This window comes from Saccostrea echinata, unplaced genomic scaffold (genome assembly GCF_033153115.1).
Source record: "Saccostrea echinata isolate AGI-Se365-2 ecotype Australia unplaced genomic scaffold, CSIRO_AGI_Sech_v1 ptg000056l, whole genome shotgun sequence".
Lineage (NCBI taxonomy): Eukaryota > Metazoa > Mollusca > Bivalvia > Ostreida > Ostreidae > Saccostrea > Saccostrea echinata.
The window spans coordinates 18,870,944-19,015,122 of record NW_026889805.1 but is presented as its reverse complement, the minus strand read 5'-3'; the positions used below and the strand labels follow the sequence as shown (position 1 = coordinate 19,015,122).

Below are 144,179 nucleotides of genomic sequence, written 5' to 3'. Positions count from 1 at the left end.
TGGAAATGTTTTAGGACTGTTTATCGGATAAAAGAAATAATAAACAAAAATGTAAGCAAAAAATCTATGCGTGGGTTGTTCCAGAATTGATAGAGAGAATTAACGGTAAAGTTAACACTATATAGAGAGAATAAACTTGTTTGTTACAATCAGGAATTGGGTCTAGTTCACGTTCATCCTGGTGAAGTCATTTAGTTTGTTGATACCATCAGGGCAGAATGACTTCAGTCTGTGCATCCAGAACTTTTCTTAGCTTTTTCTCTGAGCATCGGAGTTTACATCTTACAGTATCAGAAACTCTTATTTATTTATTATGCCCCCTTCGAAGAAGGGAGGGCATATTGCTTTACTGCTGTCTGTCAGTTGGTCTGTCGGTCCACCAACAGTTTCCATTCATTTTCTTCGCAGAGGATGCACATACTGAAATGAAATTTGATATACAGATTTATGATACGAATATTTAGGTCAAGTTCTGTTTGGGGTACGATTGAGCAATTTATGACAGAGTTATGCCCCTTGGACTTGGAAAAAAATTCCAATTATTTGGGGGTGGGGCATAAGTGTAATATATGGAGATAACGAACAGTATTCAAGCTCAAAAGTCCATTAAACATTACAAAATAAGTGCAAAGCAAACACGGACCTCCAAAACATCAGAGGTGGGATCAGGTGCCATGGAGGAGTGAGCATCCACTACCGACCGGTCACACCCCCCGTGTGCTCCTTGTCATGATCGGGAAATAACGGAAAAATCCGTCGACAATTCAGTGTGTAAATAATGGCCTTACAATTAGTATGAAAAAGGTCAGTCAGCATTTGACTCAATGATAAATTGTATTTGCTGACAAGGTCATTGTATCGACCATAGAACTTACTAAATGATGACTTTAAACGAGACTGCTGATATTCTTGTTTCATCAACTTGTTTGTCAGTAATTTACCTCGTTTTAGAAATTGTACATACGTAGAGCATGCTCTTGCGTATCGAATCAACTGAGAGATGTAAACCCCGTATGCAGGTGATGAAGGTATATTGCTACATAAGTAAGGGAAGTTGACGATTGAAAAGTTAAAGTCATCACGTTTATCATAAAGCTTGGTTGTTAGATTACCATTAACGTCTTTTTCAAGTAAAATATCCAAATATGAAACAGATGTGTCAGACTGTAGTATCTTTTATCTCAAGCTCACCGGGATATATCGTGTCGACAAAAGAATGGAAATAACCATTGTTAATTGACAATACGTCGTCGATATATCTAAATGTCGAGTTGAAGGCCACAGCAAGTGTTTTCTTCTTTTCACGTATAAGATTTTGGATAAAGTCTGCTTTATATGAATACAAAAAAAGGTCTACTTATAATGGGGCCTAATTGGTACCCATGGGAATTCCAATGGATTGTTGGAAGACCTGGTCTCCAAAAACCACATAGATAATGTCAATCAGAAACTCAAGCATCTTTTTAATGTCAGCTTCAGAGTACTTGTGTGTACAATCAGAATGTTTTTTAACAAAATAATTTTGCAAATGACCAATGACAAGGTAAGTAAATTTACGAGTTCCATTTTTACTGAAAAAGCTGCTGTTTGATATAAAAAGCCTGGATTTTAATTTATCATGGGGAATGGTTGTGTATAAAGTTGAAAAGTCGTAAGTTAAGCTGTTGATGTTCGGGGAGGGGGGGGGGGGCTCTATTGATCATATAATGAAAATGCAAATGCATTCTTTCTTTGAAAATCTTCTCTTGAATTTCTACTCCTGATTTTTAAGCAAACAAACTGAATGCAATACTATAAAGGTAAATGTATAAATAAATGTGCCTTTGCTCTACTTTTACTAACTCTGCAAATTTCAGGGGGTCCGAACCTCCGACCCCCCTCTAGATCCGCACATGGTAATATCGTGAGTCAAAATGTTCTTGAAACACTGATGTCCTTGAATGGGAGAGTATCGTTTCTATGTCAGAGGGCCCTGAGTCCATGCACTCGTGTTTGGGGAGCCTGCCCCCTTTCTAAACTTTTTTCTTCATCCGAATTATACCAAGTCTATCATAAACATTTCATTGTTAAATTTTTGACCTTAAAGCGATGGGGAGGGGGAGGGGATCGTTAACTTGTTGGGAGTAAAAGTTTTAGAACTTTTGAGTTCTTGTAGTGTAAGTATTTTTTTTTATACTTCATTGATATGTACCAGTGCCAATCGCTGTTTCTTCTTGGGCTGTTTTAGCCAGAGAGCATATTTCTTTTTTTGTCATATCTGCCTACTAAATATGTATGTAGGAATTAAATGACAGATGACACCCTTACATCCACTAGATACTGATACTGTCTTAACAACAGAAAGTTTCTATTACTTTAATGTTGTCAAAGAACATATAAACATCCCATGAGAGAATACAGGATTTTATTTTGCGACTCCTTAGTTCGTTTTATTTTCCCAGAATCGCTCTCCCCCTACGTTACCATAAATTATTAATTCTCCCAAACATTCAACTGTTTGAACCCCGACGCAAGACGTAGACTGTGCAAACTACAAAAACCGAGAAAAGACATAACCCACATTCCTTCTGTCTCTGAAGCGGTGAAAACATTAAAACATTCTCCCCAGTACGTTAAAAACGTCCCCCCAAACTTTTAAGCGAATCCCCCCGTTACCTATTATATACGGTGTTATTTGAAAAAGTTACTCTACGATGAAGGGGTAACAGATGTATGTTATACCAAAATTGCACGAGCAAAATAGTGTAGGGTTTCCGACAGCAACATAATTTTGGGAAGTTGAGGTCAGGTAAACGATTAAAACAATTATAGCAACATAATGCCTTTCGGCTGGAAAATATCTGATAAATACGAAAGATGTTTTAGAAACTAATTACAGAATATTGAATTTACAGTTTATTACGTTTTTGTGTCCCCGTAATCGAAGGTTTGGGGGGCACATAGTTTTTGCCGTTTGTTCGTCCGCAAAAACATTAACCTTGCACATGACTTTTGATTGGTTCCTCGCCACTCGCTTTCTTTGGATGTCGTCTGCTCACAAAAACACAAAATTCCAATAGGATTTAAACTAACACGTGGTCTAAACACGTGTGGTGTTTTCACAAAAACATGACTGATTGATTGAATCTATGTTGTTTTACGTCCCGTTCGAGAATTTTTTACTCATACAGAGACGTCACCATATATCGATGAAAAGCTTCAAATTTAGACCTTTACTTGGCACACAGTGAGGCTTCTTAATCGTGCCTACCGTGAAACGGGGCCTCGATCGGTTTTTAAGGTCTCATCCGAAGGACGAGCAATTTCCACTTCAAAGTGCCGAGCACTTGGCGAAGGAACAGTTGCTTCCTAGCTATTTTTATCGACTTAGTTAAGTCGCGGCCGTGATGAGAACTAACAACCTTCCGATCACAGAGCCAGCGCTCTACCGACTGAGCTCAAAACAACATGAAAGAGCTGTGAAAACGCACAGAGCTGTGAAAACGCACAGAAAATTACAGAATGGTGTTTCATTAATCTTATTGATAAGGAAAGCAACTGTCGAAAATGGCCTCTTTGCCAATATCAGAAAAAAATGGCAGCAATTTGTTTATGTGATAGTTTGTTTACTTATGTGCTGACGTCATGCGTAAAAAAATAGAATGGCGAGGAGGCAACCTAATTCAAGGGATGCTTCATTTGTCGGTAATAGAGCCGTTTCAATGGCGATAGGATCGTATTAGGGTTGATTATGTTGTAGAAGAATCATCCCTTTACCGAGTTCTCGCGTCTCGGAAGTTAGATCCGTGAAAGAAAGTTGTTAAAGGTAGGCAGCGTTGCGACGCCAGCTGGTGTCGCTGAATTCCCACTTTTCAATGTGGCTTCCGCTCTGACTCTCCCTTGCACATGTTACGATTTAAAATCATGGGTGAGAGTTGGAGGAATCTTGGATTAAAAATATGCTGCAGCTTGGTAATTATTATAAGTGTCTCTATCATCAAAACCCTTGGCTTTATCTAGTTCTTTCAACCACTTAAAATCTGATAGTGGACGATGATTTTTCACCAATGCATGAATATTCTTAAATATGTTCTGGATTCGCTTTCTCTGTGCCTCATTCATTAATATGAGTGTCTTATGTGCCACACTTGCTTTCATTTCTGCTGCTTTTCGAGCCTCTTTGACCTTTACTGCAGCTACATGACTTGCTGATTTTTCATGGTATGATCGATAATGTTTTTTGAGCCCGTAATGAACTAGTATTTATTATTACCTTATTAACACCAGCCTCAATGCACCAGAAAAACGTCATTCCCTTTCCTGGCTATAATATTCAACCACTCTAGGTCAACTTTTCAGTTCTCTTCAAACTCAGAAAGACATCTGGTATCTGCATTAATTTACTTCTTTTCAATCTTCCTTTTTTCGGTCAGTTAAAACGCTTTTCACCAACTTTATCGGCCTCGCGGACATTTTTGTTTTTTGTGTTACCTTCACCTGCGCATTCAATCTCGATCTTAAAAATTCGAACTAAGCCTGATTTTTCAAACGGTCATCTGGACCGACGTTTTCTAGATAGTTATCGGTCCAGAAAACCTTTTACCGACCATGCTGACAGGACCATAAAATTTCGACAAGTCTGAACTCCTTATGGCCTAAAGAAGAGCATTATTGATTTGAAAGTCAACGGCCTAGGTCACAAATTCTCACATTCTGTCTGTATGAAACACGTTCGTTTCCGGACGGTATCACCTTTGAGCTTTTGCAATGTAATTTTAAACCACAACTCCTTATGGCTTAATAAAGACCCTAATTGATTCTAAGGTCAAGGTCGGTAATTCATACATTCTGTTTGTAACACTGATATCTCAAGAAACCTTAAATATTTTCAATGAAATTGTATACCACAACTCTCTATAACCTCTAATAATTTTGAGGTCAAAAGATCAAAGGTCAGGGTCATCAATTCAAAAGAATTTCACAGAAAATTCTTTTTTTAGTAACCATACATACACAGGTTCGATCAGAATTACTTGTTTCACCAGCTAACTTCAAGGTCACAACACCGCGTGGTTGTGCTGTCCGTATAGAGATTTGGTTTTTTAAAACTTTTTAATGTTATTATTTATTTTCTATCTATTTGACGTATATTTTGCCTAATAGGTAGATTAATATGTATAATTTCTTTCAATACACAAATGCAATTTTTTTGTTTTGAATTTGCAAAATTCCAGTCATTCCAATAACAGCGTATGACCTCGCTTGATCATGAAAGAACTGCAAACGATAGTATTGTTCTGCCGCATACCTTCAAGTCAAAATTCAAAAGTTAACATATTTGAATGATATTTATGTGAATTTTCATAAAATCTAAATTTATATTTGGGAAAACTAAGAGAGATAACTCTAATTTTGGTAAAATTTGAAAAATTGGCGTTTTTCACTATAGAAATCAATGGAAAACGAAAAATATTTTTTAAACCCCCCCCCCCCACCCAAATTTTTAAAGTCTGATTTCATTGTATAAAGTGGTCAACCCCCCCCCCCTTTTGAAAAAAAGTCGTAAATAGAAACAATCAAGTTTTTGACACTGGTTTTAAAATTATTAATCAATTAATTATGAACTCTTCTTTGAATTCAATCAAGTTTTAATGACCAAACTGCCATTTATATTGAATTAAAAGGGTGTAAAATGTAGGCGGACATCGAGAGTTAGCGTGCGTGGTTCTTTCATAAATTGATTCCCGTTTTACTCTTTATTGGATTATGATTTCAATGGAATGAATACTACTTTGTATATGAAACAGAGAACCCAACAGTGCCATGATAATATCGACCAATCGCATCGAGTACGGCATTTGATTTAAGCAGCAGCAAAAGTCTGTTTTGCTTCCTACAATCAAGACTGTGCCATATCCAGTTGTGAACTGACAGAATGGACTTAATATGTATAAGGTCACGGTAGCCTATGGGTAGGGCGTTCGCTTCGTGACCGGGAGGCCGGGGTTCGAATTTCGCTCCGTGCGCTGCTTCAACCCTAAGATGTAAACATAGGTAGTGACTGTTCCTTTGCCAAGCGCCCGGCACTAGGAATCGCTGGTCTTTTGGATAAGACCTTAAAAACCGAGGTCCCGTGTCCCGGCAGGCGTTGGCACGATAAAGAACCCCCACTGCTCTAACAATACAAATCAGGACCAGAGCAAACACGGACCTCCAAAACATCAGAAGTGGGATTAGGTGCCATTGAGGAGTGAGCATCCCCTGCCAACTGGTCACACCCGCCGTGTGCTCTTTGTCATGATCAGGAAAAAACGGGATAATCCGTAGACAATTCAGTGTGTAAATAATGGCCTAACAATTAGTATGAAAACGTCAGTCAGTATTTGAGTTAATGATAGAATGTATTTGCTGACAAGGTTATTGTATCGACCAAAGAACTTGACTTTAAAGTAAAAGAGACTGTAGATATTCACGTTACATTAACTTGTTTGTTAATGACTTGCCTCAATTTAGAAATTGTTCGCACGTAGAGCATGCTCTTACGTATAGAATTAACTGAGAGACATAAACCCCATATGCAGGAGATAAGGATATATTGCTACATAAGTAAGGGATGGGGTAGACTTTACTTTACCGGTCCCCAGATCCGCAAGATCCACGCGCTCATTGCACTATGACGTAAGATTTACGTCACTCAACTGATAAGGGTTAGTCTTGCACATTTTTTGACTGGTTAGGGTTAGTCTTGCACCCACCTGAGACATTAGGGTTAGTCCTTGCACAAGTTTTCAACTGATTTGGGTTAGTCTCGCATCCATCCGAGAGATTAGGGTTAGTTCTCGCACATGGGTTAGTCTATAGCATCCGCCCGGGAGATTTGGGTTAGTCCTCGCACACCATCCGAGGGATTAGGGTTAGTGTCTTGCTCTTTTTTTTTTTTTAGATAAATTAAGAAATTCAGTTGCATCTGTATTTTTTGCAATATCTTAATTCAGCTTTTTAAAACGACATCTCTTTGGTTTGTTTACATGAAAAAAAAAATGGCTAAACTTGTACGAAAGAAACGGCACTAAGCATGCGCTGCACGCGCTTTGTTGACAATTATTTTTCGTCTCTTTTTCATTGAATAAACAATATTAATCACTTTTTATCTGAAAACGAGGTTAAAAACTTCGTTTAAAAACGAAGTTTTAAACTAAACTTTTAACCGTAGAATTCAATTTTGGGGTCAAAAAGGCTAAAAACCTCATACTTTTATTTTTTTTCTATCGCTCACGCGATCTCATATATACTGAAGTTGCCTACGGCGACACTATATTTTAGCGCGTTTTTCTGGGGACCGGTAAAGTAAAGTCGTTCCAAAGGATGTTGACGATTGAAAAGTTGTAGTCATCACGTTTATCATAGAGCTATGTTTTTAGGTTACCATTTACGTCTTCTTCTAGTAAATACCCAAATAAGAAACAAATGTGGTAAAATGTACTTTAGATTGAGACACATTTTTGAGGATAACTGCCAAAGTTTCTCCAGGTGACTTTTTAGCTTGACATAATTGTAAACATGATACAAATAAATATCATACATAATACATATAGATTTTATATGACACAAAGACGTGTTTTAAGTGAGAAATCTGAGATCACTTAAGTTTTTTTTTTGGAAGTTCTTTCGACATCATATTGATCATGAGACACTCTTCGTTCTACATACTGAACACCGACAAAAAGGCATCTTACAACATGTACAAATTGTCAGTATGCTTCACGGAGCTGTATCTTTTACAGGTTCCCATACCATATAAAAAGACCAGTATACGATGTTGAACAAAATGTAGCAAATTGGGAAAGCGAAGCGTGCGTAGCGGTCCACTCTTCTTCCTCTCTTGTTGTCCACATCCATGTTGTTAAGAATATATTTTTTCCCAGAACCCTACAATAGAACAATATGGATTCTATTATTTTGATTCGTTTCTCTTCTTGCTTTATAAATTGTCACAGCAAAATTCAAAATAGTTAGCTACGATATCTACCTATTTTACATCTAATCTGGAAGAGAAGAAATTTATTTGCAAGTGATAAAATTCTTACCTGAATACTTTTTGCTTCTACATTCGGAATGGTTATAATGTTGTTATTAATTTTGTGATTTGTGGTGTTCATAGAAATTGTACTGGTTGCATTTGTCATTGTCTTTCTGATATGTTTTCGAGTGTGAACATTTATATAAGCATATTCAACAACAGCAAGAAAAACGAAAGCAAGACTCGCAGCTGTCCACACATTCATAGCTGTTACATATGACACATGTTGGATATCCGTAAAATTATTCTGTGTCGTCATTGCTAGTACTGTGAGAATTCCCAAGGAAACCCTTGCTGCTGTAGCCTCGATATCGAGCCAGAAAGAAATCCAGGAAAGCATGACGATAAGGATGGAGGGCACATACATATGAATAAAATAAAATCCATTCATCCTTGTCATGTGCAGGTCAAGTTTAATGCAGGAATAGTTATCTGTAAATTAAATTATTTTAAGATTCAAGATTTACAGATTTGTTTCAAATTGATCCCACAATAGAGAGTAATGGATGCAAAGAATATATTTACAAAATAGTTAAACAAATTAATCTTTTTGAATATTTCGGAACATTGATCATGGCTTTAACACCAAGAGAAAGACTTTACTCAATTGGTCCCGAGAAAACGAGCTAAAAAAAGTGTCCATAACTCGAATTCTAAGGATAAAAGTCAAGTTAGAAACCTTGTTTTTAAACGAAAATTAATGAATACGAAAATGTTGCTTATTCAGTAAAAATCGAAAACTATAATTGCCAGCGAAGTGCGTGCGATGCATGCTTAGTGACGTTTCTGTCGTACTAAGCCATTTTTCAATATAATCAAACCTATGAGATGCCTTTTAAACTCATTTAAGATCTTGCGAAAATAGATTCAACTGAATTAATTAATGTATAAGAACAAGACGATAACCCTAATCTCTTGGATGGTATGCGAGGACTAGCCCAAATCTCCCAGACGGATGCTAGCTAGACTAACCCTAATCAGTCAAATAATGAGCGATCGCGAGGACTAACCCTAAGCTCTCGGATGGATGGAAACTAAACCATTCAATCGAGCACTTGTGCAAGAACTAACCCTATTCTCTCAGGTGGGTTCAAGACTTTCCTAACCAGTCGAGTAGTGTGCAAAACTATCACTTATCAGACATAAATCTTTCACATCATAGTGCAATGAGCGCGCGGATCTGGGGACCGGTAAAGTCAAGTCTTCTCAAACGATTTTTTTTTCATACTAGTAAACTATATTTAAAACAAATTGATATTGAGAGAATCAACTTACGCTCCATATATTGTTGATCACACGTGTAAGGTACTGTTTTCACAATAGTGAACTGAGTCATCTTAATGTTTCTGCTGAGAACGACTGGTGGTATTTTCCAGCGAACCAACAATGACCTTGTACTATGTCCATCTGTCCAATGTAAAAAAGCCTCTGCATACTTCAACCATTTTCAAGAGATGGACAGTTGTTAAGTTTAAAAACGTTGAATGCAGAAGTAGAATTTTATTTCTTGAACAATCTTTGTGATTTTGCAAAGGGTAGTTCAATAAATGTATTAGTACAACTTTCCGAAGAGCTGGAATCTCAAACAGTCCAAGGCAAAGGTTAGAGTAAAAACATTTATTAGCTATATATATTCGCATTACTCATGATATTAATATTATTATTAAATAAATATTAATGAATATAGTATGCACAATGAAGAAATTATGCATCCCTGCCTTTGTGTGTGATATCAGCTTAAAGTATTTGGATAAATGCAGCTGTATATTAACGAAAACACCGTTTTTTGAATATATTTAAAGATGTCCGGGATTTTTTTTTCAGCTTTCAGTATTCACTTGAAACATAAAATGCAAATACTTACAGCTTTCTATTGACACAGAGCATATTTGTTTGTCTAAGGGGTACTTTCGCAAATCCATGTGGCATGCATATGTCCCTGTAACTCTGAAAACAGGAATTGATTTTGATTTCAGAATTAAAAACATTCTGAAAAGATCGCGATTACCTCACAATTATTTAACTTAATGCCACTCTTTTTCGGCGACGTCGAGGAAGCTTTCAATCTCGCGAGATTCCCGGGGCATAACATTGTTCACGCTAGTAATAATCGAATGATTCGAACAATCAGTTTGCCGAAAGTACAATGTTTTGTTAAAGGTTGAATTTTAAACAGTAAATTATTTTATTAAGAATATTTAGAGTATTTTATCAGATTTCAAATGTTACGATTATCAGAAAGAAATAGCTGAATTTAATTAGGAAAATCGGCAAATCAATGAAATTAAAATGTAACACCTGAGAATTAGCTCCTCTCAAGTTTTATAAGCATGGTTCAGTGAATGTTCCGCAAAATATTTCATCTGGACTTATTTTTCATCTATTTCTTCTAAATCCACAATGGTCGACCTCGCGTTGAATTTAACAGCAAATTGCTCCCAGCTAACAGAGACGTTTCCTACCACCACCAAGAAAGAGTTTCATTAAGTTAAGTAATCGAGTTATCAATAATGAACATATAAACGGAGATTCCTGAAGTATTAATAATATACTACCGTACGCTGTAGGACACTTCACCATCGGGATATATGTTTAACATTTTATTTGGAACAGAAACACTATGAAAATGGGCCGTCTCTTCATTGACAAAGTAAATGTCGGGAACCCAGACAGCTTCGATGGCCGAATGATGAAGTTCAAGCACGGAGATGCCACTAAAATTGTGGCTTAATCGAACATCCTTCCACCTCTGTCGCAAAAAGAAGCTCATCTTGAAATCCTGAAAATGAAACAACCTGAAATTTTAATGTCTGAGAGAAATTTAAACTTAGTTATAGAACCAGTATTGATCTTACCCACTATATACGAGTGCAAAATCTCGAACTTTTAAAACTTAATTGTGTTCTACATTGTTGACAAGATGTATAGAAATTAATCTCTTGATTCATTTTCTTTGTTCTAGGCTCTCCATAAATCCTAGAAACCAGACAAGTTGTTTTAAATTTCGGTTTAACTTTTTTAGAAACCGAATACAATGTAAAGAAAGCATTACTTTTCAGAGGAAAAAATAGGTCAACTCAACATGAAACTATTTCATTTTTTAAAATTGAATTTCATAATTGTTTAAAAGTAGGGATGGTAATCAAATACAGAATTGTCAATCGATTAATTGCAACACGAACCAATCAGTGTTACGACTAATCGTATCAAAATGCAAATTATGTTGACATATTAATTTTAGTTCACCTGAGTCACTCAGGACCTATCTGTTTTAATTCCTCTTCCGTATTAAGGTTTTGAACATTTTCAGCTTCTCTGGAACTTTTATTCCAAGGAATTTAGCAAATTAATTATTGCATAGTTATAATAAGCAAGGGCGACTCTTCCAAAACTATGAAATTCATGGGTAATTCATGCGTAAGGGGTCCTGGTGTCTGGGCAGGGCTCTTGTTATTATATAGTGAAATTAAAGGTACTGTGAGCGAGAGAGCTCACAAAGTAATATTCCCCGCTACAATTTTTAACGTCCCCATTAACAATTTTATAAACTGACTTGAATTTGCCAAAATGACCTTGGTTAAATAAAGACATATCCTCTTTTCATAAATAATTTTTGAGTGAAATAAAGGACATCCAATATTACTTTGATTGCAAAATTAGACTTGACATGAATTGAACACTTTTTGCCAGTTACCTTGAACTTGTCATAACGACCTTGGGTCAAAATTATGACATATTTTTAGCTCAATGTTTGTTGAAAGTTGCAACTTCCGAAATTTTTTTAACTCTTTCTGCCAGTGTCCTTGAACTTGCCGGAATACCTTGAGTCAAGGTCGTGAATCTCGAGACATAAGTAACATCTGTGAAAGGTACGAGTTTCTAATGTTTATTCATTTGAAAATTATAAACTGGTGACGAATTAACTTTTTTCAGCCACTGACTTTGCCTAAATAACCTTGGGTTAAATAATGACACATTCTTCAGTCATAAGCAATGTTTGCGTCAATTACAACTATCAATTCGCCTCCGTTTGAGAGTTACAGACAGGACACGAAAAAAAAAACCATTTTGCCAATGACCCTGAACTCATTGAAATGACCTTGGGTCATGATTAATACATACCTGCAGATCACATGTAAGGCAGGGATTGAACATATTTCTTATAGTGACCTTGAACTCATTTGAATGTCCTTGGCTGAAGGTCCTTACACTCTAAGGTTATAAGCAATATTTTTATGAAGTACGAAATTACAATATTTCTCCACCAAGAAGGTATAGATACTAAGGATAGAAATCTTTTTTCAGCTATTGACGTTGATCATGCCTGAATGACCTTGGGTCAAAGCCATGACACACTAACTTTATAAACAATTTTAGTACCAAGCATGAGCATTCATTCATATTCTCCATTACAAAATTATAGCCTAGACAAAAAATTTATGTTTTTTTTCAGTTATTATGATGATGCCGAAGTTACATAGTTCAAGATTATGACACAATCTCAGGTTATAAACAATCTATTAACTAAGTATGAGCTTCCAATGATTCTCCATTACAAAGATATATTCCGAAAAAAAAATGCACAGACAGATGGACATGGTGTTTCCTATTTACTTTCCCCAATTTCGTTTGCGGGGGGCATATATTTATTCTCTAACAAACTTCTATCACCCAGGTTATTTTGGGAAAAAATAAGTACATAGTTACGATGAAAAGGGTTCATCTTTCCACAACTAGATATCACTGAGATTGTGGCCATCTCAAAGGGCCCCGCTTTCAGCAATGAACATGGAAATGTAAGGTAGCTGAAAAGGGTTTATTTTGAAGAGGAACATTTGTGTACTATTAAGGGATGTGTTGTTTAAGTCTAAAGGGCTTCTATGTTATCCTTGTTATAATAAAAAAAAAATGGCACGAAAATCACGAGTGCTCAACACCTTCCATAAAAAAAAAAAAACGGCACAAAAATCACGAATGCTGCATATCCTCTATGAAAATTGTTGCATATCCTCTATCAGAAATATGAAAGGAAAATCACAAATGATCCGTACCCTAAGTCAATTGGTAAGGTTTGAGGCCAACTGGACTTAAGGGAAAGAAATTATGCACCAAACAAAGAATTTAAACAGAGAGGCTATTTTTGAAATTGACTCTTGACCTAGAAACTTTGTTCAAGGTCACTGCACATCCACTGACAAGTGGCACTCTGTGAGTGAAGTATGAGCCACATTGGAACCAAGGGGAGAGAAATAATGCTCTGGACAAGGACTTTTCATATAATTCTGCTATGACCTAAACCTTAGACCCTAGAAACATGGTTCAAGGTCACTGCACACCCTTTACCCAAAGGCACTCTGTGGGTGAAGTATGAGCCAGATTGGGCCAAGGAGAGAGAAAATATGCTCTGGACAAAAATTTAAACAGAGAGGCTTTTTTTTTTAACCTGGACCCTTGACCTAAAAACTTTGTTCAAGGTCACTGCACATCCATTGACCAGTGACACTCTGTGAGTGAAGTATGAGCCACATTGGATCAAGAGGAGAGAAGATATGCTCCGGACAAGGATTTTTCATATAATTCTGCTATGACCTTGACCTTAGACCTAAAAACATGGTTCAAGGTCACTACACACCCTTTACCCAAAGGCACTCTGTGGGTGAAGTATGAGCCAGATTGCGCCAAGGAGAGAGAAAATATGCTCTGGACAAAAATTTAAACAGAGAGGCTATTTTTGACCTTGACCCAAAAATTTCGTTCAAGGTCACTGCACATCCATTGACCAGTGGCACTCTGTGAGTGAATATGAGCCACATTGGACCAAGAGGAGAGAAGATATGCTCCGGACAAGGATTTTTCATATAATTCTGCTATGACATTGACCTTAGACCTAGAAACATGGTTCAAGGTCACTACACACCCTTTACCCAAAGACACTCTGTGGGTGAAGTATGAGCCAGATTGGGTCAAGGAGAGAGAAGATACGCTCCTGACAAGAGATCTCAGACGGACGGACGGACGGACAGACTGATCACTATAGGGCACCCGAAGAGCGGGGCCCTAATTATGAAATTCATGGCCCTTGGATCAGGGGTTCTGATGTTACATGTAGGTCAAGACTTTGTTGCTTACATAATTAACATATATTAATCCTTTGAAAATCTCTGCTCCTGAGCATTGAGCAGATAAACTTAGTGCAAAGTTATGATGAGCAAGAATGCCCCTTTCTAAATATGGAATTCATAGCCCCTGGATCTGGGGTTCCGGTGTTGTATTAGAGCGGGGCTCTATTGGTTACATTATGAAACTGCATTAATTCTTTGAAATACTCTGCGTATCGTTTCAACCCATTAGTCAGGGCTGTACTGGGCTCATATGGAAATATGTACTCTTGTTTGAAATAAGTTATTCCCTTATGTTCTTCACCAGTTATATATATTAATCACTGTAAATTATGTAATTGATAGGTAAAATCTTTTTGAAAGACTAGGCCAATGTGAGAGGGTCTATGTTTGGTTTAATATGTGTATACTGTCTATTTGCTCAAAGAACATTTGTTTTGTAGTATCATGAAAATGATGATTCACATTGGGAGAAAATAAATATACTTTAAATTATTTTGTTCAATGTTGATCCCTGATCCTATTTTTCTTGGGGGCATATCTTTTCTATCTGTTTACCTTGCTTTTATACTTCTATGGATTGTTGTATTATACTCATAAGACTGTTCTCATACAAGCTCTATTCATAATCGCAAAACGAAATAAAAGACAGAAGTATTCATTTGATTAGGTCACCCAAGTCATTTGGGTAACCTATTGCTATCTGTTTTCGTCCGTCGTCGTGCGTTAACATTTGAACACTTTAAGCTTCTCTGATACCGCTGAACCAATTTCAAACCAATTTGGGCATAGAATATGTATGAGTGAAGGGGAACAAAAATTGTGCATTTTATGGTCCCTGTCCCCCCCCCCCCCCCCGGCCTCAGGGGGTGGGACTAAAATCACCAAAGTTAGTGCTATCTTTAAAAATCTTCTCCTTTACTCCTGGCATCAAGCAGTCAAACTGTTCGCATGGTTGTAATAAGCATTGGACCCTACTTAAATGCTAAAATCTTTTTCTAGGTATTTAGGTAAAAACTAAGTCCATGGCTTTGATGAGCAAGGGTATCTCTTCCAAAATTGTCAATTTCATGGCCCCTGGGTCAGGGGTTCTGAGGGTTGTCTGTTGAATATAAAATGAAAATGCATTATTTCTTTTACAAATTTTCTCTGCTCCTAGGATTTTAGCAGATAAACTAGTACAAATTTATGATGACAAGGGTTCCTCTTCCAAAATTCTGAATTTAATGGCCCCGGGTCAGAGCGGGGCTTTTTTGATTATAGAATGAAATTGCATTAATTCTTTGCTCGGAGGTATCTAGCAGATACAGTAGGTGTATGGGATGTCTTTTCCAAAATTGTGAAATTTGTGCCCCAGGATGGGGTGGGTGGTCCTACTGAATATAAAGTGAAATTTTTTTTTTTAATCTTCTATGCCCCTGAATATTATGGAAAGAAACTAAACACATGGTTATGATGAGCAAGGATGTCTTTTTAAGATTTTTGAAATTCATAACTCCCGGTCCACGTTTTTTAATGATAGGATGAGGTTCTTTTGAGTATATAGTAAAATTGCATGGAGTCTTTGAAAAATCTTCTCTGTCAATTGTTATTAAGCATACATACTAAGTGCATGATTATTATGAGCAAGGGTGCCTCTTCCAAAGTTGTAAATTTCTTGGCTCCTGGGTCGGGGGCTCTGGTATTAGGGTGGGGCTATGTTACCTTGTATAAGTTAAAATGGATTATTTCTTTGGGCATCTAGGAGGCAAACAGAGTATAAAAGTTGCAATAAGCAAGGGTGTTTTTGAAATTCTGTACAACTTGGTCAATTTATTTATTTGTATTCTACTGATAGAATCTATTCCCCTTTGCTATTCAGCTATGATAATTAATTACTGCAGTAAATAAAATAACAGAGAGGTCACTTGAATAACAGAATTATACAAGAATATTTATATTGAATACAGAGTACTTTCATAGTCTTTAATGGTCAGGAAGATTTTTAAATAATAGATACATGTAAATGAAGTGACAAAAATACCTTATCTTTGCTCATTTAATAATCTTCATAGACCTAGAGAGGCCAGTGTGAGAGGATATGAAGTAGGCTTAGTAATAGTGCTAAAGAACTATTGTTTTGTTTAGTCTGCATGGGGATAGTGACAAATGGGGCAGTGTGAAAGGAAATGAAATGGGTTTACTAATAGTGCTCAAGAACTATTGTTTTGTTTAGTCTGTATGGGGATAGTGACAAATGTGAAGTAAAGGCAAATAAATAGACCAACTTTAAGATTTATTACTGAGCACTTTATATGTTAATTACTTTGCTGATCCCTGATCATCTTATTTTCTCTTGCTTTTAGGCCACATAGCTTCATTTATAAGCTTATTTTGTTTTATTTTATATTCAATGTATGGATTCTGTACAGTGTTACATTATACTCAGATGCCTTTTAAGGTCCTTGAACCTCTTGTATTTAATCAGAATATCATATAAATTTTTTTTATTTTAATGCAAAAAAAAGAACCAATAACAAAAACTAAATCAGAGTTTAAAAAACTCCTCATATCTGATGTCACAATTTCATTCTGCATTATCACCATAATCAGAATTAACAACCAATTTATAATTATTTGTTTTAATTTGAACGATTAATGCTGATGTCGAGGGTAGAAGAGCAGTAAAGTGGTGTCTGTCAACTTATTAACACCTCACACACTGACCAATTACCCAAACAATGTCAGTCCGGAGAACCTTTATTACATTTATCTTCAAATTAACTTGGTTACATTTATGAAAACACTAACGTATCTACTTTAATCTTGCCCATGACTTTTGATTGGTTGGAGCTATGGCTCTCATATTTCACATGTGTATTCTGTTGATGTATTGTGATCGGGCGCGGAATGCTCATAATTTTGTTATGTTTAAAAGACGCCATGCTTGAATAAACGTTGTGTCAACCTCAGAGATGTTTCATCAATTATAAGCCCTGTTAGGCATATCAACATGGTGGCAGCGGTGCAAACTTGTTGTTAGCGTTACCGGTCGTCCCTGAAAGTGATGTTCCGTGAACTCTTGTAAGTTTTTAGTTTCAAACTTTGAATTTTGTCGTCGTGTATCACGTGCTCTGTACACAACCGCCATATTGGATTCACACTTGATACTCAGTAGCCTTAGATTTTGGAATGGGTGATCAGGAACAAGCTGTAGGACCTGTACAGGTGTACAATTGTCCGTTTAGATTACCTCCCCAACTTGAGTTATCCTCTGGAAATGTTTCCGAGAACTACAAAAAGTGGAAAAGACAAGTTGAAGTTCACATGTCAGCTTCAGGAGGAATCGACAAGAGTAAAGAGGTACAAGTAGCAATTATTTTGAGTTGTGGTGGACCTCATGTAGTCGAGATATATGACCAATTTCAGTGGGAAGACAAATCTCATAAAAATGACCCTGCTAAGTTATATGCATATGAGAAGCTACAAGCTTATTGTAACCCTCATTCCAACGAAGTGTTGGAGTCTCACAGATTCTGGAAGTTATCTTATCAGGAACCTTTTGACAAATTCCTTACAGAATTAAGGACACGTGCAGCATCGTGTAATTTCATGGAACAGGAGAGGATGATGCGTGACAAGATTGTATTTACAGCTACGGGTAAGCTACAAGCACTACTTTTAAGAGAAGACAAACTGACGTTGAACAGAGCAATTCAGATATGTAGGGCATTTGAACAGTCAAACATACATGTGAAAGGGCTTCGAGAAAACATTACTTCATCGAGCAAGGTGAATAAACTATCTACAAACAAAAGACAGAAAAACTTCACCAAGCACAAAGTGACACATAAACAGAAAAGTGATTCACGGCCTTCGAGCAAGGAAAAGAAAGAGTGTGATTTCTGTGGTTATACACATGAACATGGTAAATCAAATTGTCCGGCATGGGGCAAGAGATGTGACAAGTGCAACGGACGAAATCATTTTAAGTCCAGATGTAAGAAAATACATGCTGTAGGTGAAGACAATGAAGACTGTCCAGAGTTAGAAAATAGTTGGCTCCTTGCGTTGAAAAACAAAGACACACATAGCAAAGACATCACTGCGATAATGAATGTAAATGATTGCGACATTCGTTTCCAGCTCGACAGTGCAGCTGATGTAAATACTATTTGTCAGAAGTATGTGAAAAAAGAACAGTGTCGTTCATCTAATGTTCGTCTAAACATGTGGAACAATACTCGTATGAAACCCCTGGGTGAAGCTGATCTTGATGTGATCAATGTGCGCTCCAACATAATTCAGAAACTTAGATTTGTGGTAGTGCAAAACAATCTTACCTGTCTGCTTGGCAAGGATGCAATTCAGGACATGGGACTTGTGACAGTGAACAGTGAAAAGTTCATATCAAAAGTTGGATTAGAACAGCCTCTTGGTGACTTGGGCATTGCAACTCTGAAAGTTGACCATAATATTCAACCCAAAGTACTTCCGTGCAGGAAAATACCGATTGCTATCCAGGACTCAGTGAAGCAGGAAATTGATAGACTTGTTGATCGAGGTGTTTTAATACCAATTACAGAACCAACTATGTGGGTTAGTCAGATGGCAGTTGCTCACAAGTCAGACGGAAAATTGCGAGTTTGTATAGATCCACAACCTCTGAACACAGCTCTGATACGAGAGTATTACAGATTACCTGTATTAGATGACGTACTTCCAAAGCTTACAAATGCTAAGGTATTCAGCAAACTTGATGTTAAAGAAGCTTTTTGGCACGTTCGCCTTGATGACGAATCGAGCAAACTCACAACTATGATAACGCCATTCGGGAGATACAGGTGGGCTCGTTACCTTTCGGATTGAAAGTGTCTAGTGAAATCTTCCAGCGACGGTTAGACGAAGCATTATCGGGACTGGAAGGTGTTTTCAGCATTGTCGATGACATTATTATTGCAGGATGTGGTGACAGTGAAGAAGCAGCAAAACGTGACAATGAACTCAAGATGCAGAAAGTTCTTCAGAGATGTGAAGAGAGACACATCACACTAAATAAGGATAAGGAAGAATTGGGACTTCGTGAAATTTCATTTCATGGACACAAAATTTCTAAGGATGGTATCAAGGTTGATGAAAGTAAAGTGAAAGCTATCCTTGAAATGCCAGCAGCGACTGATGTCTCTGGAATCAAACGCTTATGTGGAATGGTTAAATACATGTCGAAATTTCTACCAGATTTGTCAAAGATATTGGAACCGTTACGACTACTTACTCGTAAAGACCAAAAGTGGAACTGGGACAGCAAATGCGAGTCAGCATTTCAGACACTGAAACGTAAATTGACGGAAACACCGGTTCTAGCTTATTTTGATCCATCAAAGGATGTCACAGTGCAAGTCGACAGCAGCAGAAAAGGAATTGGTGCCGTGCTACTCCAAGATGGAAAGACGGTCGAGTACGCATCAAGAGCTCTTACACAGGCAGAGAGAAAATGGGCTCAGATAGAGAAGGAAGCTTTATCTGTTCTCTATGGACTTGAACGTTTTGTTCAGTACACTTACGGAAGGAAAGTTTTCATCCATAACGATCATAAACCATTATCTGCTATATTGCGCAAACCATTAGGATTGGCACCTAAAAGATTGCAAGACATTATGATGCGTTACTTCAGATATGACGTAGAATTCATATTTGAGAAAGGAGTTAACCTTGTGATAGCGGATACGCTAAGCAGAGCTTTTCTCATGACTACAGAAGGAAGTGTGGATGAGCGTCACAGGATTCAACATTAACGGATAATGACATACCAGATATCAGGATCCAAGAAATTCGCGATATAACAGCTAAAGATGCAGATATGCAAACATTGGTCAACACCATAGCTAATGGATGGCCTGAAAACAAACAAGATCTACCAACAAGTGTGCATCATTATTTTGATTTTCGTGACACTCTAAGTTTTGAAGATGGACTCATTTTGAAAGGTGAAGCAGTCGTCATTCCGAAGACACTTAGATCAGATATGAAGATTCGATTACACAAAGCACACCTAGGATATGACAGTATGATTAGGAGAGCTCGTGGTGTGATATTCTGGCCTAGGATGAAATCCGATATAAAACAGATTGCAGATTATTGTGGGATTTGTCAGGAAAGAAAACCTAGAAATTGTAAGGAACTTTTAATTCAGCATTCAACATGTGAATTTCCCTGGCAGAAAATTGGACTAGATTTATTTGAGATACAAGGAAAACACTACATGGTTTCAGTAGACTATTTTTCCAATTTTATTGAGGTAGATTACCTACCAACAACAACAAGCACAAGAGTGATTTCGTTGCTTAAGAAACAGTTCTCTAGATTTGGCATACCAAACGTTATAATTTCGGATGGTGGACCACAATTTAGATGTCAAGAGTTTCAGGATTTTGTGAAGACCTGGAAGATCGACCACAAATTCTCATCTCCGATGCATCAGCAAGCAAACGGAAAGGCTGAATCGGCAGTGAAGATCATCAAAACACTGATGATAAAAACACGGGAGGATGGGACAGACCCATATGAAGCGTTACTTGAACAACGTTGTACCCCAAGACAGGATACTGGTCTAAGCCCAGCACAGATGATGTTCAACAGAGAGATACGTGCTACACTCCCAATGAGATCTCGAGTGAGCAATGATTTTGGAATAGCAAAGTCCAAACACAGATCCAGACAGATTTCCGTGAAGAAATCGCATGACAAAAATGCACGAAACTTACCTGAAGTCGATATTGGACAGTCCGTTTATTTCCAACACCGGGAAGGACAAAACTGGAAGCTTGGGAAGGTGATCCAAATACTTGGACAGAGAACATACGTTATTGCAGACCAACAAGGAGTCGAATATCGAAGGAATAGAATTCATTTTAGACCAACTAAAATACAGACCCATATTCGTGAACAATCTCCAGTTCGTGAAGAACCAATCAACAAACATGAACTCTGTGAATCTCCAAAACCAGTTAGTGAACCATCAAGCGAGTGTATGTCCAGCAAACGGATACCGGTAGTTGCAGGCTCAAATGAACAACATAGCGTTCCAAACTCGATTTCAGAAACTGTTGTTAGCAAGCCTTCTTACAAGGATATTATACCAGATACTCGTGTAATGCCAATATCGCGTGAACCGACAAGGATTCGTAGGAAACCAGCATACTTGAAAGACTATGTCCAAAATTGATTGAGATACTGTTTAATTCTATTTGATTATTTTGTAAAGAAGTTTGTTAACAGTTATTGATCATTCATTTGGGAAATGTTTAGTTTTAGTGTTTACATTGTGTACATCTTTCTCAGAAGGGGGGATGTTGATGTATTGTGATCGGACGCGGAATGCTCATAATTTTGTTATGTTTAAAAGACGCCATGCTTAAATAAACGTTGTGCCAACCTCAGAGATGTTTCATCAATTATAAGCCCTGTTAGGCATATCAACATATTCCTTGTGAAAAGTCCTTTCTATGGATACCAAAATATTTGACCTTTGAACTTTACCAAGCTTTAACCTTGGACATACCCTTTAATCGATTAGTGCTAGGGCTTTCAAACATCACATGTATATTCCTTGTGACAAGAACTTCCCTTGGGTACCAACAATTTTGAACCTTTGACCTTGACCTTTATGTTTGACCGAATTTTGAAAAAAAAAAAATTGACCTTGGCCATAAATTTGGAACAACTAGGGCTAGGGCTATCATATTTCACAGGTTTATTGCTTTTAGCAAGGCTTCTCTTTGTCACGTGGTCAAGCTGGCTATCTCCAAAAATCACACAAATTCAACTAAGTTTTAATAAATTTATTTACAAAAAAAGAGATAATAATAATAATAATAAAGAAGATTTCAAACAGACAACCACACTCTGATCCACACACTCTTCCACACTATTAAACCAAAAAAAAAATAATAGCAATTGGTAACCAATAATCAGACAATTAACCAATTAACCCCGGGTATAGATTTCACTCAAAGTATCAATGCCAAACATATCCCATTGGAGTCGTCATCTCCATATCAATGATTATCATTGTCATCATCACCATCATCGGCATCATCGTATGAACGAAACCATGTCAGATTTGCCAATACGTCAGTGTTCCTATATCGAGCTACACAATGTTACGTGGATTGACTTATCTGTATCTGTCCACCATCACTGAATCTTGACCCACACACAGCATCCTTCCGGGCCTTAGTCCTGGAACCTTTCGCTGTGTCTCGACGATCCCCTCAGCTTAGTGCATGTATCTAGCACATATACCAGTGTTCTTGACGCTACAATGACGAATATTTTTAAGTCACATGTTTCACTAAATAATGTTTGGCAACACTACTATGTTTGGCAATTCATTCTCATAAATACATAAATCAATCAATAGGTATAAATTATAATGGTTACCAGTTAACATAAGTCAAAACAAATTATTGCCAACATGGCGCACCTTACTTTCGACTTCCGGTCATTCACTTCCGCCCAGACATTTAAACCAAAATTTAAATGGACAAAATATTTCACATAATGTAACAAATCTGAATACAAGAAAACTACGTACAATAACACCTTTAAACTCTATCGATATAATACAAAAGCCATTCGAACACTCTCGCTAACCGTCACACCTGACTGAACAACAGGTAAAATTGTGAGAGCTGGCCAAGTTCAGAAATAAGAACGAATACGTATTCAGTAATAAATTTACCTAAAAAAAAACTATATACATAACGAATATTAATAATATTATAAGTAAATACTTACCACGGACCTGTCTCCATGCCAAAGCCAAGATACTGATTGTATGGCAGCTATTTGCATGTACACTTAGAAACGTGTCTGCAGCTACGCTTCTCTGCCGGGAATGACCAGGCCTCAATTGTTCTGGTCGGCCAAGCTATTTTGCAAGGGCTTATGGGTAGATGGGGCATAGGGACAAAACGCGGGAAATACAAATAATATGTACAAGTATAATAGTGATTGTTACACACCTCCCCCCTTAATTAAAAAAATGGTAACATTTTTTTTTTTTAAACAACAATCACTACCAACTTGTCCTAACAATTTTAAAATAACTAAACGTATTTACAAAATTCTTAATACAAACCTGACTAATTTGTCCTTAGCTGATTATTGGCGACTAAGGTAATTGGCACCTACGTTTTGGCTTCCCTTTATAGCTTCTATCCGGAACCGATAAGGTTGTAATTGTAGAGCCCAGCGCATTAACCTCGAATTCTCTGTTTTGGACTTGTTAAGGTATGTTAATGGCTGATGGTCGGTTTCCAATACAAACTCACGTCCATATAGATATTGATGGAACTTCTGAATTCCCCATACTACTGCTAAGCATTCCTTCTCTACAACAGCGTATGACTTCTCTCTGGGCTGCAATTTTCTGCTTGCGTAAGCCACTGGAAGCTTTTCTCCATGTTCCTCCTGCAAAAGAACTGCTCCTAACCCGTCATCAGCAGCATCTGTTCGTAAAATGAATACTTCACTGAAGTCTGGAAGCTTCAGAATTGGTTCTGAGCATAACATCTGTTTCAGCGTATCGAATGCACGTTGTTGATTATCTGTCCAAACTACTTTGTTAGGCTGACCTTTCTTTGTTAAATCTGATAATGGAGCGGCAATGGCTGAAAAGTTCGGTATGAATTTTCTGTAGAATCCTGCCAATCCCAAGAACGATCTAACCTGCTTCTTTGTCATGGGTACTGGTGCACTTCGAATAGCCTCTATCTTGTTTGACTCTGGTTTCAGTCTCTGGTCACCTACTACGTGTCCTAAGCAGTCGATCTGATCATATCCTATGAAACACTTAGACGGTCGTGCTGTAAGTCCTGCTTTCCTAAGTCTGGTAAATAACTCTCTCAATGCCATTAGATGTTCTTCCCACGTATCTGTGTATACGATTATATCGTCTATGAAGTTATCAACACCTACCATGCCCTGTAAAAGTTTCCTCATGAGTCGGCTAAACGTCGCCGGGGCATTAACTAACCCGAATGGCATAGTACGAAATTGATACAAACCAGACGGTGTTGAGAAGGCTGTGAGAGCTTTACTTTCATCTTCCATAGGAACTTGCCAGTATCCTTTACTCAAATCCAATTTTGAAACGTACTTCTTCCCTGCCATCTTTGAAAATATACTTTCTGTGTTCGGCATAGGCTCAGCGTCGAAAACAGTAACAGAGTTTAGTCTTCGAAAGTCTATGCAGAATCTGTTTGTTCCGTCCTTTTTCCTGGCTATGACTACCGGTGATGAATATGGTGAAACAGATGGTTCTATTACATTCAACTGTAACATCTTCTCCACTTCTTCCTTTATGACACTCTCGGTATTGAAAGGAATAGGATACTGCTTCACCCGTATAGGATCTGATGATGTCAGTTCAATCTTATGTTTCACTAGTGTAGTCATTCCTGGAACGTCAGTGAGAACATCAGCATACGACTCACACAAACATTTCACCGATTCTAGCTTATTCGCATCCAGTCCTTCATTGAAACGTACATCTGACACTGTTTCTGTCTGAGTATCTGTTGGTAGCATCATTAAATTCTGCTCATCCGGTGTTCCCTCTTCGCTGAAGTCAATTAGTGATATGGCGCAAGTTGTTAGAACCCCACAGCGTATTTCCTCACGAGGAATGTACTTTTTCAACAAATTGGCGTGAAGTGTCTTTAGTTTACCATGCATCTCAACTTTGTAATCCATATCGCCAACTTTCTGTACAACTTTGTAAGGTCCTCGCCATTGCATCAGAAGTTTATTTGACTTTGAAGGAAGAAGAACAAGTACTAAGTCACCAACTTTCATCCTTCGATCAATTGTTCTCTTGTTATAATGTTTTCTCTGGTACTTCCTTGCTTTTTCCAATTGTTGATGAGCAATCTTGCAAGTCTCTTCAAGTTTTTCCTTTAAATCTAGAATATATTGGTATGTAGTCTTCACCTCTTTGTCTGGTATGTCCTTGGTCCATAGTTCCTTCAGTATCATCATTGGGCCACGCACTGATCGACCATATAGAAGATCAAAGGGTGAAAATCCAAGGCTCTCTTGAGGTATCTCACGATAAGCAAAGAGTAGTGCGTTGAGGTACTTGTCCCAGTCTTTAGGGCGTTCAGCACACATGCGCTTGAGCATCTGCTTCAACGTGCCGTTGAATTTTTCAACAAGGCCGTTGCACATCGGATGATACGGCGTTGTAGTTAGGCGTTTGAGTGACAGCAATCGGCTAACTTCTTTCATAACTTCAGATGTAAACTGTGAACCCTGGTCTGTAAGCATTTCAGATGGAATACCAACTCTACTGAAAACGTCTACAAGCGCTTCTGCAACTCGTTCAGTTTCAATTCCTTGCAGTGCCACAGCTTCTGGATACCTGGTCGCATAGTCTATAATAGTGAGGATATATCTATTTCCTCTGTCTGTGATTGGCTGGAGTGGACCAACAATATCCACAGCAATGCGTTGAAATGGTTCTGATATCATGGGCATTTGTCCAAGAGGAACTGCAGGTACTTTTCCCTTAGGTATTGTTCGTTGGCACACGTCACATGAACGACAAAATCGCCTGACGTCTGCTTGTACTCCTGGCCAAAAGAATTCTGCTAGTATTCTGTCTGTGGTCTTCTTAACACCCAAGTGGCCTGCCATAAGACATTCATGAGCCATCTTCATGACCAGTGATCTGTACTTTTTCGGAACCATAAGCTGTCGATAAGTCTTTCCATTTGACACTTTTGGACTACTGAATTCTCTGTAGAGTAATTGCTTCCGTATATACATCCGAGTTGAACCTCCATCACCAAGCTCCTTTACTGTCCCTTGTTTAGCAAAGTCCCAACTCTTGCTTAATGAATTATCCCTCATCTGTTCACTTAACATCTCATCCCGTGATACATCTTGTAGAGTTTCAGGAACCCTCAATGGTTTATAAGGTAACTGCTTTTTCTTTAGTTGGCTGCGTGTCTCAACAGCAAATGAAGGTTTAGTTGATTTCATCCAGTGAATATCCGGGTTGTCTGGTTTCCGAACGCCGTCAAAATTTCCAAGAATCAGATCAAACATTGGTGTTTCAAAGCACGATACTTCAATTGTTCCAGTAAAATATGGTGTGTCAACTTCAACTATCGCAACATCTGCATCTATTATACTTCCGTCAGCCAGCATGCATTTGTGAGTTTTTCCAGTCATTTGGTTTGAAGTAACCAAGCTTTTCCGAATCACCACACCACGACATCCGGTATCTCTTAACACTGTCACAAGTCTGTCTCCAACACATCCTTTCACAACTGGCATCACACCATTAGAAACGGAATCAATGTCACTAATGTCACTTTGTAGCCATGGTTTATGGGCACCAACAAAAGAAGAATCATGTTCTTTCCCCTGTGAAAAGCGACGTCCAGATCTGTTGAAGCTCTGTTGTTGCTCACTATAGCGGGGTGGTTTTTGTGGTCTGTCAGATTTTTCCAGAGTGTTTGCTGTCTTGGTTGCGAAAGATTTCCTTAAGGGGCAATCAAACTGCTTGTGTCCGTATTTGTCACAATTAAAACACTTGACTCCACCACTGGGTTTGCTACTGTCACTAGTGCTTGGAAAGGAGAATTGCTTTCCTATGGAAACTTTCTTTTCGAAGATAGGTCTCTGGGTAACAGCTGATGAACTAGTTGCTCTTGCCTCAACAAACTGATCAGCATATCTGGCCATATCCTGAATAGAAGGAGGAATTCGTTCTTTCAAGAATAAGGAAAGTTCTTTGTTACAACACAAAATAAATTGTTCCCGCAACATCAAGTCTTTGAGTCCTTCATACGTCTTATTTATTTTCGCTAATTCCATCCACCTCTCCAGATAACTTTCGATTCTTGTTGAAAACTGAAGAAAGGTTTCACTCCCATCGGGTTTTGAAGATCTGAATTTCTTTCTGAATCCATCCTCAGTCATGTCGAAACGTTTCATCAGTGCTTTTTTAAGTTCATCAAAGTCCAATGCACTATCTGGTGGTAATCTAGCGAACACGTCCAACGCTTTTCCTTTTAGAAGTGCACTCAAGTGAGCTCCCCAGTTTGTTCTTTGCCATTTCTGTGAGATAGCGTATCTTTCAAAGCGGTGTATATATGCGTCGATGTTGTCTTTTGCCTCATCAAATGCTGGTAGTTTTGGTCCTCTAACAGGTTGTTGGGTTTCAGGGTGATGCAGGGCTGTAGACTCAAGAACTTTCTGTGATCTTTCTGCTGCCAACACTTGAAATTTGTGATCTATTTCCATCTCTTCTATTTTTCTTTTATGTTCAGCCTCAGCGTTTTGCTCTCTCTTGATCTCCAATTCTAGTTGAAAGTCACGTTCTTGTTTAGCCATGCGTTCTGCACGATCTTTTTCACGTTCATCTCGGAGTCTTGCTTGTTCATTATTCACAAACTGTTGAAGTTCTGCATCCTTGAGTCCCATCTGCGTCCCAATTTCCAAGAGCTCCTTCATCTCCTTGATGGTAGACATCGTGCCTATAAGTACTGAGCCACCTTACCAAAACTTTAATAATCCAAGGATAATATACTTTCCAATTAATAAATATGTCTAACACCACCTTACCTTTGACCTACTTAAGAGAGAGCCATTCTTTCACTTACCTCTATCTTACTATGTACAGGAATCTCAAGACTAACTACTACTAGAGCAACCTAACCTATTTACATCTACTTGGCAAACCTTCACCTAAATAGTGAAAATGTGTAATTTGGAGAGGGTCAGCAATCCCACCGCTGCCACCAAATGTCACGTGGTCAAGCTGGCTATCTCCAAAAATCACACAAATTCAACTAAGTTTTAATAAATTTATTTACAAAAAAAGAGATAATAATAATAATAATAAAGAAGATTTCAAACAGACAACCACACTCTGATCCACACACTCTTCCACACTATTAAACCAAAAAAAAAATAATAGCAATTGGTAACCAATAATCAGACAATTAACCAATTAACCCCGGGTATAGATTTCACTCAAAGTATCAATGCCAAACATATCCCATTGGAGTCGTCATCTCCATATCAATGATTATCATTGTCATCATCACCATCATCGGCATCATCGTATGAACGAAACCATGTCAGATTTGCCAATACGTCAGTGTTCCTATATCGAGCTACACAATGTTACGTGGATTGACTTATCTGTATCTGTCCACCATCACTGAATCTTGACCCACACACAGCATCCTTCCGGGCCTTAGTCCTGGAACCTTTCGCTGTGTCTCGACGATCCCCTCAGCTTAGTGCATGTATCTAGCACATATACCAGTGTTCTTGACGCTACAATGACGAATATTTTTAAGTCACATGTTTCACTAAATAATGTTTGGCAACACTACTATGTTTGGCAATTCATTCTCATAAATACATAAATCAATCAATAGGTATAAATTATAATGGTTACCAGTTAACATAAGTCAAAACAAATTATTGCCAACATGGCGCACCTTACTTTCGACTTCCGGTCATTCACTTCCGCCCAGACATTTAAACCAAAATTTAAATGGACAAAATATTTCACATAATGTAACAAATCTGAATACAAGAAAACTACGTACAATAACACCTTTAAACTCTATCGATATAATACAAAAGCCATTCGAACACTCTCGCTAACCGTCACACCTGACTGAACAACAGGTAAAATTGTGAGAGCTGGCCAAGTTCAGAAATAAGAACGAATACGTATTCAGTAATAAATTTACCTAAAAAAAAACTATATACATAACGAATATTAATAATATTATAAGTAAATACTTACCACGGACCTGTCTCCATGCCAAAGCCAAGATACTGATTGTATGGCAGCTATTTGCATGTACACTTAGAAACGTGTCTGCAGCTACGCTTCTCTGCCGGGAATGACCAGGCCTCAATTGTTCTGGTCGGCCAAGCTATTTTGCAAGGGCTTATGGGTAGATGGGGCATAGGGACAAAACGCGGGAAATACAAATAATATGTACAAGTATAATAGTGATTGTTACACTCTTTGATACCTTTTTTTTTTAAATCCTTTGTCTTTTTCCTTGGAGTTTGATCTATTTTTTGGAAGAAAAAAAATAACCTTACCATGACGTTGGAACGGCTAGGTCTATCATATTTCACAGGTGTATTCCTTGTGACAAGACCTTCCCTTAATTGGACACGATTAATTGTGACCCTTTGTCCTTTGAATTATACCTCATTTTGATAATCTTTAATATTGGCCATAACTTTTAAACGGTTGGTGCTAGGGATTTCTTATTTCACGGAGAACATTGCTTTTAATTCTTTATTTGATTTACACATTCTAATTTTACCACTAATTATAGCTGTGCAGTGTACTTACTGTCAGTATTGATTGTATACCCTATACCCTACCTTAGTGTTTGGTTACGTTATGTAACGTATTTTAACTTTAAATCATTAACCAAAGTGCAGCATTGTCTTCATTTGTATAACACAGAATAACACTATAGCTTAAAGTAGTACCCTGCAGATATGTTGATTTTACCTGCTTGAACAGATGATATTGATTTAAGACTTGAAATGATTAAGTGGTTTTCATTTACAAAAGAGACGTTAAGAACGAAATAAAGTATTAAGGCTGCCCCTTCATTTCTTGGTTAATTTTGTGTTTTCTTTCTTTCTATCATTAAAATTACATAATGGTTAATGAATAAATCCGAAAAATCATGCCTTAGCGGTTACTTTTTTGACCAAAATTTCCGGAAGACGTATAATCCCTTCTTTCATCACAAACATTAATAGTCGGGCTCGCTCCGTGATCGGGAGGTCGTGAGTTCGAATCTCGGCCGCGACAGACCTAAGTCGATAAAAAATAGGTAGCAACTGTTCCTTCGCCATGCGCTCGGCACTTTGAAGTGAAAGTTGCGGGTCCTTCGGATGAGACCTTAAAAACCGAGGCCCCGTGTCACGGCAGGCGTTGGCACGATAAAGATCCCTCACTGCTCAATGGCCCTGAGTGCCGAGTAAAGGTCAAAATTTGAAGCCCTTCACCGGTATATGGTGACGTCTCTATATGAGTGAAAAATTCTCAAATGGGACGTAAAACAATATGCAATCAATCAATAGTCGGTGGTTCTCATTACAACATCAAAGCAAAACAATTCACAAAACTACTTATTTAGCAAGTATTATGTAAGGAATTCATAATTTGTGGCACTTTCATTTAATAATTGATCAAAATGAAAATTTAAGTGGAGAATTCATAATTATTACACTTAGTCATTTCTGGGAATATTTTACTAATGAATTCGTTAAACGCCTTATTTTTCCCTTTAGAATATAAGTTCTTTAATAATCAATCAAATGGAATATCCGAATGTTTGATTAACAATATGCAAACAGCTATATCATGTAATGGATAAACATCTGGTAGGCAGGCATTTGAAAAAAAAAAAAATAAATATTTGCATATTTATTTTGTAATGCCTAGTGCTTTATTTGTTTTCATTAATTTTCATTTATTTTGCTTCTGTCTATTTTATCAGGGAAGGGAAGAATGAAAAATCACTAAATTGATAAAATTTAAAACTGCAATTTAAAGGCTAATAGAAGAAGATATCTTATAATTGTTACAATGAATAACCCAAACTCAGGCTGCTGATAATTTCGATATTTATGTACACCAAACGAAGTTTGGAAACATATTGTATTTACTGTTAATCATCAATATCAGTCTTCAGTAAAGGCCTTCTTGTAATTCTTAGGTTTCTCCCCCCCCCCCTCTCTCTCTCTCTCTATATATACATATTGATGACATCACTTCCAGTCCAGAGATTTCACCAATTGATTGGTTTTTGAAGGGTAAGTTTGTCCGCGCGTTTTTTAGTAAAGCATTTAACACAGGAACGTGAAATTTTCAGCGATAATAGAACAACTTATGAAGATATGTACTATATAGTTCACTTCCAGCGGAAGTGCCTAACGTTGATGTTCGCAATGGCCCGAAAAAAGACACGTCGAGAATTTTTAAGTTTTAACCCCCTTGTCGTTGTAAACTTTTCACATTTTCATCTTCTCAAGAACCCAATTTCAACCAAACTTGCCGCAAAGCATCCTTTGGTAAAGGGGATTAAAGTTTATTCAAATGAAGTCCCCGCCTTATTCCAAAGGGAGATAATAACGAAAAAATCTTCTCAAGAGCCGAGTGGTAGAAAATATGAAACTCATGTGGAAGCATCCTCAGGTAGTGTTAATTCAAGCTTGTTCAAATCATGACCCTCAGGGGTAGGGTTGGGCCACAATGGGCGATCAAAGTTTTACACAGGAAAACATAGGAAAAATCTTTAAAAATCTTCTCAAGAACAGCAGAGCCATGATTGGTCATGTTTATATAGAAGCATACTCAGATAGTGTGGATTAAAGTTTGTTCAAATCATGACCCCTGGGGGTAGGGTGGGGCCAAAATGGGCGATCAAAGTTTTGCATAGGAATACAAAGGAAAAAATCTTTTAAAATCTTCTTCTTCAGATTGATTGGTTGATTGTATGTTGTTTTACATCCCGTTCGAGATTGTTTCACTCATATAGAGACGTTTCTTCTCAAGAACAGCGAAGTCATGAATAATTATATGGAAGCATTCTCAGTAGTGTAGAATCAAGTTTTTTTTTTAAATCATGACCCTGGGGGTAGGGTGGGGCCACAATGGGCGATCAAAGATTTACATAGGAATACATGGGAAAAATCTTTGAATATCTTCTCAAGAACAGCAAAGCCATTATTAGTAATATATATATATGGAAGCATCCTCAGTAGTGTGGAATTAATTTTGTTCAAATCATAACCCCCAGGGGTAGGGTGGGGCCACAATGGGTGATCGAGGTTTTACAATAGGAATATATAGGGAAAATATCTTTAAAATTCTTCTCAAGAACAGTAAAGCAATGATTAGTCATAATAATATAAAAAGCATCATCAGGTAATGTAGATTCAAATATGTTCAAATCATCTCACCCCCACCCCCAGAGTATAGAGGGGCCATAACAGGGGATCATAGTTAACCAAAGGAATATAAAGGATATATCACTAAAAAATCTCCTTAAGAACAGCAAAGCCATTATGTGTCATATTAATGCAAACGCATCCTTAGGAAGTGTAGATTCAAGTTTGTTCAAATCATACCCCCCCCCCAAAAAAAACCCCACTTTTCTAATTAAACTTTTCAATACTGAACTGATTTCTGCTTTTTCCCAGCCAAAGTGCTCAGGTGAGCGATGTGGCCCCTGGGCCTCTTGTTTATAATACCTCTTTACCTGTTAATTGTTTGTTAAAACATACAGCTGTATATAACAAAGGTAATCCTGAATAACATGACCATTCATGTGATGTGAACAAAAAGGGACTGACTCTTAAAATTAGGGATCTAGAGGGGCCAGAAGATTTTTCTTAATATCCCAAAAACTACTGAAAATTTTTGAAACATCAAGAGTAGGGTTGTTCAAAATAACAGGTAGCAGCTAGTGAGTCCCACTCTCTTCCATCGGCTAATACATTCACCTCTGTCGTTGGCTCGCGTATTTCACAGTGATAAACACGAGAAATGGTGCGTTTATTTTAATTCATTATAATTAAATACCTGAAGTTTGACCTTTAAGGTTGATATATAATATATACATCAAAAACTATTAGTTGAATTTGAATTTGTCCTAGAGAGTAACGAACAACAACTCTGCATGGGAGATTGAGTGAGTTCATCAAAAGTCGTTAACTGATGTCATTTCCGGCCAAACCGCAAGTAATCAGAAATGGTTTATTTTTGCTGAAATTGGTATGGAATTGAATGATAAATCTCACTAAGGACTCTTAACCTCATTTTTCATCGAGTATTGTCACTTTTGGTCCTACCAAACCGGAGGTGGTAAAAATGGCTTATTTTTGCAGATATCGTGTAAAATTGGATGATTAACATTACCAAAGATATCTGATCTCATTTTATGACTTTCCGGTCAAAATCGGGAGTAGTTATATATTGTTCAATTGCACAGATATCAGCATGTATTTCAATTATCAAAATTTACTAAAGACTCTGACATTATTTTTCACCGCATGGCATTCTTCATAATGAACAGTTTAGCTTCATCAATCTTGCCTACATGCATGCAGGGATAATGAAAATTAGACGAGAGACCTACTCGTGGCTTTGCAACGAGCTTTGCTCTAGTTATTATGGGAACTTTAATGTCCGCGAGTGATTCCAGAAACTATTCATCCGATTGAGTAAAACCTTTTAGGATTAATAAGCATTTTTGTATAGATTTGCAGAACGAAGGTCATTTTGCGCGCATTTGCATGCACGTACCTGCGTTCAAGACGAGTAAAATGACTGATATACTTCATATATAGGTACATTTTTTATTTTTTGATGATATACTTTAAAACTCAACGAAATAGATAAATTAGAAGTGAAGACAAGATGGCATGGGCAGATTAACATGAACTGCTGCGCATGCACCTGCGCTTCATTATGATTGGCAGAAACAAACATTCTCAATTTCTTTCTTGTTTTTTTGGACAAAATACTTTGAAATTTAGAATATAAGTTGAGGTTGTACAATATGTTGTACATGTATATGGATCTTCTTAAAATACACGCGTGCACGTGTGCTGCAATTTGATTGGCTGAAACTTTAAATGGCTATAACAACCTTAGTTTTTCCTAAGTTTTAACAAAACATGATGACATTTGAGTACAGATACGTATAATGGTTCTTATATTAAGATACTATCAAAACTGAATGCAAGGCCATGCTTGCGAGTGTGCTAAATTCCGATTGGCTAATTCTTTATCTCTCTTACTATTCTTTCAAATTCTTTAAAACTAAAGACATTGGTATATATTATAAGGCACTATAGTAATATATATTTGAATAAGATATAATTGTTATTATATATAACTTTCTTGGTTTTTAACGAAAGAGTACGAAATTCGTAGTATATGTAAATAATACAAGAATTATCAGAAATGAATACTAAGACATGTAATATATTAACCAATCAGAATTCAGCACAGGTGCATACAGTGTATGCACCTGTGCTGAATTCTGAATGGTTAATATTCATATTGCTGTAACTTTCTCCGTTTTCAGAGAAATTGTTTGAAATCTAAAATATACCTCTTTATTATGGCATACTATAAAATGATGTATATAATTTTCGAAATCATGCACAAGCACTTGTAATTGAATCTGGTTGGCTCATGCTTATTTTGCTATATGTGCATTATTATCCCCACAAAATCAGTTATCCATTGAAACATCAGTTATAAAAGTCTATAATACAAAGATTTTGCTTAATTTAATGAAGTTTATAGAGAATGAGGCCCAAAAAGGGAGATGGGGAGCGTTATGGGAACATCTGTTACGACTCTCTGTTACAATTAGAACATTTTTTTCGTCTCCCGCTTTCGCTGAAAGCTGAGGAGATTTATTTGGCTCTTTCATGCCTTTTGCCTTATCTTTTTCAGAGCTAGTTCGGGTTGTCCCTTGGATCGCCTTCCTGCGTATTTCAGTTCTGCATATTTTTTCATGTCATAAATTTATTGTTTAATCTCAGACCAGAAACATGATGAAATTATTCATTTTCGTGCTCTTTTTGGTAACATAATTATTTGACACAAGCACCGACTTAAAAGAGAAATCCGGAAATTGAGATGAGGTTATACAGACACAAATGGAAGTCAGTTCCTATAGGCCCCTGTCCCGTTGCTCCAACAATTTTCCTCTGAATAAATTTTATTTCTTTGACAAAGTGATTCATTTTATGGATGCTTTTTTAGGGACTAATTTCTTCCTCTTTATTTCCCCGAAACAAACCGATTCAAAGAGGAAATGAAATTATGAACAAAGTACTCGAGATATGAAGGTGTCGAAGTTTGTATCGGATAAATATTCCCGGATTTCAAGTACAGATTTATCCGTTATTTCGTTTTGTTGGATGTACTGAATGGAACAGATATATATATATTTAAAGTCAAAAGTTCTTGGTTCGTATGAAACTAATTGGGAAATTGATCCCTTTTCAAACATGTCTATTGACTGTTCTTCTGTTAAATAAAACGTAGTTTATTATGTTTCACTGAAACATCGATGTGGATTGAGTCGCACATCTGTCGATCAGTACAAAATTAATATACTCGCAATCAATATTCTAAGACAATGCTTTTAAATTTTGGTTATACATTATACACAAGGTTAAAACAGACCACATCAATAGTAAAGATCAGGAGATATGAAAAACAAAACATTCATTTTATACTTGAAAGTCAGAACCGGATCACAGATGCTATACATTTCTAGGGGGTTTAATGTTCGCGGCAATCAAGTTTTTATTTTATGGGTAGCTCATATATTGGAAGATTCATTAAAGTGATACGATGGGCTGTGAATTCGTAGGTAATTATATAACAATAATAAACGAATATTGGTCCCCCACGAACAATGATAAACTTAATATCTGTAGTGAATTATGTTTTTTTTTTATTTTTATTTTTTTTTTAAAGTCGCTACTACTCCTTCAGTTTTCGTCCGATTTCAATATAACTTGGTACAGAAGTACATTACACTATGATACGTAATTCTTTGAATCGGTTTTTGATTTTGACGAACAAATCTCTGAAAATCTTTCAAAACACAACTCTTCTACAGTTTAAGTATGATTTCAATACAACTTGGTTCACAAGTAATCTACACTTAGATACATTATTCTTTTCTTTTTATTTTGATAAACAGTGTTGCCATGGTTACAAAAACAAACATCTATGTGAATTCCCTTTAAAACGCTTCTCCCCATACTGTTTTTATCCAATTAAATTTGACTAAAACTGAGACTTAACAAAGAATCATTATTTTATTTATTATTGTTGCCATAGTTTTGAGTCCTTTGCTACCTTTCTTTGATAGAGTGCACAATGATTATTACAATCATACCAACATTTTGACTGCCTGATGGTTGCACAACAGTATTAAATTTTGCTATATATTCTTACCAAAAATGCTCAACTTTGAATAGGTGGTATTAATTGAAAACAAACTTTTGAGAAGTTTCCTTTTCAGATCTTGTAAAACAATTCTTTATAAAGATTTTAGTACCAAAAAATACATAGCCATCCAGCAAGGTACGCAAGTTTGTTTCGGTCGAAGTCGAGCAGGTGCTTGAAAATCAAGTCCAGGACCTAATCACTCCCCACTCAAATACAGTATATAGAAAAATCAGCACGCCCTAAATTGTAATGAATCTAGTCAATACAGGAAGTTTACATATTGTTTTCCATCTCATAAAAAAATTCAGCTCCAGTCTCATGTTAAAATGCCTGAATCGGAAGGGAAGATTCAGGAATTATTTTGCGTCAGCCATGATTTGACGTGAACCTCAAGTGAAGTACTGTTATAACACCTCATGGCCAGGCATAAAGAAGAACATTTTAAACATTGCATTAATTTTGATTGTGTTGCCACTCAGCCCCCCTCCTCACCCGGTGAAGTGAGTGGGGCAGGGACAATTAAATTCAGAAGGTGAGTGGGGGAGGGACAATTAAATTCAGAACTATTGTTCCCCTTAAACCATATATGCTATGTGCCAATTGGAATCTGTGCAGCAGTTCTAGTTAGAAGCTGAAAATGTTCAAATGTTAAAGCACGACACCGGACAAAAACATAGCAATAGGTCACCTTAATGACTCAGGTGACCTTAAAGTCGAGGTAAAGATGTCCAGGGTGGCCATAATCGCAACTTCTCGGGTCTTTCCGGCAAGTGGAAAAACAACCTCGAATGTGTTACGTAGACGTCCATAACAACCCTCTTAAACATTGAAATAATTGTAAGAGGACCTCTTATCTGCAGAGTATGATGCTGACTTTTGTTGAATGTAAAGATGTTACCTAAAATACATGTATACTACAAATGGGACAATTAATACTGTGTATCCAACTCTTCAATAAATAAGAAGCGATTCCATTTAGTATAAAATTTTAACGTCCGGTGATGTTAATACATTCGAGGTGTTTTCCGAGCTTGCCGGAAAGGCACAAGAAGATGCGAATGAATGTGGGGACTGTCCTTCTGCTTTATAATATGACCATCAATCGATTTTATTTTCCTCTTTAAGTTATACATAATTGTTTTTCAAAGTTACTATTTAAACAATTCACGAATGTGGTTTTTTGCCTTCTCTCTTGAAACCATCAATAATAATATCATCACAAGATTCAGAACAAGAATTCAGTATTTGAAGTTCAAAAAGAGAGCAATAAATAATTTTTTAAACAAATATTAAAGAACTTTCAATTTTAGAACCATGCAGTTTGTTTGTTTTTTTTTCATGGTGACCCGATCAGACATATTTATTAACTCTAGAAAGACATACAAGAAAGACTTTAATAGACGATCAGAGTTACTTTTCCAAATGAAAGATATGGATAAGAAACCATAATCAAGCTCAGAAGTCCATTCAAACAATACAAATCAGGAGCAGAGGAAACACGGACCTCTCAAACATCAGAGATGGGATCAGGTGCCATGGAGGAGTGAGCATCCCCAGCAGACGTGTGCCCCTTATCATGATCGGGGAAATAACAGAAAATCCGTCGACAATTCAGTGTGTAAATAATGGTCCAACAACTAGTATGAAAAAGGTCAGTCAGCATTTGACCCAATGATAGATTGTACTTGCTGACAAGGTCATTGTATTGACCATAGAACTTACAAAATAATGACTTTAAACGAGACTGTTGATATTCTTGTTCCATCAACTTGTTCGTCAATAAAGTATCTCGATTAAGAAATTGTTCATATAGAGCATGTTCTTGCGTATCGAATCAATTGAGAGATATGAACTCCATACGCAGGTGATAAGTGTATATTGCTGCATAAGTAAGGGAAGTTGACGATTGAAAAATTAGTCATTACGTTTATCGTAAAGCTTGGTTGTTAGATTAATTTAACTTTTTCTAGCAAAATATCCAAATATGAAACAGATGTGTCAGACTCTGTGGTATCTTTTATTTCAAGCTCACTGGGATATATCGTGTCGACATATGAATGGAAATAGCTAATGTTAATTGATAACACGTCGTCGATATATCTTAATGTGGAACTATGGGCAAATTGTTTTTGCGAAACTAGTGCTATTTTTTTACCATTAGATTTAATCACAATGTTTCATACATACCATTGATGAATCACCCGAGGAGTCCAAGCTTAATATGTACAACTGTACAGTATCTAGAACTGGACCTTCGCCTGAAAATTTGGGAGGAATTGAACTCAAGAATCCAGCCTTAACATATGAAGAATTTTAATGTATAGTCCAAATTTTGCACAGAAAAAATCCTCACCTACAGCATCTGTGGGAGAAACTCTTTTATCATAGTGGCTCAATAAATCATCTATGATTTTCTGTCTGAAAAGCACAAAAATATGGTGCATTATTTAAAAAAAACATAACAGTGAAATACCCATTAACGTAGAAAAGTTACTCAAGTTAAAAAATAAACATGAAATAAATAATAGTAACTTACTCTTTTCCGCCTAACGTCGTGCTACAAAATTTATCACGTATTAAAACTGTAATCGTACAGTTGAACCAATATCTCACAATTTCATAATAAAATGTTTCGAATTCATTATAAATATATTTGAATTAAATATACCTTTTTGTATTATTCAAAGGTTGTAAATCGCCATTCTGAAAAAATAATAGTAACACAATGCAGCACAAGTCTAGCATCTTCTCTCTAGCTGCTCTGAAATACAAAAGCAATGTTTTCTCGTAGTACAGATCATTATGTGTCAATTCCCCAATACAGTCAAAGTTCCTTCATCAATAATAATTAAAAACATTATTGTTGTACATTGTGTCAGTTACAAGGTATCAGTAGTTACAATGATGTCATCAATTCATTATTATAACGATTTATATCGCTTAGCACAATATAGATTTTGATTGGAAGACAAGAATCACATAATTTACTTGCGCATATAAGAATCGAACAAAACAACGCCATAAGATGTGGTATTGAAGTTCCAGTATCCTCAAATGAATGACACTTTCCGTCCATTAAGCACATCGATAGTTTATAATAAAACATTAAATACGGTAAATGTATTTGCAATTTTTTTATTTCCTGCAATAAATATTAATATAGGTTTGGAAGTACGGTTCGACAAATTTAAAAGAATGCGATGCATTTACAAACCGTGATGATCTCGTTACTCAAGTCTTAAATCAAGGGTTTACTTAAAGAAAAATTGAGTTCAGTGAACATAAGCATATTCATTTACTCTTTAAAATATAAATAATATAAATGCGTTAGTTAACATGCTATATTTTAAAAACCTCAGAATTAGATTTACATTCTTCCATACCGATAGTCTTATTTGATAGTGGAAATATTTCAGATCACACCAGCATCAGTTTTATTTGGCGATTCACTGGTAAATTATATACTGCGATTTTTGAATCAGCTCAGAAATAGATCGTACCAACTTAAACATAATAGACACAGTTCTGTCTTAGTCTTTATTTAATGCTGGGGGGGGGGGGGGATAAAGCATTTTCCTTTTGTATATTATTTTACAGCATCACTTTTCTGTTGGCTAACATTCTATAGTGTTATTTTCTGTCAATTCGACCATTATCTGTTGGATTGTTTTAAATCTAGCATTTGATTTCTGCATATTCATATAGTGTTATTTTTAAATTTGGTTATTATTTCTGTTGATTTTTTTCTTTGTGAACTCTAATTGTACATGCAAATGCACTCTGTTTTCCTGCATTTCCTTTCTGAATTCTAACTGTACATTTACATGTACTCTGTTTTCCTGCATTTAGTTAAAAACTTGTCAACAACTTATTTACATAATAAAGGTTCCATCACTTACATTATAAAAAAAATTAAGGAGACGAATTAGTACATGGATTCGATGTTATGTGACATACCTTTAATGTATTTGATACGAATAATTATATGTAACAAAACAACTTTTTAAGATGCATTCGTTATAAATCAAAGCATTACACAACTTTCACCATAGAATTGATGGAAACTTTGACTAATAATTTAGACCATACAAAGGTATTTTAATAACGATTCAACAAAATACGTCTTTTTGAAAGATTTGCTTTTTTACAACTTTATCAGCGTGCTTTTGATTTTTTCAAATTCAACACTTTTGGAAAATCGAATTCTTACTCACCAAAACATGACAATCATCCAACGGAAATGGTGTAGTTTGTAAAATTTTCGCATTAAATATTCACATTTAACTTCGTGGTAATCAAGCTGCAGCGAACATCGATATCAATGATGATTTGGCAAAAATGTTCATAGTTATTCATGCATAAAGGTAAATCACGATATTTGAGGACCTGCATTACATGACAGCAACATTTTACTGAAGGGATGAAATCACTAATACATGTCAAACATGATCTTAATACTTAATTTAACAAGGACAACTAATGTCAATATAATCAATATAATTAAACTAAACAATACCCAAAGCACGTTGAAAAAATTACCATCTGATGACACTCTACTTTCACTGGTTTTAACTTATGTTAAAGAAAGAGTCAGATGTCCCTGGACTTGAAACGCTTTTTCTAGATTTACATTTAATTTTTATAGTATTACGCGTACGGGACCTAATGTTCTGTAAATGAAATGGTGAAGAGAACGAACAGTGATCAGAAAATAAACAAACTACAAATAATACAGATCTGTAAGTAGGGTACAAAACACGGACCCCTGGAAATTTCAGAGGAGGGTTCAGGTGCCTAGGAAGAGTAAGCATCCCCTACCGGCTGGTCACACCCACAGTGAGTGCTCTGTATGGTCCTTGATACAATTTATGTTGCAATCATATCAAAACTGGGGGGGGGGGGGTAGGATTTTGAAAGATTTTCACATAGGTGTATTATTTTCTAATGAATCTATGGCAACAACAATATCCAGAATTATGTACCTTAGTTTAGAAAACTTAGCTTGTGTATCAGGTTTGATTGAAATCAGACCAAACCTATAGGAGACCTGTGTATTGTTTTTGGAGAGAAAAAAAATAAAAACATTATTCTATTGGTAACAACCACTGCAGCATAGTTTATTAATTTTTTTATGTGTATCATTTAAAATATACCTGGGTCTTTTGCTGAATAAAATAAAAAGTTTAACGGCATTTAATATTTTAAATCATTTAAGGCTTTGATTTACATATGTATCGATAAAAAACTGAATTTCAATTTCAAATCTCGAAAAAAAAAAATCGGCTAAGATTTTTTTTCAAATGGCGTTTCTCGATAAGAACTCTTTCAATTCTCAGTTAAGTTCACTTTCTTTCTCATCACTTGACACATAAGCGGTCTTACTTCTCACTTCCGTTTATAGTATCAAATGTAAACAAGAAAACATTGATGTAACCATCAATTGTCGCCCGGGAAATAAATAAAGTAAACAATGGAAATGAGTCTTGATCATCAAACCGCTTCGATATGTGTGAAAAAGGCATGCGTCTAAATGATGGAGACGATAATCGAGAATATTTTGAAAACCTATAGTCGGATGAAAATCGAACAAAAACGATACCCTTTTAAACTTTATCAATTCCTCAAGTAAATGTTGGCTGCATAAAATATAAATTGAAACCAGACACATGCATCACCTATTTTCAAAAATGTCTATCACTTTAAGAATATAAAACACGAACTGTGTAAAGTACGTTTTTACGTTTTTACGCGATAAGTAAAATTCGATGTTCTAAAAAAAGGGACCTGTCGTTTTTTCGATAGTAAATGATAAGCAACTTTATATATTAAATATGAAAAACATATATATTTTTACAGATTCACTTTATGGAAGTAAATATATTGTGTATCTCGTAATTTATAAAGGGAAAGAACATTCTGATTAACAATCTTTTTAATGTTTAGAAAACCGTTAATTCTGAATAACTTCTCCCACCTCAATCCCCATATACCAACACTTAAACTTATATGTATAGAGCAGCCCGGTCCTCCGGGCTGCAATAATCGTCTGCAACGCTATTTCATACCAAATCATGGAAGGAAAAGTCATCAAGACACCCCGCCGGCCTAATTCGACCGAGAATAGATTTGGTTTGGGCGTTCCGATGACAGCCCCTTAGGGAAGATGTCGGGGGGGGGGGGGGACAAGACCTCAAAAATATAAAAATTAAAGATGAAGCTTGGGAGGAGTAGGAAGATGCGGTGCTTAGTATTATATTACAGTCATGTATATCCATAATTTATAAATATTACTAGATTGTCTGTTGACCGGTCACACCCTATGTATTGATCAGGTAGACGGAACTTCAGTTTAAAAACAGAGGCCTATTTAAGAATTATAATTAACATTTTAGGAGGCAATTTCTTGGATTTCAATTGCATTGGGGGTGCAATTTCTATTGCATAAATTAAAAACAAAGTTCAATAAGTAAAAAAAAAACAACTTTCATTTAAATTTACAATATGTAAAGTATATTCTTCTCCACATACACACTTGCATTTAAGAATGATACTTGACAAATACCGTATTATGTATACATATCTTATGGTTCATCATAACTCAGGAAATGAAAGAAAAAGTGAGCAAGCTCACATACTCCACGCCCCCCCCCCCCCCAAAAAAAAAAAAAACTTGACAATGCAACACATAATGAATGGCACGGTGCACTACTACACTTTAAATACACAGTATAATTCAAAAAGGGGTATTACTTGCAAAAAATCATCACATCAAAACTTCTTGCATATAAGGACTTTCAAATCTTTGAATGTTACAAATTTAATTGGGCTGAAGTTTCTAGAAAAAGAATGGAATCCAAATTTCTTGGTAATAATATACAAATCTACACATTATGTCTGAAATACCTACAAAGTTTTAGGAAATTTAGTGCAGGAGTTATGCTGACAAACTGTTATTTAAATTCCTCAGTGAATTCGATTTGTTAATGAGTGTAAGTCCATGTCCAACGTATGACAATTTACACATGTAAATAATTGATGGAAACAAAATTATGATGTAGTCATATAAATGTTTATATACTGTACTTATGAAATTATTTAAGGCAAAGCACTAATTTGAGGGAGGTCGGGTTTGAGAACTTTTCGTGTACTTCTATCCAAGATTTGTGTGTGTGTGTGTGTGTGTGTGTGTGTGTGTGTGTGTGTGTTGAATCATTAATATTTTGATCTCAAAATCAATAAGGGTCTTTTAAGGTCATTATTTCAAGTCCAAGTACTACCTTTCATCTTCCTTTGTTACAAGTACAAACCAGTAGAGCTACAGTTTTGTCGGAGACTTCTGGTTCATTAATTTTAAGTAAGTAAGTAAAATTTTATTTATAGTCGGACTACATACATTTAACAAAAAACATGAGCTTTAAAGCTATTTTACCGACTAGTAACATAGAAACACATTTAGCACAAAATAAAATGTACATATACATATAAGAGAAAACATACTTAAATTTCACGTAGCCAGAAACACATAAAAACACAAGAATGGAACAAAAGACACTGGTAAACAGTAAACATACATAAAAGAAGATATAAAAGACACAATATAAGAAAACACACATATTTCTATATACACACAACAGAGATCATGCACACATAAAATAAAAGAAAAGGGGTTAAGACAGCACTAATTAAAATCATAATTTAAAACCAGCAAACAATAAGCAACAAAGGGGGAGACATTAGGTATCCGGACATTAGGTATGAGGCATAAAAGTCTGGAGTCTACATTTACAGTTAAGTTCTCAACACAAGTTGAAATGTAGTTTGAAAATTGATTGTAAGAGGAGAATTTCCTGACTTCATTTGGCAGAGAGTTCCAGAGCTTTGCTGCCTCATACCTGAACGATTTTATTCCATACCTTGTTGTTCTTGAGACCTCTGCAGTATCTGTATATCTAAAATTGTATAAAATAGTTTTAAAAACAACTAGGTTTTGCAAAAAGACAGGACTTAACCTTGGAAAATTGTAAAAGTTTCTAGAGCAATGGCACGCATTCTTCTAGCTTTCAGAGATAGTAGTTTAGATTTATGTAATAGACTTTCATATGAGCTTTTATAATCGTCATTGATAAATCTTAAAGCTTTTTCCTGATTTTTTTTTTCTTTAAGTGTGTTCTGCTCTGTACAGAAGTGCCATTTTAAAGGGCAATAACTGAAGTTTGACATTATTAAAGAATGATATATTATAAGTTTTCCTAACTTAGTTAAATGCTTTTCTATTCGTTTAAGAACATTTAATTGCCTCGCTGCCTTTTTACACATACTTGTAACATGTGTATGAAAAGATAACTTGAAGTCAATAGTGATGTTTAGAAGCTTAACCTCATCATCACAGGGAATTTTGATGGTTTTAGCCCAATCAGCCAGATCCTAAGGGGGAAAAGGACATTGAAATTCATATTTTTTGTGTCCCTTCACCCATATATGCCAAGCTGAAATGTTCAACTGTTAACGCACGAAAGACAAAACAGATGGAAATCACGGTGTAGGAACGGACGTGTACAGTTTGGGGTAGTGCTGTTCGTCGAAGCGAGCATACAATGAAAAAATAAAAGAAGCAAACAAATTCAAAGAATTGTGGTACCCCGCTTTCGATGTCTTAGTGGATGGGATGCCATTATTTATGGCATATTGTAACTGTCTTGTTTGTGTGTCCTGTCTTGTCTGTGCATTATGCAAAAAGATACAAATTATTGAATTAATAATAGTTATGGCAAAGATTTTTGCTTCTCAAAACTGCATCAAACTTCAAGATCAAGGTCATGAGGTCAAATATCATTATAAAATCCGAAAGGTCTTGTCACAAGTTATGCACATGTGAAAAAATATCATAAACCAGAGTATACAATCGGAAACGTCTTGAAACAGGTAATGCACAAATGTCAAATGTAAATGCCATATTTTTTCTCAAACAAAAGTTATGAGCAATGTTAAAATTTTTGAAAGGTAGGTCAAACTTCAAGGTTGAGGTCATGGGATTAAAAATCACAGTACATTTGGAAATGCTTGACACAGGTAATGCACATGTCAAATATTATAACCCTATCTTTGCTCCTTCAAAAGTTAGCAACAGTGATTAAATGTTTGAAAAATACGTCAAACTTGAAGGTCAAGGTCACGGGAACAAATATAGCATATTTGGAAACATTTTGACACAGGTAATGCACTTGTCAAATATACCCTATCATATGTCATTTAAAAGTAATCACCAAAGTTACTTTTTTTTAAATTGGGTCTAACATGAAGGTCAATGTCAATGGGTAAAAAATTATAGCATGCTCAGAAACACCTTCTCATTGGTAATGCATATGTCAAATATGAAAGCCCTATCTAGTCTCAATCAAAAGTTTTAAGAAAAGATAAAAATTCAGAAAAGTAGGTCAAACTTCTTGGTCAAGGTCAAGGGGTCAAAAATCATAGTATGTTTGGAAAGTTCTTGTCACAGGTAATGCACATGCCAAATAAAAAAGCCTTATCTCTTGTCAATCAAAAGTTATAAGCAAAGATAAAAGTTTTGAAAAGTAGGTCAAATTTCAAGGTCAATGTCCCGGGGTAAAAAATATAGTATATTTGGAAAGGTCTTGTCACAGGTAAAATGCATATATAATATGAAAGGCCTTTCTTTTCTCGTTCAAAAGTTCAGACAAATTTAAAGTAATGTTTAAATTTTTTAAAAGCAAGTCAAACTACAAGGTCAATGTCATAGGATCAAAAATCATAGTATATATGGAAAGCTTTTGCCACAGGTAATGTACATGTGAAATATAAAAGCCCTACCTCCTCTCATTCAAAAGTTATAACCAAGGTTAAAGTTTTTGTGACAGACAGACGGACAGACAGACAAATGAGATTTACTGTCCCCTCGCTTTCGCGAAAGCGGGGAACAAAAAAATTATGATTATTGAGTGAAGACGTTTAAGTAAGTATTCTAGAAGGGTTTTGGGGTAATTTCCATTGATATGTGAAGTGAAAAAAAACATAAACGTAACATAATTTTTCCTTTAATCTTGTGTATCTACATGCTGGTCACTTTAGTATTTTATTTAGCTGATCCATTGACAGTCTCACTACATGAATACTATCACCTGATTTTGTGGAAACTCCTCGGATACTAAATATGCTGAACACCGAAAAACGGGATGCCTGATACAGTCATAGGGATTTTTAAAATTCCAAAATAATACAATGTACATGTGGAAATCCTACAGAAGAAAATTGTACCAATAGACCAATAGAGTAAATAAGATTATTAAAAAACTAGGGATACATATTTACACTTTTTAGGACCCTTCACAAAATAAAATCTGGGTTTTTTTTTTTAGTTCAAAGTGCTTTTGCATAATTTATACCTGAAATATATACATGTATACATTTCTAAGCGAAGACGAAATGTGGGTATGCGGGTCCTTTGAGTCGTAACGCGACTATTTCCTGTCACAACCTACTGGGCATGTATAATGATATACTAAAATGCATGTTTTATGTTCAGATGTGAATTCAAAGGGTATAGACACAGAGTAAAGTTTATGTCATTCAAATTCCGGTAGATTTTAATGACTTAGGCCAACACTTTGCAGAATGTTTCAGACCGATATATTATCAAAAGCGTATTTAGAAACTTCAGCTGAACAAAAGCAAAACTTTAAATGCTAGATTCCTACATCCTTGCGCCTTCACGAACTAAAATTAATCCTTAAAGTCTGGCGACACATCTCTCGAATATTCTTTCTTGTAACTCTTCACAATATATCAAAAATTTTAATAAATATTATCTTTTGTCACAATATATGCCAGATTTTGCATTACCGGTATTGTTTTCTTCAAAAAGATAATATTCCAGTTGGAAATAGAATAATATTTTGGTTCAAATTCTCTCTCTCTCTCTGTACCTTGTCTGGGCCTCGTGAGGCGTGTTCTTTTAAAAATGTTACTTTCAACAACTTTAATACATGTACATGTACATGTGTATTTTGTTTTGAATTCAAAAGTACTGAAGGAAAATATTCTTTACACTTTAACCACTTCTTTAACATGATATAGCACGAAGATATCATTCATAAAATCTTTATACAATTTACTTTTCTTTATATCCAAAAATTATTTTTTATAAGTGTTGAAAAGGAAACAAGCAAATTCTGAGAGTATTGCATTAGCAAATAATACTAGTCCCCTACCGGCAAGTGTAACGGTTCCCGTTAAAATTTGAAAATGCCATAATTCCGTCAAAATCAATAAAGCGGAATAAAATGCAAACTTGATCTATAACTCATCAAGGTAAAGTCACATACCAAAAATCAGCTCAATATCTGCAAGCGTTTAGAAAAAAAAATTGCGGAAAACCCTGAAAAATTAAAAAGGCCGTAATTCCGTCAAAAATCATTGAAGCGGAACGAAATGCAAATTTGATATGTAACTCATCAAGATGCACTTGCATACCAAAAATCAGCTCAATATCTGCAAGCGTTAAGAAGAAAGGTGCTGAAAACCAAGTGGGACAGACAGACAGAAGGACAGCTAGACGGACAGACTCCGAGGAAACCTATAGTCCTCTCCGGTTTCACCGGTAGGGGACTAATAGATGAACTAGGAAAATAATCTTTATAGGATTTAATAAAAAAAAAAAATTGGGGTTAGTGTATATTTTAGGCAGAAATTTTCATCTTGTATTATGATGATTATCAGTCCTTGACGGAATTATGACATTTCAATTTTTAACGGGAACCAGATTACGCTTGCTGGTAGGACTTGTATTGCTAATGCAATACTCTCAGATGTTTGTCATTTTTACATAACTATTATGTAATGAATTTTATATTGGGAAAAAGAAAAAGTACAAAAAAGAAAATTGGATTGAAACTTATAACTTTAATTTACACCAAGAGGCAAGTTCGTATCCAATACCCTAAACCATCAAACAGAGCTATATATTTTCAAGCTTGGCAGCTACACGCAGGCGTGGGGCGAATTACATTGTAAAGTAATGCAATTACATTACCATTACTTCAAGAATTTGGGCATTAAATTACCATTATTCTAATTTCTTAAAGTAATGCATCACATTACCATTATTTTAGTAAAGTAATGCCTTACCAATACCATTACTTTTTGGTTTTTCAAAAACAGAAATGCAAAACTTGTGCAATTATTTTCATGAACATGCACACAACCCCTTCAAAACTAAATTTGATGAAATAAATTATGTTAATTCAAGTACTTGTACTTATTACACTGTAAATAACTTTAAAATATTTTTATTATTCATGAGAAGTTCAAACTTTTCAATTGCCAATATGATGAAAACAAGTAAAATGTGCAATTGAAGTCATAAAACAGTTTAACTTTTTGGGCACTTTAACCCTTCCCCAAACTATCTAAATTAATAAGACATAGCTTGTTTTGATTCCATGTAGGTTGAACGTTCTTATAAAAAAATTAAATGTATTGACAAATTTGTAAAAAGAGTTGGACATATGTACAATTTGTTCTGCTAAAAGTAGAATTCCTGTCTTCTATTCCTTTTGCCTTTTCGCATACAATGGATTTGTCATGGTCAGCTCAAGCTAGACCAGCCCAAGTAATGTTTCTTAAACACAGTCAGGAGAAAGGGACAGATCACTTCTAAAAACAACCCATTGTTTTAATTGTTACATTACCCTAAAGCCATCGTGTGTTTTGATGACGCTCTATTCAAAAGTGACAATTATCACTTTACTGTATACATTAGTGTACCTCATACTAGAAATATTTTTAAAGGATTTTTTTTTTCAAAACTTTTTAAAAAATATTCTTTTTAATTAAACCTTATATAAAATAGGTACATGTATGAAAATTCAAATCAGTGGTAACTGTACTTCCAACAGAATATAAAGTGTATTTAAATAGATGCAGAGAATTTATTTAAATAGGTTGACTTTTTTCATTCATTTCTATAATTTACAAAATTTTTAGCTCTACTGGTCAGAGACCAGAAGAGCTTATGCGATAGTAAGTTGTCCGTCGTCCGTCCGTCTGTCTGTAAACAATTTTTCAAAATGCTACTCCTCCTACAGTTTTGGTCTGATTTCAGTATAACTTGGCACACAAGTACACTTCACAAAGATACATAATTCTGTTTATCGGTTTTTGATTTCGATTAATGGTGTTGCCATTGTAACTAAAAATAGAAATTTCTGTGAAATACTTTCAAAATGCTACTTCTACAGGTTTGGTCTGATTTCAATATAAATTGGCACATAAGTAGATTACACAAAGATACATTATTCTGTGTATCGGTTTTTGATTTCGATGAATAGTGTTGCCATGGTTTCTAAAATTAGAAATTTCTGTGAAATACATTTAAAATGCTACTCCTCCCACAGTTTTGATTTAATTTCAATATAACTTGGCACACAAGTAGATTACACTAAGATACCGGTTTTTGATTTCGATGAACGGTGTTGCCATGTTTACTAAAAATAGAAATTTCTGTGAAATACTTCAAAACTCTGCTCCTCTTACAGTTTTGGTCTGATTTCAATATAACTTGGCGAAGTGTTGCCATGGTTACAAAAAAGCTGAAATTTCTTTGACATACTTTCAAAACATAACTTGTCACCCGCGTGGCACAATGGTAGAACGTTTGCTCTAGAGTCGCAGAGTGAGGAATTGATCCTTACGTCTCGGGTTAGAATCCCACTGTGGAACATGGAGACCGGTCCTTCGGATGAGAGAGACCGTATAAACCAAGGTCCCATGTCGCAGTAGGTGCTGGCACGAAAAAGATTTCTTACTGCTCTATGGCCCTGAGTGCCTACTATAGGTCAAAATTTGCAGCTCTCCACCGGCAAGTGGTGCGGTCTCCATACGAGTGAAAAATTCTTGAGAAGGACGTTAAACAACAAACAAACAAAATATTACTTCGAGTACAGTTTGGTCTGATTTTAATATAACATGGCATGCAAGTAGACTACAATGAGATACATAACAGTCTTTAATTTTTTTTGATGAATGATGTTGCCATGGTAACTAGAATCAAAATTTCTTTAAAATTCTTTTAAAAGGCTACTCTCTCTACAGTTTTAGTCTGATTGCAATTCATCTTGCAACAAAAAGAGAGTAACACAATGATCATTATTTATTTATTGCTGTTGCAAAGTTTCAAGTCGAAGTGCTACTTTTCTTTTCCGTTGTTATAAGTACAAACCAGTAGAGCTACAGTCTCGACAGAGACTTCTGGTTTAATCTAAACAATAATTTTCATGTCCTTTTTTATTTCTTTACAAAGCTATGTACAAAGTAATGCTTTATAATGTTATGTAATGTCAGCATTACTCTGGATTTGAGAAAGATGGATTACATTACCATTTCATGTAATGCAATTTTTTTGGTATTTCACATTACTTCAAGTTCAAGTAATGCTTTGCAATGCATTACAATTACATTTAGCATTACCCCAACACAGGGTACATGTATTCGTACAGTATAAAATCGATCTTAGTAACTTGAGATGATAATAGCTCTCTTTTTACAAGCAATGGTACATAACACCAGGATAATATAATATCTATAATTCATTTCTACATATTAACTTTCTAAAATGGTTCGAAAGTATTGTATTTTATATGCAGTTAAGATTTTAATTTCCTAGATTGATCCATTACATTTAGCATTACCCCAACACAGGGTACATGTATTCGTACAGTATAAAATCGATCTTAGTAACTTGAGATGATAATAGCTCTCTTTTTACAAGCAATGGTACATAACACCAGGATAATATAATATCTATAATTCATTTCTACATATTAACTTTCTAAAATGGTTCGAAAGTATTGTATTTTATATGCAGTTAAGATTTTAATTTCCTAGATTGATCCTTAAGGTCCATAAATTGTTCAGATGAAGTTTAAGTCGCAAACTAAATATCAATTTGAATATTTACGCTTTGGAGGTTTTGTTAACTTTGTACATTGTATTGGGTTGAATGTATTTTATAATTATACTTAAGTTACTGAGTATTACTTAACTGAAATTGTCGATCACACTTTACATTGGGTACCTATTCAGTATGTTTACTCGCTTCGAGGAATACTGTACAGGTCGTTGCTTCGTTGTGGCTATAGGTCACCTGAGTGACTGCGTTGACCTAAAAATGCATATATTCTTTGAAATTTTTCTTCCTCCTAGTAGTAGTAGGCAACTAGTAGGCAAACCCAATACATAGTTGTAATGAGCAACGCCGCTGTGAAATTCATTGTCCCTTGATCAAGAAGAAGCTGAAAATGTTCAAATATCAACGCACGACAGAACAACACAAAAACAGATATCAATAAATTACCTGAGTGACTCAGGTGACCTAAAATGATATTTTTTTGAAATTTTTCTTTGCTTCCCAGCATCTAGCTGGCAAACCATATTCATAGTTGTAATTAGCAAGGGTGCTGTGTCCCTTGCTCAGCGTTCTGGTGTTTAGTGGGGATCCTTTGATCATAAAGTGACAATGCACTACTAGTATATTAAGTCATTGAAAATTTTCTTTGGTTCTGGGTCCTAATCAGACAAAATAATTGCATGGTTATATGGACAAGGTTGCCTTAACCTAAATTGTAAATCTCATGGCCCCTTTGCAAGAAAGATTTCTGGTGTTTGTGTGGGTTTAATTGTTAAAAAAAAGTGTTTTTTCGAAAATCTTCATCTTTGCCCCTGAGCATTTAGCAGGGAAACAAAATACATAGTTCATGGCCCCTCGAGTCTGGCGTTAGGCAGGATTTTATTATTCAAAATATGTAAAAAGCATCAATTCTTCTTTGCTCTGGGTCATTTATAGCAATGAAATATATGGAGATAACGAACAGTATTCAAGCTCAAAAGTCCATTATACAATACGAAATAGGAGCAGAGCAAACACGGACCTCCAAACATCAGAGGTGGGATCAGGTGCCATGGAGGAGTGAGCATCCCCTGCCGACCGGTCACACCCGCCGTGTGCTCCTTGTCATGATCGGGAAATAACGGAAAAATCCGTCGACAATTCAGTGTGTAAATAATGGCCTAACAATGAGTATGAAAAACGTCAGTCAGCATTTGACTCAATGATAAATTGTATTTACTGACAAGGTCATTGTATCGACCATAGAACTTACGAAATGATGACTTTAAACGAGACAGCTGATATTCTTGTTTCATCAACTTATTTGTCAATAATTTACCTCGTTTTAGAAATTGTACATACATAGAGCATGCTCTTGCGTATCGAATCAACTGAGAGGTATTTACCCCGTATGCAGGTGATGAAGGTATATTGCTGCATAAGTAAGGGAAGTTGACGATTGAAAAGTTAAAGTCATCACGTTTATCATAAAGCTTGGTTGTTAGATTACCATTAACGTCTTTTTCAAGTAAAATATCCAAATATGAAACAGATGTGTCAGACTCTGTGGTATCTTTTATCTCAAGTTCATCAGGATATATCGTATCGACATAAGAATGAAAATAGCCATTGTTAATTGACAATACGTCGTCGATATATCTAAATGTCGAGTTGAACGCCACAGCAAGTGTTTTCTTCTTTTCACGTACAAGATTTTGGACAAATTCTGCTTCATATGAATACAAAAAAGGTCTGCTAATAACGGGGCGCAATTGGTACCCATAGTAATTCCAATAGATTGTTGGAAGACCTGGTCTCCAAAAACCACATAGATATTGTCAATCAGAAACTCGAGCATCTTTTTAATGTCAACTTCAGAGTACTTGTGTGTACAATCAGAATGTTTTTTAACAAAATAATTTTGCAAATGACCAATGACGAGGTAAGTATATTTACGAGTTCCATTTTTATTGAAAAAGCAGCTGTCAATGATATCAAAAAGCCTGGACTTTAATTTATCGTGGGGAATGGTTGTGTATAAAGTTGAAAAGTCGTAAGTTTTTAAGCTGTTGATTTTGGTAAAATCTTGTGATTTCAAATTTTCCAAAAGTTCCTTGGAATTTTTAAGTATCCACATCTGATTTACACCACTTCTCGAATATATTGTTGCACAGTACTCTTGAAGTTTCTCCTTCACCACTGTTAATATCTTAGTGAGGAGTAAAGATAGAGGCTTGGTTGAACATTTACTGGAACCCGCTATGTATCTTTGTTTGTAAGGATTTTTATGAAGTTTCAGAATCCAATATAAATATGGTAATTCGAATTCATTTTGGTTGTTTGGAATATTAAAAATATTCAAAACTGACATATGATTTTGAAGAATTTCTTCCTTAGAAAGGTAACTATGAGTATAAGTTGGATTACCACTTGTAGAATTAAATCCATGTTCCTCTAAAATACATTTAATATAATGAGCCTTACAAACAAAGACAATGTTGTTATCTGCTTTGTCAGCAGGGACCAGTACGTACTGATCATGTAATCTATCTAATTCTTTTTTCACTTCTGGATTATTGAATACAGAAGGATAGATGGTTTTCATATTGCCTCTCAATCTTTTAATGCGCGATTTTAACATACATCTGATACATTTAATCCATTCTGACAAAGTGTCAAGGTCTTCTTTTTCATGTCTGGCCCATCGCCTGGCGTAGTCCTCTACAGAATCCATAATATTTATGAAATTCTTACGCCAGTTGAAGGATCTGGGTTCCCTAAATTTAGGACCTTTTAAAATTGGTGATCTAAGATCCTCATTATTAACTATATTTACGTCACCAGTAATAACGTGTCCAGCAGGACTATAGTTATAGGGCGAAGAAGAACATGAACACGATGGAGGATTATGTTTCAGATATTCGATATCCAGGCCCTGTAAAGTTTTCTTGTAATTAAAAAGTTTGGAAGCAATAGTCGATGTATATTTGTAGGAAATACAAGGTGTAGTCTTTAACTTGAAATATGGTGGAATACAAGACTGGACCCTTTTGTGATTAAGGATATTACTTATATTAACCGCGTCAATTCCTTTGTTGGCATATTGAAGTTTAAGGAAAAAACGGATTGTTTTAGCTGCATTTTCTTCAGTAAAACGCGGGGGTTTAAAAAGCCTATGATTGGCAATATCCATAACTACAGATCTGAGCCTATATTCTGGTATCGAGGAATCAAAAAATGGACTTTCCTTGACCTTTTCAAGAAGACTATTTAAAAGTTTCAAAGGGACAGAGTAAAGTTTGGTGCGAATATGATGTAACCCTAACTGTTGATTTACGTAAGGTAGTAATGAATCAAAAGAGACATCGTGTATTAAAGGTTTATTGTAAGACCGATGCCCATGACTACGCTTACGTCTCTGTGTATGGTTAAAGAGTCCCATCACATTTACATTGTTACACTGTGGACTGGAAAGATTTCCAACACTATCGACATTGTCATTACATCCATAGGGAAAGGCTGTCCCTAGCTTTCTTATCCAAAATTCTTCTCGTTGTCTACGGAAAGGTGCACTCAGTGATGGACTGTTTGTGTGGTGGTAAATCTTTTAGCAAGCAATTCGAGTACTTAGTTATAACGAGCAAGGATGTTTTTACCAGTTTGGTAAAATTCATGACCACTAGGCAGGGGAGCTGGTGCTAGGGCAGGGGTTCAACTGATCATGTAGTGAAATTTTAACTCTACTTTGAGACACCTTATTTACCATTGATTATTCAACTATGATCATTAATCACTGTTAATAAGGTAATTGCTAGGTCAAATGACTAAAAGAATTTTGAATGTGTAATGCAAAAGATAGTTTTATAGTTTTTAATGGTCAGAAAGACTTTTGAGTAATATATAAACATTAGACAAAAATGCTTCATTCATAGATTTGTATCTTGAATAATTTGTTAGGAGCAGGAGAAGTTGATCTAAGGTATTTGTAAAGTGTTAACGCTGGCTAAACTAGTTTCCTGCTGAAGCACTGTGTTGTTCTTAAGTTTGGTTAAGATAACAAAATGGGAGTGTAGCTACTATGGCATATACAGGCAAGTAAATAAATTTTAAATTCAGTTGTCGCAGGTTACAAGACAATTTGTTGATCTTTGTTCGCCCTACCTGTTTAGTTTGTATCTCTTTATCGATTTCTGTTTTACCATATAATTATGAAATTGCCATTCTATGGAGGTTATATGATACTCAGGTGACCATTAAGACCTCTTGTTCATCTGCAGAGATCAAACCATTAGAAAAAGCCCCCTCTCTCTGATAAATGTTTTTGATTATAGCAGTCTATTGACTTGAAGAAGGCATTGATTGTTTAACCACTTTTATAATCGACTTTTTAAAATAGTCAATAAAACCATTCTAAAACTAAATTTCATGATCATTTGAATATATATATAAATATATATATATATAAAATCCAAATTTAAATGAAAAACTCAATATAAGTAATTAAAATTTGAGTTTTTTCATTTAAATTTGGATTTTGTTTTATCCCTATACCAAGGAAAAATATTTTATTGAATATATATATATATATATATATATATATATATATATATATATATATATATATATATATATATATATATGCATGTACCTAGAAAGTGCAAGTTCTTTACAGTTGACAGCACTGCAAGCAATTAATGTTGTGACAGAGATACGCACGTAAAATTAAAACTATTTGTATGTAGTTACCTTTTATGTGTATGTCGATGCGAAGGCTCCCTGCTTTAAAAAATATCATCAATAAAAAATTCTATTTCATGAATATGTTGTTTGGGTTCTTTTGTTTCGCTCTTGTGTTTTGAATGCATCACCATATTGACTGAAAGATTAAATCATTTCAAAAAGTCAATAACGACAATTTGTTACTACTTTGCAACTCGTGACCTACTGAATTAAAGTAAATATACTTTACCGACCTTTTGGCGAGGTACTACCTTTTATAATTTCCGATCGATTTTTTTTCCTCGAATAAGGCTGTTCAGATATTATCGAGACATTCTGTTTATTCTCTTTTCTGATATATGTCTTTTGGTGAAAATTGGCATATAACATTGAATGAAGCAAGAAATATTTCAAAACATATCTATTTTTTTTTCCTTTTCAATGGTATTTTAATGTCTCTGTGACACTGGTATCCGGTGGTCACAAGTACTCAGTGGACCCATAGTAAGTGGGAAAAGTATTTAAATTTATGTCTCCTGCTTTCGCCAAAGCGAGGGTAACTCGATCTCATTCGTTTGTCAGTCTATATAAAAACTCTCCTGGAACATAACTTTTGAATGAGAGAAGATAGGGCTTTCATATTGCACTTGTATATACCTGTGACGAGACCTTTCCAAATGTACTATGGTTTTGACCCCTTGTTTCACCTACATTTCAACAATTTTAATTTTAACATTTTTAAATGAAAGAAGATTGGGCATTCATATTTGACATATACATTACTTGTGACAACAGATTTCCGAATGAACTATGGTTTTTGACCCCATGACCTTGCAGAACTTTTCAAAATATTTAACATTGGTTATAACTTTGATAGAGCTTTTGTATTTCACACTTATTTTCCTACATATTCTTATGTAAAACTTTGAATACTTTTTATGGCCTCACCCTACCCCAGGGGGTCATGATTTGAACAAACTTAAATCTACACTACCCGAGGATGCTTCCATATAAATATGACTAAACATGAATTTGCTGTTGTTGAGAAGAAGACTCAACTGCCGCTAGGGTTCGATGAAAAGAACGATAACCCATTACCGGAACTTGTTTAGAGCGGGTCCGAGGAAGCTAATTGTTTTTAAGGATGTCAAGTTTTAGCATTTCCCAAGTGCTCCTTCACTGACAGGGAAATCCAGTTGTTTTAAAATTTAGTTCAAATGTTCAACTCAATTATCATGTAGTTATAGACACTGTACAATAATATATAAGTGAAATTTTTAATAAAAATATAAAGTGAAATCCATCCCCCTTCTTAATTTTGATCTGATTAAATTTTTATATTTGATCGTTCTTCTTCGTGCTTAGTGGAAAGCATAAGATAATTTATTGTTGCATTTAATTGTAGAAATATTTATCTTTATAGATGAAGCACAACAATGCACAAACAAAAAACATAGCATTATATTTTCTTCTCCATAACAACTGTTAGGGAGATTTAAAAATCTTGAATATAGTCCGTTCCCCATTCATTGATCCCGTTATTCCAGGTATAGAGTGAAGGCATTCTCCTTGTTTTGGTCAACCCTTTTGTGTACCAAAGAATATAAGGAACCCCTTTGTGTACATAACAATACCAATTGAAGCAGCCTATATGTCATTCCTATAAACGATAACTCAAAATTCGGTACTTTGTTGGTCATGTTTTACATTTGAGTTACCTGTCCTTAAAACACCAAATCGTACAAATCAAATATTAATAATTAATTTTTTTTATGATTTAATCAAAGGTATGTATAGGTTATAATCTTTTTTAAGAATTTCATGTACCTACAAATATATCTATCAATTGTTTTTTACCATATGTATAACTTGAAAAATTAGTTGAAAGGCCTACTTAAAGATTTCTTTGTATGTATTCCTATATAAAACTTTTATTGCTTATTCTTGCCCCATTCTACTCCCGGGGTCATGATTTAAACAAACTTGAATCTACACTACCTGCAGATGCTTCCTTCTAAATTTAACTAATCATGGTTTACTGTTCCTGGGAAAAGATTTTTAAACACTTCTCCTATATTCCTATGTTAAACTTTCATTTCCCATTTCTGATACACCCTACACCCAGGGGGTATTGATTTTGACAAATTTCAATCTACACTACTTCCATTTCAACATGACTGACCATGGCTTTGCTGTTTTGAAAAGATTTTAAAGATATTTCCTACATATTCCTATGTAAATCTTTTACCCCTGTTAAGGCTCCGTCCCACCCATGCTTCTACATAAAAATGATATGTTCATATCACGACCCCTGGGGGTAGGGCGGGGCCACAACAGGGCTCAAACTTTTATATAAGAAATATCTTTTTTATATTTTATTGTTTTCTGACTATAGATAATAAAGGCCTATTAACAACCAAATTGTACGACAAACGAGATGACTTCAGCTTTTCCATTGTCAGCTTTCTTTCTTTATGTAGTAATATTCCGCTATCACCTGCATGGTGTTTACTAGTATGTCTCCCAACAGATTCGCTATACAAAAGCATGCTCTCTATCCGATTAATTTTTAAACTGAGGCAAGCTACAAACAAATAAGTTGATATAACAAGGATCTCATCCCCGTTCAAAGTAACTATTTCGGAAATTTTACAGTCTTTATAATGATCTTGCTTGTTAATACTACCCTATCGGTTTTGTCTGACGTTTCATACCATTTGTTAGGTCACGCTTGTATACTTACATTGACTACAGAGTACTTCGTCTATCTTATCAATACCTAGGGCTCATGCCGGTGTGATCGGTCGACAGGGGATGGTTACTCCTCCTAGGCACCTAATCCCACCTCTAGTGTTTCCGGGGATCATTGTTTTTGCCCTGATCATTATTCGATTTGTTACATGTAGATCGCCTGGGTCATATAGCTGACCTATTGCTCTTGGTTCTCTGTTCCGTCGTGCGTTAACATTCGAACATTTCTGCTTCTTTGGAACCGATGAACCAATTTTGCCATATGTGTTCTATGGGTAAAAGGGGACAAAACTTTTGAATTTCACGATCCACACCACATTTGTAATGTACATTGTAATGTGCATTGAACCCTTTACGAAAATTGAGGAATAAATGGACCAAGGGTCAGGGACTCAGCAAACAAACTTAGATGGTTATGATACTAGTAAGCAAGGATTCGTCTTCCAAAATTGTATAAAGAATTAAACAAGAATTTAATATATCCTTCTATCCATCCATCTATCCTTCAGTATTCAGTGAAAAAAGAATTAGATGGATTACACGATCAGTACGTACTGGTCCCTGATGACAAAGCAGGTAACAACATTGTCTTTGTTTGTAAGGCTCATTATATAAATTTTATTTTAGAAGAACTTGGATTTAATTCTACAAGTGGTAATCCAACTTACACCCACAGCTCCCTTTCTAAGGAGGAAATTCTTCAAAATCATATGTCAGTTTTGAATATTTTTAATATTTCCAACTACCAAAATGAATTTAAATTACCATATCTATATTGGATTCCGAAACTTCATAAAAATCCTTACAAAGATACATAGCGGGTTCCAGTAAATGTTCTACCCAGCCTCTTTCTTTACTCCTCACTAAGATATTAACAGAAGTGAAGGAGAAACTTTAAGAGTACTGTGCAACAATATATTCGAGAAGTGGTGTAAATCAGATGTGGATCCTAAAAAATTCCAAGGAACTTTCGGAACATTTGAAATCACAAAATTTTACCAAAATCAACAACATAAAAACTTACGACTTTTCAACTTTATATACAACTATTCCCCACGATAAATTAAAGTCCAGACTTTCTGACATCGTTGCCAGCTGCTTTTTCAATGAAAATGGAACTCGTATATTTACTTACCTTGTCATTGGTCATTTGCAAAATTACTTTGTTAAAAAACAATCTGATTGTACACACAAGTACTCTGAAGTTGACATTAAAAAGATGCTCGAGTTTCTGATTTACAATATCTTTGTGGTTTTTGGAGACCAGGTCTTCCAACAATCTATTGGAATTCCCATGGGTACCAATTGCGCCCCGTTATTAGCAGATCTATTTTTGTATTCATATGAAGCAGAATTTGTTCAAAATCTTTTACGTGAAAAGAAGAAAACACTTGCTGTGGCCTTCAACTCGACATTTAGATATATCGACGACGTATTGTCAATTAACAATGGTTATTTCCATTCTTATGTCTACACGATATATCCGGTGAGCTTGAGATAAAAGATACCGCAGAGTCTGACGTATCTGTTTCATATTTGGATATTTTATTAGAAAAAGACGTTAATGGTAATCTAACAACAAAGCTTTATGATAAACATGATGACTTTAACTTTTCAATCGTCAACTTCCCTTACTTATGCAGCAATATACCCTTATCACCTGCATACGGGGTTTATATCTCTCAGTTGATTTGATACGCCAGAGTATGCTCTACGTATGAAAAATTTCTAAAACGAGGTAAGTTGTTGACTAACAAGTTGATGAAACAAGAATATCAGCTGTCTCGTTTAAAGTCATCATTTCGTAAGTTCTATGGTCGATACAATGACCTTGTCAGCAAATACAATGTATCATTAAGTCAAATGCTGACTGACTTGTTTCATACTAATTGTTAGGCCATTATTTACACACTGAATTGTCGACGGACTTTTCCGTTATTCCCCGATCATGACAAGGAGCACACGGCGGGTGTGACCGGTTGGCAGGGGATGCTCACTCATCCATGGCACCTGGTGCCGCCTCTGATGTCTTAGAGGTCCGTGTTTGTTCTGCTCCTATTTTGAAATGTTTAATGGACTTTTGAGCTCGAATACTGTTCGTTATCTCCACATATTTCACTTAATATATAATAGAAAAGTGTTTTGATAGTTTTTAATGGTAGGCTTGTAAATAAGAGAAAAATAAAAATGAGACAAAAATACCTCTGACATCTTTGTACATTATATATTCTTCAAAGACGAAGAAAGACCAATGTGTCAGATTTACTCCATATTCTCAAGCACTACTTAATTGTTTAGTCTGCATATTGATAGTGACAAATGGGAATGTATTTTTTCTTGGTAGTAAGAAGAATTACTTTCTGATCTATAATGGAGTACTAGATTTCATGTAACTATTCTGTTGATCCATGATTGTCATATTTCTCTTATTTTGGGCAACACATCTTCATCTCTCAGTTTATTTTGTTTTATTTCGTACTTTAAAGGATCCTTTACAGTGTTGTATTATACTCAGGTGACCAGTAAGGCCCTTGGGCCTCTTGTTTCATTCGTTAGTGTCACCTTTAACATTATCAGCAAACCTGGAAAATGTATTTGCAAATAATGACAAACTATCATCAAGTAGTGGTAAAGTTTTATCATAAAATAATAATGTGTGAAAAAAATGAGAATGTATAAGAGTATTATAAGCTTTCACCATGTAGTATTGTACATATAGAGATAAAAAAATCATCACAATAAAAATTGTCCATTTAATAGACGAAAGGTATTCCATAGAAATTGGTAATCTTGACGACTTTTGTCCGCTGTGCCTGGATTATGTAGTGATACAATAGCGACTTTCAGCAACAAGTATAAAATATATTCATATAATGATGATTATGATTGACAGAATGACACATGGAATGACGGGTCCATTTCAAGGTTGTGGAGTATCAAAACAGGATTGAAACTTTTACAATAATATTGATGTATCAGTCCTTCTTTTGCATTTCTGGAACCCAAACAGAATAGACAGACCAATAAACGATGTTAAAACAAAGGAAAACTAGAGGAAATATAATTCTAGACAATTTATCGACACGTCTCGCTTCGTCTCGACATTTGCTGTCTAACTGCGTCTTCTCTTTGCTATCATCTTCCTGCAAACAAGAAATCATTTATCAGGATTGATAGAATTCAGTACAATGTAATGGTGGCTTGGTTCGATATTTACTGCTACGGCACTGTACATTATCAGAGAAGAATCCGAATATTCAAGATGGGGAAAGGCATGTTTAAATGAGAGTAGACACCAAAAATTTAAGAAACAAATTCTACATAATTATCTATCGGTAAAACGAAAAATGATTTAGTATAAAGTAAATTATTTATCCTCGAACTATCTAGTTTAATACAACACTGAATATTGTACATGTGCAAAAAAGCAAGCCTTGTGAAAGATATATTTCACTTACACATAATTAAAAAAGAAAGAAATGAATTCAATTTGTCATAATGAGGCAATTCATGCTGTCATTTCAAGAAGCGCATGAGCGCGTCATCATATAAGGCGTAAAGGATTGTAGATCATATACTTAATAAATTTTCAAAAAAAAAAGAAAAGATTTTGATAAAAGTATGTCTTCTTATTCTTTCACAAGGCCTTCATAACGGGTAGGATTACATCCCCCTTTTAAAACCCCTTGAAAAAATAACGTTTGAAACAAAAATTAATTATTTATTTGCTTAAAGTAATGCTGCTTTCTTGAGTTTATTTAAAGAATGCCCACAAAAATTATACTCATTCATAAAATAACTGATTCTGAGGAGGGGATTACGGCTTCTAGATGCTCCTCCATCCCCATCTTTTACAAAAACTAGCGACGGCTTTGAGTTTCATTATTTGTATGACAGCTGACCTAAAATTGTGTCATTCAACATCAAGTTTTTTGTACGGTTACTAGTATACACGTCACAGAGGAGATATTAATCGTCATCCATGCGAGCTCAGGAAAAATTGAGTCGCATTTCTATTTGTAAAGAATAAAATGGTAAAACAATTGAATATGAAATATAAACATTTTTCCAAACATAATATATGGACTTCTTTCCCATCAGGAGTATAAGAAAATAAAATCCTGCACAAATACATGTATGTATAACTTGATAAATTATGTCATAAATACATGTACATATGTATATCACAATTCGAAAATTTAGTAAATTTTCTCTTAAGAGCAGTACACCATAAATTTTCTGCAAAATGACAGAAAACTGCATACATGTACACTGTAGTAGGTAAGTTTAGTTGAAAAAGCTGATTGGTTGTGGAAAAAAATTGTTAAAAGTGTTGAACAGAGGACAAAAACAACAAATGACCTTAATCACTTCATTGACCTGAAAAATTACAACTTCTATAAAATGTTAAATGGAGAAATTGTGTCCATTCTGTTCATTTGCACATTGGCCATATTGGAGCTACATTGTACAATGGTGACATATTTTAGAGAAAATACAACAATTTGCAAATCTTTATATTCTTACCATTTCAGATCAATTTCTTCCGTTGATGGTTTGATATTTTATATATCTTATACCGAAAATGACAAGATTGTTCACATACCAAAGTGAAAGTTGCGACCGCCTTTTTTGATTTGAAAAGCGAGAGTACATTGTTTTACTGAAGGAAAGCGCACAGAAATATCGTTTGTATGATTTCTTAGGAATATTAAATATAGGTTTCACTGAATCTTTTATAACAAATTTTACACATCCACTCCACAGACTTCGCCAAGAAGTGAAGAGATATTGAAGAAGTCAAGATAAAATTTACACGTATATTGCCTTTTGCTTGGAAATTGTATATTGTGACCAATATCTCAACCTTTAAATCACTGGCCCAAACTTTTTCTTTCTTTATTTTAACCATATCGATATTTATTACTGATCGGCACTTAAGTCAAAAGTCATAAAAATCGTGATACAAGAAAATATTTCATTGCCTGTTTAGATTTTAAATGCCCCAAACATGGTATTTTTTTAGTGCGAAAAGGTCATACTATAATTTTGGCTCAATAATTTGTAAGATTCCTTCTTTTAATGATATTATTCAAACCATTTTACATAAAATAAGATTATATTTATTACCATGATTAAACCTGGCTAAATTTGATAAAGGTTAAAGTAATGAACTTAAAAGTTGCAATTTAAGTGCAAATAGGTCAAATTAATTGTACCATTGCTCAGTAGGATGCACACTGACCCCCTATTTTCTTTGCAATTTTTTGCAAAAATAAAAATCCTTGACATAACTTATGTCTTGGCTGACATGCCTTAAAAATACGGTATCGATCATGAGTTGTCAACTGTTAATCACCCAAGACTCTACCCATATAACTAAGTCGTAGGCTGGAAAAAACAAGATGTGTTTGTGAAACTCAGATTCCCCCGCATGTCAGTTGATGGCGAATGTGTAAATTTCTCAAATACAAGTCAAACTCCCAAGGTCAAGAAAACAATTAAAAACTGTTGGGACACAAGGACAGGTTGTCAAAAAAAAACATGCGAAATATAAAAGCCCTAGCACCAACTGTTCAAAAGTTATGACCAAGGTTAAATTTTTTCAATAGATGGTCAAACTCCAAGGCCAAAATTGTTGGTACCCAGGAGAAAGTCTTTTCACAAAAAATACACGTGAAATATGAAAGTCCTGGTACCAACTGTTCATAAGGTACGGCCAAGGTAAACGTTTTTTTTTTTCAAAAGTAGGTCAAAATACAAGGTCTAAGGGTCAAAATTGTTGGTACGCAAAGGAAGGACTTGTCACAAGGAATACACCTGTGAAATATGAAACCGTAGCACCAACTGTTCAAAAGAATGCTTTCAAAATTAGGTCAGACTCAAAGGTCAAGGTCAAAATTGTTAGTGCCCAAAGAAAGGTCTTGTTACAAAGAATATACATGTGAATTATGAAATTCTTAGTACCGACCGTTCAAAAGTTATGACCAAGGTTAAAGTTTTTCAAAAGTACGTCAAATTCAAAGCCCAAGGGAAGGCCTTATCACAAGAAATATACAGATGAAATATGAAAGCCCTAGTACGAACCGTTCAAACGTTATGGCCAAGGTTAAAGTTTCTGAAAAGTGGGTAAAATTCCAAGGTCAAAGACAAGAGGTCAAAATTGTTGGTACCAAAGGGAAGGTCTTATCACAAGAAATACACCTGTGAAATATAAAAGCCCTAACAACAACTATTGAAAAGTTATGGCCAAGTTTAAAGTGTGGTAAAATTTTGCAAAAGTGGATCAAACTCCAAGGTCAAGAGGTCAAATATTTTGGTCCCCAAAGAAAGGTCTTCTTACAAGAAATACACATGTGAAATATGAAAAGCATAGGTCTAACTAATCAAATGTAATGGCCAATGTTAAAGGTTTTGCAGACAAACAGACAGACGGGTGGACAGAGAAAAAACTATATGCCCCCGAATTTTCGATTACGGGGCATAAAAACAAAATGAACCGGGCGTACAGGTTTTGAAATTGAAAGAAATGGAATTTCGAGATTATCCAGGATCTTTTGAATATTAATAAGTAAAACATGTGGAAGAAATCTCATGAACAAGCTGCACACCTTTTCTCCATATGATTGATTGATTGTATGTTGTTTAACGTCACATTCGAGAATTTTTCACTCACATAGAGACGCCACCATATACCGATGAAGGGCTTTAAATTTTGACCTTTACTCGGCACTCAGGGCCATTGAGCAGTGAGGGATCTTTATCGTGCCAACGGCTACCGTGACACGGGGCCTCAGTTTTAAAGGTCTCATCCGAAGGACCCGCAACTTTCACTTCAAAGTGCCGAGCGCATTGCAAAGGAACAGTTGCAACCCATTATTTATCGACTTAGGTCAGTCGCGGCCGAGATTCGAACTCACGACCTCCCGGTAACGGAGCGAGCGCTCTACCGACCGAGCTACCGTGAACGTGTTTTTTTTTCTCTCCATATGAGACAATAATTTAATGTTTATTCCGCAAACATATTTGGTCGCCCGCGTGGCGCAGTGGTTAGAGCGTCTGCTCTAGAGTCGCGGAGTAAGGAGTTGATCCTTACGTCGCGGGTTCGAATCCCACTGTGGGACGTGGAGACCGGTCCTTCGGATGAGACCGTATAAACCGAGGTCCCGTGTCGCAGTAGGTGCAGGCACGAAAAAGATCCCTCACTGCTCAATGGCCGTAAGTGCTGAGTATAGGACAAAATTTGCAGCTCTCCACCGGCAAGTGGTGGCGTCTCCATATGAGTGAAAAATTCTCGAGAGGGACGTTAAACAACATACAAACAAACAAAGCAAACATATTTGTTTTGCTTAATATCCCTTGAAAAAAAAATTATGCCACTGTTGTTGGTAGTGCATAACTGTAAATCGCCATTAAGCTTCTTGATTTTCTGCAACATGGGGCCTCGGTTTATTTGGTTTCACCCGAAGGACCAGTTTCCAGTAGAATTCTAACTCGAAACGTAGGGACCAAGTCCTTACCTCACGCATCTAGAATAAAATTCTCTAACCAAAGGGCCACGAGGGCGACAATTTAAACTAAAAAAAATAATCTATTTAGAAAATTCCTAAACATACAGTACCTTTCTATGCAGAAGAAGGGGTAACTCCTTCACAGAAGACTTCCTTCGTTGTTGAACCCTTGCCTTTACATTAACGTAAGAAAATTCAATCAGAGCAGCAAAAACGAACACTAAGCATGTTGCCATCCAGACGTCTATAGCTTTTATGTAAGATACGCGTGGAAGGGTGGCACGTGCTCCAGAGCTCTGAGTCGTCATTGTAAGAATAGTCAACAAACCCAAGGAAATTCGGGCTGGAATTGCGTCAATATTCAGCCAAAATGACACCCAAGACAAGCAGACGATAAGAAAACTTGGGATGTACACTTGTGTAATATAGTATCCATACGCACGGCTCATCTCGATGTCAATACCCAAACATGTAAAAGTAACTGAAAATAAGTATAAATCGTATCTCAAACACTTCACACAAAAAGATCATAAGCCACACCGCTCACATGAATAACCTTGTCCCTGTTGTTATTCGAAACATTTTTTTCCCCTCTACATTCCATGAAAATATTTTGACCGGATATTGTGACCACTTCCTTGCTCCAAGGCTTTATGGCTTAACTAACATGAAAGTACAACATAAGATGCTTCAATATTGATATGGCTAACATGGCCTTGCTGTTCTTGAAAAGAGGATTGTTTTGTTTGTATTTATGCAATAAAAAATCACGATATTACTGTACACCAATAAAATCGCACATCCCTAAACTGTCCCTGGGTCCAGTGAGGGATCTTTTACGTGCCAGCACCTACTGCGACACGGGACCTCGGTTTATACGGTCTCAACCGACCTCTCTCCACGTCCCACAGTGGGATCCGAACCCCATGAACGGATAAACGAGCCGAAAATCGGTCATTTTCTACTGATAAAGATGTTGCCAGGATTACCAAAAAACGACTTTTTGTGTGAAATTCTTTCACAGCAGTACTTAATCTAACTTTGGGTTTTACTTCATTCAAATTTGGTATACTTATGGATTACATTAGATACAGAATTCTGTACAACAATTTTGAATTTTCCCCCCAACATTATTGCCCTGGTTACTGCAATAGTAATCTTTTAAAAAAAAGCAATTGATGAAGTAAAACCTGAAAGTCGAACACGCTTTTCACATTTCAAATAGCTTTCTCCAAAGCTTAAATAGATATGAGATGTGGAGAACCCTAAATCTTCAGACAAAAAAGGTAGGTAAACACGCCTCTATAACATATCGGTCTGAAACGCACTTGCAACATGCATGTAGAAGTCCTGAAATTCTGTCAAAAATTTTGAAGGATATATACTTCAAACCTCTACGTGTCCCTTTAAAATTTCTAATCATGGTCCTACTAGCTTTTAATATTTTCTGAGAAGCTTTCTAAAGATTTTTTTCTACTAGTAATGTATATATACCAATGTTTGCCGTAAATCCGTTTTTTAACACCATCCCTCCTTCTCCAGGGGGATGATTTTAACAAAGTTAAATCAGAACTACCAGAAGATATGTCTAATCATGGACCTGTTGTTCTAGATTTTCCCTATATTTTAGGCCTACCCTTCCCTTTTTCATGATTTGAGCAAGTTTTAGTCTGCACTATCTGAGGCTTGCATATCATCCGAACAAATCATTTCCTAGCCGTTCTGAAGAATAGCTCAAAAGACACAGAAGGATAGCACTCCCCAGGATAAATCCAGAATAGTAGCATCTTCCTCTGATGGTTTTCCCGAGGTTTTGGGAAAAAATATGTTCCAAATATCACCGAAGGTATTTGAAAATTGATATAACGAATCATGGCCCTTCTGTGCCTTAGAAGAAGGTTATTTCTCTGTATTCACATGCATAAAACTTCGATCCTATGTTGAAGCCTTACCCCATATCTGAGATCATAATTTGAACAATTTAAACTATACTTATTAAAGAAGTTGTGACTTCTTTTCTGGCCAAGTGGTTTTCGGGGGAAAATTACTGGTTTGTTTGAACATATTTAATTGTTAAGACGTTAAAACAAAAGGATCGGACATCCTTTAAAACTTTCTAAAAGATACAACCAATTGATCAATATTTATCTCCTCTATAAAAAAAAAGTTGTAAACCTTCATTTTAACTAATCTGATTCCCCTTAAGGAGGGATTCTTCTCATAAGAACCCTTATTTCTTATATTTGAAAATCAATAAAATTTTCACAGAATCAAGAGACAATATCACTAAGTGATGGTATCAGTTATATTAAATTTGACTGTTTTATATTAGAGGCAAGGTCAGGTCAAGGTCAGTACCTTTTCCTTAATAAAAAAATACTGTTGCCAATCATGCGATGCCTACTTCTATTTCAATAAATTAAATGTTTTTTTTCTTTTTGCATAAAGAGACATTACCATATAGGGTCTATAAGATGATGTTACCAAATTGACATAAATAATTTAACTAAAATGGATATTGGCTAATCCGAATTTTGTCTATTTTTCTTAAAATTTTAAGATATTTTAGCTATTTTCATATGCTTCCTATATTTAAATTTTTCTTATTTTCACATATGGTAAAATTTTCAGATAAAGATACAAAATGATATAAAAACAAAAAGTTTTGATCGTTTACCAAGAGAGAAAAAACACTTTTTACGGATTTTTGGCTCAAATCTGAACTTAGATTGGAAGCTTTTAAAAGCTAACATAATTGTAGTTTGTTTGGAAAATCATATTTATTTGATATATTTTAAAACTTTAGTCCCTTTTTATTAATTTAACTTACATTTAAAAAAATTCTCCAAGTCTTTGATTGTGTAAAATTTATAACTAAATTCATTGTTCTTTAATTATTTTTCGAGGCAGAAAAGAAGATATTTTCATACGCCGCCATTCCGCCAAAAAATTAGTCCCTGCTAGATTTCAAACTCAGTTTACCATTTCTATTTAAAGTTGTTCAATTGTGATGAGGAAAGAAAATTAAATATGATCTTTTAAATCTCTTAATCTAAATATATAAGACATATAAGCAATTATACTTTGAATATTTCATCTAGTCAGAAACCAGACAAGAATCCCTCCTTAAGCCAAAGATGTTTTTATGATAAATTTGGTTGAAAATGGCGGGTGGTTCTAGAAAAGAAGTCGAAAGCGTGTTAAGTAAACAGACGGACGAAGGAACAAAACAACAGGTGATCAGAAAAGATTATAGCTCAGATGAGCTAAAAATAACACAATGATAAATATTTACCGGAAGAATTACCGTTAGCGTAAGTGATGTCACATGTATGATTAGATATGTGTCCAATTTCGAACTGTGGCAATGTTAAGTTTGGTCGTTGAACCAGTGGAATGTCATTCCATTGAAACTTGAGAGTGTCTGTGCTGTAACCATCTGTTAAAAAAAACCAAAGAAAATAATTTAGATTTTGGCATTTATTTCCGTATTTAGATTACTGCTGTGGTCATTTTCATAACAAAAAAGTCTATTATTCAGGAAAAACAAGGATAAATGTGATATGTTAATAATTTTCGTTTTGCTTGTTGTGTATAAAGGAAGTAATAAATATTTTTCTTTTAAAAACTGGCAGAAAAAAGACGTCTAAAAACTATAGAAGTGCAGGCTCCTGTAGAGTTATGCCTGAATTCTACCCAGAAACCTAACGACGTGTATTTTGCAAATATATGTCTGGTAAAAACGTTGGAATTACAAAAGTGTTGAATACATTCTAGGAAGTTTTCATAGTACTAAAGAAAATATCAACCAAAACCAAGAGCTATCCTGGTTCACCAAGTAAAAGAGAAGAGGGTCAGATTAAAACAGACTTAAAATGAAGTTTGCATATCTAAAGTGGAAGTATAATTGCTCTTTACAGACTTTTACATAAAATGCTTAGATTCGAGCAACCCATTCAATATTGCCTACGAGACAATACTTTATCTTCGTGAACGAATTTCTACTGCCTATAAGCAATTCCTAGAAATACAATTGTAAGAATGCAAGGGAAACCCTGGGAATATTCTTTGGTTCATTTTTTAAAGTCAAATTACTCTTCACACTGGTATAAAATTCATTTTAAATTCGACAGGCATTAATTCTTTGCCGGGTTATACTTTTTGGATTGTGGTCCATCTGGCCTATGGGCAAACCTAAACCTAGTTCTTAACAAGATATCTCAGGGAAATGATTGACCTACCACTTAATATAACAAGTTTCTTTCTTTTGTAGAATTGAAAAGTGTGGAATTTAAGTAGCAACTTTGAACCTCTTTGACAAAGAAACAGCGTCCACCAGTTTAAAGTATCTTGTTCTGTGTGATTTGAACATTAAGAATATAATTATCTTTTTTTCTCGGAATTTCTGTGATTTTGTATGCAAGTATCAAGTGGCAAAAAATTCCTAGAATTATAGAATGAGAAAAATTCATTACATTCATTGTATGTACAAGAGGTACAAGATCAAGCCATACGATTTGGTGAAAATTCATATGGTTTAGAATATAGGTATAAGTTGAACATGTGAGGAAGGATAAATTGATCAAATTGACTTCTACAATACACTGGATGTTTGTATTTCAGTATGATAGTTGATACACTACATGTATACAACCTAGCCCCTGGGGGCCATGATTTGAACAAACATGAATATATTTTTGATGAAAGGTGTCATAGATATTTTATCGGAATCAAAATTCATTAACCTCAAAGACTAAATAGATAAAAATATATCGAAGTCTGGGAAATGATAAAATTATCTCCATAAAAACACAGTTCCTAGATCTGAAGGGAGATAACTGGATATTTAAACATTCATTCACTTAAATTGTAGGACTTGTATGCGTTCAATACAATAATTTATTTATTGGCGTCCTTGTCCTTCGGACTAATTGTCCCTCGATAGTAGCTAAAGAGTTCATATTTAGCAACTATGGTTATCTTGTTCTCTATGTTACAAGTGCATATCACGTCAAATTCAGAATTTATAGTTCTTTTAAATTTCAATTTAATTTTTCATTTTAGTTTTGTGGGTTGAAGAATCATTGTTACAAATTGTCTACAGATTTTTTCAATTTACCCGATAATAACAAGGAACGCACGGCGGGTGTGACAGGTCGACAGGGAAGTTTACTCCTCAATGGCACTTGATCCCACCTTTGTTTTCAGCGGTCCGTGTATGCTCTGCTATTAATGTGTATTGTTTAAATGGACTCTTCATATTTCATGCGTTTTTTTTTTTTGCATGACTTGCAATGCTATTGTACTTAAGTAAAACATTGACCACAATTTAGGTTTATTTATGTCTGTAATGAAACTATAAAAGGCGGTGCTTATTTTTGGAACAATTCAGATTGTAATCTTGAAGTGTTTGGAACATACTGTAATTTGACCAAAGCCAATTGATGTAATGGTAGATTGTAGGCGCTCCATAATTGTATAATTTGTTTAGTTGATGAAGAATAAATAGTTTTTTATATAATAAAAATTTCAATATTAGTTTTTAAGAATTTTTAAATATGGTAAAACTTTAAACAATGTATGTGATAACGATTTTTAAATGATAACGATAAATGTTATAATTATCTACATGTATATATAATATTTGATATATTATGGCGTGAAAGTATAAACTCTTTATCAGTTTTTAATAATTTTATTAATATTTTCTTTATTTTGACCAAAATTATTAGAAATGATAAATTTCTAATAGATCTATTTGCTCTTCATGATGAGAAAAAAGATCGAATGCATTAAATAATTTTATGAGGGCAGTTTTCTTTTTCAGTGCTGTTGAATATTTGTTAATAGAAGAAAATCATATTAAAATCAACAATTCTATTATTTATATCAAATATAACGACTTTGAACATGACATTTCAGGCACGTAGTAATGGGGGGGGGGGCACCCCCTTTTTTCCAAACTTTTACTGTTGAAAATGTTAATTGAAAAGCCCCCCCCCCCCCTCTACACTTTTTATTGCAGTATGGACAAATCGGGTAATGTATGAGTAAAATGAAGTTATGAAAAAAGTTGAACACACCTTCCACAAAATAGGATTTTATTATTTGAACAATCCCCCCCCCCTTTTTTTTTTGGCTTGTCAGTTTTGTTTTTTTTTTTTCAGGGTAAATTGCAATTTTGTTCTCTGGCTGTCCCCTGCCAACTTTCAAAAGCGATACTGCGTGCCTACATTTAGCAGATGTGAGGTCTACACGGCTTTGGTTTTATAGTTTACAAGCAGTGTTAGCTGCTTATCTTAGAATAACAGAATTTAACGAGTTTTCTTTGAGACTGGGGACAATTAATTCCAAATACAACTAACTTATTTTCCAACAGTTTCATGATTTATTTCAAATATTGAAATCCTTTACAGGATTTTCGTTGTCTCTATCTCTGGTTGTCAAGAAATAAAATCTATGAATTAGTAATTTTTGAAAGTTACTGTAAAAGCCCCCATGGAATTCCCCTGTCAATTCTATTAGCAAGTGTATTTTCCGCTAGCTTTGTATCGAGATGGTAATAAACACTGTTTTTACTAGTCGTAAAGACTATTGTCAAAACAGTTCTGGATGTCAGAAACAACAGAAACAAAGAAACATGCGGTCAGGAGGTCAAGTCGGTCATAATTACGTTTAAGCGCTGCGAGTTAAAGTATAAAGTCTTAAGGCACCTTTACACCTCTCAATGCCCCTCTCAATAATGTTTTTAGAATAATTCCTTTGGAAATACTAACTCAACACCTAGCCTTGAAATGCCAATAAATTGTATGAGGGCATCTGTAATAATTACAATAATTGCTGTTTTTTTTCTAATGAAGTTTACAATTGCCGTTCTTATAAACCTGTCCAATACTTACAACTTTCCATCTGTATTGAGCATGTCTGTTGATCTAGTGGGTATTTGTGTAAGTACATTTGGCAAGAAAATGTCCCTGTTACCCTACAAATAGCATTTTTAAAATATACCTTCATAGGTATTATTTGATTACATGTAAATTTGCCTAAGGTAGAGACATTTGTCCACATTTTCTATATATATACCTCATGCTGTATACAACCAGACCGTCCGGGTATATGTGCATTAATTTATTTGGAACAGTGACTGTATGAGTATTCGCTTTTTTTTCGTTCTTTATATAAAGATCAGGAACCCATACATTGGACATAACACGCGTATCCAACTCGACCTTTGGGATGTCAAGGAGACCTCTGTATGCCAATCTGTTGTCATACCATCTCTGACGAATGAAGAAGCTCATCTTGAAGTCCTGTAATTGAGTTTATAAAAGTTAGGTCGGCTAAAGACATTGTAATGGAGAGGCCCTTGGGCCTTTACGGTCACCAGAATACTATTAGATTTCTTTTAAAAATGAGTCACCTTTATGTAACATGCATATGAAAAGCTTTTATCTATGAAAACTTACGGCCTAAACACTTCTTTCGACGAGTTTTGTTTGTCATGTCTTCCTTAAATCAGCTGTATAAAAAATTGGTAAAATTAATAACCCCCAGATGATCATTTAGTCATAGCTCTCAGGCCCGTAAAACGCGCGGAATGGGGGGGGGGGCAGGGGGCTCGCCCCTCCCCCTTTTTTCTGAGTAAAATAATATTTTGTATTTTGCTTAAGAAATTTTCATTTAGCTGCTTGGTTACCCCTCTCCAGACCCACCCACCCACTTTTTGTTGCTGTAAGGTCGAGCACTAGCAAATTCTCGGATTTGAAAGAAAAATGTTCCAAAAAGAAAGAGAAAGCCCCCCCCCCCTTTACGAAATAGGATTTTCGAGTCTGAACAGTTTATTTTTTATTAAAATTATTGATTGGTGGGGGGGGGGGTGTCAGATTTTATTTTGGAGGCCCCCCCCTTTTATTGGACATTTAAAATCGTTGCTACATGCTTGTTCTGACACATTATATTTCTCCATTTACAAGTTATCACACACTCAAAGTTGAAAACAAATTCTTTTCAACATAAAAGCCAAGTTTTATCAACCTCAACATTCAATTGACATATGTTCTGAATTATATATGTTATAGTCAACGACTTATTGCTCTGCATAATCCTTACAAAAGTGTTCATGTCAGGGCATTTTTTGTTCAATTTACAATTTATTTTTTTTTTAATAGAAAAATATCTGAGACATGAACTAGATTCTCAGGTCACGTGAATTTTATAGTGTTAGGATAAGGGTTATTTGCTCAGTATCTGTAATATAAACATTTTGTCTGCTAGATGCCTATAGCGTAAAAATTGTTTTTCTTCAGTAAATAATGCAACCTGTAGTCAATTATAATCAATATTGACTGTTCGGCCAGAAAGCTAGACCCTAGGATATTAATTTCACAATTTTAAAGATATTTTACTTCTATTCTTCTCAAGAACTACTGGGCCAATTTCAACCAACTTTCCACAAAGTATCCTTGGGTAAGGGGGATTCAAATTTGTTCAAATGAAGGGCCACGCCTTCTTCCTAGGGGAGATAATTATGAATTCGTGAAAAATTATAGGCATCATTTAAAAATCTTCTCAAGAACCACTATCCTTGAAAATATGAAACTTATATGGAAGTATCTTCAGGCAGTGTAGATTCAAATATGTTCAAATCATGACCCCCGGGGGTAGGGTTGGGCCACAATGAGCGATCAAAGTTTTACATAAGAATATATAGGAAAAATCTTTTAAAATCCTCTTCTCAAGAACAGCAAAACCATGATTGGTCATATTCATATGAAAGCATCCTCAGGTAGTGTACATTCAAGTTTTTCAAATCATGACCCCCGCGGGTATTGTGGGGCCACAATGGGCGATCTAAGTCTTACATGGGAATACATAGGAAAAATCTTTAAAAATCTTCTTCTCAATAAAAGCAAAGCCATGATTGGTCACAATTATATTGAAGCATTCTCAGGTAGTGTAGATTCAAATTTGTTCAAATCATGTCCCCAAGGGGTAGGGTTAGGGCCACAAGGGGCTATAAAAGTTTTATATAGGAATACATAGGAAAAATCTTCTTCTTAAGAACATCAAAGGCATGATTGGTCATATTTATATGGAAGCATCCTCAGGTAGTGTAGATTCAAGTTTGTACAAATCATGACCCCCAAGGGTAGGTTAGGGCCACAATGGGCTATAAAAGTTTTATATAGGAATACATAGGAAAAAATCTTTAAAAATATTCTCAAGAAAGCAAAACCATGATAAGTCATATTTAAATGGAAGCATCCTCAGGTAATGTAGATTCAGATTTGTTTAAATCATGACCCCCAGGAGAACAGAGGGGCCATAACAGGGGATCATAGTTATACAAAGGATATATCAATAAAAATTTTCTTCTTAAGAACAGCAAAGTCATTATTTGTCATATTAATTCAAAAGCATCCCTATGAAGTACAGATTTAAGTTAGTTCAAATCACCCCCCTCCCGAACCACTTCATAATGATGCAAAACAGAAAATTCTAAAACCAGACATATACAGAATAATAAATTTACTTCACATTTTTTAAAAACGAAGTTTCAAGGATTTTTTTTCTGAAGTACATGTAAATTAAAACCATATTTAGTCATTCATCTATATATATATATATATATATATATATATATATATATATATATATATATATATAATGTGTTATGTGTTTATGATAAATTACCATTGTACTTGCACTGATGGAGTCTATCCCCAGAATGTACAGTTGGATGGTGTTAAGAACAGGGTCATCTACAAAGAGAAAAGATTCATGAGTATGTTCAAACGTATAGATACAATAATTCAAAAATTTTAAAAAATGTTTTCTTTGTGATTTTGGCTGCCAGTACTTCTTAACTGCTATTTTTTTTAAATTTCTTTCCCAAATTGTTAATGTTGTCGTTAAAGTATACTAGTATAGGCCAACTTGACAATTGAAAATAGTCTCATTAACTAAAGTGCATTTGAAACACCACAGACTGTTCTAGTGTGATGTTAATTTATTCATTTTAAAAGTAAACCAAATAAATTATTACATGCCTTTTATCCTTTGATTTTTGAAGAGCGACTTTTAATTACTGTCATTCATCCAAGAGGAGAACAATGCGCACTCGACTTTTAAAAGAAATTCTTGTTTCTGCAGGAAAAACTTAAAGCATCAGAAAATTGCACGAAACCCTCAAATTTAGGAGAATGATCGTGTTTACGTCCATTAGCTAATTAAATTTAAAAAAGACCGGATCCCTATACACGTGTTACTTTTTACTGTGAAAATGGATTGGAGCGTGATTTGTTAAGAGCCAGGGGCGTCGGCAAGTATTTGACATTGGGGAGGCGAACTGCATCGAAAAGGGGGGTCCTGACCAACTTTTTGTGACATAAACTAAATAAAAGCTCTGAGCTGATGGAACAAATGTAAAACTTGATTTTACTTTGTTGTTTTACGACTCAATGAAATAAAATTTTACTTCTGTCGACTAGTGCTTCGCTTTAAGTGTATCCATGTCTCTAATGTATATTGGTTTAGTATTAAGTGCAGATACCACTTTGTGATAGCGTAATTTGAAAGAATGTAATTTCCTGTTGCGCAACAGAAGGATTGGGGGGCAATTAATTTTAATTAATATCTGAGCAATATAACAGAAAACTCATTTAGATGAAAATTACTAATTAACTTCACATTCCATAAAAAGTATTTTTCGAAAGTCTGTAACATTCCATTGATTCATGCAGCTTCAAATAAAATTGCGGTTCTGTGATTCTTCGGTTGTAATCGTACACTGGGGCTGTAAAATTACTATGCTTTTCTAGAATTAACCTTATAATACTAACATTGATCTACTTTTGGCATTCCTCAGAGAATACTAGTAATATCATATTTTTTATCATCATATATTATGCCAAACCTCTAAGTAATGGGGGCACCCGGGGATCGTAGTCTTCGTTAAGAATGACATCAAAAAACTCGTGTCTGAAAGATAGAAATCGGATGCCAATTATTACAATGTGATTTACACTAATTACTTTAGCCGTAATAAAACCAAAGGTCTATGATGAGACTGTACTCTACTGGCTTGCTCGTACGATAAAGGAAGAAAAAAAGAACTTGAGACTAATCAGCTTTGGGAACACTGATGAATAAAATTATAATGATCCTTAGTTTAATCTACTTGAAACTTTACTGAAATCAAAACCGAGTTTTCAGATTTGGGCAGATTTTCTTTTTCTTCTTGTCCTTGGTCATCTTGGAAATAAATATTCTGTCCTACCAGAGCATGAAAATAAATAATCTGACTTAACAAAATTTGCCATCCCACCATCTTTAAGAAGCAAAATGCAGGCAAAAAGGAGCCCAGTTTGTTTTGAGCACCCGAAACGGCAAGCGGTAAAACTAGTTCTATTGATATTCTTCATTCTGTTGTACAGAATCACTTCATTTATTTACACACTGAATTGTCGACGGATTTTTCCGTTATTTTCCGATCATGCCAAGGAGCACACGGCGGGTGTGACCGGTCGGCAGGGGATGCTCACTCCTCCATGGCACCTGTTCCCATCTCTGATGTCTTAGAGGTCCGTGTTTGCTCTGCTCCTATTTGTAATGTTTAATGGACATTTGAGCTCGAATACTTTCGTTATCTCTACATATTTCATTCATACTTCTGCCTTGAAATACACTGACGCATACATAAAAAAATGTCAACAATGTTATGTATAATATACTAAGTCAAGGTCTTTTGATTTCCGACTCCCTATTGTTCCGGATTGCGATTATTTATTAATATTCTTCATTTCACCAAAACGAATTGCTTCTAATTTCTTGAACATAATTTCTACGTTAAAGTTGGTTTTCACATACATAAATAGATCAACAATATATGATGACATCTGTCCAAAAACGGTAAAATCTAGTACTAAGATATAAATGTAGAAACCTAAATCGAATTTACCGAAGTGCTCAATTTGATTCGTAAATGCCACCATTCGTAATAATTTTATCTTTATATGAATTAAGTTTAACATAGTTAATGTGCCTAAAAAGTTTGAACCGAATCTGTATAGCGATGTGGTGAATATCGACCAAAAAGAGTCGGGCGTCGGCAGTACTAGATTTACTGCTTGACACCCGAAACATCTTTCTCGTTTTCAACACGATACAGACTAAGACCTGACCAATAAAATCCTTCGTACTGAAACAAATAAACAATCCCTCGGATACAATACAAATGACACATTATGGCATGCAATGCAAATGGAAAATACAGGATACAAATAAAAAATAAACAATACGAATGAATTTTTTTTACAAAACAAATGGAAAATTATACAATACAAATGAAAAAATATACAATACTCGATCACTGTTCGTTATCTTCACATTTTGTATTCATGCACAATTCTATGAATCGTTTTTATTTTGTTGTATTTCTATGGTTACGAATTTGAAATTTATAAGGAATCCTTTCAAATTAAAATGCTTCACCTCTGACAGTTTTTATTCGATATCAACCCAAATTGATATGTTAGTAGACTACTGTTAATTTAAAAAAAGTCTACCTATTTTTTTTTTTCATTTCCAGGGTGTTGCCATGGCTACTAAAAAAAAATTCTGTAAAATACGTTCAACATGCTCCTCTTCCTACAGTCTTTGTCCGATTTAAATAAAATCTGGTAGACAGGTAGACTTTACTTCGATACGATTTGTGCTGATATGGTTATTAAATGAAATTTCTGTTGATTGAATGCATATTTTTAAACATCCCATTCGAGAATTTTTATCACACAGAGAGACGTCACCGTATGCCGGTGGGGGGACTTTAAATTAAGACCTATATTCAGCACTCAGGGCCATTGAGCAATACAGTACTTTATCATACCAACGCCTACCGTGACACGAGACCTTGGGTTTTGATTTCTTATCCGAAAGTCCCGTGAGTTTCACTTCTAATGCCGGGCTCTTGGCGAAGGATCAGTCACTTCCTATGTGTACGTCTCAGATTCGACGCTGCGAACGACAATCGAACCCGGGCCTCCCGATCAGAAAGCAAATGCCCTACCATAGGCTACCCTGACCTTCTGTAAAATTATTTCTTAAAAAACGATATTCATCCTGCAGATTTGTTCCACGTTTTCAAAATTTTTGGAACTTAATCTTTACACATTAAAATTCGATGGATCGAGAGTGTTACAGTGCTTAAAAAAATAAAACAGTTTAAAAACTCTTGCAAAACACAACAGTTCTGGTCTGATTTCAATAAACCTGGTACACAAGTGTTGTTGCCATGGCTACTAAAACAAAGAGTTTTTGTTTTTTTTCCAGATTGCTTCTATTCCTACAGTTTTGATTTGATTGACTCCCCCCAGACACCTGATCCTTTCACTGGAATTTCCGGGGGATCCGTGTTTTATGCACTGTTCAGATTTCTATTGTTTGTAGATTTATTTTAGATCGATCACTTTTCGCTATCCTTTATTTTTTTTAATTGCAACAAAACTTGATACCAAGGTTATTGTAAAAATCAGGAATTATAATGCTGTAAATGTCAAATTATTAAAAAGGTTATGATGATACCTGTCTCTTCCTTTTATAGAAGCACATACCAATTAATTACAATCCCAAATGCTCCGTCTTTAATTTCTCTCTGAGTTTTTACATTATGAAAACTTACAGATCTCAGAAGTACAATTCTGACTGAATGAAAAATAAAACTAATTTTTAACAAGAGGCCCATTGGCCATAATGCTCACTTGAGTTACTTTAGCCCTGCTGTTCTTAGATTTAAAACGTTTTTACATTCCCATGAAAAAATTGTGACTCCTGAGTCAATAGATATGGCCCCACGCTAACTCTTAGGGTCTCTGAATCCACATACCTTGGGAATGCATCAATATCAATTTAAATAGCATGACTTTGCAGGTATGGGGAAGGAAATTATTTTTCTGCATGCATACATTATTTAAGCGTAGATTTTAAATTTAGCAAACACTAATCAGGGGTCAATAATTTGAAAACAATCCACAAAGTTTGGAATGTTTGCAAATTAATGGTTCTATGGTGCTTCTCTAGAAGATTTTTTGGAAAAAAAAATCTTATATAGTTTCATTGTTTCATGCAAAACTTTGACCCCTTATTGTGGCCCCACGCTACAACCATGGGGCAATAGTAGTACAGTTCAGAATCTACACTATCTCAAGAAGCTTTCACGTAAGTTTCATCTTTTCTGGTCCAGTGGCCCTTGATAAGATTTTCCCTATATATTTCAATGTAAACCGTTGATCTCTTATCGTGGCTCAACCATACCCCTGGGGTCCATAATTTGAACGATCAAGAATATACATTATTTCTAGAAGCTCTTGCTTTAATTTCATCTTTTCTAGTCTACTTTATCCTTTTATCTTGTGGCCCCATTCCTACCCCAAGGAGTCACGATTTGAACTATTTAGAATCTACAATTCCTCAAAAAGCTTCTTCATAAGTTGCACCTTTTCTTAATCAGTTGTTGAGAAGATTTTTAACAGATTTTTTTTCGTATATATATTTCATCCTCAATTGTGGCACCACCTAACCCCCGGGAGTCATGATTTGAACAATTCAGAATCTACACTACATCAGGAAACTTCCCCCACAAGTTTCACCTTTTTCTGGCCCTGTGGTTCTTGAGAAGATTTTTTGATGGCCCGACTCTAATTCTGTCTTTTATTGATTATCTCCCTTTGGAAGGGGACTTAACCCTTTATTTGGATAATTTAGAATCCTCTTCATCCGAGGATGTTTTCTGCCAACTCTGGCTAAATTTGCCCTGTGATTTGTGAAAAGAAATCTAAAATGTGAAAAGTTTACAGACGGAAGTCGGACAATAGGTGATCAGAAAAGCTCACTTGAGATTTCTGCTCGGGTGAGCTAAACACTTGCAAGTATTAATTTTTGTTTTCGATGCATTACCTTTAATATTCTCAAGACTACCGTATATACTCGCCTATAAGTCGGTCCGCCTATAAGTCGGTTGTAATTTTTGAGGGTATTTTGGAGGGATTTTCTATTGACCCGCCTATAAGTCGGTAAAACTTTTCGCCAGAATCGGTGGACAATTTCAAATCAATGCTCTGTTTTAACATGTGTTTCAAATTAAATTTTGAGAAATTACGCCGATATATTATCTCTCTTTTTTCTTCTCTTATAAATTTCATATCAATACTCTAATGTATTTACCTGTGTTCAAATAATATGTTAGGATATGACATCGGTAATTAATATTTTTATTTTTTAACAAACCAAACCACTACCATTTTAGTTTTCTTTTTGTACTGTTTTGCTTAAGGACATACGCAACGTACCTTACCTACTGATAATTTTTCAAGATATTCTTAAGTTAGGATTATAGTGTCATCAGATGTTTGTAGACACAAAATCAGCATGCATTACCAGGGGTTTTGAAAAGATATCAATTGATGAAAATTCTTGTATAATTCAAAGAAAAATATACAAAAATTACTAAACATATATTCTAGATGTTTTGTTTATCCAAACTTATTTTAAAAGAAATGTACAACAGCATATATAGACTTTAAAATGTAGCACACAGTTCCTTTAATTATCGGAACTCTTCAACTCCAGGGAAAAAGACAATATAGTTCAAACTACGTTGCGTATGTCCTTAAGCGTCAAATCCCTTGTCTTGTATATTTTATACACCGATCTCGATCATAGGCGGATCTCGGTCTCTTTGGCATGGTGATGAACTATGTAACGAGTCTAGCAACATTTCGATGATATTTAATTAGGAGGTGCTCAATGTCCAAGCCATATCTATAGTTTTTAATGACGCTATTTTTTTTTATCTATTATTGGCAATTATTTTCTCTTAATTACCTGTATCCCTTACATGTACCTGACACCGTGTTTATTTAGTGGCACGCGCCCCGAGAAAATTGTGTACCACACATGGGAAGCGTTTTCATAAACAATCGAGTTTTAATAGACTCCAGAATAAATATTCTGAATTATTTTTAAGAATATTATATCTGTTGTCAAAAACATTGCAGACGGTACATATAATTATACATTAATGCTGAACGTATTATATCGGGTTCGCAATTCAGTTTTACCGATAAACGATAGATTTCACAGGTTAAAGAATATTTTTGTTAATAACTAATCAAAAAAAAAAAATAAAAAAATAAAATAAAATAAAATACACTTAAGATCAAAATAAAATCATTAAAACGTGTAAATACTTGCACTTTATATATAATCTTAGAATACATAAAAAATATATTATGTCCAGACATTTCTCAACGATAATCTTCGAATTTATGTAAAAAATACTACATTTCGTCGTCCAGAAAAATACCAAGCTTTTGATGACTCGCCTATAAGTCGGACATAGAGTTTTTGACCAAAAGTTAACTCCCAAAAAAACCGACTTATAGGCGAGTATATACGGTATGTAAAATATTGGCCAAATGAAATGGATGATTGTTAGTTTTAACAATATTGAACTGATATTAATAAGCTGAGAAGAGAATTAGTCTTATAATGCAAACTTTTTAAAGATACTCGTAGTCTTATAATACAAACTTCGAATTCGAGACATTAATTTTTATTCTTTTCTTTACAGGTTACTTATTAAAGTAACGCTTTTAGTGACTATCCTCATATAATTATCTGGCAATTTCAAGACCATTTGCAAAGAAACGGTATATAGTCACTTATGACCGTCTTATGGTGCATGCAAGAGACGGTAGTTGACCTTTAGCATGAACTGTCGTCAAGGTACAAAGGAGAAAGATTATCACACAGGTTCTGAGGCCATTTTCAAGATGAAAGTTAATGATGTTAAGAGAATTATAAATAAATTCATCATTATTATTGATTGGTCGTATGCGACGCGACTAAGGTACACCAAACATGAAAAAGAGGGGGATGTCATTCTCTAAAGAGTCTGTACGTATATAAAGACCTAAATTTTTGATGAGTTTGGAATCAATAAATCTTTTGATCATATATTCAAAAAAGGTGGATTTGCAATATCTGTACTTATACTCAAGTCAGAGATACTTATGTATTCAACTAGTGTTAATTGTAACGGGGACCGTTACAGATGTTCCCCAAACGCTCCCCAACTTCCTTATGGTGTCTTATTCCCTGTAAGCTTCATTAAATAAGGTAATCAAGTATATTGGGTTTTTTTATGCATTCCACACGCGCGCACAGGCATGCATGTACAAAATGACCATGTCAACTTGTCTACACTTTTAATACATCTTTATATTCAAATTTCATTAAAAGATAAAATAAAATTCGGCTATATTAAGTATATCTGTCATTTTACGCATTCACGCGCGCGCACGTGCATGCATGTCAATGATGACCGTGTCATCTTGTCAACACTATAAATATATCTACATATTTCGGGTTTCAAATCATTTCATCAAAAAGTATAAAAGTTGCAGCTATATCAAGAATATTGGTCATTTTAGCATTGCATGCGCGCGCACGTGCATGCATATGCATGTTGACAATGTCGTCTTTCTACATTTATAATATGTCTACATATTCTGAGTATCAAAGCATAACATCAAAAAATGTAAAAGTTATGGCTATATCAAGTATATTGGTGATTTTACTCATTGCACGCGCACGCACATGCATGCAAATGCATGCATGTGCGCGCTGATCATGTCATCTTGTCTACACTTCTAATATATATTTATATTCTGAGTTTCAAAGCAATTCATCTAAAAATATACAAGTAAAGTCTATATCATTCGTATAGGTTATTTCAATCATTGCGCATGCGCACACGTGCATGAATGTGCATTTTGACCATGTCATCTTGTCTACACTATTAATATATCCTGATATCCTGAGTATCAAAGCATTTCATCAAAAGAGTTGAAAGTTATGGCTATATCAAGTATATTTGTCATTTTACTCATTGCACGCGCATGCACGTGCATGCATGTGTGCGCTGATCAAGTCTTCTTGTCTACACTTCTAATATATATTTATATTCTGAGTTTCAAAGCAATTCATCAAAAAATGTACAAGTTAAGTCTATATCAATTGTATTGGTTATTTTAATCAATGCGCATGCGCGCACGTGCATGCATGTGCATTCTGACCATGTCATCTTGTCTACACTATTAATATATCCTGATATCCTGAGTATCAAAGCATTTCATCAAAAGAGTTGAAAGTTATGGCTATATCAAGTATATTTGTCATTTTACTCATTGCACGCGCATGCACGTGCATGCATGTGTGCGCTGATCAAGTCTTCTTGTCTACACTTCTAATATATATTTATATTCTGAGTTTCAAAGCAATTCATCAAAAAATGTACAAGTTAAGTCTATATCAATTGTATTGGTTATTTTAATCAATGCGCATGCGCGCACGTGCATGCATGTGCATTCTGACCATGTCATCTTGTCTACACTATTAATATATCCTGATATCCTGAGTATCAAAGCATTTCATCAAAAGAGTTGAAAGTTATGGCTATATCAAGTATATTTGTCATTTTACTCATTGCACGCGCATGCATGTGTGCGCTGATCAAGTCTTCTTGTCTACACTTCTAATATATATTTATATTCTGAGTGTCAAAGCAATTCATCAAAAAATGTACAAGTTAAGTCTATATCAATTGTATTGGTTATTTTAATCAATGCGCATGCGCGGAAGTGCATGCATGTGCATTCTGACCATGTCATCTTGTCTACACTATTAATATATCCTTATATTCTGAGTATCAAAGTATTTCATCAAAAGATATAAAAGTTATGGCTATATCAAGTATATTGGTCATTTTACTCATTGCACGCGCACGCACGTGCATGCACGTGCGCGCAAAATGACCTTCGTTCCGCAAATCTACATAACATTCCTATTAACCCTAAAAAGGTTCCAACTCAATCGGATGTATAGTTTCGGAGATCACTCACGGACAAAAAAGTACCCAGGAAGAAAAATAATAATAACTAGATGAGATCTCGTTGCGAGCAACGAGTAGGTCTTCCGTCCGATTTTTCGATAAGATGAGATATTATTTTGACTATGATCTTTGTCAAAAGATAATAATATATAGATTTCTCTAATTAGATTTCATTCTTTTGATTTATATAAGATTATCAAAAAGCTATAGATGACATGATTTGGCCCCTCTGAGCCCCTAGTTTGAGGGGTCAGCCCCTTTTTCTTGATATCAATTGAAAGTTCTTGTGATTTTGAAGACTTTTTGATCAACAATTATTCAGAGATTTCTTTTCGTTGTGGAGATATGCTGAATGGAAATCTTTAGGGGCCACCTCTCGAAGTCCTTAATGGGGCCGGTTGACAAAAATTGAAAGGGTGCATATTGTTTAGATATTATTCTGACCATCTTTTGTTCAGTATTGCCTATCAAAATATTCTCCCTTTTCGAGATATAAAGCGTCAAAGATTTAGCATTCTGGCCCCTTGTGACCCCTTATTACGTAACGTATAACCAATATCTTATCATATATTGTTGTAAATCGTTAAGATAAGCATCTTTGCTTCAGTAATGTATTACAAATTATTGATCGTTAAAGAGTTATACATGAAAGACTTTTGGTCCCTCTGAGCCCCTAATTTGAGGGGTCAGCCCCTTTTTCTTGATATCAATTGAAAGGTCTTGTGATTTTAAAGATTTTTTGTTCAACAACTATTCAGAAATCTATTTTCGTTTTCGAGATATGCTGAATTGAAATATTTAGGGGCCAGCCCTTCAAGTCCTTAATGGAGCCGTTTTGCAAAAATTGAAAGGTTGCATATTGTTTAGAACATTATTCTGAACATCTTTTGTTCAATATTGCTTTTCAAAATATTCCCCCTTTTTGAGATCTAACGCGTCAAAGATTTAGCATTCTGGCCCCTTTTGGCCCCTTATTACGTAACATATGATCAAAATTTTAAACCATATAGTTCCAAATCGATAAGATAAACATTTTTGCTTCAGTAATTTATAACAAAATATTGATCGTTCAAGAGTTATATATAAAAGACTTTTGGCCCCTCTGAGTCCCTAATTTAAGGGATCAGCCCTTTTTTCTTGATATCAATTGAAAGGTCTTGTGATTTTAAAGATTTTTTGTTCAACAACTATTCAGAAATCTATTTTCGTTTTCGAGATATGCTGAATTGAAATATTTAGGGGCCAGCCCTTCAAGTCCTTAATGGGGCCGTTTTGCAAAAATTGAAAGGTTGCATATTGTTTAAAACATTATTCTGAACATCTTTTGTTCAATATTGCTTTTCAAAATATTCCCCCTTTTTACGATATAAAGCGTCAAAGATTTAGCATTCTGGCCCCTTTTGGCCCCTTATTACGTAACATATGATCAAAATTTTAAACCATATAGTTGCAGAATGTTAAGATTGACATTTTTGCTTCAGTAATTTATAACAAAATATTGATCGTTCAAGAGTTATACATAAAAGACTTTAGGCCCTTCTGAGCCCCTAATTTGAGGGATCAGCCATTTTTACTTGATATCAAATGAAAGGTCTTATCATTTTACACATCTTTTGTAATACATGTTTTAACAAAATATTTACAGGTAAAAAGATATAAAAGAAAACGTTTCAAATTTTGCGAGGTGTTTGTGAGCCTATTTTTCGAGCCCAGGCGAGCTTCAACGCCATTTGAGCTGGAAAGATATAGATGCCTAATTGCACATCTACAATCTTTCCTCTATCTTCACTGAAAATCTTAACTCAATATCTTTAGTCGTTTAGGAGGAGTTTCCAGGACAAGCCGACCCTCTGAAAATCAGAAAATTGTCAATATCTCACGACCGGAAGTGACGCCATCAAAAAATTAAAAAACCTATCAAGATCAATTGAATATCTTTTACATCTGAAAGTTTGGTGCAAATCGGCCAAGCCGTTTCTGAGAAATCGCGTGCACAAAATCGGTTGGAAGAAAAATAATAATAATAATAATAATAATAATAGGGAAAAAGAAACCGAACGAAAACAATAAGGTCTTCCGTTGGAGACGGAAGACCTTAACTAGAAACCTTGTTGCCATGGCAACAAGAAGGTCTTCCGTCCCTTCTCTGTCTTCATAGAAGTTGATTCCTCTTTAAACAACATGTTATGTTGTGCATTCCCTGTCACACCTTCATACAAAATTCCTTCGCCATGCGCTCGGCACTTTGAAGTGAAAGTTGCGGATATTTTGGATGAGACCTTAAAAACCGAGGCCACGTGTCAAGGCAGGTGTTGGCACGGATAAAGATCCCTCATTGCTCAATGGCCCTGAGTGCCGAGTAAAAGTTTAAATTTGAAGCCCTTCACCGCGGTGGTCACGTCTCTATATGAGTGAAAAATTCTCGAATGGGACTTAAAACAACATACAATCAATCAATCAATCATACATAAAATATAATTAAACGTTTATATTTTGAAAATATTGCAAATCTGGAACGAAAAAAATACGAAATATAATTTTAGGGAGGGGGAGGACCTATGTTCCAAAACATCTTTGTGTGAATTTTTTTAAACTTTGAGATTCTCACACTTAATTGTACAAAATACAAAATTATGTTAAATATTTTTTTTAATTTAAGACCTACATGTATCTACACTATTTTGTTTTATTTTACCCGATTTCATGCATTTCAGGTTACCCCCCCCCCCCTCCCTGAGTCAGCACCACACATGCATAACAAAATGATTGACACTTCACGTGAAAGCATATTTTTTCACATACTGTTTCAAGTATACAGATTTTTATGTGTTTCATTGTGTTAATACACTGTATTCCATTAATTAACCATACCTTTATCCGCTAAGTCGCTTTGAGCTCTTAATTATGGCGGATCTTGCTCTAAACTAAATGTCATTGAAGTTACCTCTCATTTGAAATTGCTATTTTTATTTAATCAAGATGAGAAAATAATAAATTCTACTTTCAAAATATAATTTGACAAATCTCCGATTTGTGATTCAATTGCATAGGTACCTAGCTACATTAACATCTTTACCTTATTTTGTCATATCACACACATATGCACATTAATTAGTGCAAAATTCAACTGCAAACTCTTTATGAAGGAGTAAAAAGACACAGTACCATTGTGAAGTCAAACACCATTGCTCTGACGTTGAACGACATAGCCCCCCCCCCCCCCACTTAAAGATAAAATATTACATTTGAGCCCAAACAACAGTGTGAAAAAAATCGGACATTCTTGGGATTGAATAGTGCAAAATTTAACTGCAAACTCTTTATGAAGGAGTAAAAAGACACAGTGCCATTGTGAAGTCAAACACCATTGCTCTGACGTTGAACGACATAGCCCCCCCCCTTTAAATATAAATAAAATATTACATTTGAGCCCAAACAATAGTGTGAACAAATTTGGACATTCTGGGGATTGAATACGAGTTGCCCGCGTGAAAATTCAACATGCTTACCATTACGCTATCAAAGACCATCGTATCAAAGTAGCAAGCATAAATATCTAGAGTACGGGTTAATCTATTTTTGAATAAATTAAATATTTAGCATTCTGATAAGATTCTCTATTTAACCTATAAATATCATAAAAAAATAATGAAAAAGAAAAAAGTTCAAAAAACTACCCTTTTTAAATCACTTCCTGTGACGACCGGAAGTGGCGACGACACACGAAATGTTTCCATCACACATCTACAAATCACCTTCTATCATACCTGAAAGTTTCAGACTCCTACTTTTAACAGTTTCCGAGAACATTCACGGACTAGATTTTTAGTGGAAAAAGTGAAAAATCGTAATAATTCGTGACCGGAAGTGAATTTTTCCAAACTTTTTCAATATTTCAAAATGGCATGAGATAACACATCATTCCTGAAAATTTGGCTGAAAATGATTGAGTAGTTTTTGATATATCGCGATTTGAAAAGGTCAGAAAAATAAAAATGAAAAATAATAATAATAATAATAATAAGAAACAGTAGAATCACTATAAGGTCTTCCGTGAAGACGGAAGACCTTAACTAGTGCTAATTGTAACGGGGACCCTTACATATGTTCCCCAAACGCTCCCCAACACCCCTTTGGTGTCTTATTTCCTGTAAGCTTCATTAAAAAAGGCAATAAAGTAAATTGGTAGTTTTTTTGCATTTTACGCGCGCGCATGTGCATGCATGTGCAGGATGACCATCTCATCCCGTATATACTATAAGTGCATCTTTATATTCTCAGTATTAAAACATTTCCTCAAAAATATATAAGTTCCGGCTATATCAAGTATATTGGTCATCTAACCATTGCGCACACGCGCACCTGCATTCATGTTCATAATGACCATGCCATCTTGTCTACACTTATAATTTGTCTGTTTAATCTTAGTATCAAAGCTTTTCATAAAAAAATATATAAGTTACGGCTATATTAAGTATATGGGTCATTTAACACATTGCACGCGCGCGCATGTGCATGCATGTGCCTGATGTCCACATCATCTTGTCTACACTTTTAATATATCTGTATATTCTTAATATCAAAGCTTTTCATCAAAAAATATAAAAATTACGGCTATATTAAGTATATTGGTCATTTAACACATTGCACACGCGCGCACGTGCATGCATATGCATGCATGTGCATGATGACCATGTCATCTTGTCTACACTTCTAATATATATAAACATTTTGAGTATCAAAGCATTTCATCAAAAAGTATAAAAGTTACGACTATATCCAGTATATTGGTCATTTTACGCTTTGCGCGTGCGCGCACGTGCATGCATGTGCATGTTGACCATGTCACCTTGTTTACACTTTTTATATATCCTTATATTCTGAGTATCAAAGCATTTCATCAAAAAATATAAAAGTTACAGCTATATCAAGTATATTGGTCATTTTACGCAGTGCACGCGCACGCACGTGCATGCACGTGCGCGCAAAATGACCTTCGTTCCGCAAATCTACATAACATGCCTTGTTACCCTAAAAAGGTTTTACCTCAATCGGATGAGTAGTTTACGAGATCACTCGCGGACAAAAAAGTACCCAGGAAGAAGAAGAAAAATAATAATAACTAGATACTTATTGCCTAGGCAATAACAGGTCTTCCGTTTTCTCGACTTCTTCGAAAAAAAAAACACAATCTTGCCAATAAGATTACTCTAAATAATTAACAAAAGTTATCTCAAGGCTTCCAAAGATATGTAAATACAAATAAAAAAAACAAACGGAATTACTTTCCTGTTTTCTTTATGTACTTCGTCATGAACGAAAGTGCTCCAAACGAATAAAATGTTCATTCTACACCTTAATTATTCACAACTGATCCTCCCTAAAAGTTTCCATGAAAAACTACTCATGTTTGAGACAACTTCCGGTTTTTCGGTTTGCACTTCCGGTGATAATAAATTGCATGGTTATGGTGTATCTAACATCTGCATTAGCCAAACATTTCTGTAAAAAGAAAAAAAACGTAACAATTCACTTTTTTGCATCGCTTCCTGTCACGACCGGAAGTGACGGCAACGTACGATTTTTACATGATGTAGATAAACTGAGGACTGACTATCAGTTCTGAAAGTTTTAGACTTCAGCAATGTACTGTTTCTGAGCAATATGGTGAACAAAATCTCAATTTGAGGACAGAAAAACACGCGACCGGAAGTGCATTTTCCTAAGATGGTTAACGTCACACTAGACAATTGCAATCTCAATAACATATATAAAAATCATTTCAAAAAACTTTATCTATAAGCGATACTTTTGGGAAAGTTAAAAATCCCAATTACATAGTTTTCTCTTATAACCGGAAGTTGTCGTTTTTCTGTTTCCAGTGAGACCAACACATATAGAAACTGGGAAAGAGATTCAATTATTTGATGCAAGTATTATTTCAAAAGTGAAAAGTTTAAATTTTCGATTTCTTTGATCACTTCCTGTAACGACCGGAAGTGACGGCTGACGCTATTAACCCAAAGAGTTTTGCCTACTCATTAAGTTCTATTACTCATTTAAGTTTGGTGTCTTAATCTCTTACCGTTTCTGAGATCTCACTTTGACAAGTTCTTATTTTGCGGACAGTAAAACATGCGACCGGAAGTGAATTTTACCAAGATATTTGTCGTTACTCTAGACATTAGCAGTCTAAATAACATATCTAAAAATCATTTCAAATACTTCATCTATAAGCGATATTTATGGGAAAGTAAAATACTCAAATTATGTAGTTTTTCTCTTATAACCGGAAGTTGACGTTTCTGTTTCCGGTGGGACTAACATATTTCGAAACTGTAAAACAGATGCAATAATGCGACGCAAGATTAAAATAAAATAAGAAAAGTTGAAATTTTCGATTTCTTTGATCTCCTCCTGTGACGACCGGAAGTGACGGCTGACGGAATTACACATATTCTGCAAACGTACTTGTCATGATCTATAATCCCTGAAAGTTTGAGGTCTTAATCTTTTACCGTTTCTGAGATATCGTACGGACATGATTTCTTTTTAAAAAACGGAAATTGGACATATCTGACGACCGGAAGTGATTTTTGCAAAATCCTTAAAAATTTTTTTAGTTTATTTTATTTGTCATAATCTCTGAAAGTTTCAAGAAAATCCATCGAGTCATCTCTGAGAAATCGCTTGGACAAAAAACGGGAAAAAAATAATAATAATAATAAACAGTAGAATCACTATAAGGTCTTCCGTCCGAAACGGAAGACCTTAATAACTAGAGCAAGGCTCGTTGCAAAGCAACGAGTGGGTCTTCCTTCTTAGCGATTAGCTTGTAAGTTGACGTCGTAATAAATGGATAAATATTTAGATTTAGATTGTCAACTTTGCTAACATTCTCCTTCTTCTTTGACCCAAATATCAAGAGACCTTATCTCCAGAACTCTGAATCTGGAGTGAGCATGAGGATATATAATTCAACTGTACTCTCTCCAACAGTACTCTTGAAATTGTATCCAAAACACTAATACTCCCAGACCCTCATTTCTTGAACTTTGACTTTTGATTTTTAATTTCTAGACTTTTCTATTCATCTAACATCTTTGATGCAATCATGTTAGTAACACGTGTCATACTACAGAATCTTCAGTGTTTTGCTACATCACTGTCATAATAATTGCTTTACAAAACATTTACACAGCATAACTACATAGTAAGTAATCCAAATGTGTTAGGGATTGAGGATATCCATTGTTTGACAATCAGTAAGTAGAAAAATACTCTTACAAGAAATGCACAGGGACGATTTCAGTAAGACACTGTGTCACTTGTGGAAAATTTTAACATAACCTCTTTTATAGCCTTTAACTTAAAAGTTAAACTTCATTATCTCAAAAACCAATATCTAAATATACAGCTAAACTTCGAAATCTCGAACACGGATATCTCAAATACCCCGGATATGTCGAAGTAAGGCCGCAGTCCCGACGAAATTCGCTTTATAAATGATTAAAATAAACCCCTCTATGTCGAACACGGTAATGTCGAATACCCCGGTTATCTCGAAGTAAAATTGTGTACCCATTCATTAAAGTCACATGCGTTATCTCGAAGTCAGGATAATTTCTGCACTGATGATCAAGTCCGTTAAGTAAACTGGACGCTCTATTGATAACACCCACCTGTCTGTCACGCACGGGTTACCTGCGTTCCTGTGATCAACAAATAATAGCGCGATAATTATACGAAGTGTATGTATGGCTTAACTTGATTTTAATTATGCAAGCCAAGGTTGTGTGTATTGGTCTAATGCATACGTGTGTATGACACGTTGTTTTGTGGCTTGGGTACGTTTATCGTGATAATCGCTATTTAATGCTATGTGAAATATGCGCGCATACATAGTTTATGCATATGAAAGTGAAAATCATAAACATTTAGGTAAAACAAAATTCTGTAATTTAATGCAATTAGAATTTATTTTTCCTATATGAGCGTGCAGAATTTACAATCGTCCGTACACACCATCATGTGAGCGTGTGTCGCAGTGAAAACTTGTGCTATAGTATCCTGTGATTCAGTGTTGTTCTGTTGTTAGACAAAAGTGCGTGATTTTTCTTTTGCATTAGATTTTATTATGGTAAAATAATTTTATTTTCACTGATTACACATGTGTGAACATGTTTTTCTTATAAAAGAAAATGTATATTTCGTTTTCGTTATTCTGACAGCGACCAGTTTTAAATTTACAATGCATAGACGACATCTGGTTATGTATACATGGGAAACAATGCTAGCAGTTGACATGCCGCGTTGGTAGAAAGATTATTATACAAAGTTTTTTTATTTTGTGAATTATAAAGAGGATGTAAAAATCTTTTTATTGCTAAATACATGTACATGTTTATTAAAGAAATCGTATACAGAATTTCAAACAAGAAGGAATTTGACATGTTTTTAATATTAAGTACATGTTCACTGCACTAAGCTTATTTGAAGTTCATTTGAATTATAACCCTCGATATGTCGAACCCCCGGATATCTCGAAGTTCATCAACGGTCCCGTCAACTTCGAGATAACGAAGTTTAACTGTATGTACCATTTATATGTTGAAGTAAGTTGATACTCCCAACCCCTTATTCTTTAAGTTTTTTACCCTGCATGGTTATCTGGAGTCATTGGATATCTTGATGTTTAATCTTGGTCCAGTTGAAATTAAGAAAAAATGGTTTTAATGTACTTCTTGGGTTCATTAAATTATTTATTTAAATGTTTTACAAGGGGGGAAAAAGACACATATATTTAAATTTTTGTAACATGTTAAAATAATCTTTTGTATGTATATTACACGTACATTCAAGTATTTTTTTTAATAAGAATTCATTAAAAATATTTGAATCCATTGAAGTTGATTGCAGTAGATATAATGTGAATTATGAGCCTAAGACACAACAAGCAAATTTAAAGAATAGTGGTCTCATTCTGTCATTTATCAACTGAAAAAGTTTGATGATAATAGGCCTGAAACTGTTCAAAATATGCCTCTAAATCATTTTGAAAAAGAATGGCAGCAAAATTTTAAACTAGAAATATGTCCATAGGACATGAATGCCCCGCCAAGGGTATATTAGTAATGCAACATTTTAACACAAATTGAGAAAAGTGAGGTCAAGGTCAAAGGAAAGGTCAAGGGGAAAAAATATTGATGCAGTTGAATAGCTTACATTAGTATGTATCAGCATATGAAGTTTGACACAAATTTAAGAAAAGTGAGGTCAAGGTCAAATGAAAGGTCAAGGTAAAAAAAAAATTGTTTATGCAGTTGAAAGGTTACATCGGTATGTATTAGCATATGAAGTTTGATAAAAATGTTATGAATGGTTTTAAAACTAAGCTAAACAGTAATTAAAGAAAAGTGAGGTCAAGGTCAAAGGAAAGGTCAAAGTCAAAAAATGTTGATGCAATCAGTATGTATCAGCATATGAAGTTTGATAACACTATCTTGAATGGTATCTTTAAAACTGAGCTAAAAACTTATTTAAGAAAAGTGAGGTCAAGGTCAAAGGAAAGGTCAAGGTAAAAAATGTTGATGCAGTTGAATAACTCTCATCAGTATGTATCAGCATATGAAGCTTGTTAAAAATATCTTGAATGGTTTCATTAAAACTGAGCTAAACACTAATTTAAGAAAAGTGAGGTCAAGGTCAAAAGAAAGGTCAAGGTCAAAAAATGTTGATGCAGTTGAATAACTTACATCAGTATGTATCAACATATGAAGTTTGATTACACTATCTTGAATGGTATCTTTAAAACTGAGCTAAACACTAATTTAAGAAAAGTGAGGTCAAGGTCAAAGGAAAGGTCAAGGTCAAAAAATCTTGATGCAGTTGCATAGCTCTCATCAATATCTATCAGCATATGAAGTTTGATAAAAATATCTTGGATAATTTCTTTGAAACTGAGCTTTGAACAGAGCTAAACGCAAAGTGTGACGGAAGGACAAACGGAAGGACAGAAAAACAGAAGGACGGAAGGACGGAAGATGGACATGACAAACACTATATGCCCCAGCCATATTCATGGCGGGGCATAAAAAGTAAGTAACCATGAACTACTTTTGAGTCAACATGATATAAAGGTCCTTAGATGCATCAACTGACAAGATTTGATGATCCTAGTCCTTATAGTAAGCAAAATATCAACATTCTAATAAATGTAATTTTTGGTCAACTTTGAAGTGACCTTGAGACCAAGCCCTTTGTGCCAGGGCGATTCCACGTGCAAATTTTAATCTACAATATATCCTTATCCTTTTGTGAAAGTTTGGTGATAATCTGCCCAGTGGTTCTTGAGAAGAAGACTTTTTAGCAACCAGTACTTTTGGTTTTATTTACCTAATTATCTCCCCTTGTTTAAGGGTCACAACCCTAAGTTTACTATTAACGGGAGCCCTTGGGCCATGGATACACTGTGACAAATTTGACAATAATAGGCCAAGGGGTTCTTGAGTTATGGCCCATATTCTAACAAGAGGCCCATGGGCCACAACGCTAACCTGAGTTACTTTGGCCCTGCTGTTCTTCACCAGACCCTCCCTCCCTTGTAATACTTATTACGGCCCCACCCTATCCCCGGGGGCCATGATTTGAACAAATTAGAATCTACACTACCCCAGGATGACTCCACATATATGTCAGTTTTTCTGGCCCAGTGGTTCTTGAGAAGAAGATTTTTAAAGATTTTGCCTATATATTTCAATGTAAAACTTTTATTCCCTGTTGTGGCCCCGCCCTATCCCCGGGGGCCATAATTTGAATAATTTAGAATCTGCACTACCCCAGAATGCTTCCATATAAGTTTCAGCTTTTCTGGCCCTGTGGTTCTTGAGAAGAAGATTTTTTAATGACCCAACCCTATTTTTGTCTTCTCTTGATTATCTCCCCTTGTAAAGGGTGTTGGTCCTTCATTTTAACAATTTTAACTCCCCTTCACCCAAAGATGCTGTGTACCAACTTTGGTTAAATTTGGCTCAGTGGTTCTTGAGAAGAAGATGAAAATATGAAAAGTTTACAGACGGGCGGACAGACAGACGGACAGACAGACAGACAGATGGCGGACAACTGGTGATCAGAAAAGCTCACTTAAGCTTTCAGCTCAGGTGAGCTAAAAAGTTTACGTACACTGCACAAATGGCCATAGCATTAGCTCTTTGAGCCTTTGGCTCACAAGAGCTAAAAAGATAAAAAGAATTATGTATCTTAGAGTTGTCTATTTGTAATCAAAGTTATATTGAAGTCAGACCAATTTCTTGAGATAAAAAATTGCACTGTTGTAGTGCAAAAAAATTAATGATATTTTACATGTCGCTACAATATTCAAGAGAAGGGATGTTGCAAAATTTTGAATTAAATTAGAGGGGTTATGACTGTTTTATCGCTAATTATAGATGATCAATGCAAAAACACAAAGTTGAGAATTGCAATGTCATTGAAAGTCTTGGAGAGCACCGAGCCATTAAAAAAAATATTTCTTTACTTTGTTAATGGAAGGATTAACATTTATGATGACCCAGTCCATGCGATATCCCAGTACACCGCTTGTCGCATGGTTGTTGCACCTATGGATTTTGCATTGTTTCCATACCTGTTGCTTTACTGTGTAGACATAGATTTTAAGATCTCAGTAATATTTGATACCCAACAATAGAAAAAAGTAACATGACTTGCTAGAGTTATTCAATTTTAAAGTAGGGAAAAGACATGTAAATGATAGAACTGAAAGGTATTTATAGCTGTGAAAAGCTCAGCAGGTTTGGAATCAGGTTGTCACATCACCTAACATCAAAAAACATTAAATGCTTGCTCCGTGAATTCTTTGACTGCACAGTAAAAGTCGTATATTTTCAAAATTTTAGTAAATGGACCTGATTTTTTACATACTAATAAACAGATAAACAAAATATAAGAATTTAATCAGATAAATGTCATTTTTCAAAGTGCACAGAAAATTTTCCGTAAATCAATGTGTCCGCAAACTTTTCTAACAATCCTCGTTCATGTATATGCCCTTAGCACTGAAGTCATTTGAAATATGCACATATGTTAATACTTGTTGTTGTATATGCCAAAATAGCAGTTCTCTCTAAATTATTTTGTAAAAATACATATATTACAAGTTCTTAATGTATTAAGGCCTGATGTGTCCATAATCCTAGATGGAAGGACTTTTATCCTTGTGTGACTGTTTAAATTTCACTATGCTGCTTTTTCTTTGTCATCTCCAAACAGATGCTCTTCTGGCAAATATGGTCATGCTTGGTATCAAATTTCAGTTATCAGATGGCAGTCACACCTATCCAAAAGAAATTGAAATTTCTCATTTAAAATTAAAAAAAAAAAACTGTACAACTTATAAATGATAAATAGCGATGTTAATTTTACTCGGACAGCTAAGTCGAACAGTCAGAGGCTTTAGTCAAATGAAAGTCGAGTACTCGTTGAAATTTAGATTAATTTTTCATGTCATTTTCCTTTTTGTCTTTAAGAGACTGCTAGCCTGTACAATATTTAAACTACGTTATAACCATTATACAACAAATTATTGAATCATTAACATTTACGTAGTAATAAATATATGTATCAAATGTATTTGATTTCAAATATAATACATGTATTTACTGCCAGTGTTTTTTTCAGTACTTTAGAACTGGGGGCTGGGGCCCTCAGAATTGGGAATTTCAGCATCAATTAGGCTAAATTGGGAATCTCCCAGAAAGCCCAATCACTTAAAAAGCATTGTCAAAAAGCTTTGTTTTTGTCTTTGTATTACTTTAACAAACAATTGTTATAACTAATCAAGACTATTCTTGGTATAAATTATCTAATTACTTGCATCAAGAACAATAGTGGTATGAATTATCTAATTATGAAGAAATCCAAGGTGGCAGAGGATAGGTTTTTTTTTAATGCCAAACATGTGCCGAGGGGGTACACATATACATGCAATCCATAAAAACATGTACATGGGGACAGTTTTCCAGGGGCTAATTAATTACCATGGCTCACAAATTATGTCAACAAATTACATGTAATCTGCCCATTAGAGTGCACATGTACCAAAAATGCACCTGGGGACTCCCCAAATTTTGGCTTGTTTTTCCAAGATTTGGGCCTCAGTCGCACCCATACAACCCACCCCCAGGCCCGAGCGAGCAGGATAAAACATCCAGTAGTCTGTAAATCGATGGATGTCCTAATGAAAATTCACCAATTGATATGGGACCATTCACCTTCCCTCTGAGATACACACCTTCTTCTAAGGCCTACTGCTTTTCAGCTGAATTTCCTCTTCAACTGACCACGTGTCTTAGTTTCGCATTTACAACTTTGTATATGATAAGTGTCATAGTGACACCTACATGTTGCACATCACTTTTTTCAGCAAGCACTCTGCTACACTGTAAATGTGTCCCATAATTATTCTAATCATTTTTCTACATCAAATATCACATCAAACAGGGGATATCTCAGTTTTTTAAGAAATTTGACCAGGTCTTTAGTACGAAACTATCCTCTGCCACCTTTAACTTTCAAAGTTTGCTTTTCAATTAAAACAACTTTCCATATTTAGAAAGTGCAATCAATTCTGAGTAAAAATATACTAAATATGTTTTATTTCAATGAAAAATAAAAAAAGTTAGAGGCAAAATAAGTGACCCCACCAATTGACGGTCAACCACCTTAACCCCATATTCTTTGTGTTACTTCAAAAATGACCAACTCCTACAATCCAAAAGAAACTATTTCTTATCAAAACAGTGTTTAATGGTAACTTTGATCAATTTCAAATGCAGCTACATATAAAAAATCAATAAGAATTGCATGCCTTGATGAAATGTACTCACATGTAACTCATACTCTCCTATTTTTGATGTTTTGAGAAATCCCATTTTACCTCTTAATTGCTTGAATTTATACATCTATAGCTTGTTTGTAAAAAGAAAACCTAATCTGTTTTTCAGGATATTTATTGTTATATACAAAAACCCCTCTTGCATCAAAGGTTCAAGAAGAAGTGTCCTGGAAATTGCAGTTATCTACCCAACCCCTCCAACCATTACCTGATTCTATTGAAAATTTACTGTGGAAATCTGATTTTCCTGACTGTCCTTTTTCTGAGTATATTACATTCAATTTCAACATATCTGAATGATCAAATACATGCATTTGATTTCCCTGAATATTTAAAGTGATCATCCTGTCCTTACTTGGCATTTGTGAGTAAATTTCAGGTGCTTAGTAGAATCCAATAATTACATGAAAATGTACATATTTTTGATATTTTTTTTTTTAATTAATTAAATATGCAAAAAGACCATCTGTTTTGTTTTAATTTAAAGAAAAATATATAATCTGTATGAAAATAATGAAAAGTTTAAGTTCTATCACATTATGGAAGACAAATGAGGGGGAAAATGAAGGGGAGGGGGTATTTTTTTATGTAATCATCAATAGTAAAATGGGTCTAATTTGAAAAAAATTTAAAGCACAGCAATCTTTGAATAGATGTGGTTCTGTGAACTGATATTTTTGCATACTGAGCAGACTCATTCTTTCTTTCAAAATAATGATATTTAGTGAAATACATGTAAAATAGAGTAAGTTTATGTAATTTCAGTGATATTGCAATAATTAAGCCCCTTTAATTTTAATTAATACTAAGTAATTGCAGCAAAATTTGATAAAATATATGTGACAGTGCCCAAAGTATTATTTTCAAACAAATAAATTTTTCTCAGAAAAAAATTGCCTTACTCTGTTAAGATTTGTTATGCTGATGCTTCAAACTCTTTGAAAATGTGTACTGGGAAAGGTTTACCCCGGCCTTATGTTTAGGTTTCTCTACCTAAATGAATAAGAGTCAAATGAAAAAAAATATGGTGAGTTTTGAAAATGGTATACATCAATAACCTTATTTAGAGAAGAATTAGACTAAATTACATATTTCTGAAAATTGGTGTTTTCTTGAAGGATAGTTTTTTTTAATGCCAAGCATGTGCCGAGGGGGTACACATATACATCCAATCCATAAAAACATGTACATGGGGACAGTTTTCCAGGGGCTAATTAATTACACTTCATATGCTCATGGCTCACAAATTATGTCAACAAATTACATGTAATCTGCCCATTAGAGTGCACATGTACCAAAAATGCACCTGGGGACTCCCCAAATTTTGGCTTGTTTTTCCAAGATTTGGGCCTCAGTCGCACCCATACAACCCACCCCCAGGCCCGAGCGAGCAGGATAAAACATCCAGTAGTCTGTAAATCAATGCATGTCCTAATGAAAATTCACCAACTGATATGGGGCCATTCACCTTCCCTCTGAGATACACACCTTCTTCTAAGACCTACTGCTTTTCAGCTGAATTTCCTCTTCAACTGACCACGTGTCTTAGTTTCGCATTTACAACTCTGTATATGATAAGCATCATAGTGACACCTACATGTTGCACATCACTTTTTTCAGCAAGCACTCTGCTACACTGCAAATGTGTCCCATAATTATTCTAATCATAATTTTCTACATAAAATATCACATCAAACAGGGGATATCTCAGTTTTTTAAGAAATTTGACTGGGTCTTTAGTACGAAACTATCCCCTGCCACCCAACATGGCTGAACAACAAAACTGCTTGAACTTCACTGAAAAACATGCAATAAACAAACTGAATTTGATCACATATTTTGTAAGTTTTTCTTTGGGAAAACTTCCATTACATTGTGGGAAAATACAGGCATATTTTCAATTGGGACTGGGGCCGAATTTCGGCCCCAAATCGGCCCTAAAAAAATCACTGACTGCACATTTTATCTATATACAGAACATCAAATGCTCGCATTTATCCTTTCTTTTCCTGCTGCTAGTACATGTACCCGTTATTGATTTCTTACCTGAAGCCATTTGAATGCGTCTTGTCAGTGACCCGTGATTGTTAAACAATTAAAGTGTAACTCTTATTAAAACAAAATTTTAATTTTGAGATTTTTGCAATCAATCAACACAATTTAAAAATGATTGATATTAATATCAGAAAGAAACACCTTTGAATTATGCTCATAACCATTCCCCAATTTACATGTATTTATAAAGTTTTATTATTCTTCATTAATTGGTAGTTGCATTATATGAGATCTTATGAAATTGCAGGTTGAAACTTTACAATTTGGATCCGACATCTTTTGAAGTATACCAATGCATGTTTGTCGAACAACAAAATTCCTTTGAACAATTAACAAAGACTGGTTAAGCCTTTCCCTGAATTTGAACACTGATGCGTTAATAAATGAACTGAGCAGATCCAATTTTTTTTTACATTGAATTTAAGAGTAGCAAATTTTAAATGAACAACCGACTTAACAAATTTTAGTCGATAGTCAATATGATTGAATGATAGTCGAGTACTCGAATATTCATTGACATCCCTAATGAAACCATCAAACGGAGTTCAAAGATACTGTCACATTTTCCATGTATTATTTGTAAAAAGTACTCTATTAAAAAGATGTTTACATGCAGTCAATTTTGAGGATGTAATAAAAAAAAATATAATAAATATAGGGATTAATTAGTTTTTTTTCATGATTTCACAAAGCACATAACTTGTACATGTAAAAAATTTATTAGGGATGGCAATGGTCAACTGGGTAACCATCTAATCAGTCAGAAATATAGTAACCGGTTTAGTATGGGATGACAGGTTATGATTTTCATAACTGGTTAGTAGGTATTTTTTGTATAATATGTACTTTTTAAATAATATACATGTACCAGTATACATATTTTTTTAAAAAAAAATTACCACTTAGATCATGTAGATAGCATGTGTAAAACTAGTCTCATTCAAGCAGATGCTCGACTGTCTCCATAAACTCCTGCTCGTTGGAGTTTACGGAGACAGACAAGCATCTGCTTGAATGAGATTAGTTTAAAGCTGAAAAGTTGCAATCGACTATTTAAATTAATCACAATATACAGCCACTGTGAAAACAAATCCCCATTATTTTGTCTTTACAGTAAAACATGCTTATAAGTGCCAGGGACAAATAATTTTGATTCATTATAAATGTATTCATTTTTCAGTTTAGTTTTCAGTATGTTTTAAAACCACAGGGAATGAAAATCACTTCACTATACGCTTCAATTCCTTATTTAAGTCTGTTCGCAGTAAGCGTGTTTTACTGTATAACCCAAATACCACTCTAAGTTTACATACCCCAATCATGAAAAAATTCTATTTTCTAATTTCAAGAACTAATTTTTTACTAAACAATGTTTTACATGTAATTAATCTAGTTTATTATCTGTAATGGTAGCCTAGTTGTAGGGCATTCATTTTGTAATCAGGAGGCCTGGGCTGATTCTCAATTGCTGTGTCAAACCTAAGACATAAACATATAGGTAGTGAAGGTTCCTTCACCAAGCGCCCAGCATTAAAATGAAGGTCAAAGGTTTTTCAGATGAGACCGTAAAAACCTTACAGTTGATATTGGGACAATAAAGAACCCTCACTGCTCAATGGGCCTTAGTGCCAAGTATTAAGGTCTATGTTTGAAGCCCTTCACCAGTATGTGGTAATGTCTCAAATTCTCAAGTAAGACGTAAAACAACATACAATCAATCAAAGTGTCAGTAAGAAGCTGATCCTTACGTCGCAGGTTAGAATCCCACAACTGGATGTGGAGATAGGTTCCTCGGATGAAACCGTATAAACCGAGGTTCTGTGTCACAGAAGGTGCTAGCACGAAAAAGATCCCTCACTTCCCAAAGGCCATAAGTGTCAAGTACAGGTCTATATTTGCAGGCCTCCACCAGCAAGTGGTAGCATAATAATATGACTAAAAAAAATTTCAAAGGGCAATAAACAAAACACAAACCAATCCTGCAGTCTTATCACAGAAATAATTCAAACTTTTATGTATAAATATATTTCCAAATTTCTTTTGCAATTTAACTGAGTGACATTTTTGAGATTTTCCAATAATACACATTTACTAACTGGGTTCGAGGGCAACATGTGTTTTGTCGGACCCAAGAACCAAACTGTTTGCCTGAGGCCATTAGGCCGAAGGGAAACAGTTTGGTTCATGGGGTCAGCAAATTGCATTTTACCCCGAGAACACGGTCAATAAATGTTTTGTTATATCTTTTATTTTCTTTTTTTGTTTGACATACATGTATTTTGTACTCACTCAGGCTTCCCTGATGTAAATTTATAGGGCTGTGCGGTGCACCGAAAATTTCGGTGCACCGCGGTTCATACTGTTCGATTCGGTGCACCGATCCAGAATTCCGGAATTCGGTTCGGTTCGGTTCAAAATTTACATAACACGTATAAACAAAAATGGCCGCCAATTGGAGATCAGAAGTGTTTGTTTTCATGATTTTAATACTTTTTATAATGATTGTGCCAGTTTGATGTCAGTGATTTAGTTTTTTAATTCCACAAACATCTTTTCCTTTTACTATAGAGGTTAGTTTAATTAAATTGGTATGGGCTAGTGAATAAGTAGCAGGTATTTTCCAAGTTTTGCTTTTAAATCCCAAATCATTGAAAAAATCAAAGAAGTGTGATTCTCTTGTTCATAAATCTCACCTATCTGAGTCCTTTAGCACTTCTACAATATTTATTTCTAAAGATCATGAAAAAGATCGTCTTTTTTTTTCTTACTAATCCGAATTTCCTCCATCCCGATTTCATGGAAAATACATGAAGATATCACATTAATTGATTAAATTATTTCCAACTACTCAACTGGTTAACTAAAGAGTAAATATTTACAAGGGTTATTAAAAATATATTAGCATTGTATTTGACTATTTGAATTAAAAAAATAAATCACTAGCTTTCACTTCATTTTGGAAGAGGAAGTCCAATGATCAGAAAAAAAATATATACTACCATGTTAGAAGGTATCCAAAACATGATTGTTCATTGTATTAATTTCTGCAGTAAATAATTTCTCTGATGATTTATTTATTAATGACTCAGAAGAAAAAATAGAGAAAATAAACAGAAGAAAAATGAAAAGAAGAGTAATTCATTATGAAATGTAAATTGAATAAAATAATACAACAAAAGAGTCAAATTTTATTATGTTTCTAGGCTAGTAGAAATTTTACTTTTGCCAGTAAAAATATCAAATCCACTAGTCCCATTGGTTAGTCTCTCAAAAAAAGTTTTTGTGAGGACTAAAGTTAAGGAGTTTAATCAGTTTATAAAGCAGAGATTATTATTTTTCATTAATGAAGAGAAATATTTAGACTGTTTAAGGTTAAAATCGAACCGAATCGAAAAAAACCGAACCGTGTCATTCTGAACCGAAACCGAACCGAATCGATTGAACCCTGAATCGTCCCAGCCCTATAAATTTACTTTACCAGCACTGAGGTAAAACTCTGTCAATTCCATAACTGTCAAACACCAACGAATGCAAATGAGATTTAACTAATCCCGCGCAAACTGTAATATGTAAGCGGTCCAATGATCTCATCGACAGGTTCAATATCTCACTTTGCGGTTCAACATAGATTTTTTTATGACCGCTCATAAAACATTGGAAATGTTAGACATTTTAAGTGTACACTGGTATAGATTTATATAGGAACAAATTTTTAAAGGTATAACAAATTATAATATTAATTAAGGCCCTAGTTATAACAGCTATTCATACTTGTTGAAGAATATATAACAATAATTATCATGTTTATACATGTAGTATGTTAGATAGTGGAATGCGGGTGGTTACGTTCCGACTACTTGTTCGACCCGCGTGGTTTCGACACGAATCCATGTTCGACCCGAGTGGTTTCGTTCCAAAGCAATTAATTAACAATTAATTGCTTCCGACGAAATTAATTAACACTTTCAACAGTTTTACATTTTATTTTTTCGTCTACATTTTTTTTTATATCGACCACGTATATTTTTGTTAATTATCGTATGTAATTTAATTTGGAGAAACCTACATTAATGTTTAGACAGTGCATATGTAATCACGGTACATTTGATGAAGTATTTGATTAATTTTTATGGAAAACTGTTCAAATATAATTCATTACTAAATCAAATTCATCAACATCCATGCTCCGCGATAGTAGAAAAAAATGTTAGGAAACCTTCTCACTGCATGTTGACTACACATTATACGGAAACAACTACCTATTGACACCAGGGACCTATATAGCTATTCCAGTTAACGCCATTTTAATCTTAAAATAGTAACAACCGGAAGGCACCTGGTAGCCATATCTGCATGCGTTTGTCGATGGGTCTTGGATCCTAGAAATAAATCGAGGTAAGTATTACTTGACGGACTTTGATGTTGATGACAGTGGTGCGTAAGGTGTTTTTATGTTGGGGTATAGTTTTTGGTTTGCAAGAAAGCTCTTAAAACCTGTTAATTGTTTTTAAATCAATTGAGAACAACAAAAATATGTGCACAAGAAAGGTCGTAGCTTTTGTATTTTCTATGATTCCTTGGCATTTATAGGAAGTAGCATGAATTTAGACATTTATAATGATTTTTTAAAGGCTATTGATTTTTATTGAAATGTAAAATGTTTTCTGTAACATTGCACATTTTTGCACGATTATTTTGAAAGTTGGTAGATTGGTCAACACAGGCATTTTCTGGGAATCAAATTACCTGCCCTTTATATAGTCCATTTCTTTATAGACTTCGGAAAACATATATTAATACAAGCTTATCTTTTAAAAAGATAGGTGAGCTAGCGCTGTAGCTCTCATAAACCACAGAATTAGATATCTGAATTATTGGATTAATTTGCTGAATCGATTAAGGGGACGACCATTTGATTCTGAAGAGGGGGGTCGGGTGGGGGGTCTGGCAAAATCTTTCGATTCAGATTATTTATTTTCATGCCAGTCAAGGACAGATTATTTATTTTCAAGATGATCAAGGGCAGATTATTTATTTTCTTCTTCACTGAAAAAGTTTGACAAAAACAAAAAAAAGTTCAAAGAGGGACCGGGGGGGGGGGGTGTAAGTAGCAATAGTCAATGACAGATTATTTATTTTCTTGCCAGTCGTGGAAAGACAGTTATTTATTTTCAACTTTTTTGAGGACAGATTATTTATTTCCAAAATCTGCCCCCCCCCCCCTTCAGAATCAAATGGTCGTCCCTACTTATTAATAGGAAGACACAGTGGTACACTGGAGGTAGTGCTGGGGGGGGGGGGGGTGACTTAATTAAGAATGGTGAATGTATCAGCTATTCAGTGTTTAATACAGAATATTCATCAGACTATTTATAAAAACGGCTATTGTTGGATTAAATTCGGAATACCCAAAGTAAAAAAACATTACAATACTGAACTTCAAAGCTTTGTTTTGAGTGGGTTTTCACATTGGCAATGATATGAATCATAAACTGTGTTTTAAGCATTCTGTAGTTTACTGTAATTTCAATTTTGAAGTGAAAAATAAGAGATAAGTAGAACCAACGAACACATAGTTTAAAAATATTCCAGTGTGGTACTGTTTTGTAGCAATCGCATCCTTTCGGACCTTTCCGGCAAGCTCGGAAAACATATCCGAGGTTGTTATTCCGAGCTTGCCGGAAAGATCCAGGAAGACAGTTAAAAATAGCTAGTTTTTTAAATTATAATTTTAGAAATTAGAACTGATCTGTACAGTTTTGGCATTTACTGTTACCTTTTGTACATTTATTTAAGATTAGACAACAAAACGCGAAACTTCAGATCATATGTATTTTCAGATTAAAAAACGAAATTGACATTATACAGTTTATCTACAGTAGTATTCCCAGAATTCCCTACCATGAAGTCGAGCATACGTATTCCAGTAAAAAAGACTAAAGTAGTTGCTAGCGCTCGAGAGCGCTAGCAATAACAATCGGATCATTACTCGGGCTTTTCCGTCAAAAAAGGAAAAATGAGAAATTAAAGAATTATAATTATATCAGTGCTACTGCATTGTATCAATCGCTTCTCGTGTCTTTCCGACATACTCTGAAAGATTTCCTGGGTTTGTTTCTGAGCTTGCCGGAATTATCTAGGAAGGTATTATACATGGATAGCTTTAAGGAAAGCTAGGTTTTACCAGTTGATCTCTACAATCTTGGCATTATATGACCCAAATTTTCTTGTACTTTTAATCATAGGTTCGACAATAAATTAAGAAATTCAGAATTCGGACCATATCAATTTTTTATGATAAAACGAAATTATCATCGTACAGTCTATCTTCAGTAGTTTTCCCAGAATGCCCGACCGTGAAGCCGAGCATGCGTATTCCAGAAATATAGACTAACGTAGTTGCTAGCGCTCGAGAGCGCTAGCAATAAAGACGTAAAAAGGCAAATTGGACATATAGGATATTTCATGATTTGTGGTTGGGTATGATTTTTTTAAGGCTCGGGGATAAAACACACAATGAGTTTGATAAAAAAATCACATGTAACCAAAAAACTTGGGAGTTTGTTTTTATCACATGTTTCACACATAGCTTTTTTATGCGTTATACTGTATTATATATATGTAAATCCTTAATATTTGACTTGATCAAATTCATGCAAAAACCATTGTGATGTCACAACTGTGGATATGAAAATGATATCGTATGAGCAATGTCCACTGTATAAAGCAGTATTACAAGTGATAAAATGATTTTCTCATTAAAAACTTATATTATATTTTTTTTTTGTCGTATTCTAGGACTTGAGAAATTACGAGAGACACAGTGACTGAATTTTTCCATAAAAGGTAAATATATCTCAATTTTTTTTAGCATAATTTGCTTTTATGTATGTGTGATATTTTTATTTCATTTTTTGTTTTTATTTTCTTTGGTTCACTGTCTTTGTCTTTTATGTTTAGTTTATTGTCCTCATCTTGTATATTTAGTTTATTGTCTTTGTTTTGTGCTTGTCTTCATTTTTTTTTTTTCATTTCATTTTGCACAGCATTCATGGTAAAAATTCAGTTAACACTCACTTTTTTGCACATAATCATGGTTCTCACTTACTTAGGTGTTTACGAAATATATTTAAAACATAAAAACCGTGCAAATTTTATGAAATACTTACACCATGAAGTGTGTGACGAATTGAAAATTGAATATACAAAAGTTAACAGAGTAAGTCTCTTGTACAAAGTAAATCGAATAAAGAAGGAAATAGATAAACTCAAGAAATACAGCAACAAAGACAAAATAAATTCATACTTAAACAATATCTTTCAATTACCCCAAACCAAAAACTCATTGATAAGTAATGGAAGTGGAGAGGAAGAGGAGAGTAAGGAAATTAGAAAAGAGGATTCATCAAAGGAACTGAGAGAAATGAAGGAAGATGAACTTTTGAAGGAGAAACTCAAAATTATATCGGAGCAGAATATTGTGATTGAACACCTACGAAGAGAGAATACGGCTCTTAAAGACAAAATAAGAGCTTTTAATGTTAGAAATACAAACAGAAAATTAAAAAAAAACCAAGAAAAAATAAAAAAATTAGAAAATGTTATTAAAAAAATGAAGACAAAAGAAAATGTTGAAAAAAAAGATAAAAGTGTACAGTGCAATACTATGAAAACAGTTATTGCAGACTTGAAGAAAGAAATAGATTTTTTAATGTCAGAAAAAGAAAGTAATTGTGATGATGATGATGTTGTACATATAAAAAAAATATTGATTTTAGAGAGAATGGTAAAGGGAAACCGTACAATTTTAAATTAAGAAACTTATATTATAATTTTAGAAGTAGGAATATAGCTTTAGTACATATTGCCCCAATTATTAAATCTGTTTTAGATGTTTTTAATATCAATGTAGAAAATCTACCATCAAAGAGTACGGCAGGTATTTTAACCAGTGAAATGGGCGTAGTTTCGAGAAATCATTTAAATGAAGAACTTAAGAACAGTGCAAATATCACAATGCATAGAGACGCAACTACGAAGAAAGGGAAGCATTATTATGGAGTTCAGTTTAATACTGGTGACAAAGTTCTGTCTGCAGGTTTAAGAGAGGTCTGTGATGGAAAGGGGGAGACATATGTAGATATTACAAAAGATATTTTAATAGATATATCACAGAAAGAGGGTGACAGTGATACTATTTTAAACAATGTCTCTTGTTTTATGACCGACAGAAGTGCTACTGAACAAAAAGTAAATGATATTTTAAGTAAAGATATAGATCATAATGTACATTCTTTTAAATGTTCTATTCACCCCCTCCTGCAGTTTTCAGATGTATGTATAGAAGAAATTTTTAATATTGAACAAGAGTTGTCTTTAAGATTTCCTGGGTATACCCATTCATTGAAAGAGCCTTTTACTTTGTGTCTTTTAAAATCTGTATCGAAATTATTTTTTAAAGATGGGACTGGTGATCCCAATGATATACAAGTTTATATGAAAAATCATAATGTTTCAGACATTCCCTTTGTAAAGTTTAGAGGCAATCGTTTTAATGTTATGTTTTATAATGCTGCAGGTACTTTTTTTATGCACAAACTTGTATTACAGTATTTTTATTCTTTGAAAGCTTCTTACACTTTTAATCAGAATTTTATTTTATTATGTTTGCAGAACAAAACATTTTTAACTCTTTTAAGATCACTTGGCATTTTATGCAAAATTATCACAGGACCTTATTTTTTAAAAGCAACAGAAGTTGGAAACATTTTAGATATGGGTTCTGTATTTCAGAGACTTTTATATGTTTTAGATTTGTTTATTGAAAATCCAATTTTAGCTTTGAACAATGAAGTTTCACTTTTTTATGGTCCATATTTTTATGACGAGGTTTTTGAATTTTTATTGAAAACTTCACTGAATGACAATCTTACATGTGTTTTTATAAAGCGTCTTTGTAATGTTTTAAAAAGGAAAGCCAGTAAACTATTTAGTGAATTTTTAAGTGGAGGGAAATATTTTAACATCAGTGGGAATGAATTAAAAGAGTGTAATTCATGTGATACAAATAACATTTGCCTGGAAAGACTCATGGGACAATTAGATTTTAAATTAAAAGCATCCTCCACATCATCATTAAATTCCATCGAAAGTAGCATTTTATATTGTAATAACAGAACAGAAGAGTGGTTAAAGAAGAAGGATATAAGTGAACAACAAGAGATAATAGATCAGGCTCGTTCAGAAAATAGAACTTTTATGCTAAAAGACAGAGAGAAAAATGAAGAACTTTTTAGAAAACAAACAAAGATTTTAGAAGAAAAAGAAAAAGAAGCTAGAAGGAAGAAGGAAAAAAAATCAACTGAGTTAGATAGAGCAATAGAGGACATGAGAAAAGTTGGGCTTTGGGAGAGTGAAGGGAAGATTAGAGAAGAAATAGAGAAGCTGAAGACAAAAAAGGAGAAAGTAGAGACATTAAAGAAACAAATCAACATTTACAAAAAAGTTTTTAAAATTGAAAAAAACCAGAAGGAGTTGCTGCAGTTTTCTTCAAAAGGAAAGGTCTTTGATCATAACAAATTACTGGATAATCTTTTAAAATTAATAGAATTGAGAAGAAATGCGCAAGAAACCAGATTCCATCCAGATGACTTAGTAGGTAAAGAAATTGTGCATACCTGGACTATAGAGAGTGGCGAAAACCAAGATTGGGAGGGCCAGATAAGGAGTTTTGAAAATGGAGTTTACAAAGTAATTGAATATGAGATTTTTACACTGTTTCACAGAATGCATTAATTGTGCATGGCACTTAATATCATAACAAATTTTATAAAACATCCTCTAAATAAATTTACAAGAGGCCCAAGGGCCTTAATGGTCACCTGAGAACAATACAACAATGTAAAGGATCCATAGAAGAAAGAGTAAAATACAACCCAGGGCAGAGAAGAAGATTTTCAAAGAAATAATGCATTTTCAGTATATGATGAGTACCTACAGCTCCACCCTTACTACAAAATCCCTGACCCTGGGGCCATGAATTTTGATAAAGGGCTCAGTAATTAATACAATCGTGCCGAAAGTTTGACTGCTTATTGTCCAAACGTAAAGAAGAAGATTTTTTTTAAAATTGCATTAATTTTGATGGTTTTGGTCCCAGGCTCCTGGGGGACAGGTACCATGAAATTCACAATTTTGTTCCCCTTTATCCATACATGCTATATTCCAAAATTGGTCGATATTGGTTCTGTTGTTCTAGAGAAGAAGTTGAAGATATTCAAATGTTCACAGACTAGATGCAAGACAACGGACGAAAACAGATAGAAATATAGAGTGATTTAGGTGACTTAAGAATGAAAAGTTTTATTTCAAAGAAAATCCAGATTTTAAGAAAAAATCTATTAGCGGTACCTGACAATAGTGGCATATGACATAATTTATTAAAGTATACTTTTGGTATTATAATTAATAACATACTTAAGAAGTAACTTAAAAATTTTAAAGGAGAGAACAGCTTGTATCTAGAATAATTTATTTGGAGTGTGAAAATGGATATAACGGAAGTTATTGGAAGTTGTTAAAGGTGACAAGATTTCATTTTCTTTAAAATATGTGCAGAAAGTCAAAGCGATGTATTAAACAGAAAAATGCAAAATGGTGGCATGTTGTACGTACCTTGCAAATTTTGAGTTTTTGGTGGATGTTGCGTGAGATACAAAGTATATTAGCCTATCACTTTTTTGGGTAAAACAATCATGTTATACATTTAATAATGAGGTATAATAATAATTTAACACACATCCAGACCAGTGTGTTATTTAATGTAACACACTTTTTGTTAAGAAAAAAATCATCCTCAGTAAATATATAATTTCATCATTTTATTCATCAATTTGAGTAGACATCAGTCATCTTTTTGGTTCTCCATCATGATGCATTCATCACTAATTTTTAATGGTAGTATATTTATGTCTTGTGCATGTTTTTAAATGTTAATTGTTTATATTAATGTTTTTGGTGTAAGGTGTATTGCCTAAATGTTCAATTGAAATTTATGTTTATATATACATGTATTTCAGTTATAAAATTTATAATTGTATCAGCCATACAAGTTAATTTCAAATATTTCATCACTTATTTATGGCTAATAAGAACAGGAATATAGTTTTATAAATGATATTTTAGATTGTGTACTTGTTTAATAAACAAAAGAGCTGATAAGAATGGGATTATAATTGTTCAAATTATATTTTAGGTTGTGTACTGGGATGATAAAGAAAGGAAGAATGGCAGTGAGTTTGAGTTAACAGAGAGGGAGATTAATATTGACATACAAGAAGGAAACCTATTTATAAAAGGTAATTTTTTTATAGCATTTACATCTCATTTAACACCTTTCATTTACCATATTTCTTCATTTCAGGAAAATTTTTTCCCTTTTTGAATGTAAAAGGTGATATAATTAATCATCTCTTATTTATTTTATTTTAGACACCACCAAACTGGATCACTGTTACTCAACATTTTGAAAAAGACTATAAATACAGACAGTAAGAGTTATCTTTCATTATATTTCTTTTTTTTTGATTTGGAGTAAGTTACAGTTATTGCCCTTTGGTGCTTTAGTCCTGCTCCTGCTATTAGTATTCATAGCAAGTTATATATTCACAGGAAGGGAGCCAATGAAATGTGTTTTATTTTTAACCATGTATTGTAGGTCAAGACCTTTTGGTGTTATTTTTAAAACTTATTTCTTATTTTCTAATTTTAGGTGGATTAGCTAACCTATATACTAACGTTAGTATATAGGTCCCTGTTGACACGTACATCTCTGAAGCCATACAATATACAGCTACCGAATATCCATTTGTTTACCGCACAGTGTATCACTGTGTATATCCCTGTACTCAGGCATTCACATGTAGGGATATACATTAAAGTAGGTCGAAACCACTTGGGTCGTAACCACGCGGGTCGAACACGGAATCGGAACGTAACCACCCGACACCAGATAGTGTATTGTTGAATTTTTGCATTTTTTTGTTTCAATCAAAAAAATAAGTCTTGGTGAAATTACATGCTCTCATGCATTTAAATAAAAGGTAAAGCAATGGGGATTTGACAATGTCATGTCAGGGCTAAGAGACATAGACTGAACCATGAAACAGATAACATACATCAGTGTTTGTGCGTACATTTATACATTTGCTGGCATATACATGTAAGCATCAGTGCTGTAAGCAGCTGTTAAATTTTAGATAAGAAAAATTCTAACCTTCATTTCCAAGGTCCACGCCAATCATATATTAAAATGTCACCGTGAACTCTTTCATCACTCGCTACATTTATCACAGAAAACTCCGACACAAGACTGTTCATCGCTGTTAATGGGATCGTCAGAATTTCCTCGTAAACAATTTGCGCAAGAATATATATATATATCCCTTTAAAACTAATGCTCCCTGTACGCAACCAAGGATTTTATGTGCTTCATAGATGTGGATTAAATGTGCATGTCTACATACGGCTCGTACGTTAAGAAAATGTACAACTGTCAACTTCACATATCTGTCTGTAATTCCGACTTTCATGGCTACTTCCGGGGACGTACTAAAGACTTGATATACTAGAGACCTGATATTCGACCTGATGATTTTTCAAAAAATAAAATAATCAGATTGAGTGTTATACGTGATTTATTTTTAAAAATTATAAATTATGAAGCATTATGCTATACTAAACTACACTTTTTCTGAAATATTTGCCAACAAAGCATCAGATCAAATCACGTTTTTCATATATCGGGTCTTTAGTGTCTTCTTCCCACAATGCCGCTCGTGATTGTTTACATCCAGGTTACAAACAAGAGGCCCCGATTAAGACTTTTTCTATACGGATGCATTAGTAAATGTTGATTTACCTTTACTTGTGTAACATGTGTAAATAACTTGCATTTATAAACAATTTAGATAAAAGAAAACAGAGAAATCGAATCAAAACAATTTATTTTAAAACACAACAACTATCTAAAAACGTAGAAGCATGTGTTACGATGCCCTAAAAGGCGTGGCTGGTTTGTAGACAACTTGTTCCTGTACGATTCTCGAATAATTATTATATAAAATAGAATAAAATATAGCACGGAGCTTGTTTCTCTTTATACCAGATGACAAGATTTAATATGTCAGAAATTATGTCATTCAAACTTTTTCATAATATTTTAATATTTTTAGCTATCCAAAAAATACTTTTATGACCTGCTGTCCCCTGAATGTAGGGGCCAGCCCCTTTTTCTTGATGTTATCTGAAAGCTCTCGTAATTACACACAACTTTTATTCTATATGTCTTACCAAATTTTTATCATTTTAAAAGTTATTAAACAAAAAGCAGCAAAATTTCATGGAAAAATAATTCTTCAAACTTGCCGTCACATAGCTTCCGAACTTAAAAAAATTAGCCTACAATTTTAATGTTCTGCTCATCTGCAATGTATTAGTTACAAGTTCTCCAATTTTCATGCAAATATCATGTGTCGTTATTGAGATTTCTACTGGACAAGAGACCCTCCAAATATTGATTAAAGGGCAATAACTCATGAACGGAGGTATATATCAAAAATTTGAAAAAACCATTTTTAGGCAATAATACATTGTATCTACCCTGAAAGTTTCATAGCAATCGGACAAAAGGTCTCCGAGAAATCGCCTGCTGAAAATCGGCGGGAAAAAAAAAATAAAATAATAATAAGAAACAGTAGAATAACAGAAGGGTCTTCCGAAGGAAGCTCGGAAGACCCTAATAAGAAACAGAGTAAAAACAATATGTTCCCAAACTTCGTTTGGGGAACATAATAACTAGATACTTATTGCCTAGGCAATAACAGGTCTTCCGTTTTCTTGACTTCTTCGAAAAAAAACCCCACAATCTTGCCAATAAGATTACTCTAAATAATTAACAGAAGTCATCTCAAGGCTTCCAAAGATATGTAAATACAAATAAAAATAAACGGAATTACTTTCCTGTTTTCTTTATGTACTTCGTCATGAACGAAAGTGCTCCAAACGAATAAAATGTTCATTCTACATTTTAATTATTCACAACTGATCCTCCTTAAAAGTTTCCATGAAAAACTACTCATGTTTGAGACAACTTCCGGTTTTTTGGTTTGCATTTCCGGTGATAATAAATTGCATGGTTATGGTTTATCTAACATGCGCATTAGCCAAACATTTCGGTAAAAAGAAAAAACTGTAACAATTTCACTTTTCTGCATCGCTTCCTGTCACGACCGGAAGTGACGGCAACGTACGATTTTTACATAATGTAGATAAACTGAGGACTGACTATCAGTTCTGAAAGTTTTAGACTTCAGCAGTGTACTGTTTCTGAGCAATTTGGTAAACAAAATCTCAATTTGAGGACAGAAAAACACGCGACCGGAAGTGCATTTTCCTAAGATGATTAACGTCACACTAGACAATTGCAATCTCAATAACATATATAAAAATCATTTCAAAAAACTTTATCTATAAGCGATACTTTTGGGAAAGATAAAAATCCCAATTACATAGTTTTCTCTTATAACCGGAAGTTGTCGTTTTTTGTTTCCAGTGATACCAACACATATAGAAACTGTGAAAGAGATTCAATTATATGATGCAAGTTTTATTTCAAAAGAAGAAAAGTTGAAATTTTTGATTTCTTTGATCACTTCCTGTGACGACCGGAAGTGACGGCTAACGCTATTAACCCAAATGGTTTTGCCTACTCCTTAAGTTCTATTACTCCTATAAGTTTGGTGTCTTAATCTCTTACTGTTTTTGAGATCTCACTTGCACAAATTCTTATTTTGCGGACAGTAAAACACGCGACCGGAAGTGAATTTTACCAAGATATTTAACGTTACTCTAGACATTTGCAGTCTAAATAACATATTAAAAAACCATTTCAAACACTTAATCTATAAGCGATATTTATGGGAAAGTAAAATGCTCAAATTATGTAGTTTTTCTCTTATAACCGGAAGTTGACGTTTTTGTTTCCGGTGGGACCAACATATTTCAAAACTGCGAAACAGATACAATAATGCTATGCAAGATTAAATCCAAAAAAGAAAAGTTGAAATTTTTGATTTCTCTGATCACTTCCTGTGACGACCGGAAGTGACGGCTGACAAATTTAAACATATTCTGCAAACCTACTTGTCATGATCTATAATCCCTGAAAGTTTGAGGTCTTAATCTTTTACCGTTTTTTAGATATCGTCCGGACATGATCTCTTTTGAAAAAACGAAAATTGGACATATCTGACGACCGGAAGTAAATTTTGCAAAATCCTTCAAAATGTTTTTAGTTTGTTTTATTTAACATTATCCCTGAAAGTTTCAAGAAAATCCATCGAGCCATCTCTGAGAAATCGCTTGGACAAAAAACGGGAAAAAAATAATAATAACTAGAGCCGAGCTCGTTGCAGAGCAACGAATAGGTCTTCCGTTGGAGCAGTGACCTTGAGTCAAGGTCATGCCATATTCTAAGATGATAAATAATCTTTTAAGAGACTATCAACTTGCAATGCTTCGCCAGTAGAAAGACAATAAAATAATGTAAACTTTCTATTTCGTGACCTTGAACTTGTCCAGATGACCTTGCGTCAAGCCATGACACACTCTGGTTATGACGCAAACCTATCTGTGTTACCGACTTGACAAGTTAACACATGTTCTTTCAGACCACACATCCAGTAAAAGCATCTTGTTCTTAGTGACGTTGAACTTGAGTCAAGGCCATGACACAGTCTGTATGATACCAACAATACCCATTCTGAGTGTTTCCAACTTGACAAGTTTACACATGTTTCTTTTCATTTCGTTTCCATATAGTTGTAATTTATTACTTTTAACTCGCTGGCTTCAAATTTTATTGTATATATGTTTTATGTCCAATTTCGATATTGAAAAACGTCGGCATCTTTCAGTACGTGTACAAGGTGCATTACGTTACCCTATCACATCATGTTTTATAACGCAGACCATACATGTATATATAGTCAGCGTTATAAAAAAAGGTTAAAAAAAACCCATTTTATTCATCAAAAATCTCTGCTTAATTATCTTTGCTGATTTCTTACAGAACTAGAGTGTTCCCATGAACGCATGTGTCGCCTGCTTTTAGCTTCATTAAAGATGTAACTAAGTCTAAAAGTTATCAGCTATTTATTTGCTAAGGCATTGAATATAGTTCATGCCAAAAAAAAACAAAACAAAACAAAACAATCCAGGGATAGTAAGACTGCGATAGAATCTAACAAACAAATAGAAATGCAAATCCTTAACCCCTGAAAGCTAAAATGGATATTAATGAAATTTGAATAAATTTATCATAAATAATTATATATAAATTATTTAAGTACGTGATTTCAACAATCCTTCGAAAGAGGCTTCAGTCTTTCATATCAGCAATAGTCAGTCTACACCATCCATTTTGGAATACCGATCCCGTTGTATTTTCATAGTACTTAAATTTCAGTTTTTGTGGTTTCTTTATTTCATACAGTGTCAAAATACGTTGTCATGAGATCATAAACATGTATAACTGTTAATTATTAAACCCTGCCTCTGTAATTTCAAAAGACACAAGTTAAATTTAACCCTCCGCAGTATATTTTACAAAATAGGTCAAAGGTCAAGGTCAAGTGAACTGTAACGCTGGTATTTTACAAATGTTTTATGACAAACAGTGCACATTCTAAATAGCATAGACTTACCTCATAAATATCAAAAAGAAGTTGTATATCGGCATTATTGGTTATTTTGAAAAGTAGGTCAAAGGTCAAGTTCAAGGATATCTAGGTCGGAAGCCATGGAAAAATACAAAAGCCATAGTGTCAAGCTATATGTGCAAATTATCAAACCCATACCTCTTACATTTCTCGAGATATAAGGTGTGACAGACGGACGGGCAGCAAGACAGACGCCAGGTAAATTGATCGCTAAGTGCTGCTCTGCTCTGCGGGCGACACAAAAATGTTTGTTTGATTGTCTGTTTGTTGTTTAACGTCCCTTGAGCTGCCAGCATTTGCCAGTGGAGGGCTGCAAATTCAGACCTATACTCGACACTCAAGGCCATTGAGCAGTAGGGGATTTTTTTCATGCCGGCACCCACTGCTAAACGGGACCTCGGTTTATACGGCCTCATCCAAAGGACCATACTCCACGTTCTGTAGTGAAATTGTTTGTCTGTTTGTGTGTTAACGTCCCCGTCGAGATTTTTCACTCATATGGAAAAACCACCACTTGCCGGTGGAGGGCTGTAAATTCGACACTCAAGGCCATTGAGCAGTGAGGGATTTTTTTCATCCCAGCACCTACTGCTACACGGGATCTCGGTTTATACGGTCTCATCCGAAGGACCAGTCTCCATGTCCCGTAGTGGAATAGTTTGTTTGTTTGTGTGTTGTTTAACATCCCTCTCGAGATTTTTCACTCATATGGAAACGCCACCACCTGCCGGTGGAGGGCTGCAAATTCAGACCTATACTCGACACTCAAGGCAATTGAGCAGTGAGGGATCTCTTTCGTCCCAGCATCTACTGCTACACGGGACCTCGGTTTATACGGTCTCATGCAAAGGACCGGTCTCCACGTCCCGCAGAGGGAGTCGAACCAACGACGTAAAGATTAACTCCTTACTCCGCGACTCTAGAGCAAACACTCAAACCACTGCGCCACGCGGGCGACGTGGTGGTATTCGAAACCACAACTACGAATCGTAGGGGTAGAAACATTTTGATAAATGTATTATCATTATGAAAATCATGTTCTGACTTAAGCCTGTAGAACGCAATTTCATTTTTTTCTGGGACGGGGCACAAACAATCAAATTTTTTTGATATCTAAGCAAAAAAATAAAAACATAATTGGGGGGGGGGGGGGCACGACCATATAGCTTTAAGCTATATAGTGACTAAGAAGGAATAACTTGTCATTTGTCAAAGTCTTTTACCTAAACTCTTCACTTTTAATTGTCAATGACAGATTTTTGTTACAAAGTGAAAAGTATACATTTATATGTAGTACAGCTATCCATCTCATATGCATAATCTATTTAATGAATAGTTTTATCCTAAAGGGAAAGTGAAATCTCAATCAAAATTTGTCACAAATACTGGACTCTCTGATTAATTATAATATACATGTAAGAACGGATCGTCAATTAGGACTGGAGGTTTGATAAATTCACAGCATGAATCTTCAGCCTTAATTAAAACGTTGTTTCGAAATATTACACTGTATCTATAAAAGCGTAAAATAAGAATTGACCTAAAGAATATTTTACACCACAGGGGAAATGCTTCCGTGGCACCAGAAGTTTACAATTTTGATTGACAGGTGTAGCGCCGTGCATGGATTTCATGTAACTATGTACAAATAAGAAATGAAGGGATCTAAAAAAAAAAAGTTATTGTGATTGACATTGTAATTAAAACAGAGACAATTAACAGTAGTTTGGCTGTGCTGGCCTTTCTGACATTTGAAGTAAAGTTTAAGAATAACTTATCATTGAAATGAAGTTTACATAAAACATGTACTTTAAAAAATTCAGCACAATATAGCCTTTCAGATACTTATACATACGAAATCAGATTACATATAATATGAAATATTTTATTGAATATTATGATCTCTTCTCTGTAAACAGGTGTGTTTTGAAGAGGATATTGAAGGCGAAAAGGGGCTCGAATAGCCGCCAGTTTTTTTTTCTTCGGAAAGCTGTACAGTTATCTTGGACGACATATCGCGTACGAGTACAGTGTACAAAACAGCAGTGAAAATAAAAATAATGAACTCAAAGTTTAATTCTCTTCTCTCAATTATTTTGTGAAACATAATTACCAACAAAGATATAAGTTTTTACCAGAGTGTATACAAAGCGACTTTTCAAGCGGTACATGATAGCGTTTGACGCGTGACCAGGTACGTGTAATTGCTTTCAAAACATGCAAACTGAGACTACAGTATCAGGTAGCGCAGGTTGCTGGCCTGTCAATCAAATCAGCAGCTATTGTTTTATTTTTTATGATTGTCGGGCGGTATGTTATCGATCTTAAGCTAGGTAGATTTTGTGGGCGTTAATGGAAAATTGGGTGTTTAATAAAAAGCACATGTACTTGTCATATGCTGGAGTTACAAAACTATAGTCTACAGAGTTTTTCACATAGCATGTTAAAAGTTGGTGTAATCATAAAGATAGCCATTTTAAAAAGAAATAATGTAAAAGTGTTTAGCAATGCGTCTTATTGTTTTCAAAATATATCTCTTTTGAATTCTTTGTCTACAAACCTTGTGTGTCAAGGTAGAATTATCTGCAGAATTAACCACACGCAATGAATCTCCGAAATTAAACACATAATAACACATAATTGAGAAATAAATCGTTTATTAAATACATGTATGCAGTTTAAAGATTAGGATTCATGAAATCGGGGACCTTTATACGTCCTTAATAAAATGTTTTGGATTTAAATTAAATCAAATTAAGATAAGAATAAATGATTTAATTGAATGATCCGGTATGATTTAAAAAATAATTTTCCGTAAATCATTGTGTCAGCAAAAATGAATATAGAACGACAATGTTTTGTGTATGAGCACTAATAGCTGCTTCCTCGGCTACATAATTAGGTTACATAATTGTAAACAAACACAAAACCCGGGTATATGTGAAACGCAGTTAAATGCAGTAAAAGACTGATTTATTTTTTGCTAACTTTTTTTTAAAAATTTAATATAGTGTATGTTTCAACATTAAACGACGAAAAGATGTTTTGTTTACGAACGCAGGTCGCTGCTTCACACGCAATGGATCTCTTGTAATTTCGGCCACAATAATTTAATAAGTATATCACCAACATGACCAACACAGATAAGATGAAATAATTTGAAAGATCCAATTTGACTAAAAAAAAAACAATTATCTGTACATAGTTGAGTTTGCAAAATAGATTAGAACGGCAATGCCTGTTTAGTGTATGGCCACTGATCACTGGATCTAGGTCACGCGTGATCGGGGGATGGCCGGTTACGTAATTATAAACAAAAACAAACCCCGAGACGTATTGAAAATGTGTGACTCAATAATTTGGAATGAAACCACAGAACACGTAAAAACTTATTTTAAAGTAGTATTAGTATTTATTTTGGATAGGTTTATCATTTATAGCAAGTTTATTTCAGTTATGCGCATAAAGATTTCACCTTCACTTGTCTAATGAAACTAGTTACCTGTATATGGGTCAAGCTTTTAGCTCATTTATTAAAAAAGACTCGAACAAAATAACAAGTTCACGAGATCAATAATATGTTAAAGAACAACTTTTTTAGCGACAGCTATATCGAAATATTTACCGTTTTTGAGTTATAAAACGAAAACTTTCAAGGACCCTAGATCCCTAATTTAAGGGACCAGCCCCTTTTTGGAGGTGCCAAATGAAAGACCTTAAAATTGTGCACAACTTTTATTCTACATGTCTTAACAAAATATTTTTAGTTTAAAAGATACATAGGAAAATATGTGTAAATTTTCGCGCTTTTAGGCGTACTAATTTTTGACCCCTATCTAGTGCCATTTTGAACACAGAAATCAAAAAACAAAAATAGATGTGCACAACTTCAATGCTTCTATTATTTAAATTCGGTAGAATTTCTACTCCAGCTTTTGTAGTCTCGGAGCCTTTATCCGGAAATGAAGAGTCCTAAATTTTCATTTAAAGGGAGATAACTCAAAAGCGGAAGTGGATTTTTGACATGTTTGACAGCATTCTGATAGAGTGTTGTAACGTCTATAAACCCTGCAAATTTGAGCAAAATCCGTTGAGAAATGAGCGAGATATGAGGCCTCAAAGTTGGCGTCTAGAAAGGAGAAGAAAAAAAAAGAACTAGAGCAAAGCTCGTTGCAAAGCAACGAGTAGGTCTTCCGTCCTGTTTTGACCGGAGGTGACGTTAACAAGAGAAAGGAATGAGTTTAGACGTCTCCAGTGACTTTAAAATTACAATTTTGCATCAAAACCTGCAAAATAAGCTATTTCTGGCTTCTTCCGGTTTGACCGGAAGTGATGTTGAGGGATGATAAATTTGGATGGACGCTTCTGATTACAGAAATTAACTAATAACATGTCGAAAACGGCAAAAATATGCATTTTTTGACTACTTCCGTTTTGGCCGGAAGTGGCGTTATCTGACGACTTTCGGCAATCTTATTCACTTCTTCTTGTCATTTTAATTTGCTTCTTTGATGTATCACAAATTCTCAATAGTTTTGGAGATATTGAGAAAACACTTTCAGCCCCTGTAGATCCCTTTGATATCAAATGAGAGATCTTGCCATTCTGCACAACTTTTGTTCTATATCTTTTAACAAAATATTTACAAGTAAAGAGATATTCTTGAAAAAATGCTAAAAACTTTTATATTCTCAATAAGACTATTTTTGGAGCGGCACGTCTAGAAAAAATGAACTACCTAGTACATATTTATGAACACTGCTCTATCATTGTTGAAAATATCAAGTTCCTATATTAAGTGTTTTTTTAGAAAACGAACGGACAAAGTGACCCTCTAAAAATCACCTAATCGCAGAAATCTCCGAACCGGAAGTGAGGTCATTAAAATAAAAAAAATATCTAAGATTTTTTTTATTTTCTACCAGACCTGAAAGTTTCCTGAAAATCAAACAACCCGTTTCCGAGAACTCGCGTGCACAAAATCGGTAGGAAAAAAAACAATAATAAAATTATGCCTGGACATGTTTTTTTTTTATTTCTCTGCAAGTGACCTTGAACTTGCCAGAAAGACCTTTGATCAAGGTCATGACACAGCCTCCGTTCATAAGCAATCTCTGTTTCAAGTAAGAGCTTCCAGTGATTTTCTATTACTAAATCATAGCATGAAATAGAAATTAATTTTTTTCTGTCAGTATCCTTGAACTTGACGGAATAACCTTGGGTCGGTGTCAAGACAAACACTCAATCTCAAACAACCTCTGTTTTAAGAAAGAAGTTCTAGTGATTCCCCCTTAGAAATTCATATCCCAGACAGGCATTTTACAACTTTTTCTGCCAGTGACCCTGAATTTGCTGAAATAACCTTATTTTAAGTCATCTAAAACCGGCGGACCATAAGCAATCTTTGTACCAAGTGCGAACATAAAAAATTACAGCCTAGATCGTAATAATACAATTTTCTTTGTCAAAGTCGAAGCAAACCTTTTTGTCACAAGCAATCTCTGTATCAAGAATGAGCTTCCAGTGATTCTCAATTACAAATAAATGGCTCGGACAAAACATTTATTCTTTCTCCACTGACCTTGAATTTGCTGGAATGACCTTGGATCAAGACCATGACACACCCTAGGATCATTGGCAATCTTTGTACCAAGTATGAGCTTCCAGTTAATCCAAAAAGTCATAGCCTGGGCAAACTTGGAGGGACAGACGGGCCCTGAGAGATGGGGTACTGATTAAAATTTGAAATTATTTTTATATAGTCAATTTTTTTACGATCGACGTTTTGATGCATCCCCCCCCCCAAAAAAAAATGATTGAAAACTTCGCCTCTGAAGGGAAGCATTTTATCTATTTCCGGGGGGGGGGGGGGATATACGTTTACTGATGAGAGGAAATTCAATCAACTATCGGTCCTATAAATATGAATGATTGCTTCGGAATATTTGGTTACAATTACATGGGTCGCCCACGTGGCGCAGTGGTTAGAGCGTCTGCTCTAGAGTCGCGGAGTAAGGAGTTGATCCTTAAGTCGCGGGTTCGAATCCCACTGTGGGACATGGAGACCGGTCCTTTGGATGAGACCGTATAAACCGAGGTCCCGTGTCGCAGTAGGTGCTGGCACGAAAAAGATCCCTCACTGCTCAATGGCCGTAAGTGCCGAGTATAGGATAAAATTTGCAGCTCTCCACTGGCAAGTGGTGGCGTCTCCATATGAGTGAAAAATTCTCGAGAGGGACGTTAAACAACATACATTCATACATACATACAATTGGCTTTTATATTTATTTATACACGTAAGTTAATGTCAGCTAAGAACTAAATTAACATCTGCTATAGACAAAACCAATAAATCTTTAGCTATTTAGGGTTAGCTACACGTACATATATAAATCTCTTTGTAAGAAACACTTTTTATAAAACAAATTTTCGCCAATGATATATTTGGCACTCTATTTAATTACCATTTTATTCGGATGTCGATCAACACATTTTTTTTTCAAAAACCCTGTAGTGCAAAATAAGCGAAACTGTCTAATGAAGATGTTTAAAAATCCTGATTCCGCAATCGCATCATCTCGGGCGTTTCCGTCAGAGGTCGGAAAAACAACCCCGAATGTTTTAACATTACCGGATGTTAAAATTTTATACAAGATGGAGTCGCTTCCTTTTTATTAAGGATAGACGGAGTTCTTTACATTCAATAAAATTAAACTCAATACTCAACAGATAAAATATCTTCCTTCATAGAAGGAAGATCTTTTTTAGTCATTTATTTCAAAGTTTGGGAAAGGGGGGGGGGGTCTACGTAATACTTTCGAAGTATTTCGAGTTACCTATCAATGTTTAATCCATTTCATTGTTTACTTTTCAAAATAACGAATCATTTTTAAAGTAAGACTGGTCACCCTTATGATTCGGAAGATTCTCTTTAAAAGTTTGAAGTTGGTATAATCACGATAAAAACCTGTGATGAAAAAAAAATGACTGGAAACATTTGTGTTGAAAACGAATTAATTTACTGTTTCAAAACGCAGAGAAAGCGCAAAGCTTGTGTGTTTAATGGTTATATTAAAGTAACCGCAGATGGGAAATAAATTGTTGGTAACGTTAAAACAATCGAAATACGGAGATAACGAATATTTAAAATTTAAGACTGATTAAATGCTTAGCGTTTTGTACTTAAATCAAATCTAAGATATTAAGATAGTTTATTTGAAAGATTCGATTTACTTAAAGAAAATAATATTTTCCCGTAAGTCGTTGTGTTTGTAAATTAGATTTAGAACAACAATGTTTGATGACTGCGCACTGGTTTACATGCACACGATGGACTGCTTTGACCACAAGCGATCGAAGGAATGGTTAATGGTTGCGTAATTGTAAACAAACACAAAACCTGGCTAGACGTTCTGGATTAAGGCTACATGTATCATGATCAAATTTAACATGTTTAAAACAAAGATAAACCAACATAATCTCAAATATTCGATATTAATAATTGTTCATTAATTGTCGTGTTTACAAAATAGACTTCATACGCCGATTTTTATTTTGTTTACGACTGTGGGTCAATGCTTCACACGCGGTGGATCGCTTTAGATCTTCTCGGCCGCGCGTGATCGAGGGATGGGTTACGTAACGGTAAACAGAATAGAATCTGGGGTTCAGATGAATGTAAGAATCACGCAGTTAATGATTGTGAATTATTTGACTCTTAAATTTTTTTGGCGTTTATACTGTTTGCTTTCATATTTGAACAAAGAAAAGATACTTGTACTTTTTTCTGTTTCTCTCTTGGAAGGTTCTTTACTTTAAAACACAATAAAGAGAGAAAGTTGTCACCGAATAATCTGAACAGGAACCAAAGAGCACGTTTAAAGCCTAATTTAAAAAAATTAGGATACAGCGTTGAAAGATATATTATTTATGGCAAGTTTATTTCAGTTATACGCATAAAGAGTTCTTCTTCACTAGCCAAATGAAAACGGGTCCTTGTTTACGGGTCTAGCTTTTTTTCCTTACCATACACAAGACTCGAACAAAATAATGTTTTCATGAGACAAAGAAGGTATAAAGGAACAATTTTTTATCGACAGCCATATCGAAATATTTTCTCGTTTTTGAGTTATAAAGCAAAAACTTTCAAGGGCCCTAGATCCCTAATTTAAGGGGCCAGCTCCTTTTTAGTGGTGTCAAATAAAAGGTAATTAAATTGTACACAACTTTTATTCTACATGTCTTAATAAAATATTTCTTATTTAAAAGATACAAAGGAAAACATGTGTCAATGTTTGCTCTTTCATGCGTCCTAATTTTTGACCCCTATCTAGCGGCAGTTTGAACGCAGAAATCAAAAAACAAAAACCAATGTTCACAACTTCATTGCTTCTGTTTCTTATATTCAGTAGTATTTATGTTCCAACTTTCGTAGTCTCGGAATATTTGTCTGGAAATTAAAGACCCTAAATTTTCACTTAAAGGGAAATAACTCAAAAGCAAAAGTGAATTTTGGAAAAATATTATATTATTCTGATAGAGTTTTGTAACGTCTATAAACTCTGAAATTTTTATTAAAATCCCTTGAGAAATAAGCAAGATATGAGGCATCAAAGTTAACAAGTAGGAAAAAGAAGATAAAAATTTGGGCAGTAGCGGACGTTGATGTTTGGTATTTCGGGTAAAAATGAACTTCCAAGTACAAATCTACATATGTTGCTCTATCATCACTGAAAATCTCACGTTCCTGTGTTAAGTGCTTTTCTTGAAAATGCCCGGACAAACTAACCCTCTAAAATCACCAAATCTCGAAAATCTCCGGACCGGAAGTGACGTCATCAAAATAAAAAAATATATATCTAGATTTTTTAATTCTCTATCAGACCTGAAAGTTTCATGAAAATCGGGCGAGCCGTTTCCGAGAACTCGCGTGCACAAAATCGGTAGGAAAAAAAAACAATAATAAAAATAGTGGAAAAGAAACCTAAGAATAACAGTAAGGTCTTCCGCTGAAGTCGGAAGACCTTAATAATAAACAGTAGAATCACTATAAGGTCTTCCGTCTGAAACGGAAGACCTTAATAATAATAATAATAAGAAACAGAGTAAAAACAATATGTTCCCAAACTTCGTTTGGGGAACATAATAAGTGATGCCCATATAGACATTGATATATATTAACTAAAAGTTCCATAAATGTAATTAATTAATTGAAGTTCCGTAAATCTTTAATTTCCTAGGCTGTATTGTTTGAGATATCTTATTGTCACAAGATTTGTGTGAAGTACAATAAGGAACTGACTTTATTTGTTATTATTCTTTCGCATTTGAAGAGTTCTATAACATTTTTATCCATTCTATCATGTATCACCTTATATACTTTGAAAAAGAGAGGACAAGATCCGTGCATTTCTTCGTTGATTAAAAATATTAGTACAAAGGGAACTTCCTACATCAAGTACAGATATTGAAAAAGTTTTAATTCTCAATAACAATGATGTTTGAAATTTTCAAGAAATGCAAAGCCGCATTCATAACATCTCTGTAAGTGAATTTTAGTATTTTATGCTAAAGTCCTATTTTTAATCGTGTTTTCAATAAACGGTTATTTAAAGGAAGAAGATAATCACTACCACATCCCCTGTGTGTCTGCCATAGTGTTTACGTATCTGTTGTCGGGATTGTCTGTAACGAAATTCCTTTCTTATATTTTCAGCATTGAAGAAAAGTCACAACTGTATTTTATTATGAAACATAGCATTAATGTGTGGCCAGACGGCCAACACAAAGAAAACAATCTGATCGTTTGCCAGAATAAATTTCTCTCTTCCAAAACCGTGTAATGTCCGAAAAGTAATGCACTTTTGGGTCTTTAATTCATCAAAGCAACTAAGATATTTAATTGTCTATTGTCAATATTCAATTCAATATTTCACACTTTTGAGATCTGAAATTCAAAGCGCCTATTTAATTTCCATCAAATTGTTGCAAATAATCCTTAGTAAAGCAGACCCTATTTCAGACAATTAAGTTACAGGAATCTCTCCTGTTATTAAAAATTAGAATAAGGATAAACTTTAAATATTTTTTGAAGAACAGGAAAACTACAATCTGGCAAATCGATTTGTAAGCATTAGAAAAAAGTGAAAATTAAATATGGCAGAGAAGACCGGTAATCAGGATAGAACTATATGTAATGGCATCGAAAAAATGTCGTTATGGAAACACAATACTAAATACAGTTTTATTTGTTAAAATTTGATCAGCGAGGCCAACTTTAAAAAGTGTTTGTCCTTTCCTGACTGAGTGACGAAAAATGACCCGACTCAAATCATTTTCAAGCCACCAGGAAACAGGTCTTTAGAATTCATTCTTGAATTTTCTTATCCCATCAACAACTATTTTAATTTTATTAATACCTTCAATTTTAATAGATTTTGAAAATTCAGCATTGATGTTGAAAATTTCTGGGTAAAGAAAATTTTTCCACTTATCTACTGAAGCAATTTCTTTTATCCTGAGTAGGGAGAGTGCAAAAAAAAATCTGTTTAAAGATGGCTAGTATAGACTATTGTTTGTGTGGTAGCTAATAAGCCTCTAACTGAATTGTTAACTACGAAAATCATTTTACACATGTACCTGTTTTGCAAAAGCATTACTTTTCGTATGTTGATCATTCTGACCAAAAAAATCTGTACATTTTTGTTTATTAAACCATTCATAAATTATTTTATGTTGCTATCAACAAACAGTGAACTAAACCTGATTTTTAAGAAAACATGTAAAGTACCACTCGTATTCCATTGGGTACATGTATTTTTTATTCGTCAAATTTTCTGCAAATTGTTTTGTTTCCATTTGAGTGTATTTTAATTTGAATAAAAACTAAGTGTACTCTACTTGTCATTTGGTTTTATTTAGTTGTTAAACATTGTTTCCCCCCTGTTTGTATTACTTACCTTTGACTGACGTTACTGCATCCCACTACCTGAAGTAAACACACAGCCACTAAAAACTGTCTATCCATAGACATGATGCAGCTACCTTCAACCAAAGAAATGTATATTATAAATGTAACTCAGCCACCATAAAGTTTAATAACTGTTATTAAAATACTCTGCTGGAGAAATGAATCAACTTCTTTTCTTATATTATTTTCTTCATTGTGTTAACTCTCCTTCTGGAAAAATTCAGTGCGAATCATTGGTTCTCTACGCATGTATTGAACATAATTGTCCTCATGGTACATTTGTACCGTGTACTAATTGCATTTTCCAACATATTATAGATACTCGGAGAGAAAGCTCGTATCGATTGCTGATCAACTTGTAATAAATAAGATAAATTATTAATTTATTAAATCTGTCAATATGTAAATTTTCTCGAGAGTGCTAAGATCTTCACAGGTTATTGGCCATTCTGTAAACAAGTGAACATACATTTATTGGCATTACTCAGAATCTCCAACAAATTGGAAAAGCCCTTAGTGTTTTCCCACTTCGTGTCAAATTCAGTTTTGCATATGTTGAACGAAAATTACATATTAAGTCTTTTATATTTATTTATTTATTTGAAATTGCATTTGTTAAAATATGAAAAGCATCTGACTTGGTCATGATAAAATGTTTCCTACTATCTAATCTTTTCTCTTAGGACATTTAACTAAATCTAAACTACATCATGTCCATGCTTAATATGAGGTCTTGTAGCTTACGAGCATGTATCTTTAAAATGTTTTAAAGAGATATTCTGCATAATTCCATTATTTTGGATTAATTTTGGATCTCTCTCGACCTCCCAATTGTCAATGTGTTCATGATCTATACAGTCTAGAATTTTAAATGAATATTTTGAAGCTTTAATTGCTGTTCCTGAGATCAATATTTTGGATACATTCTTTGTGCGTTATAATAAGAAAGAAATGTAGCTCCCGAACCCCATGCTTTACACACGACTACTATTTAATAAGAAAAAAATTACAAAAAATTATGAATTTTCTGATCCCGTAAACCTTATGAAAATTTTAATTCCCAATTTTTCCATTATTTTTTTAAATTAACCTCGAAAAGGTGAAAAATAAGGAAATGCAAAATGAACGAAGGACAATTTGTCAAGTGAATTGCGATCATAAAAAGGTCGTTTTATTCAAACGAAAACCCTGAATTGAATCTACATGTAGATATTGAATTATTTTATAAATTAAGCATTAAATTGGAATGATAAAATGTACGTATTTCACTACAGTTGAGCAGAGAATTGTTAACATGGCTTAAGTATATAGATTTGAATATATTCTGTATATAGCACAGATGGTAAAATATTGATTCTGTAAACACACTAATGCTCTTTCAAGATAAGATGAATACAAACTCTCTTGATAATGTATCTTCCCCCTTGTGTATTTTCGACGATGACTTATCCGTGGCTATCCACGACTAACTTGTAAAGCATAAGGATTACATAGAAAAGCCCGGAAAATGCTGTAGGATATAAATAAACCTATTATCTGAATATTTACCTTTATGGATTGATTGCAACCAAAACACCAAATTTTATTAAACGTTGATGGTTTTAGATCTGTAAAAAATCGAATAAAATGTATATTCTGATATGAACATAATGAGTGTATATTTTCAAGGCTCCCATATAAAATACAGAAGAGTATAAACGAATCAACTTGAGCACCGCTCATATTAAGTACTGAACAATTATCAAACTCAAGTCAATAGAATAGAATTAATTATTATCTTTTTTCTTACAAATTATGGATATTTATTAGAGTAATTTAGTAGGCCACGAAACAAAACAATTACATAACTAAGGTATACAATAATGGAAATGAACCTGTGATTGCTAATTTCCAACTATTTTTCTTTAAATGTTAGTGTGATTAATTTTATGTTCCTTTTGTATAAATATGAAGTATATTTATCATAATACCCGGTAATTTTACATGTTTACTGTAAATATACTATATTAATATACCAAAATGTATATAAATACATCACATCATGTTATCATTTTTTGGACTCAAATGCAATATGAGCATTGCTAACAATCTTCAATGCCACAGTGGCTTTTGTTTGATCTCAAGCAAATGCATAGAATGTGCTTAAGGAAAGTAATTTATACAGAATGTAATATAAAAAATATTATGTTTGTTTTTAATTTGAGAGAAAAGGTAAATTGAATTTTTGAAAATTATGTTAAAACCACATAATTCATAATTACATACCTTGTCAATTCAGTATTTAGAATGAATCTTCTTGGTCATAGATGTATGTTGATTAACACGGATTTCAAGGCTGGTAAAAGGCAATGAAAACCGTGTGGCGAAAGGTTGATGGATACAATGTTTAACCCTCTGTGCTAACAGTAACTTAATTCATGCACTGAACCAATTAAGTTAATTATTTCCTCTTGTGTATCACCTGACTAATGCTATCTGTCTATCTCTTCCCAGTCAAACAAATATCTAAACGGACTTCAGCACTGAATAAATACCATTCCAAAACAATACATCAGGCTCCCGCATCCGTCGATGAGGGTTTCCGAGTCATCTATAATGCAACGCATTCAACACTTTTAAACTAGCGTAAGTATATAATGATCATAAGGGCCACAACTTCAATAAAGCAAAAGATTTGGATGAACACCTTGAACGACGATAGGTTAATCAACAACTGAAAGTTTCAAAACTGCAGAGTTGCAGATTTGTCCTTGCAATCCGTGACGACCTGGCCGCAAATGAACTCGCCACAACACAAGATCAACACTCATCGACGTGCATTGAGCTTCTCTGATAATGTAAATATGTACCTATAATCAATAGTACACCTGCTACTGAAAAGTGCCGAAGGATTATCACATCTACCATCTTTTGCTTCAGCGAATCAACAGTGTACAAAACTAAATTCGAATTAATACTTGAAAAAGACGTCGTTATTCTTTTTATTTTTGTTTTGAGTTTTGAAAAAGACATACGTGTACATAGCATTTAATACCGTGATGTTTGATAAAATACCATAATTTATAATTACCTAATACAACTGATTTTGCTGTTTTATCAAATATGTAGTACTTTAAACCATCATTAAACCAGAGGCCTAAGGGCCTTAACGTCACCTGAGTATAATACAACACTGTAAAGGATCCATAGAAGTATATAACAAAATTAACAAAAAGATGAAGCAATGTTGCCCAAGAAATTCAAAACTCTGGTAAAAATACCCTTGCTAATTGTAAGGTGTTAGACCCAAGTGATCTCCTTAGGATCATACTTGGTTTCCCCAAGTCTTACAGGGATGATAATGAACGCAAAATATATAAAGACAATGGACACTTGCCTATTTTGTAAGGTGTTCAATATATACAGATATGTTTTTGTCACTTGCCTAGTGCTACAATTAAGTACAAACAGACTTGGGTATACAGCGTGGCTATTTGCCACTTGTCACAATAAGTCACCCTGGCTCTCTGTGATTCTTAGTTCCATTTGATAAAGTATAAAACAATTTCGTCCAGTCTCTTGTCAACCATGACTCTAGCAGTGACAATAACTCATCTACTGTCAAACAGAACACCACAATGTAAACATACTATGTACAATTACAACTTTTGCTAAATATACAATTAATCCTTATGTCAATCTTTTATATTGCTTTCCAGGCAAGAATCTGACTTTGAAAATGCTTTGCTCTTTTAAACCAAACATTCTTTTTGTTTCTATATATATATATATATATATATATATATATAACATTCTTGTATTCTCATTCAATCAAATAACCTATTAATTAAATTATATACAAGGATTTCTTGATTAACAACATCTAGCAAAAGGGAGTAACTCTCATTTGCTTCACTTATTACAATTGTGTACTCTGTTTGCCTCCTAGATACCGAGAAGCAAAGAAAAGGCACATTTACTTATAATTTATTTAATACATTTACATTGATATTATTGCATTTAGTTTGTTTGCTAAATACCAAGAGGCAGAGGAGAAGATTTTCAAAGAATTAATGCATTTTCACTATATAATAAATAAGCCCCCCCCCCGAACCCCTGACTTAGGGGCCATGCAATTCACAATTTTGGAAGAGGCACTCTTCCTCATCATAACTATGTACTGAATTCATCGGCTTAATACCAAGGAGCATAGGAGAAGATTTTCAAAGAATCAATGCATTTAAACTATATAATTATTAGAGCCCCGCCCTAACACAAGAACCCCTGACCCAGAGGCCATGAAATACACAGTTTTGGAAGTGGCACTCCTCCTCATCATAACTATGTACTTAGTTCATCGGCTTAATACCCAGGAGCAGAGATGATTTTCAAAGAATTAATGCATCTTTACTATATAATCATTAGAGCCCCACCCTATCACCAGAAACCCTGACCCTGGGGCCATGGAATTTACAATTTTGGAAGTGGCACTCTTCCTCATCATAACTATGTACTTAGTTCATTTGCTGAATATCCAGGAGCAAAGAAGATTTTAAAAGAATTAATGCATTTTCACTATATAATACTAAAGCCCCGCCCCAGAACCAGAACCCCTGAGGCCATAAATTTCACAATTTTGATAGAGGGCTCAATGCTTATTACAATCATGCCAACAGTTTGACTGCTTGATGTCCAGGAGAAGAGAAGAAGATTTTTAAAGATTGCATTAGTTTTGATGGTTTAGCCCCACCTCTCAGGCCCCAGGGGGGCAGGGACCATGAAATTCACAATTTTTCTTCCGCTTCACCCATAAATGCCATATGTTAAAATTGGCTGAAATTGGTTCAGCGGTTATAGAGAAGAAGCTGAAAATATTCAAATGTTCTCACACAACGCACGTCGGACGACGACGGACGAAAACAGATAGCAATAGGTCACCTGTGTGACTCAGGTGACCTAAAAATTGTTTGATTGACTTCTCACGACCGACTGGCTCAAAATGGCCCGACTCAAAACTTTTTTAACCTCCAGGAAGCGACTATTTTTATTCATTTCGGAAAATAGATTTTGAAAATTTGGCATTGAAATTTTCTATAAAAAAATTTCCCTACTACCTACCGAACCAATTTTTTCATCCCGAGTCGGGAGAGGGCAAACAAAGATTATTTTAAATTTGACCTTATTGTATTTTTTCCTCCTTCTACCTTGTTTCTTTTTCTACATTGTTTATACCCATAGAGTGTGTGTTTACCCTGACTTTGCTGTAGGGAGAGGGCTAAAATAGGCTTTATCTGCTGCCCAATCCCATTCACTTCTTCTGTGAATAAAATTCTGTTTAAATAAAAAACTATCGAAGAAACTTCAAAGTGATCTACTGGACCGCACGCCGGTCAATAGTTTGCAAATTTCGGACAGGTGTAAAAGACGAATAATGACCCCTATAGAATTATGACCGGGGTCATTATTTGACGCCGAAAAATGACCGTTTTGCCTGTAGAAAAAGTGGATTCAACCTTAAAATCTGCAAAACTTACGTAAAGAAAAAGGACCCCTTGTAAATTTTAGAAGAATATATTTTTCTCTTTTTTGAGAAAAAAAGCAGGGGGGGGGGGTTAAACAGATTAAGAATAATAAATCAAGAGGCGAGAGCGAAAATGCTCACCTGAGGTAAATTGAGGATACAGCGATGATATGTTGGACTCAATCTTTCGACCTAAATGATCTGTCTGTTATGATAAATTGACAATACCAATCGACTTCAAACTACACCATATGGAAATGCATCCATATTGATTTGATAAATTATCATTGTTTTAAAGAATATTTTTTATATCCCATATAAAATATGGAGAGAGAGAGAGAGAGGTTTAATTTTTTTTTAATTCCATGATATTAACAGTGTAGAAACATGTAATTTTCTGAAATAGCAAATGTGTCTAAAATAATTTTACAGAAATTTCGATTTAAGTAACCATGGCAACATCATTCAACAAAATCAAAAAGCAATAATGACAATTATGTATCTCAGTGTAGTCTACTTGTATGCCAAGTTATACTGAATCAGACAAAACATGTAGGAGGAGTAGCGTTTTGAAAGTATTTCAAAAAATTTCTATTTTAAGTAACCATGGCAACATCGTTCATCAAAATCCAAAACTGGTGTAGAGAATTATGTATCTTAGTGAAGTCTACTTGTGTGTCAAGTTATACTAAAATCAGACCAAAACTGTAGGAGGAGTAGCATTTTGAAAGCATTTCAAGGAAATTTCTATTTTTAGTAACCATAGCAACACCGTTATCAAAATCAAAAACGGATGCACAGAATTATGCATCTTTGTGTAGTCTACTTGTGTGCCAAGTTATATTGAAACGAGATCAAAACTGTAGGAGGAGTAGCATTTTGAATGTATTTCAAGGAAATTTCTATTTTTAGTAACCATGGCAACACCGTTCATCAAAATCAAAAACGGATACACAGAATTATGTATCTTTGTGTAGTCTACTTGTGTGCCAAGTTGTAATGAAATCAGATCAAAACTGTAGGAGGAGTTGCGTTTTGAATGTATTTCACAGAAATTTCTATTTTTAGTAACCATGGCAACAACGTTCACCGAAATCAAAAACCGATACATAGAATTATGTATCTTAGTATAGTCTACTTGTGTGCCAAGTTATACTTATATCAGACCAGAACTGTAGGAGGAGTAGTGTTTTGAAAAATTGTTTACAGACGGATGGACAGACAGACTGACGGACAGACAGACGCACGGACGACGGACACCTTACTATCGCATAAGCTCTTCTGGTCCTGACCAGTAGAGCTAATAAATGATGTTTAAGAGAAGTTTGGATCATTTTCATTAAAACCAAAGGAACAAGTACTTATTCCAGTACATATGGCAAACAAGGTTGAGATGCAAGCAATTTTAAAATAAACCGTACGTAAAACTCGTGAAACCTCAACGGAATGGAGTCAATAATTAAAATAAGTTCCTCAGATATCCATATCTTGCCCCCACACTTGATCCATGTGGTGTATACATGTACCATCTTTTGTCTGGATATTGTCCTTTATCAGTGGAATGATAAGTCTTGTCAAAAGAAGAAATTACAATTCTGTTCGAACACATATGTAATTCAGTAAACAGTTATACATTTGTACCGTCTATTGCCTTCATTTCCGTATCTGTAAAAATAATGATTTTTCTAAAATGTTAAAGATAAGGTTCTGAAATTACTAAATGTATTTGCTAATAAGCTTTTATAATGACCGAGATTTTCGAAATGGAATATGAAGATAACGAACAGTATGCAATCTCAAAAGTCCAATGAAACAATACCAATTTGGAGCAGAGCAAACACAAACCTCTAAAAACATCAGAGGTGGGATCAAGTGTCATGAAGGTGTAAGCTTCCACTGTCACTGTCACATCCGCCGTGTGTGCTTTGTCATCATCGGGCAAACGGAAAAATCCGTAGACAATTCAGTGTGAAAAAGTGAAGAATAATGGCCTAGCAATTTGTATTAAAACGTCAGTCAACATTCGACCTAATGATAGGTTGTATTTGCTGACAAGGCCATTGTATCAACCATAGAATTTGCGAAATGTTAACTTTAAACGACACTGTTGATATCCTTGTGACATCAACTTATTTTTCAATAGTATGCCTCGTTATGGAAATTGTTCGTACATAAAGCATGTTCTTGCGTATCGAATCAACTGGGAGATATAAACTCCAGATGCAGGTGAGAATGGTATATTGCTACATAAACAAGGGAAGTTGAGAGTTGAAGTTATCAAATTGATCATATTCAGTATTGTTGTTAGGTTACCATTAGCGTCTTTTTCTAGTAAAATGTTCAAATATAAAACAGATCCGGCAGACTCTGTATGGCATGTCAAACGTTGCAATATTCGTTCTTTTCCGTTTATATTGTACAATTTTCCATTTGTATTCTATAATTTTCCATTTGAATTGTATAATTTAAATTTGTATTGTATATTTTTTATCTGTATTCTATATTTTCAATTTGTATTATAAAAAAAATCATTTGCATTGTATAATTTTTTATTTATATTCTATATTTTGCATTTGTATTGTATAATTTTCTTATTTGTCTTGTATAGTTTTTTTTTGTATAATTTTTCATTTGTATTCGATAATTTTTCATTTGTATCGTAAAATTATAATAACTATTATAAATATTAGGTCTGGTAATAACAATATGTAGTCCCGACTTCCATTACGGACGAAATAGAAAACGGTTTAAGAAATAGCTCCTGTGACGTATCTACTGTTCGTTCGTATTATGTACTAAGAACTCAATACGTCTATTAGATAGAAACACATGTAATGCTATTATATTACATTTTAATTGCGTGTTCGTCAGAAAAACGCAAGAAAATTAAACGTTGAGCCCAAAACTTGGCATGAATCAGGTCTTTTAAACTTTTTCTCTGTTGGGATGGGGATCATATTTCAACTGGGGTTAATTTCTTATAGGTAGCACATGTAGAAAACTGACCCCTAGGGTTCTTTCTCTACAAAAAACGATATTTTTCTACGGCTCGGGGGTCATTTTTCGCTGTCGAAAAATGACCCCCGGTCATTTTTCTATGGGGGTCATTATTCGTCTTAACACCGGCAGTACCCAAATACAGACTTTGATATTAGGTAATAAAACAATTATTTAATGTCTGATCAGTCAACACACCAGAATATTTTTCCAACGGTGCTGGGAACAACTCGTATTAATATACAATTATTTAATGCCTGAGCGGTCAATAGACCAGAATATTTTTCCCGAGATGCATGGAACAGCTCAGTGTGTTCTATTGCCCGAGGCCAATGGCCGAGAGCAATAGAACACTCTGAGCTGTTCCCTGCACCAAGGGAGAACTTTTCTGGTCTATTGACTGTTCAGGCATGAAATAATTGTTTTATTACCTAATTCCATTTTCAGTATTTATTGTTCACAATTGTTTATTACAGAAGGTTTCCATACCATTCTGCATTCAAATCATTGTAAATTAACACCTAGATATGTTACATCTGTAATATAATTAAAGTTACTCTGACTCGTTAAATAAAATATCCTACCATTGAAATCTTACATTATTTTTAAAATTATTATCAAAAGATCACATAAAATGATTGTTTACCACTGGCGTCTGCGCAATGTTACATATAAATTCGAAACCCGGATCGGTTTTTCCAAAATACGTTGCCGGTCCAATAGATCGCAGTCTATTGACCGGCGGTTCAATAGATCGCAGTCCATTGACCGGCAGTTTAATTGATCAGTTTATGATTCCCTTCCATTTTTTCAAAGCTAACTCATTTCAATGGTATTACTATGCTCTATAAAATCATAAGAATTTAATAAAATATGCTTCACTGGCATAGCAATTTTTATGAAATTTTAGTGAACACATTTTCAATGGTATTAGGTAATGAAAAAATCTAAAGAATTCAATAAAGTACAAAGTAAAAAACGCAGAAACTCGAGTGGTCTAGTAGCCATTCCTGGTTTAACCGAGATTTGACGTCATTTTTCAATCACTCCTAGAAAACCCGTTCCAAAAATAATAAACCGAAAATTTATTATAAACGTTTATCACGACGATGAGTAATTAATTAGCTTGCCTACTGACTGAAGTGTTCTACATTAAAATTTGCAATATTTAATCCTATACATGTTTTATCGGAAACGAACCACCTGCATAATTTAAGAGGTGCTGGCCGTTTGTGAGGCTCTTTCGCATATGAAAAAAAATCTAGCCAAAACTTTATATTTTTTGACACAAAATGTTCTCAAATTTATTTTATAACTAAATTAGCTGTTTATTATCTTTATTCCTTTTATTTTTAGTCAGAGGCGACTCCGTGAGAAAGAATTTTTTGAGTACTTTGCAATTGCGAGAATACCAAAAGAATCCTGTCTCACGAGTGAAATACATTCCATAAAAGCACTCGTGAAAATTTCAGAAAATCCTGTCTTCCGAATGAAATACATTCCATATTCATCTGCACAACATTGAATTTTCTCTTCTATACTTTTTCTCGTAACGCAGTTTCGTATGCTGTAAACTTATAGTTGGACTATTACGAGACTGAATTTCAACAATTTAGAGAAATTTGGCAGTTTTTCTCCGTGTCAGGAATGTTAATTTACTCACCATGCTACTTACAAACAGTGTATTTTTTTTATTTTAAAATTTCTTAGAGAAGGGAAGGAAAATCTCGAGATTTCCGGCGATTTTTATATTTTCACCAATGAAATTTTCACTTTTAATATTTTCACTCTGAAAATATCAATTTTATTCAACTGATAAATAATAGTATTTCATTGTTGAAAATGTAATAAATAATTATAACACAACAATACAATACAAGACAGCACTACCTCAACATTACTATATTAGACAAAGGTTTAAAACGACATGACACAATATTTATCACAATTATACCAAACAAAAAAACTGTTATTAGTGATCCTCCAGGGAACTTTAGGTGACGTGTAAAACCCTTATAACTTACAAGTTTTACATACTTGACCTTTAATCACAGAGGGTAAGAGGGGAAGACGGAAGTAAGAGGAGTCTATCACTACATGTATGTATACCTGGACATATTCTGTAGTATAGTTGAAATCCCTACATTAACAATATACTTTTTGATACCCCTGTTTCATCTAACATCATACCCCGACCCCTAAATTAAAATCTTTTCTTCAGACTAAGCTTCTGCTTAATTTCGCGTCACAGCGTACATAGAGCAATGAGTTAACATTGGGAATGTAGTTACTTTGATTGACTTCAGTCAATGCTGCGATAAGTAGGTTACACTAGTCACCTTCCTATTAGAGGTCGTAAATGTCCTGAATGTATTATATTGGTAAGTTAGCATAACGACCATTCTACAGCTTCATAGATGTAATAGAAAGAAATCGACCTACATTTTGACATACAAATCCTAGACCCAGAAGACCTTGAACTACGGCAGTGTTGTGTGAGCAAATAAGGTTCACTTGGAACTATTCTACATATGTAAAACAAGGAGTTTCTCCATTAACATATTTACACAATAGAAAATATTTAGTTGTTTTCTTCTAGCTTGCTAACGTAAAACAGCATACAATCAATCAATCTAACTTGCTATGGCGTCGAATCTTGTTTCTGTACAAACAAGACTGAGATGTATTCTGAACCATTGTCCTTGCTGTTTCATTGTGTACTTTCTCCAGTAATTTGGCATTTCTTGGGATTGATTTTCTAAATAGACCTAATTCAATGTAACATCTATTTTGATAAGTAAATATTTATTAAGAATTAATGTTCCAGTAATTGGAAAATCTTTTGCATACTGTGCTAAACATAACTGGAAAGGGGAGGGGCAAGTATGTTTAGAATAAAAATGATGGCCTAGCTTAAATACAGATGATTCTCACAGATGATTTTACATATTACACATTTTAATAGTATTTTACCAATGAGACGAACCCTTAATTGATTCATAATGATGTCTTTTTAAACAATCTATATTGTTCTTCGAGAATTGATGTCTCTTTTCTACTTTTTTTGATCTCTAAGACAGACAGACAGGCAAATTAGGTGATTCCAGTGTGTTACACTGCCTCCTCACCTTAAAATTCCTTTGAGGGGATATAACTACCTGAATATTCCTAATTCAATATTCGGAATCATCTTTATTAGTTCAGCTGAGCTACATCTCTGATGATTCGTTCTCTGATGACCGTCTTTCGAAAAGTGTCTGTTCGTCTGTAAACAACTTTATACATTTTCGACTTCTCTACAGTCACTCGTCTAATTCTAACCAAACTTGCCACAAATTATCAGGGGTAAAGGATATTTGAATTTGAAATGAAAGATCACAGCCTCTTTCAAGGGAAGATTAGGTAGTGCAGATTAGATTTGTTTACATTATGACCCTCGGGCGTAGAGTCAGAAGAGACATAGGCATAGATGGAAATGCCTTTAAAAACTCTTTCTCAAGAATAGCAAAACCACTTCGACGTATCAATTTGTAGGCATACTCAGGTAGTATACAGACCGGAATTTGTTCAAATCATGGCTTTAGGATGAAGTCACAATAGGAATCAAGAATAACAAGGACACGATAAGTCAAGATTCACCTTCTATACCTCAGTATTTCTCATCAGAAATTGTTCCTAACAACCCTAAGTGATGAAGAGGTGATCAGGGTGCTGAAGATGGGTTCCTAATATAACATTCTCTGACCAATCAGTGTTTAGTTTTGTCCGAAAATCCAAAGGTTGTACGCATGTATAGAAATTTTGAACAATTCTCAAGAATACGGACAAACTGAAATAAAACCCTTTAGAAAAATTGAATAATACAAAGCCCGGTCCAGACAATCTTAATTACATGGTCACTAAAATATATAATTAGTTAAATAAATGAAAATAAAAAGTTTACATTGTTTTGTTATAAAAATCAAGAAATTATCTTAAGATATAAGTAAATATATAGACAAGTATAGCTTCAACAGCTTAGTGTGTCGATGAAGTCGATAAACAAGACAGAAGTCAACAATCATGAGGTAGATAATTTTACAATAGTAGAAATAATGCAAAACACAGCTCACTTATGAAACATGCAGCAAAATCACTAGTGACAAGATCAGTGGTAAAGCGGTCAGACACAGGGCGAAGTATACAAACATTTTGAGAGGAGTAAACGAAACAGTAAGTAACAGTATATTCAAGACTGCACAAAGTAGAATAACTGGTATTTATAGGCAGTTATTTAACAGGTTTAAGCATTATTTAAGGAAACACTGTCTAGTTTATTGGGTATGTCAGGGCATCAACAATAGCTGGAAACGTACGTGGGATAATTTGCCTAACGGACAAAGCCCCTTATGCATAAAGTATCGTGGGATAATTTGCCAAACGGACGAAGCCCGTTATGCATAAATTAACACGTTTCCAACTATCGTTGATGTCCCTGGCATACCCAACAAACTAGACAGTAGATCATTATTTTAACATGTGAAATAAAATTGTTTTTATGAATTTAAAGATGCTGTCTAATAGATTCAAAATAAACGAGGCCTCCGATGTTAATTTCCCAGCCCACTGACGTCAGCAACAAAGACATTCGCACGAGATTGACAGGCATATTAGGCTCCTGTTGGTATGTTGTTTAATATAACGTCCCTCTCGAGAATTTTTCACTCATTTGGAGACGCCACCACTTGCGGGTGAAGGGCTGCAAATTTTGACCTATATTCGGCACTCAGGGCCATCGAGCAGTAAGGGATCCTCCTCGGACCAACACCCACTGCGACACGGGACCTCAGCTTATACAGTCTCATCCGAAGGACTGGTCTCCACGTCCCGCAGTGGATTCGAACCCGCGACGTAAGGATCAACTCCTTACTCCGCGACTCTAGAGCAGGCGCTCTAACCACAGAGAAAACAATTAGAAATGTAAATATTTAGCCAAACTTACGGGAAAGTGAGAAAAAATGTAAGCAATTGAATGAAATATGGAGATAACGAACTTTATTCAAGCTCAAAGTCCATTTCAACTATACAATTCGGGAGCAGAGCAAACAAAACATGAAATTTGGGGGATATTATCAAAACACGAACGGTAATACTGAATGTTATTTGAAGTTTAGAGATGAGATATAAAAAATGAAGGGGGGGGGTTAGTTTAGAGATGGAGCAGGATAAAATATCAAGATGCAAAATCTATAAATTCTCTGAACCATCTAGATGGAATGTGAAGATAACGAGCAGTGATCATTTTCAAAAGTCTATTTAAACAGTAGAATTATGAGCAGAGCCAACACGAACCTATGAAACAAGAGGTGGGATCAGATGTCATGGAGGAGTAAACATCCTTGTCGACCCTTCACGCCCACCATATGCTACTTGTTATGATCGGGTAAACGGAATAATCCGTAGGCAATACGGAACTTTCGAGATACGCCGGAATCGTGGTTTACGGCTGACTTTTACACACAGCAGTCACGTGATAATAAGGAAATGTAGGGCATTGTAATGGCGAATGTTTACATCGCAACGAAATATTAAGCAGACGAAATTATTCGACGTCTTAAAAAAAGGAAGAACACAGATACTCCCAGCCATTACTAGTGTTCTTTCCCAGGGAGTGCAGCAGACGGGAGGCCAGTTGAGGCACTTATCCTTGGATGCAAGGCGTCCAATTTTAAGAGGAAACTCAAATTACGAAGGCAGTGGCCTCAGCAGGTCTTTCGAGACGAGACGTTTTCCCCTAAACGTTTGTTCCCTACATTTTGCAGATGGCTGTCCCACTGAAAACAATCTTATCCCCACCCTATTTAGTCGCTACAATTTCAAGATTCCAAAATAGAAACCACCTCCACTGAAAAACGTCAGCATGCATATGCGAATACAACCGCTATGAATATACATGTATACCAGGTCTACATCAACAGAGAAGAAGTGTGAAGAGGGTCAATATAAAAAAAAAACCAGGGCCATCCAGGAAGCTGACTAGATTCGAAGAATTCTTGATGACACTCCTCAGAATTTGACTTGGTGTCAACACCTCTTTACCTGCTAACTTGTTTGGGGTAGCTGAGAGTCAGGTATACCAAATATTTAGCACATGGATTAATCTCATATATAGATTGTGTTACTAATAAATATAAGATTCAAACTGCAAGTTCACTAATTTGTCTAAATTTCAAATAAAAATCTAAATATTGTTAATATTTTATGAAAATATCTTATTATATTACAAATGGTTTATTTCCTTAAAAAATTAATTACTGGTAATTGGTAAATATATTATATATATATTTATTTATTTAGATTCACAAATAATGTAATATAATTCATACAGAATACTAGTATTTTGACTTTGAAAAGTATTACTATGCAAATGTATTTTATATAGGTATAAATGGCCTTCAAGAGCACAAGTAAGGAAATTCATGCCACACTGGTTCAAGAAAGCTTTTCCTAGGACAAGGGTTCAGAGTAATCGACTGAACAGAGATGTTTGTTCAGCGGCCACATACCCCTACAGCACAGCATCAAACATACAATAACTATAAGAGCCATAACACATTAAAGTGCCTTGTTGGAATCACTCCCTCTGGTGCTTTCTCATTTGTGTTTGAGTTATGGGGAGGGAATGTTTCAAACAGATACATCATGGCTAAAAGTGGATTTCTTGACCTAATTTCTCCTGGAGATGAGGTAATGGTGGACCATGGCTTTTTAATAAAGGGCTACTTACTTGAAAGGAAGGCAAAGTTGATAATACCACCTTTTACGATAAAATGTAATTAGGAAAAGGGGAAACAACTCACAGCCTCTCAAGTGCATGATACACGAAACATTGCTACACTTCGAATACATGAAGAGAGGGCAATTCAGAGATTAAAATGCT

At 34.6% G+C, this 144,179-nt stretch overlaps 3 protein-coding genes and 1 long non-coding RNA gene across 7 annotated transcripts; 1 reads left to right on the top strand and 3 right to left on the bottom strand.

The window, feature by feature from the left end:
* Positions 1-7,479: 7,479 nt before the first annotated feature.
* LOC133173006 (glycine receptor subunit alpha-2-like) lies at positions 7,480-38,978 on the bottom strand. Its single transcript, XM_061307883.1, has 9 exons — positions 38,886-38,978; positions 38,754-38,774; positions 38,571-38,635; positions 38,405-38,475; positions 10,615-10,838; positions 9,924-10,006; positions 9,335-9,466; positions 8,067-8,491; positions 7,480-7,908 (listed from the first exon to the last, which is right to left on the bottom strand). The coding sequence occupies exons 1-9, from the start codon at positions 38,960-38,962 to the stop codon at positions 7,741-7,743; spliced, it is 1,266 nt and encodes a 421-aa protein (XP_061163867.1). The 5' UTR covers positions 38,963-38,978; the 3' UTR covers positions 7,480-7,740.
* On the bottom strand, positions 22,155-23,340 carry LOC133173008 (uncharacterized). The gene is made up of 3 exons (XR_009718983.1): positions 23,300-23,340; positions 22,957-23,089; positions 22,155-22,475 (listed from the first exon to the last, which is right to left on the bottom strand). It is a non-coding gene; the product is annotated as an uncharacterized LOC133173008 (long non-coding RNA).
* A 22,234-nt stretch (positions 38,979-61,212) lies between the features above and the next one.
* On the bottom strand, positions 61,213-131,351 carry LOC133173000 (glycine receptor subunit alpha-2-like). 4 transcript variants are annotated; one of them, XM_061307871.1, is made up of 10 exons: positions 131,029-131,351; positions 130,312-130,370; positions 128,753-128,837; positions 77,016-77,080; positions 75,794-75,861; positions 73,184-73,410; positions 73,000-73,082; positions 69,396-69,539; positions 66,211-66,581; positions 61,213-61,732 (listed from the first exon to the last, which is right to left on the bottom strand). In XM_061307871.1, the coding sequence occupies exons 3-10, from the start codon at positions 128,824-128,826 to the stop codon at positions 61,565-61,567; spliced, it is 1,200 nt and encodes a 399-aa protein (XP_061163855.1). In that variant the 5' UTR covers positions 128,827-128,837; positions 130,312-130,370; positions 131,029-131,351; the 3' UTR covers positions 61,213-61,564. The 4 variants fall into 4 exon arrangements, with proteins under 4 accessions (XP_061163855.1, XP_061163856.1, XP_061163858.1 ...); XM_061307872.1 differs by having other exon boundaries at positions 69,408-69,539; XM_061307874.1 differs by lacking the exons at positions 77,016-77,080; positions 130,312-130,370; positions 131,029-131,351 and having other exon boundaries at positions 128,753-128,833.
* On the top strand, positions 109,552-112,567 carry LOC133173002 (myb-like protein X). Its single transcript, XM_061307880.1, has 3 exons — positions 109,552-110,766; positions 112,271-112,373; positions 112,507-112,567. Exons 1-3 carry the CDS (start codon positions 109,576-109,578, stop codon positions 112,542-112,544), a joined length of 1,332 nt encoding a protein of 443 aa, XP_061163864.1. The 5' UTR covers positions 109,552-109,575; the 3' UTR covers positions 112,545-112,567.
* Positions 131,352-144,179: the final 12,828 nt, after the last annotated feature.

Excerpts from the sequence above, each read along its gene's own strand:
- LOC133173006 (XM_061307883.1), bottom strand. The coding sequence starts at position 38,962 with ATGCTAGACTTGTGCTGCATTGTGTTACTATTATTTTTTCAGAATGGC. Across the intron at positions 38,636-38,753 it reads ACGACGTTAGGCGGAAAAGA|ACAGAAAATCATAGATGATT; the intron begins GTAAGTTACTAT and ends TGTGCTTTTCAG. Across the intron at positions 10,839-38,404 it reads CCTCGGGTGATTCATCAATG|GATTTCAAGATGAGCTTCTT; the intron begins GTATGTATGAAA and ends TTTCATTTTCAG.
- LOC133173002 (XM_061307880.1), top strand. The coding sequence starts at position 109,576 with ATGTTTTATAATGCTGCAGGTACTTTTTTTATGCACAAACTTGTATTA. Across the intron at positions 110,767-112,270 it reads TTGAAAATGGAGTTTACAAA|GTTGTGTACTGGGATGATAA; the intron begins GTAATTGAATAT and ends ATTATATTTTAG. Across the intron at positions 112,374-112,506 it reads AGGAAACCTATTTATAAAAG|ACACCACCAAACTGGATCAC; the intron begins GTAATTTTTTTA and ends ATTTTATTTTAG.
- LOC133173000 (XM_061307871.1), bottom strand. The coding sequence starts at position 128,826 with ATGTCTATGGATAGACAGTTTTTAGTGGCTGTGTGTTTACTTCAGGTA. Across the intron at positions 77,081-128,752 it reads TGCAGTAACGTCAGTCAAAG|ACACGAGTTTTTTGATGTCA; the intron begins GTAAGTAATACA and ends TCTATCTTTCAG. Across the intron at positions 69,540-72,999 it reads CTCAATACAGATGGAAAGTT|ATGGTTACAGCACAGACACT; the intron begins GTAAGTATTGGA and ends TTTTTTTAACAG.